Genomic DNA, 144179 nt, shown 5'->3' on the forward strand with positions numbered 1-144179 from the left:
AATTTCTGGGAGCCCCTCCAGCAAACTCTAGCTGAAAATAATTAGGAATTAACACTGCTAACATCTTGGTTTAATATGCTATACTACATGAAGACTCTAGTCCTGTGGGTAATAACCACACTCTACTTGCTATACTTTAAAGGAAACATGCAGGAGTGATACTTTTACCCCACATACTACTTGACCTCATACTACAAGGCTTTAGAGAAACATGTACTTAATAATAAATGGGATATAGTGTAAATTTGTCATTCCAGGATTAGAGTTTTTAAATAAAGTTTGGAAAACTATCCATAACAGATGGATTCCATGCTGCATTAACCTACTGTACAAAGCTATCGTTGCTGCTTCCAAAGAAGTAGTAGTGAAAGCAACTCTATCCACATGACCTAGTTTCCAAGTTACCAAGCCTGAAGCGAATTTAGACCATTTTCTTTTAACTGAAAAGTAAATGAAGTTAAAATAAACACAACAAAATACTGAAAGTAGCAATTTTTATTGGAGTTAAAATTATTTACAAATAACTCAAAAGACATACTTCATGAAACTGGTACAAACTTGATTTAAATTTTTCCTGCCGTTAGCTTTTGCTCCAAAGATCACAGCTGAGAAAGACTGTATAAAATAAAAATAGGATTGGAGTCAGAAAGGTATGCTACCATTCTAGTTTCCAATGGCTTGTATTTACATCAATATATACAGTGGAAAACATTACTTTAAAACTTTAGTTAACTTGCAAGTAGGTTTCAAGTACCCTTAAAGCAAAATCTTTGATGGGAATCTTCAGCCTATTATAATTAACAAAATGGCTCCCTCCCAAGATCTACTTTCAAAAGCTGCAAAATCATTTCATAACCATGCCAGAGCGCATTCTAAGTGTTTAAGTGAGAGATTGTATAAAATGAAGTGGCATAGAAAGCCGAAAGTATTGATATACGGCTGGCTTCTTTAAAATCCACGCTCAACTTTGTTATTCACATTGAATACAGGGGGCACTCTCCCTGTAGTCACTTAAGTTGGGTCTGCATATAGGAGAGAAAGCATAAGTAATTCTTCTACAATAATAATAAAACCCCAAAGAAATCTGTTTGGTCTGAAATATCCACAATGCACCTTTTCAAAAGAGGAAAAAACCCTACATAACGAAAACCTTACAACAACTATGGCCAGTGTTAAGACATTGCACTTCAGATGAGATCGAGGGAATAGAAGAATAAAAATTAGATTTTTTTTTTACATTTATATATGAGTTGTTAAATTTGCCACACAAAGAATATAGGAATATAGAAATATTTTAAATTAAGACAAACGAATATGTTAGAATAAAGAATATTGAAAAATGTAATGGAAATCAAATAATAATGTACACTGGAGCTCTTCAAACCGTAGCATTTCATTTACTAAAAATTCTTAACATGTATCCACCCCACAAGAGTGCTTTAATTAAGAGATTTGATAATATATGGAAGATTAGACTGGAGTTTAATATTTTTAAAAGCATGAAAATAATGAAAAAGTATGAACTCATCAGAAGCCAAAAAAAAGGAGTAAAGTGGCTTAGTGCCACCTAAGATTGAATAAGAAAACTTTATAAGTAAAAATGTTTTTGTGCAACAGTGAGACTACGATTAATGTTTAAAATGTCCATGTTCAAACTGCCATGCATTTTTTTATTTTATTTCAAAGGATCAGGGTCCTAAACACACACAAGATATAAAACTATAAAAACTAGTGTAATGTTAAATATTTAGTTAAATTTCCCTCTTCATATGGCAAATCAGATAAAAAGTATAAATGTAATAGGTACGGGTCATGAGAACACCAAAATTCCATTCAAGTACAGTATGGCCATATTTTTAAAGAGGCAACCCTACTTGGTTTTGCCTTGTAGAGGTTTGCGCACCATTCTCGGATTAAATAAAGGACCTCTGGCAACTTGAACTACATACAGTATATGTACTCAGAATAGTGTGAATGTTGGAGAATAGGTTAACTGTAAATATGCTGGAACAAAAACAGCTGAAATCTAGTTGAACAATGGTACATAGGTGAGAAGGTTTGGTAGTGAGAAAGTGGGGAAAAAATGAAAAAATTTAAAAAGCTTTCCATTTTAATAACTATTGCTATTACATTATTTAACATCTAATACACTGGCAGTGCATAAACCATATTGTCTGTTTACTTTTGCTCAGTTGCTCGTACAAACACTTAAAATGTAATGTTCTCTTTTAGGGAAATAAAAAAAATTAAATTGATAATATATACCTATACCTACAGAAATTCTGTTTCTGGGTGATTTTGTTTGTAGACATCTTTAAGGTTTATGAACCTTTCATGTTTATGTTGCTGTGGTCAAGCCCTAAAGGTGCCCATACACGGTGCGATGATCGCACCAGTTATGGGCTGAATCGCATTGCAATGCATTCGTTTGCATGCGATTTGCATGAGATGCGATCGGAGGGCAGTACAAAAAGTATGTACAGTACTTTTTGTACTGTGCGATGACGCACGCAGGAGCATGCATCGCATGGTGCAAACGCACCTTGTATGGGCACCTTTAATTATAGAACATACAAAACAAAAATAATGTGATTAACAAAAAAAATAGCTTTTTTGTAATTTTGGCATGTTCTCTAAAGTATATAAAACAGATCAGTAGATTGGACATTTCCACCACTCTTGGGTCTGTAAGATACTTTTTAAGCATCACCTTATTTCTCCTTTCTAAAATGATCATTGGAAATATCTTTGCAGACAAAAACAGATTATCCAAAAAGTGCAAAGAAAAGAAAGGAAATGGTTAATGTTGCTGCTAATTTACGTGAGAGGATCATTAATGTTATGTTTAACATTGATCCACTACTAGATTTGCCATCGATTGGCAATAACAGATGGACCTCCATATATTAATAGCTCTGTGGAAAGTTTAGACAATGTAACATCCATCAGATAAAATTACCCCAAAATAAAGAAAAAAAGAACTTCTATTCAGTGTTTTGCATATATGACAGAGGGGGTTTTCTTGTGCACAAACCTTGGTTAGTATACACAGTATAATCAAAGGTGCTGTCCCGGCCAAATGCAGTACATGAAGACAAATGTAACCCATCCAAAAAAATAAAAAAATGTGTTATTTATGCCCAATCCAAATAAGTAATTATACACATACACAGCCTTGCTACCAACACAAACATATCACGAGTAAACAACAGATTCCCGTGTACCCGTGACTTTAGTCTCATGTTTAGTAATAAAGCCTACAAATAACTGCTATCAAAATAATTTATAGTAAAATTCCCACATCGATAACATGGTCATTAAATTAAAACAGTATATAATTCTGGTCCAAATTCCAATAAACATATCAATTAAGGAGAGCCATTACTGCTGAAATACAACTTAAACATCCAGATCAATTTTGCAGTGATTGATCTTTGTTCAAATAGTGTTTCAGAAGTCTAATCTTAACGATTACCAAAACAGAAATGCAGTGTTTGATTGTGTTTCAGAAGTCTAACCTTAATGATTACCAAAACAGAAATGCAGTGTTTGATTGCTGCAAAGGGAGTAGAACTTGTGAATAAAACCGCTAATTGCTGTATCATTTTATGGATTGTGCATCTCTATTGTGTTCAGAACACTGTAAGGACAAGTTATTACTCTGATGCAAAAATATTTAACTTAATAACTTTGTGTACCTTGAGGAAAATCTTACATGAGAACATACTGGGGTATGAGTTATCTAATTTATTGACAAGAGAAAACAAAATAAAAATTTACAATAGTACAAAAGAAATAGTTGCTCATAAAACATATACTTTATTTTAATATTTTGCCCTAAGGAGGAGCATTTATGGATAGTCCACAAGCCTAGTGTCACCGAATACAGACCATATGCAAAGGAAATATAACTGCATATTACACCTTTTGGGATTCGTGCTGAATACGGCTTGCTCTGATGTTAATCAGTAAAGCATTTCAGCCCTGCTTTCAATTAGGGTTCTCGTGTAATTAATTAATTTTTTTTTTTTTTTTTTATCAGCCTTGACAAAAAAGTAATAGTGTATAGATTGCTCAACAAACGTTTAAATCGTGCAAGTCAATCTTTTAATTCTTTAGCGGAGTCAAAATACTATTACTTCTAGCAGAGCTATTACCTAGAACAAGAAATCTTTGCTTAACCAATGTAGATACATCAAAAGGTCCAACTTGCAAATTAAAATGTAATTTATCAATAAGTAAACCAAGCAATGATCTGTGTAAAAATTAAAAATAATGTCATGACGTATAGCTAAAGCCACTCTTTGGAAAGTTAGCTTTGTCTCCTCGTGTTGCACGAGGCCATGAGCAAATACACAACCTTCATATACCCCCGTTCTTCTGCTAACAACCAAGATTATAAAAGTCACAATCCTGGGTGAGAGTACAAGATTAGTTGCTCTAGAAAGAATCCTTAAAAATGAATATATCTTTATTAACATTTTCACATAAATATTGCTAAGAACCTCAACTATTTTAGGTTTTCCAGAAAATCAAAACTACCTACAGCGTTTCTTTCTTAAAGTTTTTAGATATAGGCAGAGATGCAGTTGGCTGTACAACTATACGATATGGCTTAGATAACTGTTCTTCGTTCTAAGACAGTCACATTCTGTTATGGTGTGCATCGGATACAGCCTAGTGGAGAAAGTAGTCTGTCTGATGCAATGAAATATAAACTCGTATGTAGGTCTAGGTTGTCACAACATTTCTCCAAGACAGAAGTTAATCTCTAAATGTTCAAATGCTTTTTTTTTAATCTTTAAATGAATAAAGTAGCTTAACACAGAGATCATTTGCCCCGTTGGAGGGACCTATTTGATTGGTGGCATAAATGTATCCAAGACCCTTTCATTAATCAACATTCTGGTGAAGAGTGCCCGCTGTTTTCTTAGGTTGACAAAAAGGCTTAAAACATGTCATTGCAAGGTTCTGCAAACCTGCGCAGATCAGCAAAGGTTTCATGAAACTAAAAATAACACAAACCCTTGCATTGCACTTAAGAAAGGCATGTCCCCTGCCACACAAGGCCTTGCAAATTACTGTGGCAGAAGGGTGGTCAAGGAAAAAAAACTCCCTGAAATTCAAATAAGGGCACATGCCTCCTCATATATATTAGTCCAAGATGACACCTGAGATGGACCACCTGAAATATAAAAATAGATCCCTATTTACTAATTGAGTACATAATGTACAAGTGAGCTATCGACAGAAGCGTTTCCAAACTTGCTGCGCTCTGGCACTCTCAAAAGCCAGGGTTTACCGGCCTTACCCACTGTAATTCAGTGCTGCAAAGCTTTACAAATATCACAACATAATTGAGTCAACAATATCCACAAGTCTTAAATTAAGAAAAATTAAGAAAAAAAAAAAAAGGTGGGGACTGGGGTAGGGGAGTACACAACGACGACATATATAGAAAATACTTTTCTAGAACAACGTGTTATGAGGAGTGGAAGCATCTAGTATAAAAAGTAAGCAAAATAGCCAGGGGACAAAAAATCTATGAACAATATTCTAAAAAGTTTTATATATGTCCTAAAGTTCTGGAAGCATTGGAAAGCCTATAACAAAGCAACAAAAAAAAAAAAGGAAAAAAAAACCCACACACAAAAGTAACCTCTTGTCCAGAAATAAACAGATTGAGCTTCATTTCATTTTCACACCAGTTGCGCTGTCTTTGTACCTGGCTGGCAGAGAACACAGTACTTCAAAAGTAAAACAGCAGTTGCACGATCAGCAGCAATTTCTTTGCGATTTTACGTTTCTTTCCTTGACTGGCCATGAAAAAAAAAAAAAAAAATTATCCAGAGGGGGAAAAAAATAGAAGACATTTAAGCCCCCAACGAATTCTATTTTAACACAAAAGAACTCAAATACTGCAAAAGTTTAAAACAGTCGGGCATCTTAGCCCTCTGGATCTTAAGTTTAAAAGCCGCCATTATGTTTGGCTGTAACCTGGTTGGTGTGGCAAACTCATGCTCAACGAAAACTGCAGAACGGGAGTCCTGTTTGCCTTTTTAAAATAAGTAGCACAGACAAGTGTAATCAGTGCATCCTCTGGGACTCTATAAACATGACTTGTTCCTTTTGCAGATGGAGAATATCCAGCATTAATGAGGGTCTGTTGACAATAGAAACCTAGCAGTGTTCCAAATACTCAATGACTCTGGAGATTGACTTCTGTCCTGTTGTTCCTACTGCACACTATAAGAAAGAAAAAAAAAATACAAATATGCATGTTACAAAGACTCAAAAATCTTGCTTCTATTACATTAGTACACAATACAGTTTGCGGATATTGATATGCCAAAAATAACACTTGCAGATTTTGTAATGCAAACCGTTAAAGGGCCAAGGACTAGGACTAACATTTTCAGATGCCATCATAAGTTGCTATTCAATATACAGCTTCTGGCAGATAGGTCACCATTGGTGTCCGTTTCTAAGAATAAAATACTTGCCACTAGGGAGAATTATAGGTTTTATTTTTAAGGCCACTTCAGTTTTAGAAGGAATGATCAGTTATCCCCTCGCCGGCCGCATTAAATACCCCTCATTGAACATGCATTGTAAAGTCAAATAGTTCATTGCATTGGTGTGTGTTGCTACAATACCCATAAAATCTCAGGTTCTAGTTTCCAGTCTTTGTGCCTTCTACCCAAACAAAAACACATAAGCATGTGGCAAGGGAAGCCAATCCCAGGGCATTTTATTCAATCCCAGTATTCAAGATTTACAAATGCTCAATCCCTGGATTGGCTCCCTATTAAAGAAATAAAAAAAAATAATGTGCCTGCCCCCCTAACACCGGCCACCCCACACAGCTACTTACATGGTGATGCAGCCGGAAGCAAGGCAATAACATCTAATGATTTATTGTAATCAGCAACTAAAAGGCTGGTGAAAATGGGGACTAAAGTAAAGCTGTTATGTCCCAAATGAAAATGTGAATCCGGGTCCTTCTGACACTTAGGCCCTTATTCTGGTTGGTGCGGCCGGAGCCGCATATGCGGCTCCGACCGTGCAGGCGAATCCCCGCCTTCCATACGGATCGCCACGGCCGTCCGTACGCGGATATGTGGCGATCCGCATGAAATTGGACGGGGATACGCCTCCTCCATGGTGGGAGCAGCCCCTGCATTCGATGGTCGCCGAACATCGAATGCAGGGCCGCACGCTCCACCAGGTCCCGCAACACAAGACCACACGGACACTTGTCCGTGTGAAATCTTGTATGGGGGCGGGCAGCTGACATCCGGCGATGTCAGATGCCCGCCCCGTACCCACGCGTCACGGCCTCATTACCATGCATACGCCCCGCGTTTGCATGGGAACGCCCATGAAACGCGGGGCGTATGCATAGGGTAATGAGGCTAAGTAGCCCCTCACGCCCCTCTACGCCCCCTGTGCGGCGTATAGAGAATCCTTGCGGCGAAATCGCCTGCACATGCGCAGAGTGACCTCTGCACATGCGCAGAAAATAAACATCGGCGGCCCGTACGCAAGCGGGAATATCCGCACCAACCAGAATAAGGGCCTTAGTGTGGGAATGTGTAGTTATCAAGGCATTTTGGGACAAAGTGCTACAAACACTTGTTAACACAGGTATGCCAGGTGCAGCGCTGAACGCTAAAAGCTGTGTTCTAAACACATGTGTGGGTAGCACAAATAATGTACACGATAAAACATTTATATTTAACTTATGTGCACTGGCAAAAGTGCTGATCGCAAGATCGTGGCTTTCCAAGGACGGCCCCGACTTTGGGACTTGGATATCACTGATTAATCACACGGCAACGCACAAGAGACACATATAGGAGTAGAAATAAGATAAGCAGTCATACTAAGACATGGCATAGATTATACGCTTTAGGTAATTCACAGCATGGGATTGAATTAATAAATAGTTTTACAATAAATATAATTATAATTGTACATGGTATTAGCTCACATTGCACGAGAATGTAAAAATGTAGCTCAGGTAAATTTCCGAAGATCGTATAAGTGAAAAGCACAGGTTTAAAGCACGATAAGAATAGCCGATTTTGCACAAGTTATTAGCTCATAAGGCACAGAAAGGTAATAACGTAGCATATGTAAATAAATGTAAACAACAATAGCTGGATAGCAAAGGTATAGGGTTTGGTATACACAGTTATCGCGCATAAGCGGTGTTAAATCGACATATTTAAAAATGTACAGAAGTAGCCCTCATGTTGTTAGCAACCCTACGATGATAGCTCATTAAAAGCCATGCTTTATATGAAGGTCCGATGCAATAACCTAATTTCTAAGATTAATGAGAAATGCACTATGACGACACGGTGTTGCATATTTAGACACAGGAGCCCCAAAATTGATGTAAAACCCGTATAGCAAAGACAATGAAGCTAAGGTAGTGATAACTGCAACCCATTGATGGGTCCTCCCTCTCTCTTTTTGTTTTTCGATACATGATTTTCTGTCTGTTTTTTGTTTAGCTGTATCATTGGTTTGTTGATATGTTGTAAATGCACAAGCAGACACTGCAGATCTCACTGGTTGTGCAGCATATTTGCTGATGCCATATTTCTGGATATATCTGCATATGCAGGTCTGCAAAGTAATGCGGTTTTTAATGTTTGTGTACAATGCAATAAAAAATAATGTATAAAAAAAACAACTTTTTTTATAAACAGAATACGTCTTTGGCAAGTGTGTGAATCAACATTTTAACATGTTACTCCCTTGCGTCTCCAGATTAAAAAGATAATTATCATGCTGCTACCAGTCAGGACAAGAACAGCCAGCTATAAACATAATATTGCTGTAGCAGAGTCGGAACTTATAATTAGTTCTTGGAAACGAGCTACAGTTCTTGTATCACTGGGTCAACTATATTTTAAGAATTTTTATGTTTTCATTTGTTTATCATAATTCCATTTTTTTTTTTGCTTTAGTGTATAACCAATACTGTTTATGATAAATAATTTAACACTTCCAATAAAAAAAATAAAAAAAAAAACTTACAAAAATAAGGCACAACTAAAGTACTTCTGATACAGGCTGTGTGTGCGCAAATATATCAGCATGCACCCTGCTTTTTATATGTACAAAACTTCACATCTGAAAATATGGCGTGGGAACGTCTGGTCACTTACTGTAAGATTCATGAAACCTAGAAACTTTTTCAGCATTTCAGTCATTATTGAAAAGTCGCCATCAGGTAAATAGCTCCGTACAGTAGTCACGTTCATCTAAAATAGTTAAAAATAGAAGCAATGTATATAGGTTCTGCACATAGGATTGTCTAGATACATGTGAGATCTACAAATATTAAAAACAAAGACTAAACAATGATAACACCAAATCCACCCAGTGAGTGACTATAATTTAGGTTTAGTGTGTCAAAATAGAGATCTGAAGAGCAAACGGGTCTTTATCTAGAACATACGAAAATGTATTTAAAAAACAGCACTGACCGGACTCTCCTGGCAGAGACAACCCAAAAGCAAAGCCGTGTAGGAGGCCACAATGCAGTCTTCCATGTGTTTGCCTGCATGCTGGAGGGCTGTAAAGAAGGATGAATAAAATAACAAATTCAGTACTAGCTCTAGTAGGAAGCTACATAAAATATACCAGTTGTAGAAAATAAATCACAACATTTTCATAGATGTAAGTATAACCGATCGACCTTGAATGCTGTTCTGCAAAGGGAAAACTTTATAACTAAACTGTTACAAGGTATGATAATGGGACATGGCAACAATGCGCACAGATACAGAAATGAAATAGCGGTGTACCAACTGAATAATAATTTCAGATATCCCCAACTTGCTGGAAGTTTTAGAGGAAATGAATGCTATCCCGTGTCTGTTTTCTTACTTGCCTTTTGGAGAACCAAATGGTGAAAGCAATGCCATATAGTCCATTTAGGTTTACCATGTTATGGATTGAGGAATATCCCAATTTAGAGATCACGTTGTCTAAATAACGTGTCTTTGACCAGTGAAACCAATGTCAAGTTCCTTCCTGCTCTTTATCAACTGTAGGAATATTCATTAGTTTACCTTCTGAAAAAGGTATTTCTCGTAGGAAGTTCTTCCCTAATACAATCTGAATCTCTTAGTTTTGAGCTCTTTCAGTATTAGATTGTTAAATAGATTTGATCACACATTGATTCACAATGTTCTGATTCTTGTTATATTTAGAGATACTGGATAATATTGAAGAGTATGAAAGGACCAGATTACTATTCTAAGTTGCAGTTAGGGTGGCCAATACCGGAGTCTGCAGGATCCCGGGATTTGGCCCCTAAAATGCCGGGATTTAAATCCCAGGATTGGAGTTTACAATCCCGGGAATTCGGGATTAGACTGCGCATGCGCAGTCTAATGCCGGGCAGCATCTGAGCTGGTGCTCAGACGCTGCCCGGCTTCTCCTGTCCCGGGCAGTGTGGCTCTGCACAGAGTGATGACGTCAGGTCTCGCTGCGCAGGTCACACAACATCTGCCTCGTCCTGTGCGCGTTGCGCTGACCTCCCGCCTCCATGAGACCGCCCACCCAGGCTGCCTGCATTCGTCCATTCCCGGACCCCCCTTCCATCGCCCGACGCCCATGCTATATCCGCCCGGCTCCATCGCCCCACCTGCAACACACCTGTAAGTAAATATGGGGGCGGCCGGCGCGGGTTTTTGTATTAGGGAAGCCAATTCCAGGAATCCCGGGATTGGGCATTTTTCAATCCTGAATTCCGGGATTGAAAAAATGCCCCGGGATTGGAATCCCTAGTTGCAGTGCAGGAAGAATCTCAAGAAAACTGTATGAAAAGGTCATAATTCACTTGCAAAAAGGAGTTTTTTTGTTGGTCGCACAAGACCCCGAGTAGATATGGGTGGACCCCCTGATTTACGTGCTTAATTTCTTAATTTCTCAAATAAGAATACTGGGGGTGTGCTACCATCGGACATGAGAGTTTGATAGAAACAGGAGAAAGAAGAAGAATGTCCTATGTCGGTGCACCAAAAACGAATAAAATTTTTCTTTTATTAATTCTATTTAAGAACTGCGAGATAAAAATAAAGACATATAATAACCCTGAGGAAGCTAAAATCTGCAAAGCGCGTGCCGGCTAGCGGTGCGCATGCAGATGCTTGCAACTTTGTTATTTTTCTTACTTATGTATTTTGATTGTGTGTGATAACTAGTGACCCGCTGCGATAACCCCCATACCTATGGTCACTGTCCTAACAGTTGGAGGCGGCTCCACTGGGACCACTGCAGTCAGTTACCCCGGTGTTGTTCTAATATCTGAGTGATCTTAGAGCGTTCTCACGCTAGATCCTGTACACACTGGACAATCGGTACTGATGCACTTCACCCATATAGAGGGGGTTACGATTTCCAGACAACAGTGACGCGCTGAGACGGCTCACACAACGGAGCTTACTGTCCAGCACGCTCAGTCACTTGGAGGTGGCTCCATCTGGATATTCGCAGCCAGATACCCTGTAGGTGCACTGACACCTGTGCGACTTTGGGACATCCCAATATCGCACATACAGGATAATCTGTTTTGGCCTACTGCGTCCATATAAAATAAAGGGGGTGCAACCTCAGAGGGATCCTCCTTAGGAGTTAGAAGTGATTTTCACTCATACACTGAGTGATTATCACAGTGTATGGAGATCCCCCACTGACGTTATGACCTCATAGGCAAAAACCCCCTAGACACGCAGTCAGAACCTGCGTCACTAAAAACTAATACCAAGAGGTTTTTTTCTAAACCCGCTCGTGTATATGCAACCTGGTCTGTCAGATTCTTACCTTTCTCTGACTAGACCAGACACACAAATACAGTATTACACAAACACTTTCCCAAACATCTGCCTGCCACCTTGGTTTTAAAATTGTGTGAACCCCACCCCTGTCTGTTATTATATGTCTTTACTTTTATCTCACAGTTCTTAAATAGAATTAATAAAAGTTAAATTTTATTCGTTTTTGGTGCACCGACATAGGACATTCTTCTTCTTTCTCCTGTTTCTGTCATAATTCACTTGACTTTCAGATAAGCAGCACAAACTAGATGTTGGGGAGGAAATCTTGACACACTAGAGCCTACGCAACATTACAGGTTTTTTTTTTCCTATAGTATCATGCAAAGGTTCTAGGCAGGTGTGGAAAAACTGCCTCAATGTAAGAATGTATTTTAAAAAAAAGAGAAGTGTTAGTTTATTTTCAACAATCCACAAAATGCAAAGTGAAGGAACAGAAATCTAAATCAATTTGATGTGACCACCCTTTGCCTTCAGAAAACTCAGGGATTTTGAAGGATTAGTCAGGTCACACCAAAAAAAGGTGATATCATTTCATGTAGTTTGAAACCAGTCATTAGCTAAAACAAACAGGCTTATAACTGGGTGAGGAACTGCCAGACTGCTACAAAGGAGAGGTTGTTGAAGACCATTCCATGTCACAGGTCATATACCATGGCATGGCTGAGCACAGCAACAATACACGTGGTAGTTATACTGCATCAGCAAGGCCTCCAGGCAGATATATCAAAGCACACTGGGGTTTGAAGTTGTGTTCAAGCGCTTTTGTAGAAGTGCAAATAAATGGGCAGCACTGAGGACAAAATGGTCAGCCAAAAAAAACTTGCACTAGATGAAAAACAAATCATCCTTATGGGGCCTACACATATAGCGAGTGTGCTGAGCGATCTGAGCTATGCTAGATCGCTCAGCACAGTGCTTCTCAGTGCACACACACACTGCAATGTGTAGTGCTGAGCGACCTGTCAACGCCAGTGTTCTACAGTGAGATTCTTTCTGCTATCGGCAATAGTGCTGCTTTCTGCTATCGCTGGCCCCTGAACACACAGCAATGTAGGGTCATTCTCTAAGCGATCTAGTCACATCGCTTAGAAAATGGCTAAAAATTGCTGTGTGTAGGCTCCATTACTTCCCTTCAAAATAGGAAGATGTCCAGCAGTGCCATCACCTTAAAACTGGCGTTAACCAGTGGAACAAGGTACAACCATCTACTCTTCATAGACGTCTGACCAGAAATGGTCTTCATGGAAGAATTGTGGCCAAAAAGCCATACTTTTACAGTGGGAGAAAGGCCAAGCAACACAACTATACACAAAAGCAGAAAAAAGGCAGCAGGAGTCATTATAAGTTTTTGACTAACAGAAGATTGTTGCCTAAGATTGGTACAATAATAATAATAATAATAATAATAATAATAATAATAATGTAAGCAACAGCAATAGGAACATAACTTAACCTATCAATTGCATTTTTGGAAGCCAGAAAGGGTTGTCTGGAAATTAAAGACCTACCAATGTCAAATATACTTCACTATTTACAACTTCTTGCCTCTGTGAACTGCTGATGTGAGGAAGAGGGTTGAATGAACTTATATTTCCATCCTCGAGCCAAACAATGAATCCTTTTATCCAGAATGTTTCTGTATCATAGTGTCTAATTTTGCTCCAAGGAAAAAAAAAATCTGCAGGATTTGCCAAGCTGTATTTACACCGACCATTTACCATCCATAAAGCCAAAGGGATTTTTAAATCAAAGCACAGGATGCTTTAGTTTTAGCAGAAATAGCAATGACATCTAAAAACAAGCTTCAACCAATAATAAATGCTCTTTTGCATAATAATGGTGGATTGAGTTGTGAGGATAACTTCTATGGGATCCGATACGATTTCCCGGCGGTCGGGATCCCGGCGTTCGGAATCCCGACACTGGAATCCCGACCGCCGAAATCCCGACAAGGGGGGGACATGGATCGCCCCCCCTTGCGGGCTCGCTGCGCTCGCCACGCAGCGGGCCCGGTGCCTCGCTACGCTCGGCACGCTATTTTATTCTCCCTCTATGGGTGTCGTGGACACCCACGGAGGGAGAAAGTTTCGGGATTTCGGCAGTCGGGATTCCAGTGTCGGGATTCCGACCGCCGGGATCCCGACCGCCGGCAAATTAACCGCATCCCCTTCTATGGTCTTTGTATTTTACAAACTGCACGAAAAAAACAATCGTCCACCTACTACAATCTGAGGTTAACTACATATGAAAATACTTTCATGCACTCCATATGATTATGTGGACATCTTTAACTACATATGCCCATGTTTAGGAACTGGTGAAACCTGATGATCTAGAATGGTTTAAAACAATCATGAACATTCTATTTCTACACTTGACCTGACCCCTGAAGATGTCTTAAAATGAAATGCATTGGGTATAAAGTCAGTAATCCACATTTGTCCGAAACATGCAGGCGACTCAGATGCCCCCCCCCCACACACACATATACACACACACACACTACAGTGATTTTTTTGGCCGATCTGACAATGTTTACTGCAAATCATACACTAATGATTTGCTCTGCAGTCCCTTGGATCTTAATCTGCATCTTCCATGCTGCAGGGAAGATCAGAAAAAGCAGCTAAAGATCTATGGCACTCTAGTATTCGGGTGCGTTTGCGCGCTCAGGGTTGCGTGCGCATTCATGCACAGGTATTCAGGCGCTCGTCAGGAGCAGCAGTGTGCTGTCGACGGGGTGGGCGGGGAATGAAGCGTGTGGTAGCGATGACTGGCACACACCTACAGGTCCGTGCATGGAAATTTTCCAGGGGTTGCCCGCACCAGCAGAGAAGCCCAGGAAAACTTCCTTTTATAATATACAACGGCGGTTAACATTATTAAATCTAGAGTTAAATATTTGTCAAAATCTACTCTGCACAAAATCTTTTGTCCATTACTGAGGGGGAGTTCAAGGGAAATCTTAAGACAAATCTTATGATCACATATCTTTCTAGTATGTGGGCACCCTAAGTTCTATCTGTGATTGTGAATTTTGCCAAAATGGATGTTTAAGAAGAAATTGAACACAATTGTGGATAATGTCTTTTATCTATGTAAACACGGAGTAAAAACGTATTATTTTAAATTGAATTTTTTACGGTTTATTAACTGTGGCCCATTTTAGAATTGACTATTGGTTTTAGGTGGTAAACAGTACTGTGCCCTCTGACACATGTGTGTGTTTGTATATAAAGAGATCGATAGAGGTTGGCACAGGTTGCACACTGATAATATAATAGGTAGAAGTGACTAACATTTAAAAACTATTAGTCTTCAGTATAAGTCAGCATAATATCACTCCTTAACCCTTTCAATGCCAATGTCTAGTCATGCTCAACAGCCCTAGTGCTAGTAGCAGATCCAATGGTGAGCCACTGTAAAGAACATTACCACTGTACACGCACACACATCCGGGTCAATTTTGTTGGAAGCCAACTAGCCTACCAGTCTACTTTTGGATAGTGGGAAGAAACTGGAGTACCCAGAGAAAACCCACGCATGCACGGAGGGAATCTACAAACTCTGCACGGTTAGTGCCATGGTAGGAACTGAACCCATGATCTCAGTGCTGAGGCAGTGCCGTCCGTGCTGCCCCATCTGTATACATCAAGTCCATTTATACGCACAAAAACATATACTAGGAGTTAGCAGGAGAATAAATATTAATTCTATTTTATAATTCACCGCTCCTTTTTGCAAACAGCAGCAGTGCCTACAGAGGATAGAATGTAAGATACATACAGAAGTGCTATTCACTGCATAAAGTAGAAAAGCTCTTGCATATAAAAAGGTACCTTTGTTAAGATCAAGTTCTTCATCCTCTTCTTCCTTCTTTTCTGGTTCCTTCTCAGGTTCCTCAGAATTTGGGCTCTTTTCAGTTGTGACCCACTGGATCTCTCCTCCCGTCTCCTGCCATTCACCACTCTTGTCTAGCGGTGCTGCAGGAACTTCTTTGATGAGCTCATCTGTCTGACTTTCAGCTAATAAGGCTGCTTGCTCACGCTCCAGAAAAAGCTGAAGAGAATAAGATTTTTGCCTTAGGCTCAGGGGTTGGCTTGTAGATGACAATACAAAGTATTGGTCCACATTATTCTACTTTTTTTCTATTTTCTTCAAAATTACAGAACACATCCAATTAATGGTATAAGTATATAAAACTTAGTAACACCTTCAATTTGCAGTCAAAGTGTAATAAAACTAAACTTACTTTGTAAATTCACCCAGAAACCACTGCCTGCTGGACTACACAAAGACTTGTGTCAAATGTATTTATAAAAAAAAAAAAAAAAATGATATGCACCATATTGCCTTAAAACATGCATTTTCATGGTGTACCTGCAAATATCAGGTATCCCTTAAATCGGATGTGGGGAACCTTTTTTGTGCCAAGGGCCGTTTGTATAGGAAAAAAAAAAAAATCCTTCGGGGGCCTTATGCAAAGATTTCTCTTACAAATTGTCCTGCTGCAGCCGTCCCACGCTCCGGCGGCTGCCGCTGAATAGGACTGACAGTCTCCGGCTGCTGTTGAATAAGATTTTGCGAGAACTACCGACCTCTCGCAAGAATTCCACTGTACTTGACTCCTGGCAAAGCCACCAGGCGGGTGATCGGGCCACTCACACAGGCTAAGGGGGCCGCATACGGCCCCTGGGCCTGAGGTTCCCCACCCCTGCCTTAAATGCACAATAAATACATGGACATGCAGCAGAAATCCCCCATTTTCAGTTGCAAAAACAGCCCCCTTCTATGTTAATGTGGGCTGCTAACTTAGCATATACCAAGCTCTAGGATGTGAGCAAGTGCTGATAATTCATAAATATCCCCCAAATTAATTTAGCCAAGAACTTAAGTCATTATTTGGTGGATTTATATTAACAAAATAATAGAGTGGTTCAATAAGATGGGCAGCATGAGATTAAATCGTTCTACTGCTATCAATGCACCTATCATATCTCCCAATTCAAATTTGTATTCAAAAGGAAGGCATTGGGATGTGTTGATTATATCGATAAGCGAGCAATGCCTTTGTTTGAGCTTAAATTTTGCAGGGAAATGAAATTCTTTAAAAAGAGTGCCAAAAAGATTCTCACATAGGGCCAGATACACTAAGCTTCACAAAGTGATAAAATGGAGAGTCATAAACCAACCAATCAGCTCCTGTCTGACATTTTTCAAACCCAGCATGTGACATGGCAGGTAGGAGCTGGTTATCACTCTCTATATTTATCACTTTGTGAACCTTAGGGCATCTGGCATAGGGCATAATATGTAGAAATCCATTACTCAGAACAAGGTTTTCTTGCCAGAAAGGTCCATCAGCCATCCCCAACTATGTTACGTCATTCGTCTATCGTACTTGACGCAATCTGCGAGCGATATGGGCAGCTCGGGACTTGAAAAGGACTGTTGTAAAGTTTTAAGCTTTAAAAAAGGTGAAGTGTAGCCCATTTCTCTTCCCAAGTCCGTATGTAAAGTATAGCTATAACAATTCCCCACCTGTACTAATGCATGGACAGCATGAAGATGACTGACTTCCCGCGCACACTCTTCTCCTTCCTCGCTAAAGGAATCGTACGATCGTATGGTCTCCATGTTCAAAAGGCAGTGCCGATTTCTAGCACTGTACTCAACCAAATTAATCAGTAGACCCAATCCCTAAAAATGGAGAAAAACACATTTTACATATCAAACCAAAATATAGAAAACTGAAAAAGGTATATTTTAACATGTTCAAGTTAACTCAACACTGCGCTGAAATGGATATTTCCTTGTTAAGTTGCCATTTATTCAGTTACTAGTTTCTTTTCCTTAAACAAAAAGCATAATTCCTATTTATTATACTGAGATGAGTTAAAAAAAAAAAATATAAACCTTAAAATGTTGACCGTTCTTTGAGTACTGGAGTGGATTACTAGCCATGCCCCAATCAGTGAGCTTGTTTCAGCAAAACATTGCTATCAATTGTCAAACTATAATGAGTATATAGGTTAATTGCTTCTGACAAAACAGACCCTAGTGTGTGGTGGAGAGTTCAGACTGTACGCAACAGTGACTAAACTTATGTAAATGTATGATAAATATTACATGGAAAGCTCCGCACAATATGGTGCAGCTAACTAAATAGTACACAGACTTTTCTGTTCGTTACTAAAACATTTTAGACAAAGAAAGTGGTTTCGTGCAGTGCCCCTCAATAGGACTACATGACAATAGGACTACATGACAATAGATCAATTTTAAACAGAAATGATTCAGTAAAAGATTAATGATTTAAAAGGTTAGTACATAAATCTGTTCAATGTAGCGCAATTTCCTAACAGGTTGAATACATGAACTTCATATAAGAAGGAACAGTCAAGCACAATATTTGTCCAAAGCAGTATATCAGAAGCCTGACATGACTTCATGTATTTCCATTTACCCAAGTCCCCAACCTTACAAGTCCAGATCTGCCCCTGTTAAGTGGAACACTGCCCTCAGTTACACAATCCCTTATGGACAGTCACAGTGACTCTTCCCAACTTGGCAATATGGCAAAAGACAGCCAGAGGCACAGAATGACAGGCAAATCGGTCAAAAATTGCACGGCAGCTATGCTTACATACAAGCTACAGGTGCTTCCTCATACATCTAGCCTCAGTAAGCCATGCAACGTGAAATGCCTTGCCTGAGTGAGCCACCATGTCCTGAGCAATGCTAATCTCAGGCGTCTTTTTGTGAAAAAGGCATCCTAGATCACAAAGCAGTGCACCTGGGAGGCATGAGGCCAGGTTGATTAATTTGATACATGACACTTAGTCAGAGACATAGTCAAACACAGATATACAAGTGTCATATCAAAGAAATCCAGTGTCTCCTAATGGCTTTCTGTTGCAACTAACATGCCTTTTTGCGTGACTTACTGCAGCAAAGTTGAATGAGGACACACCTGTATCATTGATTTAAGACTTTCTGAATGTGCAGTATGTTTCATTGCTACACAACGGAGGAGAACAATTTAATTATGACAATACTGTACAGAAAATATATATAATTTTTCTTTTATTCTAAAGGCTAAACATGCAAATACAAACTTACCAAAACTCTAATATCAAATCTCTGTTCTTGAGGTAGGTACTTTGGAACTAGAAGAACACAGTTCAGTGCAGTACTAATCAGATTGTCCTGTTCACCAGTCTTTGTACTGCCCCATTCTGTTTACCAAAATAAAATTACAGTTTATTTCATATATATCAATGACAGGTTATTAAGAGATACAATGTTTTTATGGCCTTAAGATTACTCATTGTGTAAATGTGTGCAGGCATTTTAACTGTCTTTAGAACCCAAATAATTTCTCCTATTAGTAATTTACAATGTCAGTCTTGAGGCTAGAAATAGTAATAAACACAAACATAATGATGTAACACAGCCATGACTAACCTTCCGCCAAACATAAGCTTTCACATTATAATGCAATTCACACACACACACAGGGGTGACTTTAGGATGCGGCTATCCCATATTCAAGTCTCTGTAAATCAGCGTTGCTCTAAGCGAGGACTCCTAGACTGGTGTGTACGTCATAATTTAAAAGACCCTTGCATGGATTACAAGTAAAACCATAACCTGAATGCATACACCACTGTACACAGTACTTAACATGGGGCCTAATCCAAATTTGTACACAAACCCAGTTGTTTACAAGCAAATCTGATAGTGTGTGGGGTAAAGCGCAGGAGCAAGACATGTTCTTGCAATGTCGCTCACAGTCCTGATAATTAGTATAAACAAAAGTACACAATCTGGGTAAAAGGAGCAAAAGACCGGGGCCCGATACAAGTGATCTATGGAATGTCTCACATAATTACGCTTAATCCAAGAAAATATTGATTATTTTGCAATACAAAATAGTGTACAATGTACTTAGGACTACTAAATGCAAATTCTATTTGAGGCAAAAATAAGGAAAAAAAACAAAAGCACAGGAGTGCGACAGGTGTCTTACACCATCTTAAAAGGATACATGCAAAAACTATACCCTCTGTCCTACTATTCTAGAATCTACTGTGCAACAAACAAAATGGGTAGACTGCTTTTTTTGTATAGGGTGTATGCAAACTCAATTAAACTCAATCCTCACCTACTAACCAGTTACAGAATCAGAAAAATGATACATAAATAGAATGTTTAAAAATGCAAAAATAATTGTGTCTACATAGAATTAGATGCTATGGAAACGGTTAATGAAACCCAAATAATATGCTTTGAAACCTTAAAAGGTAATAAATAGGTAATACTACAATTTGTGTACATATACGCTTCAGAAAGCTTCCTAGAGTTGTGTGACTCACCTAAGGCTATGAACACACTGGCATTAAAGCACATCACATCGCATTAGTTTCTAATCCAACTTAAGCTCATGGAGGAGGCTGTGAAAATAAGCTCTTGTACCAAATGACAGGATATACTTTTTGTCTTGAATTAATGTATCCCATTTTAAACACTTCCTGTTCTATGCCAGTGTGCCTGACCCACGGTAACACTTGAAAACGTCATGTATCTCAAAGCAGATAAAAAAACCTTTAAAAATACATTTTGGCTTGCACAAGTTACACAAATATACTTACCGATAATTTCATTTCTTCCTAGAGATCCCATGACAGCCATAATTATGGGATATTTGCCCTTTTCTAGGATTAGATGGGATGATTTTTTCCCTAAGGACCGCCCACCTATGGTAAAGAATCTCACCCCTCCCCTAACCATGTGTCTTTTAAATGTCTCCTTTAGAATATTTAGGGAAAAAAAACACAACATTCCAGGAGGGATGGGAAAGGCATATGGGGGTATTCAATCCCCGCCACTATTTCGAACGGGGGAAACAGCAGCGGGTACCTATTCAAAACGGTCTTGTCTGACAGCATTGAAAATGCAGATTGACTGAACGGGCCCGACTTTGAAAGCTGTTGGGCCCGTTTTGTCGATTACAGCCGTGAATTGTTGCAATCATAGCCGAATCTTGACAATCCACTGCGGTTTACATGGACACGCCCCCATTTCGTCGATCGCAAAGCGGGACATTGAATCCCACCTGGTGATATGCTGTAGAGCAAAACGAAAACAGGCCAGGGTCACAGCTGTCGGTACATATCTACAGTCGTGACCCGGGATTGAATACCCCCCCCATAAGGTCTAGAAAAAGTGTGAGCAGACGACCAGGTGGAAGCTTGACAGATGTCAGATATCGATGCCTTTCTGGTAAGTGAGGTTGCTATTGGCCTTGTCGAGTGTGCCTTGATAACAGTTGGGATGACATGTTCTTCTAGCTTATAACAAAGAGTAATCAGACTTCTGATCAACAATGAACAGATGTCTAGTCTTCCGGATACTCTTCACTCTCTCTAAATAGATAGTAATCCCCCTTACTAGATCCAGGGTGTGCATTTTTTACTCCTCTTCATCAATACGATTGGGATAGAATGAAGGTAAAATAATTTCCGGATTGAGATGGAATTTCAATACTACCTTAGGAATAAAGTCAGGGTGTGTTCTCAGCGAAACCCTATCTGGAAATATAATCATGTATGGCTCTTCCCCCATAGCACCTGTATCTCACTGATCCTCCTGGCCAAGGTGATAGTTACCAAAAAGATAACTTTCCATGTATGTAACTTTGTGTCTGCTTCTATTAGGTGTTCAAAAGGCACCTTCATCAAAGCGGATAGAACCAAATTTAGATCCCATGGTGACAGCATAAATTTTCTATATGGTCGTATTTTCTTAATTGCCCTATAGAATCTAATCTCTTCTGTAGCTAATTTCCAGTTTAATAGCACACCGAGGGCTGCAATCTGGTTCTTAATTATTTCAGCAGTAAATCCTAGCTGAAAGCCTTCATACAGAAATTGTAATACTTGGGCTGTAGAATCCTTTGGATTAACCAAGGAACTACTTCGCCATGTCAGAAATTTTTGTCAGACTCTGCAATAGGGTTGGGATCATTTGGTCTACAGCATGTTGGTCGACATTGGTGAAAAGGTCGACAAGCATTAGGTAGACATCACTAGGTCGACATGGGGAAAGGTCGACAAGCATTAGGTAGACACCACTTGGGAAAGGGCGACATGGGGCTAGGTCGACATCACTAGGTTGACATGGGGAAAGGCCGACAGGTCAACAAAATCATTAGGTCAACAGTGTCTAGGTCGACAGTCAAAAGGTCGACATGGGGTTTTTCACTGTTTTGACCCGAATGTCGACAGTCGACATGGACACAGTTTTAAGTGCACCGCATCGCTCGCCATGCTTCGGGCACGGTGCCTCGCTGCAATTTGCACAATATTTTATTCTCCCACCACGCCCTAGTGGATGGTAGGGCATGAAATGCCGCCTGTCAGCACGTAAGCTCAAAAAACTGTGAAAAACCCCATGTCGACCTTTTGACTGTTGACCTAGACACTGTCTCTGTCATATCTCCTGCATGTGCTGCCGTGTCCTAACCGCTCACTTTCTGAAACTGCTGTAGGAATCCGCAGTATAGGCAGGGTACTGCGTTGACCGACCTCTTGTGTCAAAGCCCATAGGTTATTTTTCCTCCATAAGATATAACTAAAGAGGTAAGCCCAGAAAAAAATAAAAGCTACCCTACTCGGTGTATACTATTAGGTAGGACTTAAAAAAGACGGTACTTGTGTATTTGCAAGGCGCCCAATTTACATACGTACGGCCCGTAGGAAAATCGCATCACATGCAATTTTGCGGTGCTATTCGATTTTCTGCACCACTGCCCGCGTATCGCATCGCATGCCATTTGCGATGCGATTTTTCATTGTATAAGCACCAATGCGATGAGATGTGACGGTACTTAGTTTTAAAAGCACCCATGCACACCCCAACTATCCACGTCACTACAACGCATGGCGAGCACAACGAGCCCCGTGGTTACGCGTCCTCCTGACCCTTTCATACCCCCATTATCCATGTCGGCGTGGAGTTATTCTTAAAAAGTGTGGCGAGCGCAGCGGGCCCGAAGCGCGTTCAGCGCAGCGAGCCCCGCAAGGGGACGCGGAATACATGTAAAAGTAATCCGCGTCCGCTCGCCTCACTTTATAAAATCAACTCCACGTCGACGTGGATAGTGGCGGCATGAAAAGGTCGGGAGGACGCGTAACCGCGTCCGCTCGCCGCGCTTTAGGGTGCGGTGCATCGCACCGCACCAAAAATGGCATGCAATGCGATGCAATTTCACTATGCTGAATAGCCCACTAAGCAAATAGCGTAGTGGGTGCCCTGCAAATACACAAGTACCAAAAAGACACATGGTTATGGGAGGGGTCAAATTACATACCATAGGTGGGCAGTCTTTAGGAAAAAAATTAACCTGTCTTATCCTAGGAAAGGGGAAATATCCCATAGCAATGGCTGCCATGGGAAATGAATGCATCTTTGCAGGTTAAAACACACTGCAAATGGCAAACGCCAAAGTTTCTTTACCAAGAATTTGGTAAAGTATTCTCTATATTTGTTTAAGCATAAATACAAGGAACCATCTCCATAATGCCAACTAGAGGGTTTCTTGCAAATATTTGTTCAGAAGTATCTGTATCTGACAATGTGCTAGGAACCAAAACAAGGCTAATACCATTATCGTGCGTCAGGTTCAGCAGTACACCAATGATTGCCCGCATGCAGTCCTCCACAGCTTTGCCTACATTGCTGCCAGCATTGTGGTATGGGAGTGGTTTGTCGTGAGGAATGCAGATGCTATCTTCAGCGCGGTTAAATTTCTGGATGAACGCCTCACAGTGTCTAAGGGCTCTGTTCAGAAATAAAAGACACAGGAAAGAAAGTCAAAGTAATGATACTGAGCAACGTCCAGAAACACATCCCTCTCTTTCCATACCACTCAAGTTATAACTTTATTTAAAAAACAATTGTGAACATACAGACATTCTTGCCATCATCAAAAGACTGTTGGACTTACTTTGCTGAGGACACTATGAGTTGGGAATCTTTGTATGCAATTAAGTAACTCTGGTTTTCTGGATTGTGCACCGTAACCTGGAAAAACAACATTTACCGTTACATACAATAACTTTTTTTTAATACTATTTTCACTAATGGAAAACCACTTAATCTTACATTAAAAGAGGGAATAAAAAAAAAAAATAGTGAAGATGGCTGTAAAAAGCTGCTGTTCTCCAGCACCTTGAAACAACCATGATCACTGAATGTTTCCCTTTGCATACCATAGATGTGCGCAGGAAGATCTGCAATGTTGAGTGAACATAATTAGCGGTGTTGTGCCGCACACAATAACTTATTACAGCTACTTGAATACAGCTTTTAAATAGATTAAAGGGACCACAAAACTTCTCCCTAGAAAAAATAATTAACTGGTTTGTTGACTTTTGTGCAACCCTGAATATATAAAGGAGAGTTCATCCATTCTTCTAGCAAATGCTGAGCACGATAGAGAGAGAATTCAAAATAATACAATAACTGGCCAACCTAAATACGATAGGTCTGACCCTGTAGTCGGATGCCATTTCCCTCGAACTTCCCGGGACTGATTCCTTACGGTTTTGTACTTTTTGGTGCTATTTTAGCATAAGACATATTGCATTAGTTATATCTAGCCACGATAAGTCGCATGTACCATAAGATAAATCTGATAGGCTGGATTACGAGGCCTAGAAATGCCAATCATACCTCCCTGCAATATATTGCATGCACAAAAAGCACTCCATTTTCCATCAGATTCCAACAAATCAATAGTGCAGCACGAGTGATCTAGGGGTTCTATCCAACACTCATGGGACCGTGCATTGGATGGGATGGAAAACATAAAATTTGGCACTTGATACATCTGCCAGAAATTACGGAATTGCATGAAAGTGTGCAAAATCGTTGTAGTGTATGGGGCCTTAAAGCTGGGTACACATTGTCAGATTTTCATAAACGATATGCACGATAAAGATATGGTTTACAATATCAATGTGTATATCATTCAGTGTACTATATCGCCAACATGGATTGTGAACACGCTGTCCAATCTGACAATATAGTCAGTTGTTACATGTTCGTCAGGTGTCCCCGTGACGTCACTGAACAATATCGTTCAGCGATCATTAGTTTCATGGCCCTTTAGTTTACAAACCTACTATCAAATGACCAACTTACAGGAGCTCGTCTATTTCCATCCTCAACTCGCGGCCACGCCCCCTTCTTGCCGCTCGGGACATTGAATCCCGACCGCCGAGCTCCAGTCGAGCAAAGCGAGAACGGGACAGAGGCACGGCTGTTGAGCTTGCTCGACAGCCGTTCCCCTGACATTGAATACCCCCCTTAGTGTGTAGTGTTCGTACACATTTAAGATTATTTTGTTAATGAAATAAAAACAAACATGCAGGCATTCATGAGGAGCAAAAAAAAAAAAAGAAGACAAAGAAAGGATTTAGCAGTAGCTAAGAATGTCAATACTCTTATTTACAGCAAATACACACACATTTAGCATTATGGTACAGCATACAAATGTAGCTCCCCTAAACAAATTCGTCAGCTACAAAATCAGTAAGAGGGAGGGAGGGGGAAGAGAGAGAGAGAGAGAGAGAGAGAGAGAGAGAGAGAGAGAGAGAGAGAGAGAGAGAGAGAGAGAGAGAGAGAGAGAGAGAGAGAGAGAGAGAGAAAGAATAAATAAATATCAAGGTGTGGTTACTCACACTCTCCAGGACCCTCAAACACCTTTCTGCACCCCACAAATATGCAACTAATTTTTCCTCCGTTTCATTGCTGCCAAGATGATTTGCACATTCTTTAACTAGAGGGGAAAGCAAAAAAAAAAACATATCAGAACATCCTTTAAGGAAGTTTACACAGGCTTAGCGAATGGAGGCCGCTTTGCCACAAACCTTCCATTGCTAAAGACTAGTGTCAAACCTTTCATTCATTATCCGGTACAACCAATTGCATTAGATGAAAACATACCTTTGTCTACAATATGATCGAGTCCACCTAAAAGTCTTAGTTCCTCCTTAAACCAGTCGCCTGCTCGTTTTGATGTGAGGGATAATAATGTCTCCATAGCTAAATGACCAGACTGCGAAGAAAAGGCACAAAAATAATACATCTATGTATGACCACCTTAACATCACACACAAACCATAGAGCATATAAAAAAGGCAATAGCTTCTGAGCTACCATAGGTGTAAGGTGGTAAAGGGAAGTCTGAAGATACCATTGCATCTCACGCATACAATCTACTGTATTTAACGTTTCAAAGCCAGAAAGGTATCTATAGGTTGCCATAATTTTCTTACCTTCATAGGAAAGAAACCCATTGTAAAAATAATGTTCAATTGTTAAAAATAAATTTCCACACCAATATAGGCAGACATTTTCCAGGATATTATTTATAGCTCATGTCCATCCCCATCACTGATCATTGGGTATCCATTACCTATCACACCTACTGGCCGCTTGTACACACAGCCCAACCAGCTCAAGCAATAAAAACAGCTGCTTTGCATGTAGCAGTAAGTTGAAACTACAATCTGGTAAAAAATATATCAAGGAATGAACCACACAATTTTGGATTACAGATGTTATAAATATGGATTTGTGATTAATGGTTTCAATATGCTTTACCAACTGATATAGCGTGTTTAGAGAAATGTTAAACTACATTTGCATAAAGGCCCATAACACTCGGCGACTGAGCTGAAAGCAGCTCCGTTTACTCGTCTGAGCTGCTCTCTGTTCGAAAGTCGCCCAGTGTGTACAGGGCAGTGCTGAGCATGAGCGCTAATGCGCAATCCCGCATCATCGCTGGCCTGGCCGCTCATCTGATGGTATGATCAGCAGATAAGCGGCAGATGGGATGGCTTTCCATAGCGATTATACCCAGGTGTTTATGGACCCGAAGATCTACATTAGAAAAAAACAATGTGTCCTCATACAGTGTGGCTTCAGTTGTGCCAAACCGTTCCTCATTGTGCACCTGGACCCTGAAACCTTGGCGACACATCTTATTTGCGCAAATGAAACAATTGGAATTGGCAACAATATGTTGCTGGATTACAAAGATCAAATTGATGTGCAACATTTATACATCTGTGTGAGAAAATGCCTGAATATGAAGTTGTTCTGTGCAGCCAGATTCCTCCCAGCTCTATTACAGAACCATCAAATCTATTTTATTCATTATTTAAAATGGCAATGGGAAATGTCTGGTGTATAAGGAATGCTAAATTATAACTTTTCTTTAACCCAGGAGTGTGCAAACTATGCTGCTCTGGGACCCTGCCAGACCATAGAAATTACAGGACCCCCACAAGTTACCACAGAATGGACGGCACCTCTGTGGTCAGACCCTCCTTCCCCCGTATGCTCCACAGCTGCTGCTTACCGGAACCACCCCTCCTGGAGCCGCATATGCTTCCATGTGCCTGATGACTTCTCAGATCTCTAATCCAGTGATCCATGCAGTCCAAGTAAGACAATTCAACCGATTTCTCAGACTCCTAGGATCACTGGCTGAGCTCAAAGGAGTCATTAGCCTGATGGTCAGCAACATGGAGTTGTGACCCCATGCCGAGATACTCAGGACCAACTTTTGTGTTGGGTCCCAGATTTTAACCTATGTAAGTGTATACACACATACTGAGCCATTGACCAAGTTGGGTCTGTATTAATTTGTAACACTATCAAACTATTAGGATATTCAACAATTGCTGAGCAATATATCGCCCCCATGTGTACACAGCTTAAATGGTTGTGTTGTCCCATATTAGAAGAGAGGAATCATTTTAGACCAAAAGCATCACCCCTGTATTACACTGCAAGTGAGCTGCTGAAACTATGTAGAGCCTTAACACAACTGTGTGACTCTTTCTAATGTCGTTGCTTTAAAACACTCATTTCCTGTTCACAAGCAAAGATTGCACGGATTGAGGAAATGACTGCAGAATGCACAACACTAGTTATTCTTAGTTTGTATTGGAGGTTGATAATGCTCCTGCTGGACAGATGTCCCATTACAACAGTGGCAATTCTATTTTAACGATCGTATTTATCAAGTGTTAAGAATATAAGCATTTTTGTAGTACCCAGATGTACAACACTAATAAAAAAACTGGATGATATTAGATTATGCAAATGATAGGTGTCATATCAGCCTGCACGCCAAAACTGGCTTTCTTTAAAGTAACACTGTTCACACATACAACCCTACAAATAAAAAAATAACCTAGTATGGTATTGCGCCAAAATCAAACTAAAAGGTGGCCATACACACGCAGATTTATCTTCAGATCTGGCTGGTTGGAACAAAATCCTGGTTATGGATGAGAGCAAATGACAGTTGACCATTTGCTTGGAAATGCTGGAAAACTGCCAAACTGCCATTCACCCATAACCATGTTTTTGTTCCAACCAGCCAGATCTGAAGATAAATCTTAAGGTGCCCACACACGCACCGATCCCGTGCATTGTGGGCTTAACTAGCACACATAGCATCGCATCGTATGCCTTGTGCATACGATGTGCATGCGATGCTATGCTAGAAAAAGCTAGTACAAAAAGTATGTGCAGCACATACTTTTTGTACTGTGCGATGAGGTGCCACGGGAGCGCGCACCCCATCGTACAGCATCGCACCGCCGGGATCGGTGCGTGTGTGGGCACCTTTACTAGTGTATGGGCACCTTAAGATTCAAATCTACCATAAAATTCAGGCTACTTAAACTATTACACCAATTCATGCACATTAAGGTTCTAATTCAACAATAAATCACACAAACACAATGATTTGCATACATCTCAAATGTTTGTAGTGCTGCTCATGTGCAGGACCCATACTGCATCAGGGGACACTCAGTGGCGTAACTATTAATTTTTCTCCCCCCCTGCCAAAAATGTTGGCAGCGCATACCCCGGAGAGCCGGGACGGGACCGCAGACAGATGTGGCAGCGGCAGGCCCTGTCCCGGTGCAGACAGATGCAGCAGGCAACAATAGCCCCGGTGCCCACACTTTCTAAGCGCCTCCCAGCCAGCGTGGGGTCTGCGGGGCTATTGTTACGCCACTGCACAAAATGCCTAATAATTTGCAGCATGACTGACATGGTTTCTTGGGATCAATAATAAACAGACACAGATTTCCTAGACCCATTAGCCTGAATTGCCCCGGTCTTCATAAGAGTAACAAAAGGGATACTTAGATGTCCGATGGTCACTCAATGTGATCTGATGCTGCATCCTTCAGAGTCTGCACCAAATCACAGAAGCCACCAGGAGGCCTCTATTTACACAAGTAGCCTACTGTAGTGCAAAGATGCAGCTACTGTTCTCTGTATTAAGGCACAAATCAATACACACACAAAATCAACCAATCTTTTACATTTTCTTAAATGAACAAGCTGGAACCATCATATTATTCCACCACATTCAAGATAAATGTACACAATCTAAAAAATCCTTTATTTTAATAAGGACAGGTTTCATTACTAGTGACTTGCTGTGTGGTGAAACTCGCCAAGACTAATTTAATGACAAACATCCGCATCGGTCATGGCTGCTTACACGGTTATATAACAATTTAGCATTTTACATTAGGTCAAAACCTTAAAAAAAAAAATAGTACATAAAACTATATACTTGCAAGTAGTATACAGGGAATATCCATTTTTCTACCAATGGAAAGCAGTTGTTCATAAAACCATAAAAGTAGCAACATACACCCATAATACTGAATGTAGAATAGACATGTATCAAGCGACTGGCCAATGAGATTGGAAAAGTAATCCGGAGACTTACCGTGATATTTCCCAAATCTAGATGCTTATTGTGGACCGTTTCACACAGCTTACGAATTTTCTCTTTTATTTTGTTCATATCCTTCTCGTTCATATACCTGGATGTAGTATCTTGTTCCATCTCCAAAAGTCTGATCATAAGGTCCAGGCTAGCACGGTCAAGGTCCATGTTTAAGCGGTCTCTGCTTAGTATGTACATCAGCGCAGCAGTACAAAGAGCTAGATTCTAAAGAGAGAACATAGATTGAGTAAGATTGAATACTAAAATAAGAATTGCAGTCACATTATGGAAAAGTTCCAATATTTTGTTTTAAGTAAATACAGTAAGACATATACAGAAGTAAATATTTGAAAATTAAGTCACTTTCAACTAAACGCAGATCTCCTGTAAAAACAGGCCTCTAGAATGGGGAATATAACTAATACTGTATGACAAGTAGATCATTGCATTAAGTGGCAGTTACGTTTATTTCAACTACTGCAGCAAATGTAACAATTAGAAGACCAACATGTCTTATGATCTATTTTATATCCTATTAAAGGCACATTAAAGAAGCCACCCATTTAAAACTGTATGAAAAGGTCTGAGAAACAATGATATACAAAGTGTACAAATGTGTCATACACCTAGTGACTTTTTTAAACTTTACGATTTACACCGTAGGCAAAGCAAAATGCCACTTAATTGCAAAGAAAGACACAGGGCTATGATTCTAATCACACTGGAATTAGCTTTCAATATGTACAACATTACAGGTAGTACTGTATAGCTTGGAACACTGATCTAGATTAGTAATGAGTGCTAAAAATTATCACGCTTTATTAAATACGCTTCATGGTGTTGAAAAAAACCCACAACCGTTGCATTGTCGAGCTTCGCATACAGATTAATTTGCATGAAAAAGTATTACGAGATCTATAGACGTTGTATAAATATTTTTGAAAAATATAAATGGGTTGAGGTACCGGTTGATGCTGACTATCATCCAGTGTTTTAAAAACCATGGCTACCATTCCATGTGCTCGCAGGTGCATTCGGAAGCTTGGCATCGCACACTTTGTCGCCAAGCTTATTACACTGTAAAAAAAAAAAAAAAGGAATTAAAAAAGTAAAACATGAACACAAAAGCAATTTCCCCACATGAATGATAGGAAAAATATTACCAGGCAGATTCAATTAGCCCACATTTATAGCTCTACCCTGAGCTGACTGGGGAGAGATACACCTGAGCTATTTAATTAATGGCAGTAGCCGATGCAGGTAAGCCCAGGCATTAAACCCAAAGCTACTTGGTATGCCCACATGGTCAACTTTTTTTTTTCTCTAAACAAAAGACACTGGAGACACACTAGTCACGATGGTCACTAGTGGACCCTGTGTGACTTCACAGGAGCATACACACCCATGCGATCCTATGGAAGGCGGGTGCCTGTGCAGTACACCCGCATGAACGTAGGCACATTAGAGCAGCAATTGGCACAATGTGAAAGGGCACATCTGTACGTTCCAGTGAGAAGAGGTACTTTAACAGTTGCAACTGCAAACGTTTGTAAAAATTGTACACAGTTATCGTAATCCCCAATCGCCATCAGCATCTTCAATTGCCTGAATTTATGCAGGGAAATCTCTACACACTTCATTGTTGTGGTTTAAGAAATTTCCACTTCACAGCACAAAACATACACATTCTGCAGAGTTGTCTACAGGGTACATTGTGTACAGTTACAATGGAGTGAATAAAATAAATCTGTTCTAGTCCATACCATGGGCACCTTTACCTGGCCCCTGTACAGAGCCATATACAGCGGTCATTCTTTTGAGCACCTGATATAGATAGCCCTTGTGTACAGATAAAACCTACCCAACATCCCTTTCTGTTTCCAACTAAGCAGTTTACTTTAGAGTAATCCATTCATTAAATACCCAAGGATCCATCTGTATGCTGACCCACCTAAGGCATCGCGTGTTTATGGGCTGGTTACTCTTCAGTCCACTGAGCAAGTACTCAATATCATCTGTGAACTCCTGATTTTCACCAAATTCTACCACATCATTGAAGTGCTTTACATGTTGAACGACGGTGTACAGCTAGGAGACAAAATAAATCATTGAGTCTACTTAAGTGAGTTTACAAAATGATATTCATGGTGGTCCAACCATTGGTAAACTATCAATAAATGCAGTGTTCAGATACAGCAAATGCCTGTCTAACATGCTTTATGCTGGGAACATTACAATTCAGTAGATTTGTCAGTATTACAGAACAATGTATTCAACCTACAATTTATTATGAAAAGAATTCTAGATTATGTTTCATATCATGAACAATATATTTAGGAGGTAATTCAAATACCAGCAGTTATTCACCACAGGCTAATGGTTTTCAAGGGGCTATTCAATAAGCCCAAAAGCAGCCAGAAGGCTGAAGTCAACTATGATTTTTAGGGGGCCTAAAACACTCAGAAAGAGGTCTCTTAAATGGCAGATTTCGGGAGCGCAAATCTGTTAACAAATAGGTCTGGAAAACTTAGAAACACGGGGGGGAGGGTGACACCCGCACCAGTCTTTTGAATAATGGGACTTTCGTATCTCCTCAAATACTGATATTTAATGGGAAAAGTATCCTTATTGTATTTAACAGTCGGAGGTGCTACCTACTACTTGTATATCTATACACAACACACACAGGGAAAGAAAGTATAATGTAGGTGCACCTACATTATACTTTCTTTCCCTGTGTGTGTTAGGTCTGGAAAACTGTAGTAGTAATTTTTTATTTTTTTATTTTAAAGCCCCAAAAACCGTTCATTCATGAGTGAGAAAAAGTGTCTGTAATTGAGACCATCGTACCCCTTTCAGATCGCACCTAGGAGGTTATTCGGATTTGTTCCCTCCCCGCACATTTGCATAATGAAATGCTATTTAGCGCATTCGCGTAAGCATGGCGAAATGCTTATTTGCCATCCTGTTCGCACCTACCACTGCGGGCGGGGGACAGTGGTGACAGGCTGCGACCATGGGAATGAATAGCATTCCATGTTGTTCGCATAGTAATACAGCAATGCCGAATGTCAGCTGCCCACCCTCTTCACATACAAGGTAGCCGCAACTGTAAGACAACATAATGGGTCTTAGATTTGCATACACCTTAGAAATCATTTGATGGTCGGCGAATGGATGTTTATGCAAAACATCCATTCGCAACCATGCGGCGGAACTCAGCATGTGAGGAGGGAGCGGATGTTCATGCAGCTTTGCCTGTGGACCAGAATAAGTACCCTAATTACTGGGATCATGCTGTTTTGGTTGCTGGTTTTACCTGATAAAAGGTGCAATCTGAAAGGGCTTACCGGGTCCAGCAAACTGGCAGCAACCAGGCATTATGAACAGGTAAAAAATCAGGGTTCTTACTGGGTTGCTGTGCAGTGTGAATGGGTTTATCAGGTTGAACTACCCGGTTCCTGTTCACACTGATGGAGGAGGCAGTGCTTAGAGCAGCATCAGCTCCAAGCACTGACTCCGCCCCCCCATGACAACGCCCCGCAACCGCATGAAGTCAGTGAACCGGCAATATTACTGGGTCGCTGAAGGGGCCAGAGAGCAAAATGCAGGGTCACGCAGGGACTGAACAGTTTCCAAGCCTCGGTGCGACCCTGCATTTTGTGATCTGGCCCTTTTCTATTCCGCCTCTATGGGGTAGTGGAACCCCACAAGGGAGAAAAGACCCCATGGGCCATGTTTCAGACATGCAGTAACGTCAGCAGTCCGGATTTTGAGGTCTGAATTGTGACTGCCGGAATACCGGCTGTTGGCATAATAACTACATACCGACTATATAAATCAGAAGCTCACCTCTTTATGCTCCTTCCTGCATTTCAGTGCGGTTACTATGTCTTGATAGGGCTGTGTGGGAATAGTCACAGTTTTAATCACTTTAGGAGGAGGAGCCGGTGCCTTGAACACCCCGTCATCCTTGGGACATGGAGCATCTGATGGTTTTGCCTATAGAGAAAGATCAACAGTAAATACAGGTTGAGTCTCCCTTATCAGTGTATTCCAAAAACCAAAATATTCCAAAAGCCATGGTTTTTCTGAATATTTCAGGGTCCCCCCTCCCCCCCAGCCTCTTTTTCATACTTACCTTGACCCCCGGTATACACGGCAGTCATCGGGATCCTCTTCAGTGGCATCCCCGGTCACAAGGATGCATTGTACTGGTGCGCCGGTTAGGTCACCGGCACACTCGTGCAATCCATCCTTGGGACCGGAAATGCTGCTGAAGAGGATTCCGAAGGCCACTGCGGATACCAGAGGACACCGTGGACGTTGGGGGACCAAGTAAGTATGAATAAAAAATTCCAAAATCTGCAAGCATTTCGGATAAGGGACAGTCAGCCCGTACATAAAAACACACACTGGCTGCGGATACCAATGGAAAAGAATACAGTGATTCCAGTGGAGTAGCATCTTAATTTGGGCAGCATTTACTCAAAACAGCAGCAACTTTTTTAAAACCTAGTTGACCTTTGTTTTGCTACATACATATACACTCAATTTATATTCTTAGAACATGAACACTACTTAAAAAGTATCCTACCACAGACTCACTCTAATTAGTACGAAAACTGGAAGGAAATCCCCATTTTTAGAAAAAAATAAGAAGTTTAGGACCTGGATTTTATTTAGATTAGGGCAAGCAAATAATAAAAATTCAATTGGAATAAGAAGGCGCCATATCTGATTAAGTAATGGCAGGGCACACTGGGTTTAATGTGCACTTACTTGGAAAGTGTGCAAAAAAGTTTTAGATGGGATGCATGTTTTTTTAGAAGGAAAAGCCCTGAAAGGATTCAATTATACTTACGATAATTCCGTTTCTTCTGAGCTTCTCCATGGCAGCCATTACTCTGGGTATTCCCTCTCTATCTCCAGGTTTAGACAGGTATATTAACTCCTCCCACCTTGGGTATATGTCTGCCTCCTCCCCTTCCTCTCCAGTCTTTCGAGTGTCTCTAATACCTATCATAAACAGGGGGGGAAATCTATAGGCTGCCATGGAGAAGCTCAGAAGAAACGGAATTATCGTAAGTATAATTGAATCCTTTCTTCCTCGCTCTCCATGGCAGCCATTACTCTGGGATGTACCAAAGCATAAAAATATGGGGGGGATAGTAATAAACAGACATAACCAAGATGATGCTTAAGTATATATATATTGAATTATTGCATTACAGCATGCTCTAGCACCACCTTCCCAAAATGGGTAGAAGATACGTTAATATTATAATGTTTAACAAAAGTATGTAGAGAATTCCACGTGGCTGCTGCACAGATATCCTTTGCTGAGAGTCTCGCCTTGTTGGCCCAAGATGTAGATATGGCCCTGGTAGAGTGTGCCCTCAGCTCCTTGGGAACCTCCAAACCTCCGTCTTTATAGGTGAACGCTATGGTCTCTGTTATCCAGCGCGCTATAGTCACTCTGGAGGCTGCTCCGCCCTTCCTTGCACCTGAGTGTAGGACGAATAGCTGCTTGGACTTTCTATTTCCTTCTGATCTCTTCAGGTATAGGGTAATAGCTCTAGGCATATCGAGCGTGTGCAGTCTCTTCTCTTCCTCAGTCCTTGGCTCTGGACAAAAGGCTGGTAGAATGATCTCCTGATTAAGAGCAGTGTTGGAAACCACTTTAGGAAGGAATTTAGGGTTCGTTCTGAGCACGACCCTATCGTGCAGGATGTTAAGGTACGGTTGCTCCGCCCAGAGGGCTTGTAGCTCACTCACCCTACGTGCGGACGTGATTGCTGTAAGAAAGACTACCTTCCACGTAACAAACTTCATATGCACTTCTTCCAAAGGTTCGAAGGGGGCCCTCATGAGGGCATTAAGGACCAAATTTAAGTCCCACGGGGCCACTGGTTCTTTAATTCGAGGACGCTCTCTCTTAATTGCTTGATAGAACTTCTTTATGAGCGGGTCATCAGACAATCTGCTGTCCAGCATGACTGACAGGGCTGAGATTTGCACCCTCAGAGTTGACGCCGCCAGGCCCTTGGAGAATCCTTCGTATAGAAACTGAAGTACGCAGGGGATCCCAGTCCTTATACTCTCTGGATATGATTTTGACCACTCCGTGAACTTACTCCATACCCTATAGTAAATTCTGGATGAGACCCTTTTTCTTGCCTTCAGCAGGAATTGCGCCACCTGGTGGGATAATCCCTTTCGCACTAGGATTAACCGTTCAGCATCCATGCCGACAGACTCAGGGTCTTGATGTCTGGGTGTACCACTGGTCCCTGCTGGAGAAGATTCGGTATGAGAGGTAGTCTCCAAGGATGTTTGGCTGCCATCCTCAGCACTGTAGGGAACCAGCTTTTTCTTGGCCAGAATGGGAGTATGATGATAACTGAGGCCTTCTCCTCCCTGATCTTCCTCAGAATTCTTGCAATCATGGGGAAAGGGGGGAACACATACCCGAGATTGAACTTCCATCTTTGTGCAAACACGTCTACTCCTTCTGTCCCTGTCACCTCTTCTCTTGACATGAACCTCTTCACTTTTCTGTTGTGCCTTGCTGCCATGAGGTCGATTTGTGGGTAACCGAACCTCCTTGTGACTTCTAGAAACACTCCCTGGTTTAACTCCCACTCGCCTGGTACCACTTGTCTTCTGCTTAGGAAGTCCGCAAGGCCGTTCTCCTTCCCTGGGACATGAAGCGCGGATATGGAGCATAAGTTTCTTTCTGCCCACGGTATAATGTTGGACACTTCTTCCCAGAGTCTTACACTCCTGGTCCCTCCTTGTCGGTTCACGTATGCTACCACCGTCATGTTGTCTGATCTGATCTTGACATGGGTGTTTCTGATGTGTTCTTGAAAGAATCTTAGCGCCCTCACTACAGCTCTCATCTCCCTCTGATTTGAGGACATTGCTCTCTCCTCTTGGGACCACAGGCCCTGACACCTTGCGTCCTGACAGTGAGCCCCCCATCCTGTCGCACTTGCGTCCGTGGTTATGACCTGGTACAGGGGCTGACTTAACGATGTACTTCTCAGGTTTAGTTGAGGATCCAGCCACCAATCTAGTGACCGTCTGCTTCTCTGACTTAGCTCTACCTCGTACTCCAGATCTACTTCTCTTCTCGTGAGGGGTCTTACTTCTCTCTGCAGAATCCTCATATGCCACCTCGCCCAGGGTATCACCCCTATGGTAGATGACATCATCCCCAGCATCCGGAGGATTTGCCTTAATGCTGTCTTCTTCTGGGACTGTATTTGTAAGGCTAGGTTCAGTATTCTTTCGCATCTTTCTTCTGACAAGTATACCGCGTGCTCTACTGTATCTATAGTAACCCCTAGGAATTGAATTATTTGACGAGGTTCCAGTTGGCTTTTCCCTTCGTTTATCAGCCACCCGTGATTCTGAAGTATAGTAATTGTAGTCTGGGCTGCTTGTCTCACTTCTTCTTCTGTTCTTCCGCAAATGAGTAAATCGTCCAGGTAGGACCATATTGCAACCCCTTGTATTCTTATGAATGCTATTAGACTTGTTAGTATCTTCGTGAACACTCTTGGGGAGGCTGATAACCCGAATGGGAGACACCGGAATTGGAGGTGTTGTTTTAGAACCATCAGTCTGAGGAACTTTCGATCTCTTACAGCTATCGGGACATGGAAGTAAGCATCCTTCAGATCTATCGAACACATGAAGTCCGTGCGGTTTATTCCTAGGAGGATGACCTGTAGGGTATCCATATGGAACTTCTTTGCTTGCATGTTTAGGTTCAGATCCCTTAGATCTAGTATTGCACGGTACTTCCCTGATGATTTCTTTACTAGAAATAGCTTGGAGTAGAAGCCTCTCCCTTTTTCGCCCACTGGAACTCTTTCTATTGCTCTTGATTCCAGCATTTCTTGTATTATAAGCTCTAATGCTTCTATTTCTTCTGTTGTCGTAGGCGTTCTTGATTTTATGAATTTTCTTCCTAACGGAATCTTTAGGAACTCCAGGCTGTAGCCCTGGGTAAGAATTGACAGAACCCATCTGTCCTGAGTTGATAGCTTCCATCTGTCCACGAACTTGGTCAGTCTCCCTCCTACCGCGACAGACTCTTCTAAGCAGTAGTTGTCAGAACCTTCGGTAGCCCCTTCTCGCGGACTGGCGAAAGGACTGTCTTGTACTGCCAGAGTTGAACCTCCCATACTGTCTTCCAGGTCTGTAGCTTTTAGCCTCCCTGAAGTGTTGCTTGGGAGATTGACCTCGAAACTTCTGTCTTCTATCCTGCGGTAGTTTTGCAGACTTTCCCCCTGACATCCTATGAATAATGGAGTCTAACTTACTCCCGAATAATAGGTTACCCTCATAGGGCAGGGCTATAAGCCGGTTTTTCGAATTAGCGTCTGCGGCCCAGCTTCGCAGCCATATGGCCCTTCTGGCTGCTATCCCCGCTGCCATGGACTTGGCTGAGTACTCCACCACATCAAGCGATGCCTCGCAGAGGAAGTTTATAGCCTTCATCATAATATTAAGATTCTTGATCAGATATTGCCGTGATATCTTCTCATCTATATCTGTCGCCATGTTAGTGCCCCAGACTCTAAGCGCTCTTGAGGTTGAGGCCATCGCGACTCCTGCTTTTAGGGAAACCGTAGAAGTATTATGCAACTTCTTTAGGCCCATCTCCACCTTCTTATCCATGCTGTCTCTTAAATTAGCTCCGTCCTCTAACAATATCGTAGTCTTGGAGACCACTTCGGATACTGCTGCATCCACCTTGGGCAACTTGCAGTACTTCTCCAGTAGCTCATCTTTAAAGGGGAACATCTTCTCCACTCTCTTGTAATTACTAAATTTTTTGTCGATATTCTGCCATTGATCCAGCATCAAATCCTTAAGCACCTTGTGCACAGGAAAGCTTCTGCTTTTAGAGGCTCTATCTTCGAATAAGGAATCAGGTGCCTCTTCCTCCTTCTCCTTATAATCCATAGCCTTGTAAATGTATTTTAATAGGCTTTCTACCAGATCTAGATTGAATGACCTCTCCTTTTCAGGTATTTCACCTGACTCTGGTTCCGATGTGTCCGTGTCATCCACGTTTAGTATGGGCTGATCCGAATCCGCATCACCCTCCAGGCTAGCTTGGGCCCTGGACCTCTTAGTTCCCTGAATCTCCTTAAGGTCCTCCTTAGTGACCAGCGAACTCTTCATCCACAGTAATAGCTGGGTTAGATCCACAGCCGGTGGTACTGCAGTTTGTCTGCATTGTTTGCAGAGATTAATGCCTTTCTCTGCGGTGAACTCTGTATCACATGACATGCAGTTACTCATGATATTCTTAGTCTTCGCTTTCTTTTTTGCAGGGGCTTTAGACACACTATGGAATTTAAGTAGAGAGAAACCTATCACTAACTGCTCTAACGACATGCTACTGAATCGCACCTCAGTGAGGTCTTACCTCTCCATGGCAGTTTCAGGTATTAGGGGAGAAGGATCAGCTTCCAGGTCCATGACTGCAGGTATCGCTGCTCTGGTGAGTACAGCGTTCAAGTCTCAGTGGCTTTAAAATCCAGCGCCCGCCGGCTGCAGCTGCGCATTGCGTCCTTCCGGACGCCGTGTGATCACTTCCGCCCTTAGCTGAAGTGGATTCAGCCCGTCTTCCGGCTGCCAGCTACTGCCCTTCGGCGGAGGGACCCTCGCGTCACTTCCGCCTTGTCACCGCGCACGCGTCCCGTCAGCCCTGACCCGATAGCCGGCTTCCGACAGACGCCCGTGTGCCGGACCTCCAGGAGGATGACGGAGTCCACATACTGCTGCCATGTGCCGCCGGCCATCCTGCAGGTAACTCAGAGCAGGACGCTACCTGATGAGCACCCTCTTCTCCCTGGGTAAAACACCCATATCAGCCCGGCCACGCAGGGACGTCTGGCTGTATATACTGAGGTGAGCATGAACACACAAAATAACAAACCTTATCCTGCCTAGTCTAACTAGAGACAGGAGAAAAGACTGGAGAGGAAGGGGAGGAGGCAGACATATACCCAAGGTGGGAGGAGTTTAAAATATACCTGTCTAAACCTGGAGATAGAGAGGGAATACCCAGAGTAATGGCTGCCATGGAGAGCGAGGAAGAAAACAAAGTTTGATAGTAATCCAGCTCTACTTGGCAAGCAATAGCTACCAGCGATTCATATCTTTGCAAGAGCGGAGTACTCAAGATCCAAAACCTGGATTTGTCTTTAGCAACCACACTGTAGTAGTAGAGGCATTCTGATAGCCACTTACTGGTGCAGACTGAGGTTTCGGCGCTGGCAAGGCAGGAAGTTCCTCTGACTCCGGATGGTTCCAGTGCCTTGCATTGTACACCGCTTTCGTTGGAGACTGAAACAAAAAACAATTTTATACATGTAGCTAAATAATCAAGTAAATCAAAGGTCTATAGCTAAATGTACACAGAAGTGCAGGAATAACTTATGTATAGTTTGCATTAAATGTGTAACAAGTCACCTATTCTATTAATCACATGCAACGGAATCCATAATTCTATACTTTGTTACCTTACAGTGTTGAAAACCCATTTCTATTCCAAATAAATAGAAATACAAACTGTATATGACAACATGTGTTTAGATAGTCAGCTTTAACCCCTTGAGTGGTATGCCCGGAAATTTTCCGGGTTCAGCTGCGCTGCTGCAGCGGGCTGTCCCGGAAAATTTCCAGGCATATCACTAATGTAGAATAGGTGTGCGCCAGTGGTGTCCAGGTGTCCACCACTGGCGCAGCACCTCTAGAGCCCTCCCCCACACCCTTCCAGTACCCCTCCCTCCCAGTCACCTTCGTTCCGGCGATCGTCACTCATTTTACAGTGACGTCGGCGGCAGGCTCGGGGGGACTTGGGAGCGCTCAGGCACCAGAGTCCTCCCGAGCCGCAGCGAACATCCCCCAGCCTGCCGCCAACATCACTGCTGAATGTGAGAGGCTGCTTAGGCAGGGGGGACAGTGGCAGCGCTGCAGGGAAGCTCCGGCATACTAACGCCGGAGCGGAAGTGAGGGGGGCTTACAACTTTATGTGGTGGGTTTTGCTGGGGCAGGACAAACCTGCCCTGATAGGTTTGACTTTCCCCAGCAAAACCCACCACTCAAGGGGTTAATGGTCAGACCCACTTCCTTCGTGTGTTTTTCCTTCTCTCTCTTATACCATCATCATAGCCTCCCCATTGCCCAAAACAAACCTTTGTGTTCCACTGCCATGCTGTCTGCATGGGTATTCGAACTACTGATGCGGAAATGTTCACAACCTTGTCAACTTCCTGCATTGAGCAGCAGGGCCAGCGATGATGCGGGAGCACAAATCAGTGCTCACCGTTCATCGCCTGGCTGTACACACTGTCAAACTGAGCGGCTTTCAGCTCAAAGTTGCCCGAGTGCGTATGTGCCTTTAAACCATCTTCGATGGCACCAAATCCTGTGGTTTGGTGCCACTGAGATACTTATTTTAGTGTTGTCTGCTGATACAGCTATGGTACCCTGTACTTGGCCTCTATTGTATTGCAAGTTACAGTTTCCGGTTTTGCTTACACATTTGTGTACTCTGTAAATGGGCACTGCGGATCCCTTGTGGCACCATATAAATAATCAACCTTCCGGTGTCAAACATGTAGATCCGGGTAATTATTGTTAGGTTCACCCAAAAAAGGTAAAGACTTTTTTTCCAGCAAATCCCATGAATGCTCAATCTGACTACAATCTGAGGAGGTTAGAGACCACAAAAAAGGCCACTCATCAGGAACTACTGTTACCGTAAATGAGGTGCACTCAGTCTGCAACAATGTTTTATGTAGATGACACATCAAAACAGCCAGAGATGATCATGATCGAATTTGGGGTCAGGACCCACAGTTTGAGAACCACTGACTTATAAGATCTAGGTATTTGTAACCTGATTTTTTGGTTTAAGATTGCAATCCAACACCCAGTTCCATGCGCACTGAATCGGAGGCTGTTTGCAAGTGCTGCACGACAGGTTTGTCATATCTTGCAGCCATTGCCTACAATACACTGTATGCTAAAAGTACCGCATACTATGTTTCTTATGCGATCGTGTTGCCCGGGAAGCTGCAGGGCAGTTTAAGGGAAATTTTATGCAGTGTCTATAACCGACAAGTTGCTTAAGTGTATAGGGGCCTTAAAAATTCCAAGGTTACTTTTCAGAACGACCGTGAATATGATTTTTAGCATAAGAGCTATGTCTGAGGCTCAAACAGTAGCAGTGTCAGGCCAATACCAAACATAGATAATTACCAGACACATAAGAGGAAGCAGTACACTGGATTTTCTGGCATATAAACACATTCCACAAGTCTTAAGGAGTCGCATTTAAAATTGATTGTTTAAACAAAATAAAAAAGGCATAAAAAGTATACATTTCTTACAGGGAAAAAATATATAATGTAATAAAAACAAAAACCTTAGAAAGCAGAGTGACACTCTGTGGCAAGGTGGACTTGTTGAGCTGCACTGAGCCATGTACATATGAGCATTCAATGCAAGTAAATGTTAAAGGGAAACAACCCCCCCCCCCCCCCCCCCCCCAAAAAAAAAAAAAAAAACAGTAGCTCATAAAATACATATGAATGTCTACATTCAGTGCATACCAAGGGCAGTGTTCAATGACATTTATCGGCTTGTGCAGCGAATTCCGTTTAGGATTCTTATTTTGGTAAATGTTGGTCAACGTTATTTTAATGTATTTACTGACACTACCTCCTCAGGAAGGGAGTTTCCATACTGTTACTGCCCTAACCATTAAGAAACCTTTCCTCCTAATGGTACAGAGTCTATTTTCCTCCGCATGCCCACGTGTCCTAGTCTCTGCCCTCAAAGCAAAGAGGGTACCAGAGAGTTCAATTGCCCCCTGATATACTTGTACATGTTAAGCATGTCTACTCTTAAACGCCTCTTTTCCAGTGTAAACATTCTGATTTTCCCAAAACTATCTAGTTTAGTTTATAATTAACACCCTGGTTAGATCTCCACCCCTCTGGCCACTCATTTATTTTGTTTAACCCTTTCCGGGGCAAAATCTGTGAGAGATGGCAAAATATGAGTGCCAACAGCTCTGAGAGATGGGTAAAATATATGCTAAAATGCCAGCGTTACTCAGATTTTTTATATGAATGCAAATTAAAAAAAAAAAAAAGTGTTAAACGTGTTTCTTATATAAAAAGGTAAACATTACAGGTCATGGTGATTAATAAAAATGTTTGCTTGGCAATTTTCACACCAATTTTGACAAATTCACTGGACACTCAAAGGAATAGATCTCTTTATTGTGGAGACCTCCTCGACCCTTCTAATCACCCTACGGAGTTTTGTCTCATCTGCAAAATGGATACACTGCTAAGTAATGTGTTCTCTATATCATTAATGAATATGTTAAATAGAAGAGGCCTCAGCACCAAACCCTATAGTACCCCACTCAGTACTGGTATCCAGCTTGAAAAAGCGCCGTTTATAACCATCCTCTTCTCTACCCTGCAGCCAGTTCCTTACCAAGCAACAAAATTTTACTAACAAACAAGGTGGTGGATGAGCGATTACCTATGCAGAAATTGCAACAAATGTTACTGTTGGAAGGAAAATGGAAAAGTATACTTAGGGGGACATTCAATCACCGGTGAGCCTCTTACGTCGGAGGAGATGGCCGCCGGGCCCTATTCAATGCTGTCTTACGCGACATAATTGAGCAGGGGATCTCGCAGAACGAGCCCGACTTCACAAGCAGTCGGGCTCGTTCTGCCGAGAACGGCCAGGAATTGCCGAGCTCACGGCCGCAGCTCGACTATTCCCAGCCACTTATCTCGGCCACGCCCCCTTCTTGCCCCATGGCAGATGGGACATTGAATCCCGCCTGCTTGTTCTCGGTCGAGCTGACCGAGAACGGGACTGGGTCACGGCTGTCGGGCCAGCTCGACAGCCGTGACCCTTAGTGTCAGTCCCGCTTGTTCCTATTACTGCTCCACTCCGGTGGTTAAACTTTGTCTCCCATCAACATATGGGTCTTTGAAAAACTCTGTATTGTAAAATGGACAAACCAACGTTTCGGGGCAGCGCCCCTTTGTCACCTACACCTTGACAAAGGGGCGCTGCCCTGAAACGTTGGTTGGTTTGTCCATTTTACAATACAGAGTTTTTCAAAGACCCACGAGTGCTAGTCTTTTTCCGTCTGCTATTACCACAAGACAGGCACCGGGGCGGATTAATGTAACTGTCACAACCAACGGAAAAGGCCATGTGTGTCATTAACGTGATAGGCTCCTTTTATGAGACAGGGCCACAAATAGCATCCTTAGCAACACTAAGAGATGCAATAAAGGCTTCTATAGCTCCGGAGAACAATGGTTTTGTTTCACACTGATAATCCAAATGACCACAAGTTTCATGAGTGCCAGAAGGCATGCATCTTAGTGCTGTGGAAGACAGGAGCAGCTATATCATATGCCACATGTTGAACACCCTTGCAACATGACATTGAATATAACCGCAATGTCTGGCTACGCAAATTACAGTCTACAGTTCCCAGATTACCTCCCTATCTGCAGAAAAATAATTGCAAAGATACTGGACATGAAATGCCTCTACCCCATTGTTCAAGTGGAACTTACATGCTGTAGAATGCAGTAACATGGGGTGACTCAAGCAACAAACAAAATACCCAGCTTTCTGAAGCTCTGAAAGGCAATTAAAATATCATCCATAGAACATCGCTGGAGGTGAGGTACTCATGAGAGAGGTGGGAAAATCCGAGTCTGTCCCTAGAGCACATTCTGCCGATTGCAGGGAACCCTATTCTCCACTGATCTCAGGTGATCTTCAGGCAACATGATTCAAGCTTCATGCATGGGCCACGGTTATTAAATAGCCATCAGATACACGGCCTAAAGTAGGAAGAATCGGGCAGCCGTAGCTGATGTTCACAGGTGGTCTATTGTCCATCAATACTCAGGCATGACATTTACACCTTATTACTGTACTGAGCAGAATGCATCGTGGGTCTTCTCACAAAGTTTCAATACACAAAACCAACTGTAAGTAACTTAGGAATGTAGAATTTACAGAGAGCAAAGAAAAATTAAAATGTATTTTACCCGTTTTGGTCCACTGAATATTTTACGGCCGCCATCTTTGCTTTTATCTCCATGTCTGCTAGCAGGCTTTTTGAAGACTTCAGGTACTGAATATGGATCTTCTAAGGACTCTAAAGTATTTTAAAGTAAAAAACACAAATCATAACATAGCTGCAAACTAATGTATAAAAAGGACAAAAATAAACAAACACTGGGTACATCTGTAACTGGCACTACTTGGGGCCATGATACGTAACCGGCACTGCTGGGTACATGATATCTAACTGGCACTAAATGTGCAAGACAATGATTGCTTGGCACAAACTTGTATAATGTTTTAAAGCCTTGTTTCATGCACAAATAAAATATGTGTGTGTATTTCATGTGTTTGTTGTGCTTCTACAACATAAATGCAAGATACCTCATTGAAATATAAAAATATCCCAAATGCATATTCAAATGGGTGTTAAACAAAACTGGTGGTCCACAGACTGCTACAAGAGCCTGGACCATTACAAGGTGACAGTTAGTCTAAATCAGGCATGGTTGGCCCTCCAGATGTAGTGAAACTACACATCCCAGCATGCTTTGCCACAGTTTTGCTATTAGAGAATGCTAAAACTATTGCAAAGCATGCTGGGGGATATGTAGTTTCACAACATCTGGAGGGCCAACGTTGGACATGCCTGGTCTAAATCTTGATACCAATTTAACCTGACAGTAAATCTTCTGATAACCGGTATTAGGAAAGGACTGGAACTACTGAACTACCCACTGACACTTACAGGGATGTGCTACCAAACACCAATACACTGGCCTACTTGGCAGTATGCACTGTAATATCTAGTTGAACATTCTGCGAATGATTCTGTGGACGTCCACTATGGATAACAAATTTATTAATTTCAGAATACAAAATATCTTTATGGAGTGTTACCTTATGCTAATATACAGAACACAGGAATGTCCAGAAATGTGTGACAAAGTGGACTTTTATCCCAGGCTTTACATTTAAAAAAGGTATGTAAAACCACAATACAAATTATTAGCAGCTCTAAATCCTTGAAATATGGGGATTACATGCCAGAAACTTTAGCAGTACGTGAAGCTGTTGAACTGGACAACAGAATATTAGGTTGGGATTGGGCAAACCGCTCTCTGCAACCCCTGTGCCTTTGTAAAAGATGATCATAATGCCTCATAAGTGGGACCAGGACTGCTCCAACAGTACAGAGAACTTTTTAACTTGCAATTTCGCAGCACCAGGCAGTGTATGCGGCCAACCAACAGTCATATCCTCTTTTCCTACCCAGAGGAGGAATACAGATATTGTGGACTGTACACTCGGATAGGTCTCAAAACTTTTATGGGTGTCAGGCAAAAGGTCTGTCGGTCTCACAAGGGACATTACAGGATTACATATGCCCAGCATAATGCTCAAGGACTCCCCCCAACAGGTCAGGTTTTTAGAATTTGTCTGTTGAAAAAGGTAGAATAATAAGTGAAAATAGATGATCTCACTTGTGCAGAATGAAAGAAATACCCCATAAAATGACCTGTTGGGGGTACTTGTGGACTGGCGTTGGGAATTAGACAAAGTAAGCAAACTCCACGGTACTTGTGTATTATCACGGCGCCCCCGATATGTGATCGTGCGATTTTTGCACTGCGATGCGATTTTAGCCCCCTATGCGATGAAAAATTGTATAAGCACCCTAATGGGTGCTTACAATGTTAAATGCTCCCCCACGGCACCCCCCAGTATAAACGTGAACCCGAAGCGTGGCAAGCGCAGCGAGCCCGCGAGGAGCGGCGGTACGCGTCCTACGACCTTTTCATACCCCCACTATACACGTTGAAATGGAGTTTATTTTATAAAGTGTAGCAATTGCAGCGAGCCACCGAGCCCAAAGCGTGGCGAGAGCAGCGAGCCCCGTGAGGGGACGCGTATACCTGTGAAGTTACGCGCGGGGCTCGCCACACTTTATAAAAAATCTCCACACCGACGTGGATAGTGGGGGTATAAAATGGTCAGAGGACGCATACCGCTGCGCTCGCCACGCTTCGGGTTCACTTTTATACTGGGGGGTGGCGTGGGGGTGCATTTAACATTGTAAGCACCCATTAGGGTGCTTATACAAGTTATAATCGCATCCCATCGCATTGTATGCCATATACAATGCCATACAATTTTAAAATTGTATGACATTGTAGACCATCGCGCGATATTGCATGCCTTATGGTATGCAATGTGAAGGGTGCCGTGATAATACACAAGTACCAACTCCACTTATATGTGGCTGTTGTAACCTATGATGGTTTTACAGTACTGTAACCATTCTAAGCAGCCATGTACAAGAGTACATGAACAATAAGGAGTGTAAGATCTGAAAAAGCATATGGAACTTTTAAACTTACATTAAGGGGATAGGGCAGTAGTGCAAGCGACAAATTATGTCTTTACACTCTATTAAGGGAAATTTCATTAATTACTTTTTACTGCAACATGTCATGTTTATTAACAATTAATTAAGTTATGTTTGCTATACAAGCCTTATTGCCTCTACCCGAGCCTTTGATTCCAACTGGACTAGGCGACCAGTGCTAGGACCAATTGGGAAATGCAATGTAGACTGATGGAAACCATGTTTCATATGAACAAATTGTACCTTTTGCTCAGTTTAATCCCCTGTTACCCGACTCCCACATATTGGGACTGTTATGTATACCCATAAAAACCAAAACATACTTTGAAAAAAAAAAAAAGGGGGAAGGGGCAAATAATTTGGTTACATAAAGTGATAAAAAAAATGATTTCTACTTAAATTGGTGCAAGTCTGCATAATTTTGTGTTTCACTAAAGAAAGATCTAAACCATTGTAAAAAAAAAACAAAAAACACACCTTTTAACCACCATGGCATCACGAGTGCAGTGAGAAAAAAAAAAAAAAAACACAAAAACAAAAAACCCAAAATTGTGAAAAATAACAAATCACTGCAATAATCTACATACTCCAAGTCCTAAACCATACAAAAGATGTGAAAGGGGGTATATTGTGACATGTGATTCACACTGATATAGGAATACCAAAAGTTGGAGCCCGTCACCTAGTTACGTAGCTAATGAGCACTCAACTAACCTTTCTTTTTGCCAGGGAGAGGACTGCTGCAGGTTTGAATGGTGGGAGGTTTCTCTGTAAAATGTGGTGCAAAATTTGCATTTTGATCTTATTAAGTCTAGATAAACCAAGTTATAACACTTTAAATCATACCTCTAATTCCAGTAATCAAAACTCACCTATGTCGTTTGTAGACTGAATATTTTGCACATTTGTACACACTCCCGATCTTTGTGCACTGGACTCTGATGGGTCTATGGAGCCCTTCATTTTCTTCTTTGCTTTTCTCTCCTTTAGAAGCCAGTCATCTTCATCTTCTTCATCACTTTCACTCAAGTCATCAAATCCAAAATATTTAATTCTATAACTGGACTGTCCAAATTGTTTAGAACCTCCATCCCCACCACCTCCTTCTTCGTCATCAAACCCAAAAAACTCCAATTTGGCATCTTTTTTGGATTTAGTATTGCCAGGTCGGAACCTTGTGGTCGTTTTCGCTGTCGCAATATCAGCTTTCTTTCGGAGACGCCCTGCTTCCCCTATATCTGTAGACTGATTTGTAGTAAACTCTTCTACACTCCGATCCATGCTATCCTGAATGGTAACATTACAGACTGATAAACAAGATGGATGAAGAACGGTGTAATCTCTAGTCCGTCCAGTGGTTCTGGTGCCACTGCTTTTATTCATGGTGTTCCCCTTTTCAGATGAACTATTAGACTTGGTTGTTGTATAACTTGAGCCATCTAGAACTTTGTCAAAGTTCAAGGAACCCTGTGAAGATTTCGCTTTATTAGACCTACAGTATGTCCTACAATTACCGAGTTTAACACCACCTTGCAGAACATCCTCACTCATTTGCTCCTCAGGGTTGTCCATTTGCTCCTTAATGAGTACAAAATTGTCATCTTCAATTTTGGATTCGGAAGGACTGCTTCCATCCAGATTGAAGTCCAGGTCAGGAATTTCAGAATCTTCTTGATTCATCTGGTCCCAGTCATAGAGTACCAGTTTTTGCACGCTTCGCGTCTGGTCATCTTGTACTGGAGAATCAAGCCTCTTAACAGGGTCAAACTCCCAGTCATCTGTGTCTGTGGTGAAGTCGGAAATGAATGGTTCCAGATGTTTCTTGCTGCTATTACAAGATTTTGTGGAAAGACCCAAATGTAATATGTCCACAGATTTTTTGCTGTCATTATCGGTCTTCTTTGGAGCAATGAAACAATTTTTTTCCTCCATAAGATTCTGCACATTACCTATCAAAACAAAGTAGGACACAACAATTTATATAAAATAACTATAGAATATATACATACAGATACACACACATATGTAAAAAAAAAAAAAAAAAAAAAAAAAAAAAAAAAACAAACAAACACGATACTTGTGTATTTTCACAGCGCCCGATATATCGGATGCGATCCAAACCGATTTTTGACCTGTTCATAATGATTTTATATAGTGTGGCGAGCGCAGTCATTTGCGTCCGCTCGCCACGCTTCGGGCTCAGTGCGCTCGTCACACTATATAAAATCAACTCCATGCGTAGTGGATAGTGGGGTTATGAACAGGTCAAAAATTGGTTTGGATCGCACCGATATATCGACCCATATCGGTTCTGATATTTCGGCCGATATCGCATCCGATATATCGAGCGCCGTGAAAATACACAAGTACCAAAAAACAAAACAAAAAAAACAAACAACATTTTAGTATATTAGTGCAACTCGCATAGAGTTTGCTAAATTAAAAAAGTTTTCAATAAAACTGTGAAACTGCTCAGTGATCGTGATGCACATCCAGAGACAGCACATTTTCCCCCACCATGGATTTACCTTACCAAAAAAAAAAAAAAAAAAAAAAAAAAAAAAACACACTTTGTATGCCTGCATATTTCCTCAAATATTGTGAGATTTGGAATGGGACATTAGTTCTGAAAATTAATACTAAGGGTTTTAAGGGTATACTTGAGCACGGATGAAAAACTCGATACATCAGCCAAACAAATTTAATCATCTGTGCTCAAAGATGGATATCCTTTATCCTTCGATGTCAGAGCTTGGGAACCACTGTACTATGCATATTTTTATACATGTGGTAATTATAAAGCTTGCTAACCCTTTAAAGATTGATAATCTGGGTCGAATTGTCAGGTTGGCCCAAACAGGGTATTAAGCTTTCACACTGCACCTCAACTCAGGTCGACACTTTACCAACCCAGGTCCAAGTTGCAGTGTGAAAGTGGTATTAGTAATCATCTTTTGTATTATTTTTACTCCAACCTGTATCTTTGTGTACATCTCTCATGCTGCTTTCACACTGCAAAGCCAGCTTAGACCCGGTATTTAAAACTGGTCTTTAAAAATGGTCCAAAAGCCTAATGCCCCTTTCAGAGGCACTTAAACTGGGTCTAAACAGGTTTTCTGGTGTGATAGAGGCATAACAGGTGAAGCTGAAACTGCACAACTACAGAAACCTCCACCCGTGACATAGCTGCCGTATCCTCCAGGCCCACCGCAGGTTTCACGGATGGCTGATACCGATCCCAAGTGGGTGGGGCCTGTGCCGCAAACTACACCTGTGTGTAGAACGTAGACATGGGCATGCACACACTGCATGGGACAAGCCTCCTCCCCCACCCCTACCTGGGCAGCGCAGCACTGGGAAGGGAATGTTCATGCTGGCAGGCAGGGGTCCCTGCAGCGTATGTTAGATCAGTGGCGTGGTCCCTATTGTTCATTCTAGCACCCGCCATACTTGAAAACCCATGCAGTTCCTCTTCCCTCCCTGGGGTGTTGCTGTCTGCTGTAGTGCTCCTAGCACAGTGTGGTCTGTATATCAGCACTGATATGCAAACCAGACCTGTGCTAGAAACATCACAGCAGACAGCGACACCCCAGGCAGTGGAGCAACGTCCATCCTAGCCCAAAGTCGGGCCGACGGCTGGCGCAGCACCCGGAGAAAGGGTTCAGTTAACACCAGGCACTTGGCTCGGTACATCCATCGGGCCAATTCACAGATGCCCTCATGATCGGAGGAGAGCGCACCAATAAGGAGTTTTGCTATATATACACGGTGTGTATCCGTCCTGGAAGCCCTGATCCCACTTGGAAAGACTTATAATATCTTGCCCACAGCAAATTTGTGCGAGACTGAAACATCTGTCCACACCTGGCAATTTATCCATCCAATCAGGAACTGGTAACTATTGGTTACTTCTCATGCAAACGCAGTGAAATGGCTTTTTTATATTCTTTTTATTGAAGTATTGCATGCATGCAAACCATTGTCTTTTAGTATAATTTTGTGTGTATATATTGTGTTTTTGTGTTATTTGTGTAATAAATTGTTTTAGCGTACAGAAGGCACCCACTGGTTCTTTTTTCCTGTTTATCGTCTATTTGCCGCCTCTTAACACTTTTCTTTCCTGCTCTTCTCATCAGCATGAGAAGCACAACCAGTATTACAACATAAAACAACGGATTATGCTTACGATAATTCCTTTTCTTCGGAATACTTCATGGCAGCCTTTACAATGGGTTTAACTACTTCTTCCCCAAGTATAGACAGGTAGATTTTTCCTAGGATCCTCCTCCTCTTCCTCCTTCCTACATAAGCCAGCTCCTCCCTCTCCTCCCTTAGTCTTTGACTGTCTCCGCCATAGATCCTAGGAAAAAACAACACATAAGGGAGGGATAATTATGGGCTGCCATGAAGTATTCCGAAGAAAAGGAATTATCGTAAGCATAATCCGTTGTGGTTTTCTTCTTCCTACTTCATGGCAGCCTTTACAATGGGATGTACCAAAGCATAAATGGGAGGGAATACTATACCTTAGGCCATCGCCTGACTTAGGACCGTTCCATCGAACTGGTCCCTTGCAACGTCCAATGCATAGTGTCTGGAAAACGTGTGAATAGATGACCATGTTGCTGCTTGACATATGTCTCTCACTGACACGTTCGCCTCTCTCGCCCATGATACGGACATTGCTCTCGCCGAGTGTGCCTTAATGATGTTCGGAACTTGAAGACCAATCTTCTTATATGCAAATGTAATTGTTTCCGTCAACCACCTAGAAATGGTTTGCTTCCATGGTGTGAGTCCTTTCCTTGCACCTAACTGGATCACAAATAATGAATCAGTCGACCTGAAACTCTTCGTCCTGTCCAAAAATATTTACATGGATCTGGCGACATCCAACCTATGAAGATTCTTTTGTCTCTCATTTGTTGGGTTTGGAAAAAAACACGGCAGGGTAACCTCCTGATTAAGGTGAAAAAATGATACTATTTTAGGCAAAAAAAGCTGGATTTGTTCTTAGCACCAAACGGTCATGAATTTTTTTTTAAGTAAGGCTCCTTTGCCCACAGAGCCTGAAGTTCTCCTACTCTCCTTGCTGATGTGACAGCCACCAGGAAGACAATTTTCCACGTTAGAAATTTTAACTTGCATCTATCCATAGGCTCGAATGGGGGTAACATCAGAGCATTCAACACCAAATTAAGATCCCATTGGGGAACAATTGATTTGACTCTTGGACGTAGTCTATTTATAGCTTGACAGAACTGTCTTATTAACCCGTGATCTGCAAGTCTCATGTCCAATAGGATGCTCAGCGCAGAGATATGAACCTTTAGTGTAGCCACTGCCAAACCCTTGTGAAAACCATCACAAAGAAATCTCAATACATGAGGGACTCCTGCTTTCATGAAATCACACTTATCCCTTGCCCATTCTGCAAATACTTTCCAAATTTTATAATAATTCTCCCTTGCTTGCAGAAGGATGTTTATTACTGCCGATGACAAATTCTTATTTTTCAGAATCTGCCTTTCAATCTCCAGGCCATTAAATGTAATTCCTCCGGTTCTTGATAACACACTGGTCCCTGCTTCAGGAGATTGGGTATCAGGGGTAACACGAATGGGGGTGTTACCGACATGCTCTCCACTACCGGAAACCAAGCCCGTCTCGGCCAGTACGGAAGGACCATAATGACTTCTGCTTGTTCTTCCCTGACTTTCTTCAATATCCTGTGGATTAATGCAAACGGTGGGAACACGTAACCCAGACTGAACTGCCAACTCTGACAGGGCATCCACTCCTGACGAGCCCCATGTCGGATATCTTGAAAAGAACCTTGGAAGTTTCTTGTTCATGGAAGTTGCCATTAGATCTATTTTGGGTTGTCCGAAATCGATCCACTATGGTCTGAAAAACTGCATCGTCCAATTCCCATTCTCCTGGAATGATACAGTTTCGACTTAGGAAGTCTGCCACCTGATTCTTCTTCCCTGGGACATGCAGAGCTGATATCGAGTGTAAGTTCTCTTCTGCCCAATCCATGATGTTCTTTACTTCTAACATTAGTGACGCATTCTTCGTACCTCCTTGATGGTTGATGTACGTTACCGTGGTAACGTTGTCTGAAAAGATACGAAGATGCGCCCCACTGACTTCTTCCTGAAAACTTTTGATCGCACGGGATACTGCTCTTAAATCTCTTAGATTGGACGAACATTCTGCTTCTTGTGGGGACCACAATCCTTGGCAATTTTTGTTCAAGTAATGCGCTCCCCATCCGCTTGCACTCGCATCCATTGTGATGACCTTGAACTGCAGACTTAACAACGATGAAGTTCTTTGACTAAGGTGACCGCTTTCCCACCATAGAAGCGATTCTTTTACGGAACAAGAAATTTCTATCATCTTGTCCATAGAAAATTGCCCTCTTGAATACTTTAGAAGAGCCCACTGGAACGGTCTCATCTTCCACCTTGCCCATGGTACGATGTCGATGGCCGAAACCATCATCCCTAACAGACTTAGAGCCACTCCTAATGGAACGTATCTTTTTGAATGGACCACCTTAAGCAGTTCCTGGATTTTTTCGCACCTTCTTTCGGACAACGATATCTCAATTCTTACTGTGTCTATTTTTATCCCCAGAAACTGTATAGTTTGTGACGGTGTTAAGTGGCTTTTGTCCCAATTTATAATCCAACCGTGATCCTGCAGAAATTGTATCACTTGTTCTGATGCTTTTACTGCTTCTTCTTCCGATCGACCTGCTATTATCAAGTCATCCAGATAGGCCCAAATCATAATGCCCTTCCTTCTGAGACATGCTATTAAGGTTACCAGAACTTTCGTGAACACTCTTGGTGATGATGTGAGGCCGAATGGCAAACATGTGAACTGGAAGTGCTCTTCTTTGATACAAAATCTCAGGTATTTTCGGTCTGCTCTTCGGATGGGAACATGGAAATAGGCATCCCTTAGATTTATGGATACTAGATAGTCTTTTTGTCTTAAACACATAAGGATTGTTCTCGACGTTTCCATATGGAATTTTTTCTTCCACGTTTTTGTTTAATCTTCTCAAATCTAGAATCGTTCGGAAGCCTCCGGACACCTTCTTTATTACGAACAAAATCGGGAATAAAAACCTGAACCTTCTTCTGACAGAGGGACTTTTTCTACTGCTCTTGAGTCTATTAACCCCCTTAAACTTTCTTTTAGAGCTTCTTTCTCCTCTCTGGATACTGGACACCAAAAATTGATTCATTCTTGGCTTTGTAAGGAATTCTAAACTATATCCTTCTTTTATTATGTTTATGATCCATTTGTCTTGAACCGACTGGATCCACATTTTCACAAAGCCTTGTAATCTCCCCGCTACTGGCAAAGTTTCCACGGGGGCTGGACAGTCATTGTCTCTGAAAACCTCTCCTGGTTGACTGACGAAAAAATGCTCTAGAAGTTGCTGGAGCATATCTGTCCCTATAAGGGCGACCTGGTCTATATGACCTTGCTTGCCTGAAGCTCTGTCTTGGGTACAAACTCCCAAACTTTCCTCTTTTGTCCTGAGGGAGTCTGACTGATTTCCCCCCGGACATTCTCTGTATCATTGCATCCAATTTGGTACCAAATAAAAAAATAAGGAGCCTTCATAGGGTAACATTGCCAACCTATTTTTAGAGTGTGAGTCCGCCACCTAGGCCCTAAGCCACAAGGCTCTCCTAGCCACAACTCCTGATGTAACAGCCTTTGCTGCATAGTCAATCACATCCAATGATGCCTCACACATGTACTCGACCGCCATTTGTATGTGTGTCAATTTCTTACTGATTTGATCCCTAGGGGTTTTTTCCTGAAGATCATCCTGCAATGCTCCACACCACAACCTAAGAGCTCTGGATATGGATGCAACCGCAACCCCAGACTTCATGGAAATGGAGCTTGCTATATGCAACCTTTTGAATGCATTCTCCATTCTTTTATCCATCGGATCTTTCAGCGAAGCTCTATCTTCTAATGGAATAGTTGTTCGGTTAGACAGCTCAGCTACTGCTGCGTCCACCTTTGGGATGGTACACCATTTCAAAAATTCCTCATCTTGCACCGGATACATACGATCTAACCTTTTAAACGTACCCACTCTTTTATCTGTATTGAGCCATTCTTTCATTATAATGTCTTTCACAACCTTGTGCACTGGAAAACATCTCTTTTTTTTTCCTCTATCTTCGAACAACACGTCTCTCTCCGACTTGCTAGGCTCCTTATAATTCAATGCTTTATATAAGTTTTTCAAAACTAACTCCACTACTTCTAAATCAAAGTGACGGTCCTCCTCGACCAATTCTCCAGATTCCACACTTGAAACACACGATCCATTATCATCAGAGAAATTCTGTGCTATATCTTCATCAAAACTAAGGCTAGTCTGAGACCTAGACCTCTTGCTATTAAACTCATCCTTAGACACAAAATTATTTTTCATCCAGTCCATTTAACGGATCCGATACTGATGGTTCTGCATCTCCCTGCTTTGAACACTCCATACATAACGCTTCTTCTGTATTTCCAGATAACACCTTATCACATGCTAAACACGCCTTATTCAAATTCTTCTTCTTGCACACCTTCTTCCTAGGTGCAGGAGGCACACTATAATAAAAACAAACATAGAAACCCTTACTAACTACCATAAAGAAAAAACTATGCTATAAACCAGTCCTCTGTGAGGACCTACCTGGGCAGCAATATATGTGATTTCTGAGAGGCTTCCTCCATAACGTCCATTGCAGCGATTCTTTCCAACCACGCTCCTGTGAGAACCGCCATGCTGCCTTACACACAGCATCTTTTATCCACTGTCAGCGTGCGCGGTACTTATGTAGTATCTGGGCTGCCGATTTTGTGATTGTATGCCTTACCTTAAGGCATACAATCAGATGCGATGCGATTTTGCATAGGATTCAATGTTAAGAAGGTCCTGTTCATTTCCCCACTATCCAAGTGGGCATAGAGTTGATTTTATATAGCGTGGCGAGCGCAGCGAGCCACCGAGCCCGAAGCGTGGCGAGCGAAGCGAGCCCCGCGAGGGGACGCATATTTCTTAAAAACTATTCTGTGGCCCCTCGCGGGGCTCGCTGCGCTCGCCACAGGTTTATATCCAACTCCATGCCCACTTGGATAGTGGGGAAAGGAAAAGGACCCCTTTTTCCCTTTGAATTCTATGTTAAAATGGACTCAGACCATTTTAACATTGAATCCTATGGAAAAATCTTGACCATCGCATCGCATACGATTTGGTCGCATGCGATACGATGCGATGCGATTTCTAAATCGGACGCCCAGATACTACATAAGTACCGCGTGCGCTCTACTTCCGGCTTCCATACAGCCTGCCGGAAGTCGTCAGAGGACACTGACTGGGGTGGAACGCAGCGTCCATCCGACGTGCGCGTCATAGCGCTGCTTAAGGAACGCATAGTGACTCACTGACTGGCGCCGCATGAGCCGATTCGGACGCTGCGTCCCCGTGCTGACATGCGGACGCCAACATGCTTCCAGCTCTCACTGCTGCAAACCATAACTGGCAGCTAGCTCCAGCGTGCCCCTCTATGAGTGTATTAACACTCTCTTCCTTGGTATCGCCGCCGGCCCATACCATATGAAGGGAATACAGGCTCTGCCATTCCCTATGCTGCCCAGGACGACGGCAAAACCAGCCAGCCGTAAGTACAAAAAACAACAAAACCTATGCTCATACTACCTGCCTAGACTGAAGGAGACAGGAAAAAGACTAAGGGAGGAGAGGGAGGAGCTGGCTTATGTAGGAAGGAGGAAGAGGAGGAGGATCCTAGGAAAAAATCTACCTGTCTATACTTGGGGAAGAAGGGGTTAAACCCATTGTAAAGGCTGCCATGAAGTAGGAAGAAGAAACAAAGATTTTTCTTAAGATCCAGTGTGCAATCCTATGGATCTTTTGTTAAATCTTCTGATCTTTCATACAGCATGTAAGATCAGAAGATTTAGCAAAAGATCCACGGGAGCGCGCATAGAACTGAAATCGGAAAATCGGCCAAAAAAATCGTTCTAGTGTGTGGGCACCTTAAGGATGACAGGCAAACACAATGATCTTCATTTTATGATTTGTTTGGATTTACTACATAGAAGAGTTGTGTAGAATATCAGTATAATGGGCGTGACAGACACACTATTATGTACTGGACATAAATAAAACATGGAGAGGATTCAGACCAAAGGAATCTTAATGATCTATACTAAACTGTATATATTAGGTGTTATATGGGTGCTGGAGACTGGATTCCTGAGAACCCATTAAATGAACCTGTGTGACTGCGTGCAAGGCTTTCTCATTATTATAATTGTTCCAAGAATGAGATGTATTTATAACAGACTATGTGAGTGGCTGGACAGATATTGAACGTACTGTGCGACCAAAGATGTGTCCTCATACACCGTGAGCACAGTAATACCAACAAGCCCCTCTTGGTGCACCAGGCAGCATGTGGACTCATCCACACCAAGCATCTAATCTACACTAACTGGAAGCAACAAAACTACTTTGCTAGACTGCACTAATCAATTTGTATGTCTGTTTGTTAAGGCGTCCGATTCTCTATAGGAAATGCGATCATGTAGCTGCCGTGATTTTTCCTCAAACCAAATTCTGTTGTGCTTTATCTGCCACTTTGTAAGTATTTAACACAAATTCCTGTGTGGTTTCAAGTTGCAGCACAGCATCTCCAGTATAAATTGAGTGGTGTTTACCCGTGTCTGCAATGTGAAGATACAAAATGTAATTCGACAATCTGCGCATGCACGGGATCTTTATTGTGCATGTGCAGCAACAACAGTCGCAGTGTCACCGAAGTATGGTGTGGAGAAGGGGCTAGAACAGTGGTATCAAACCTTTTTTGGGACATGAGCTACTCAAGACAAACTAAACTGACTGAAAAGCTACAAAAAAAAATCTGTATAATAATCGAGAAATGCCTTTTGCACATTATGCCACACACTGTAGTGCCTCTGACACATTATGCCACATACCGCAATGCCCAGACACAATATGCCACACACTGCAATGTCCAATATGCCGCATACATACCTCCCAACACTGGAGGCAGAGGAGAAGGGACATCTACGTGTGCCGAAGGCACCCGGCCGAAATTAGGGAGCAGGACCTACTATCGTGGAACTCCTACCAAGGCCACATCCTCCATTTTCTCCGGTATGGGGGCATGGCCAGCGCTCCGAGAGCTGCTGGCCATGCCCCAGCCTCTCTGAATAGACGCTGTGCCATATACACACATGCCTCCAGTTACACAATGTCCGCAGTTATGCCATAAACACAATGCCCCCCCCCCCCCCAGCAGTGCCAGAAACAATGTGGTGCCATGCTAAATAAATACTCCAGAGGTAATGTGTGCGCACGCCACAGGTACGTGCCAAAAATTGGGTGTAGCCACATGGGGTGCACCCAATGAAAATGGTTGTGTGATACACATATGGCCCCTCCCCTCTGTACCAGAGTTATGTCCCCCCACTGAGCCGCCAGCAGCAGCAGAACTCACTGCTGTTGTGTTCATGCTGCTGCCGGGTGTAGGCGAGTCCCTGCTGGCTGGTTTAGGCTGGCTCCTCCATTGCCGCCACTTCCCTTCCCTGTGACTGGGCCGTCAGCTAATCAAAGCTCTTGGGCCGGCTCCTGATTGGCTGACGGCCCGCGAGTTCCGATTGGCTGATGGCCCAGTCAGTAACAGATATACCAACAATGAGGGGGAAGGAGAGGCACTTTGCGCTCTCCCCCCCCCCCTCAGAGAACTGGCGGCGTCGGACGAGGGAGGGAGGCAGGGGTGGGCAGGCGGCTGCTGCAGTGGTCGAGCAACCCCGCTCGCTACCAGTTGCTCGCGAGCGACGGGTTGGCGACCACTGGGCTAGAACGTCCAGTGTTTCAAAAATTTGGGTTGCATTGACCACATTATCTGGGTGAGCTGAGGCCAGTGGTTGTGCCCTTGGACGTAGCTTCATCGACCCTTGTGGCTTGAAAGCACTGGCCATCCTGAGTGACCTGAGGGCATTGCGGATGACCAAAGTTCATGCAGAGGATCTGATGCTGCATCTTCGGATTAAAGGAGCAGATCAGAGAAGTTGGCAGGAGGACCCTATTTACACTCGACAACTCCTGAAGCATATTATGGCACAGCTGCAGATGTGTAAGAACTTCCATCTCTAAATATTCATCATACAATTTAGGTACACAAAGTAGTTCCTCAGAAATCATGGTACTGGGAACATGTTGACATGAACAACCCTACTGCAAATCTCCCAGAACAGCATTTTCAGGAATTAGTCCTGAACACCAAGTCTCCTTACGTACCTTAACTCTCTCCCATAAACCACCCTCCCCTCCTCTGCAGAAGCCCAACTCTAATCCCACCTGACCATAACACTCAAGCTAGTGCCGAACCCTAAATGCCCCCACGAATGCCTAAACCGGACTGGGTACCGTAAGGAGCAACAATGAATCAGCACTACTACAAATATGTTCTAGAAACTTTGCATGAAATAATCAGATTTGTGGGGGGGGGTCAGAGCACTAACCCATATGGCTCTCTCTGTGAAGCCGCTTTTGGCCAAGAAACAGATTGCAGTACTAGCAAATGCTCCATCCATACTCACCAGATCTAGCACCATGTTGCTCCTTTTCATTCCATAAAGTAAAAACATGTACTAAATGAAAGCCAGTTTGTATCAGTTAATGGGGTGATGAAGAAAACAATAAAGCTGTTGAGGTAGCTGAGTGTTAAACAGCTTTGACTAATAGAAAATAAAAATGCAGCAGTGTGTGGAAGCATATTTATTATGTAATAACTAGGGACAGGGAACCTGGGTCATATAATCTGAGATAAGCCATTCCCACCAATACATTACCTAGGTTTTTTCCCAGGCCTGTGTCCCAATGTGTAAGGGATATTGAATAGATGCAACTGTGGAGAACTATGTTAACTGAAAAATCTCTGACCTTCGATGTGTGAAAGTGTGAAAATACTGTACAAAGAATACACCCCAAAAAAGGTATTAAATCCACCCACACTATATTGCACGTTTTTCTCAGTTTTAATGCTGACAGTGTAAGAACGACACATTATGTGCAGTATACAAACTAGGTCTATAAATTAGATATGTATTTTTTGTTCCTAGTCTTAAAATGTGCACACACCCTAACCTAATAAAACTAGGACTCTGCAGATAAAAAACCAATTCACTGGGTCACAAAAACATTGTGGTTGCAGTTTACTCTCAAACAGTATAATTGTGGGAGGTGTAAGTATTGCTGCTTTTAGCTCCTGTAAACCTTGCAGATGTTACAATAAAATGATAAACATTTATATGAGGTTATTCAGCATAAAAACAAAAAACAAACATTGTATGCAATTGTTCTTCACTGCATGATAAATAGAAATCGCTACTAAAAAGTAACTGATTCATGGATATAGTTTCAGCTTTAAGAAATGCGAAATTACCCTTTTGCACCAAAAATCCCAGATCCGACACAGCATTTGGAACACTGCTCCAAGCCAGGTCAGATCAGATCTGGGATTTGCACCGTTTACACTGCGGTGCCTACCCGCAGTGTAGACGGAGGCGGCATTAAGAGATGACATCATCTCCAAGCATCGGGACCATGATCACCCCCCGCCGTGACCTCCGATCGCCGCAATGGTAAGCAGCTGGGCTGCACCCAGCCTCCCCCCCAACCACGAGGTGAACGGATGCCGCACACAGGCATCCATTCACCTACTCCCTGCCGCCGCTGTCTGCAGAGTACAGCAGGCAGCAGTGGAGGCTGTGTGTGTGCCCCCCATCCAACCTGTGGCTTCCCCCATCAATGTAAACGGGAGCCAGGTCAGGCAACCCGGCGTAAGCCGTTTACACTTCCCTCTTCCCAGGTCCTAGCCATGTTCAACCAAGGTCAGCACCTATTTACACCGCTGATGACCCAGGTTTTTGCGGCGGTGTCAAAGGGGTATGAATAACCTGCACTATATTTGCACTGGCACTTCAGCCCACTGAAACAACTGTTATCTAATATGCAACAGTTTGGATACACAGAGGACTTAGAAATTATCTAGAATGGTTTATTCTAGAAACATATCTTTTAACCAACTTGCCATTGCATTAAAAAAGCAGAACACACTTTCATACTGCTTTTGGTCCATGGAGCAGTCAGTTATTAGGGCCCAATAAGAAAGGAGGCAGTAAGGCCCATTATTTGCAGGAAGGAAGCAAAACACTAATACTTCTTTCAGATCGCTTAGTCAGGTCAGACTGAATTTTGCTCCCTGGCCAGACCCAACATCAATCCTGTAAAATTAAATCCAGGTCGACCCAGGTTTAACCCTTCTTATAATTTGGGTTCAAATTGCCAGCTTGGACAACCTGTGTTACTGTTTGCAAACAGATGTCTGGTGGGTATGTTCAATATAACAGCCAGCACAGCGGCAGCCCGGTGCTCAACTCTCCCGGATGCCGCTGCATCAGAGCAGGTCCGCAGCGGGTCTGGACTCTGACAGATTCAGTGAGGGGTTGGACCGGACGGTAACTACCGCGTTCCCCGGCGGCATGTAGCCCGAAAAGTTTGACTCCTCAGCTAAGCTTGACTCGCCAGCTTGACCTAACATCTAACAGAGTGTGGGGTGAATTGGACGCTATCAGCTCCCCATCTGGTATGCTGATAGGAGCACCCTGATGTTATAACCCTTAAAAGGCTACACTATACTGTCTCTCCTAACAGGATCAAAACTAATTTTACTGTTCACAGCACTAAATACTGAGGCTTTTTTCTTTTTAAAGAAAAAAAAAAAATATATATATATATATATATATATATATATATATAGATAGATAGATAGATAGATAGATAGATAGATAGATAGATAGATAGATAGATAGATAGATAGATAGATAGATAGATAGATAGATAGATAGATAGATAGATAGATAGATAGATAGATAGATAGATAGAATTCAGTATAACTTTTTCTGACACAGGAATAAAGTGTGAGACTATTCCCTAACTGATATAAGTTGTATTGGTGGCAGGTGTCTAAAAAAAAACTATAGGGAATAGTGAACACTATAAATCCTGTTACATTAAGACACATACACATAATATAAATACATACACACACACACACACACACACACACATTCTTAACCAACATTAAAAATACATGTTTTGTGTGTTTGTTTTAACAGGGGCACGCAAGGCTGCTGTAAGTGCTGATAGTATAACCAGCCACGGGGACCCGCTGCTTACGCAGAGGCACCAGAGGCTCCCCCCCTCCGTCATTTTTTTCTCAATCTTCCCCTGCCTGGCATCAAGCCAGAAATTAACATAGCAATGAGCATGTAGATAAGCAGCACTGTGGCATTATATACCATGGGCATTACGGCGTGTGGTATTATATGTAATGGGCATTACCGTGTTTGGTTTACCGTGTAATGGGCATTAAGTTGTGTCTGGTATATGTAATGGGCATTATTGTGTGTGTGCAAAAGGTTTTTCGGTGTGTGGCGTAATGTGTAATGGGCATTGTGGCATGTGGGTATGTGTAATGGGTATGTGACATGTGTATGTGACATGTGTAATAGGCATTATGGTGTTACTTTTTGGCGCACACTCATTTTTTTTTCTGGCTCCTACATTTTCATCCTGGCTCCTAGATTTTTTAAAAATTTGTTAAGCCCTGGTCTAAACAAACATATGGAGGATCAGAGAGTGCTATTTAATTAGGCTTCTTTTCATTAAGTTATGGGAAGAATATGAAAAGTACCACTTGGGTGCCTAAATGGGTCACACCTACATTTCTGCTCGCCACCTCAAGCAACTACAAGAAATGCAGATGCTGGCAACTTTTCTCACAAATGGAGCAATAATTAAATGGCTCCATCATTCAACCAGATGTGTAAGCAAAAACAACTGAATTCTCTCTGAAGTCTGTGTTCATGTGATAAAGCTAATTGGTCATAATAATCAGCATGACTTATTGCCCTATGCTCAACCTCAGCACAGTGCCTCAGTCTTTTCCCGGTAACTCTCCTGAAAATCAATTAAGTGGTTTTTCCTTCCCTTTTTTCATTTCAATTTAGCATTTATGATTACATTTACCTTGTTTGTATATAGTGACGCAGCTGTATCAAAACACTGGTATCTGGATTAGCCAACAGACAATGTCTAGATCAGGGCTCGACAAATCAAGGGTGCCAGGTCGCCATGGCGGCAAGATCCTGCTTCCTAGCATCCAGATTTTTTTGCAGGGAGGAAGCAGAATCAGGTTGTGGGCAGAACAGGACCACCTCCTGATGAAGGTCAGCGGCAGCAGCGCCCAAATCCCCCTCTCCCCTCCTGATGTCAGCGGCAGCAGCAGAGCAGGACCACCATCGCCCTCCTGACATCAGCAGCAGAGCACGACCATCCCCCCCCCCTTTGCCCTCCCGCTGGAGGTCAGCGGCAAGCAGTAGAGCCCAACCCCCCGGACGTCAGCTGCAGCATGGGAGGAAGAGCCCGACCCTCCCCACTTCCTCTCCTGCCTGGTGCCAGTAAGGGCTGTAATCCCAACAGGAGGGTTGTGGGAGCCACACTGATCAGATGTTGCCAGATGTAAACATAGAGGGTGCATGCTGTCTACAAATCTGAGGTACAAAAGTAATTTTTGTTTTTACTATTTAGGGGTGCAACAGGCAAACCAGACTAGGTTTAGGACCCTTAAATTAATTTTAAACATTAAGCTTGTTATTTCAATAGTTTGCTAGGATAGGAAATCAAATGGGTTTGTATTTTTATAAGTACACAAAACAATTCCTTCATAGTAAATCTGCAGGTCATGCCACTGGATAAAACATGACCATCTGTAGGACAATACAGGAGTACTTACACAAACCCTGCCACACCTATGACTGGACCTAGTACATATCCTGTCATTCTATGCCAACCTGCTTGCCAACTCTCAGCCAATTAGAGCCGGCATACCTTTTGAAATGTTTTACTTTTCACATTCTGCTGCCACTGGCTGCAGGTCCACTCAGCACTTCCTGGACACTCCACCTGAGCGCTCAGCGCAGCCCGGACCATGCCACTACCCTGTTTTGTTTTCACGATCCTGCCCCCACAGCTCCCAGGGAATTTACATATGATAAATCACATGCGATTTATCCAATGTAAAAAAAAATTGCACATCAAGTGCCTAACCGTTCGTGAGTTCTCCCGGGGGACATTGGGTCCAACTTGTCCTCAGGACGGGTCGGACTACTGTATGGGGGCCTTTAGTTTGTCTGGCTCCTACACTTTCATCCTGGCTCCTAGTTTTTAATAAAATTTGTCAAGCCCTGGTCTAGATCGACAATCAATAGGTTGACACCGTAACCAACATGCACATTGACAAAAGGTCATCACAGCAATAGTCAACATTTTTCCTGCTTTACCATCTACAACTGGGATTGGTAAAGTGTGCAGGGTGCGGAAGTAACAGAGCGAGGCACCTGGCCTGAAGCACCATGATCACAAGTAAAGAAAGACATGGGAGACTACACTAAGTTGGGGTCCAAGTGCTGATGGGTCAACATTGACGTAAAAAAAACCGAAGCTCATGTTGAGCATTTTGTCGGTGTAGCCCAAGTGCATGTTGACCTATTGAGTGTCTGCCTAGACAGAATCTGTGAGCTAATCCACTCCCCAAAATATCACTATCAATAGGGAATTCAGCCATTCTCCTCTGCAGTTTTCTCATTTTCATCCCATTACTCACATAACCTGCATCAGTCAGCCACAGACATAATTTGTTCTGTCTGACATTAGCAAACAGCCTCCGTTTAGTCAAAATACACCTTCCACTACTTCTGTGCCAGTTTATCAATCGCTCTGCTCTCTAAACTTCTCCTGCAGGTTGATAGCTGCAGAATAAGAGGTCAGTATTCTTACTAAGTAAGATAACGAGTCAGGACATTTGAGCAGCATAGAAGGATGATCTGTGTGTCAGTTGTGGGGAACTCCTGAATACATGCTGGGACTAAGATCATTGGGGAGTAAGAGGGCACTCTGAAGCAAGTCGGGGCATTCTGTAATGATTTTTTTTATTTTCCAATGAAAAAGACCCTTTTGAAGTTTTCAAATGAGCCATTGAAGAACATCAGGCTGCTGGGATGACATTTGCAATGCGGGTGAATTTAAGTGCCGGAGGACTGAGCCACAAGTGATGGTCATACAACCGCCTATACTGGGGAGCTGCGCTGCTGGTGCTACAGCTGCTACGAGCGGAGGAAGTCATTTCTAAGCCACCAAGGCCGTTATATTAACATTAAAACCATATCAATATGATGTTGATATATCATACTACAACTTAGTCATTGTGATGTCTGCAGCTAATTGTAACTGTAGGTGTGTTCAGCTAGACAGACAGAATCTAAATATGACAAAGTGAACCTTAAAATAAAAAAACCTGCTTACAAATCTCTGGGCTGAATATCTCACATATTTCATTTGGTCAACAACCGAATAAATAAATAGAAAAAAAAGTGGGCATCATCAGTGGAAAGTAATACTGGTGGACAATTCGTCCAAGACAGTATTACATCCCTCCACATGTCCTCAGGAAAATTTTGTAGACAAGCAACATGGACTTTATATTGATAAACAACATGTAGATAGTCAAAATATTGAAAGGAACATAACAGTCATCAAACGTTTACAGGATGAGATGACGACAAGGTCAAAATTTTGACAAACAATTTAAAAAGTAGGAAGTAGTAGAAGTCATTAAGTCGGCAATCATAGTAAAAGAACACAGATGAAACGGCTGCCTCTCTGGGACGGCTAAATGCTGGCATCTTAGCGTCACCCACCAGTGCCAAAAGATAAAAAGCTGCAGCATAGCAGCTTCAAAATACAGAACTTTCAGCAAGGAAAAGAAATGGGCTATTACTACACACCTGGGAGGTGGCTGCTGTGATAGCGATCATGAAATTGCTAAATTACATTATTCTTTACAGGTGACCTGCAAGTGTCAACCAAGCCTGCTCCTGTACTTACAGAAACACAATGCCTGCATGCTATACATTAAGGGCCTTGTAATCCACCTATTAAATCATTGGATTAGGACCGCTTTAGTAGATGCAGCATCTGCAGCTCTTTGCAAAATAATAAACTGTTTCTATGGAAAGTGGACATTTTCCCTATCTTTCATGTTAATTGGCTGAGAGCATGGCAATCAGTGCTTTTCCCATTCATTTTTATGGTGTGACCCAGTCAGGCACCCTACGAGGGAACAGTTTTTTTTTAGTTTTTTTCTTCTAAAAGTACCCAGCAGATGCTACATGGACCAAAGTGTTCCTGACCCGAGGATATAGCGGTGAACGAGATCGGTGTTGTGAGTATTATAGTTGTGAACGAGAGCTGTGTTTTGTTTGCTTTTTTTTACAGGGGAACTACAAGCAGCAGACCCGTAATGTGGTTATACATCTGCCATCCTGCCAGGGCTGGGACTTGCATGCTGCCTGTAAAGAACAATATTGACTTCTGATACTATTAACCATGCCACAATAGCCATGGGGTACTGGGTCTAGTCCTGGGCTTTCTGCCCAAGGATACTTGTTCCTTGGAAGTGGGTACTGCATTTTTTGGGGTTGATCCCAACTTTCCAAGGGATTCCAAGTTTGGATCTAGTTAACATTATGACAAGGGGAACAACTTTATGAGCCGGTCAACCTCATGCACATATCCACTTTTTGGATGACAAAATTTTGGCCATGTTGACAGTTTGAATGTGAAAGTGCTGACTATCTAATCACTGTAAAGAAAAAACAATGTTACGACTACCACATACCTGTGTTGTTTTTCTTAGGAGAACTGTGATATCTTTTACCATCTTCATTAAGCTTGTTAGAATTTTTTTCCTTCAACCCGTGCACTGTTCCATCCAAAGCAATATGCTTGTATGATATGGTGGTTTCTGCAGAGATGGTATGATCCGTCTTGCTATTTGTTTCCACTACTGGACTGAAGTTCTCAGATCCAGATCCTCCCAGACGCTCTGAAGGGAGCAGAGCTGTACTCTTGGGTTGGCTGACATGTTTTGAAGATATTGGCTTTGACTCCTCATCACTATCGAATCCGAATGGATCCTCGGTGAGGTTATCCTCAGCAACTCTAGCTCTCTTCGGGATATCTGCGACTTCTGGTTTATGATTCGGTCTCTTCTGACTGACTTTGGCCACAAATGTGGTTTCTCCCCATTTCGTACTGAGAGTTGTACGTTTATTGGAAAACACTTCGTCAAATTTGGAATTTCCATTTCCACCTTTGCGGCTATATGTTTTCCCAAATCTGGATGTCATGTTGAAGCTTGTTTCATATTCTCTGTAAGGAAAGGCATATTTATAAGAAATGTTTGAGCAGACAGTGTAATAAGGTTTTTTTATGGCCAATACTTAACCTCATTGTCAGATTTAAAATAACAATCCAATATGAATAATAATTTGAATGTAAAGGCCCATACACACTGGGCGACTTTGAGCTGAAAGTCGCTCAAAACAGCAGGTTTGTGCGGCTTTCAGCTCAAAGCGGTCCAGTGTGTATGGCCTGGCGATGAGCAGTGAGCGCTGCTGTGTGCTTCCGCAACATCGCCGGGAAAGCCATTCATCTGCTGGTTATACCAGCAGATGAGCGGCTTTCAGGACAGCAAGCCGTCCTCCCCCCTCCGTCGGCGCCAGGCAGGGGGAAAGCCACTCAGTGTGTATGCACTGAGCGGCTTTCCCCCCCAGCGATAACAGCTGTCATCGCTGTCCATACACACTAGGCATAGTCGCCCAGTGTATATGGACCTTAAGGCCTCTGTGTGGACATTGGCAAACATAATGGTGAACAATTTCTCACATTAACCAGTTCCACCCAGATAAGTCACCAAATAAATAATTGTTATATTAAAATGCTGGACGTTCCTGGCTAATGATAAATGTGACTAGGCTAGCTTTGCTGAAAAGCGAGACATCTGTAATACCACTTTCAGACTTGCAAAAATATCCTGGGTTTTTGCACATGAACGCGCATCATCCCGGGATTTAGTGCAGTGTGAAAGGGGCTTGGTTGAATATCCTGTGATCTCTACCCAGGTACTGACCTGGGTAGAACCCGGAATCGACAAGGGATGCGGTCAGTGTGAACGGGTATTCCGGGTCAGCGTGACCCAGATCCCTTTCACTGCAGTGAAAATGCGTCGCTGGGAGGTGCTGACACCTCCCAGCGCCGCCTCGGCCAAGTCTCTAGATGACGCCACCCGCCCGACTTCATTACGGGTCGGGTGGTCAGTGTGAATTGGTACATTCCCGGGTAGTGTCTCGGGCTGCACCTGGGAACACAGTCCCGGGTATGACCCGGGACTGCGAATGTGAAAGCGGTATAACTGGAAAGAGGGCTGAATGTTTAGAGTGGACCTGGTGTTCATTCTAGCACCCGCTATCTTTGAAAACCCATGTAGTTCCTCATCCCTGCCTGTTGTGTCGCTGTCTGCTGTAGTGCTTCTAGCACAGTGTGGTCTGTATATCAGCACTAATATGCAAACCAGACCTGTGCTAGAAACACCACAGCAGACAGCGTCAACCCAGGCAGGGAACAGGAACTGCATGGGTTTTCAAAGATAGCGGGTGCTAGAATGAACACTATAGACCTATATACTGAAGGCTTCGGGGACTAAGAAAATCAAATTGCTAATATTTAAGGACCATGGGTGTTGCTTAATTGGAACTCCAAGGGAAGAAAACCATCAGCAGAAAAAGCAACCCTCAGAGAAATCTCTTATCCCCAGGAATGTACTATCTGAGCATTAATTAAAAGCTGGAGACAAAACACATGAGTAACTCTCTGTAAAAGTTTATATCTACACCACAGAGTAGAGTGATAAAATGAACAGAGTACTAAAGAATTATAGGGTCGGAGAAATCAACCTACAGCATTTCTCAATACATGGAAGAGTGTGGAAAATGTAAAAGAACTTTACAGCTTTGAAAAGAGTTAAGCTGGGTACACATATGTACAATTTCATTTTTCTTGCGACCGTTCGATCGACCGAATACACGTTCGACCGTCCAAAACATACGACCGATCTGCGCGTACACATATGTACAATTTTACTTGCGACGTCCGATGTACTCCCGTCCAAACAATCGCAAGAAAAAGATTGTACCACCGTACACACTCTCCCGATCTGGCTATATACTATATAACTATATCTGTCAGGAATGCACACACAATGATTATTTATTTCAAAAGGAATGCACACACAACGAATATTCTTTAACAGCATGGCGCGGAAAGTACGGGGGAGAAGACTTCCTGTTGTTTACATGCTGCGCTGATAGAGGGATGACGCAGCTAGTCAACACCCACATGGGCGTGCTGCTTTTGGGAGGAATGATCGCAGGAACGGGCTGCATATCGATCGAACGTGCGTACACATGTCACTTTTCTTTCGATATGGAGCCGTCCTGTCGGAAGAATATTAAGCAGCAAAGAACCTTTGACCGACCGTGGACGGCCAAGAGCGTTTTTGGCCGTTTATCGATCGCAACGAAGGGATCGGGACTGCGTACATATATATACACAATCGAACGGCCGTTCGTCCGCAGAACGGAAGAACGGCCCGACGATTGTACATATGTGTACCCAGCTTTACTGTAGTTCCATAATATTAAAGGAGCATTTTCCTTAAATGGTTTGGTTGCAATCATTCTATTGAAAACGCAAGGTGAATGCATATACCGTCACTACATAGGCCTGCTCTACATCACTTAGCAAATATCGCTAAGGAGGATCACCCTACTTGTATAAATGCAGCAGGCCTACATTCAGTGTGCGACAGTATCTGCATACAAATGCAACATTACAGTGTTTTCCAGGAGAACACTAATGCAGCATTTTGTATGCAGACACAGCCGCATTCACCCAGACAATAGGCATGAAACTTTATTTTTACTAAACTAACACACAAAATGTTGCAAACATGACACCTAGAGCGACTAGTAAGGATCTTTAAAATGACAGGGGCCTAAACGTATAGGGAAACATCTGTAATTGTACTTTAGCCCTGCTGTAGAACTACACAGATACTGGTAGGATCAATGCAAAGAAACATGTGCACTGCACCATAGTAAGGACCATAATCAATTCAAAGCAATGAAGGCCGGTAAACTTCCGACACATGGTAGCCCAATGTACATCATTTTACTTCACACTCCTGTTGGGGAAAAGGACAAAATGAGATTTGCTGCAGTCATGAAGTTGTACGGTTACTAGCATTACAATGCCATTTTGATAACACATTACTGCCATCACTATGAAGTGAACTTTATGGGAGTAATTTACACAGAAAAATGAGTGATAATGAGCAACCAGAATAAGGGATCATGCAAACCGCTGAACACAGTTCAAAATTGCTGTGCATCTTAGGTGTCATTTTTGTTAACGGACTGAAGTTTTTGCTGACCACAAACATAATTCCTGGAGTAAATTTGAGAGTTATTATGCACAAAAGGTTTCTATACAGGAGCCCCAAGGGATGCTCCATGCAGCTGTTTTTTTTCAAGGGCTTGATCATCACAGCCAAGGGCAAAAGCTTGGGCCATGTTATACATAGATCATCTAAAGTAGAGATACTGTATAAAGTACCAGGAAATCAGCTCCTAACTACCAGGTTATCGGCTAGGTTTGAAAACATGACAGTTGGTCGGCCAATATTCTCCAAGGCTTACTAAATAGATCCCATGGTCACAGTGACTTTAGTAATCCATTGATCCATTCAGCCGCAGCCTTTCATAGGTGCCATTCAAAAATGGCAACCAAGCCACACTCCTACGGAATTCCTATAAGAATGCAAAGCTGACATATCATGAAAAACCATTTATAACAAAGGTAACATTAAAAAAAGATATATCTTTCAGGTGATGCTACCCCTCAACATGTCAAAGTGTAACTCCTTTAGGCCAATACTGACCACAGCACTTTCATGGGCAGTCCTGTGTCTTATTCCTGTAATATAAATAGTGAGATACATTCACACAACTGCCCAAACTAAGAAGGTGTCACAAATGTATTTAAGAGGATTATCCAACCAACAGAAATGCATACCATGGGCAGAACACAGAGAAATAATAAACAGCCAGAACATCACATCCACTTCTCCATATAGTACACACCCAGCACTTCCTGACAGCAGCACTGCCAGGCTTGTGTATACACAGACAGCGGGGCCTAGGCACATATACACACGGCTGGGTGCTGTGGCGTCAGTAGGAGGCCTGTGTCACGGATGAACACAATATATAGGTGACAGTGTATACTATGTGCCTGGCTGTACCACACTGTGAGCACCCTGATGGGGAGGGTATCCTCACAGCTGTGTGCGCCCCCTGTACCCAGCCTGGGGCCGGATGCTGCTTGCTAGGGGGCAGGTGAGGGGGGTGCTGTCACACACGGTATGTACATTGAGAGCACCGGGGCAGGGGCGACTGCCAGGGCCGCTGTAAAGTTTCCTGCTCCCTCCCACAGGCCGGGTGCAGCTAAGGGAAACTTCCCAGAAAGTCGGCCCTGAGAGGCCGGGGGGACGCCAGGCCGCAGCTGCCGGGACGCTGGTGACAGGCCAGGGAGGGGCAGCAGCGGTGCAGCCCGGCATGCGGTCTCTCCCCACCCCCCGAGGGAACAACTCACACGCTTTAATCCCCGGGGCTCCCGGCAGAGCTCGGCCTCCTCCGCTCCGCCGACGGCCGGTGTCACTGCCCGCAGCAGCCGCCCGAGCTCTGCTCTTCCGCTGCGGCCGGGATGGCAGGCCGAGGGTACGGGAGACCGAGAAGAAATCTCCGGCTGTTATTATTTAAACAGGGCCCGGGAACATCCCTCCGCCATTTGCCCCCCTTCCGTCACTACGCTCTGCCAGCGCCCCAACAGCCAATCAGCGGGCGGCTTACTCAGCCATTAGGAAGCAGCGGGGAGTGCGCAGGCGCGGCGGAGGGTGGGGAGGGAGGATGACGCGGTGAGGGGCACAGGCGCGGGGGGATAGGGCGTCGGATCACACACGGAAGTCACGATGCATGTCGGGATACGTAGTCTTGTGTACAGAACTTAGTGCGCCTGTCCCCAGCTGATCACATACATAAATAGATAGGCGTATAATAGAGATGGCCATCGGTGCGGTTGCCATCGATGATTGCACTAGATGCTGATAGCGTGGATGACCATTGATGGCAGTGTAATATTCGATTGATGCAATCGATGGTTTAAACAATCAATGAGCGTCCCCTTTAACTGACTGTCAAGTTGGCCAATCAGAATCTGGGGGCGGGCTTCACATGTGTCAGGGGCGGGCTTATGATCTATGTCTCCACACCTTAACAGTAAAAAAAAAAACTTTTCCGTTAAGCTGTGCCATTGATGTAGGGAATCCATCTGGTTCTCCATCGATGGCAAAAGTCGGTACTTGTTTCCTAGCACGGCGTTTCCATTGTAGTGCATCGCATCGCATGCAATATAGCGGCATGCTATGCAATGCGATTTTTAATTGTACAAGCACCCTGGTGTGTGCTTACAATGTTAAATACACCCCCATTGTCAATGCCACCCCCACTATCAATGCCAACCCGAAGCGTGGCCTCGAGGGGTTGTGGTACGCGTCCTCCGACCTTTTCATACCCCCACTATCCACGTCAGCGTGGAGTTAATTTTAGATAGTGTGCTGAGTGCAGCGAGCCACCGAGCCCGAAGCGTCGCAAGGGGACACGGATTACTTAACATGTATTCCACGTCCCCACGCGGGGCTCGCTGCACTCGCCACGCTTTGGGCTCTGTAGCTCGCAGCGCTTGCCACACTATATAAAATCAACTCCACGCCGATGTGGATAGTGGGGGTATGAAAAGGTCGGAGGACACGTACCGCCGCCCCTCACGGGCTCGCTGCGCTCGCCACGCTTCGAGTTGGAGTTGATAGTGGGGGTGACGTTGACAATGGGGGTGCATTTAACATTGTAAGCACCCATCAGGGTTGTTGTACAATTAAAAATCACATCGCATGCCATTTGCTGGCATGCGATGCTTTGCGATATTTAATTGTACATTCCGGGTCATTTATCCGAATATTGCAACGCATCACATTGCATCGCATATCTTATGGCATGGTATGCGATGGGCGCCGTGCTAGGAAACAAGTACCCAAAAGTCTTCTACATTGGCCATAAACCATCGATATTTATGAATCCTCAGTTAGCACTGGCGTAACTAGATATTCGTAGGCCCCATAGCAAAGGTTTGTAAGGGCCCCTTATTTAGCAACTGATGGTGACAAATGTGTGTAATACATATTACTTAGACAGTAAAGATGGACCCCCTTCAGCTCTGGGCCCCATAGCAGCTGCACCCCTTGCACCTATGATAGTTACACCCTTGCTCTGCTGCAGCTGCTGCTGTCTGTGTGTGGCTAACAACACTCTGCCCTGTGTTTTTTTTTTATTATTATTATTATTATTATTATTAAAGATGAGAAGATTACAAGTATCGAAATTAAATGTGATGGGTGGTTTATAGGGTTACCACCTTCGTATTGAGAGATTCCTAGACAGTGGCCCGCATCTTGACCCACCCACAGCCCATCCATTTACCCGCCTCAAACACCGTCCCTTGACCCTCTTTGTCATGGGTTACCATGCCAATTACACATTATGCAACACACCATGATACCCATTAACATTATGCCACACACTGTGATGCTGATTACACATTATGCCCAACACCGTGATGCCCATTAGACCACACACCCTGATACGCATTACATATTATTTATTTATTAACAGTTTCCTATATAGCGCACACATATTCTGCAGAGCTTTACAGAGAGTATTTGAACATTCACATCAGTCCCTGCCCCAGTGGAGCTTACAATCAATATTCCCTACCACATGTACACACACACAAAGACATTCTAGGGTTCATTTGTTGGGAGCCAATTAGCCTACCAGTATATTTTTGGATTGTGGGAGGAAACCGGAGTACCCGGAGGAAACCTACGCAAGTACGGGGAGAATATACAAACTCTGCACAGTTAGAGCCATGGTGGAATTGAACCCATGACCTCAGTGCCGTGAGGCAGTAATGCTAACCATTACACCATCTGCACTGCCCTATTACGCCACATAAGTGCTGCTTATCTACATAATTTCTACATTAATTGCTAGGGGTTTCTTGATCAATGCCAGGGCCTTCATGCTCAGATACAGCCACACAGCGGCGGCCACAGAATGGGGCAGCACATACACAGGGCCGGAGCCTGGTCAGGCACTGCTATCACACTGCAGCCTTAGCCCTGGGCAGCAGCATGGGGGCAAGGGCTCCACAGACAGCTTGCCACAGTGCAGTGGCAGCCGGGGGGGGGGGGGGGTGTTTGAGCACTGCACTATCTGTCTTCTTGCCACAGACACAACCAGTACATGCCACCTACATGAACATTGCTATACTTTTATAGGCTATGGGGGGCAGCGGAGGCACTTTGGGCCAGATGTACTAAGCTTGAGAAGTGATCAAATGCAGAATGATAAACAGCCAACCAATCAATCAGCTCGTAACTGGCATGTCACAGGCTGTCAGGGATGGATTTATGGGTGAGGGCGCCCCTAGGCACAACAATAATGCTGCCCCCCCCCCCCCCCCACCTAATTGTATTACTGCAACATTTTTTATTTGTTATTCTGTATGTATATTTACTAAGTAGGACAGTTTATCCATTTATACTCTATTCAAAATGGAATATGGTACAGTGCAGTAGATAATTTGCAGTTACTGGTACATTTCAGGCTGACAGTACTATCACAAGCATCGGAGTGCCGCCCCCAAACATGTGCCGCCCCTAGGCATGTGCCTCACGTGCCTAATGGGAAATTCGGCTCTGCAGGCTGTGTTTGAAAGATGACAGGTAGGAGCTGATTGGTTGCTTGTTTATCGGTCTCCAATTTATCCCTTTTCAAGGCTTAGTACATCTCAACCACTAGGACTGGCTGGCTGGAGAGAGGCAGGGCAGCAGCAAACCAGATGATGAGTTGACTGTCAGCAGGCTCTGTGCTTGCTAAATACAGGGTGAGAGGGGGCTGGAGGGACACAGGGCATGGAGCTTTTGAGGGACATGGGGGGAGATTCTCTAAAAATATCTGCCCCCCTTCGCCGCCCATCGCAATTATAATTATTGCATATGTTCTAACATATGCGATAATTATAGCAAAGGACAGCTCTTGCGTTAAGAGCTGTCCTTTGCGGTGAGAGTCGCCGGGTCCCAGCAAGTCCCAGCGGCTCTCCCCTCCCTCCCACACCCGGCTGCTGCTGCTGCTATGCCGGGCTCTCCTCCTCCCTGCACCCGGAAGAGGATCAGTGCAGGGAGGAGGTCACAGGTCCGGACAGCACAGCTCTGTGCTGCCCGGACACAGGTGAGGGAGGAGGGGGCGATGTGGGGCGGCGGGGGTCCATGCGGGGCGGCGGGGGGTAGTTGCGAGGTGGCGGTGGGATGCGGTAGAAGCCCATTGGCTTCTATGGGGCATCGCCAGATTTTTCTGGCGGTGCAGATCCCCCCACCCCCCCCCCCCCCCCCGCCGGGGTAACTCGGCGGTGGATGCTTACAGCATCCCAAAATGTGGTAAAAACCCTGATAATGGGGTTTTTACTGCATTTTTAGCTTAGAGAATCTCCCCCATGGACTGTGAGCTGCTGGAGTGACAGAGACAGATGTGTATATGTAGCACAATTGTGGATATTATGTGTATAAGGGGCAATACTGTGTGATGTAATATGAATCAAGGGCACTACATGTGTTGTAATGTGTATATGTTTATGCCACCATGGGCCAGATGTATCAAGCTTCAAAAAGTGATAGAATGGCGAGTGATAAACAACCAACCAATCAGCTCTTAGCTGTCATTTTTCAAACCCAGCCTGTAGCATGACAGTAAGTAGCTGATTGGCTGGCTGTTTATCACTCTCCACTTTATCACGTTTTGAAGCTTGATACTAAGTGTTATCATTTTTATTGGAGTTATTATTGTGTGACCACACTCCTTCCTGGAGGGACTGTTATCTATATGGGAGGTAGGGCACAAATTCCCTGGCACTGATCTACGCTCTGCCTAATGAGAGGGGGTGGGGGGAGGGGGGAGGTGATAGGGGAAAGGAGTTCCAGGACCACTTTAAGCCCTGAAACTAGGTAATATATTTGCAATACCTTTAGTGTAAAGGTGTTGCAAATGCATACCTCCCAACAGTCCTGATTACAGCGGGACAGTCCCGATTATCAGGGCCTGTCCCGCTGTCCCTCCCGCGGCCGGCAGTGTCCCGCGGTGAGGGGGGGCTGTTGGAAGTCCCCCCTGTAGGCTGCTAAGCAGCGGGGAATAAACGCTGTGCGCATGCGCACAGCGTCTATTCCCGTAGCCAGGGGGCTGGGGGCATGGCTAGAGGCTCACAGAGCCTCTGGGTCATGCCCCCATAGCGGCAAAATGGGGGCGTGGCCTTGCGGGAGAGCCGCGAGTATAGGCCATGCCCCCCCGAATTAGGTCACGCCCCCGAAATTTTCGGCGCGCAGGAGCTGCGTCCCGCTTCCGACTGGTCCAAAGTTGGGAGGTATGCAAATGGAGCAACAGAAACTATTTTTTTTTTCAAAAAAGTTTTTTGAATAATGATTTCCAAATCCTAAAAAGCTAAATACAACAAAAGAAAGAAAAATGAAATACCAATAACAGAAATTATTTTATTTTACAGGATTTCTGCAACTAGAAGTTGTATTCACATGAAATCATGAACCATTCACTGGTTTCGCAAAGTCAGAACAACTTTACATGCATGCCTATATATTTACATACATACATTTCAAAGTCTCAATTCAATTTATTTATTGTCAGTGGAATAGTCCAACTAGTGCTGGCTGCTCCAATCACAAAATATGTGGGCAGACAGAAGCAAATCCTGAACCCTCATAACATAATTGAACCTAAAGATCACATGTTAACACAATTTCTCAAGAAACTTGTGGCTTAGGGGTGACGTGAAACAGGTTCCTATACTCTAGGGCGACATGATTCGGAACTAGAGCTGGCCCTAGTCAATTTTATGCCCTAGGCAAAATTTTGGCTGGTGCCCCCTAGCACAGTTGCTGCAGATGTAGCCAGCCCTATCCAGCTATACCCCTATTTATACTGTATTTTTCAACACACCCTGTACTTTACCTTGTAATTTGTTTTTTGTGTGCTATGTACAGCGCTGCGGACACTTTGCGGCACCTTATAAATAAACGTACTACTACTACTATCACTGACGCAATGCACACACACATGCCCCTGTTATATTTTTATTTGATGTTTGTGGTCCTCTCATATTTTTATTTGATGTTTGTGCCCCTCTCATATTGTAATTTGATGTTTATGCCTCCTCATATTTTTATTTTAGTGCTTATCTTATATTATTTTTTTGCTCACTCAGCCTCGGAGCAGACATCAATTCCTTCCTGTCTGACTCTGAGTCTCAGGGTAGTATTGAATGAGGCCAATTTGCCATGTTTTATGGCGAATTTGTGCTATTTTCGCGTTGGAAGGTGATTTTTTGTGTCAGAAAGTGAATCACCCTATTCAACGTGCACTTTTCGCCCTCTTTCTAAGTGATTTTCGCCGTGTGTCGCCGTGTAGCAAATCGCCATTTTTCATGGTGAAGTGGAATGTGAACTTTTAAAATAAAGTTTTTTGTTTTTTTTTACATTTGGTGTCAAAAAATCAGGAATTTTATTCTGTGAATGGGCATGTTATTTTTATTCATGTGCTTATAGCACATGAATATATATTTAATTAAAAAAATTATACATTTTTTTACACATAACAGCCAGCAGGGGGCCGGGAGCAGAGAGCCGCTCATTAGATATTCATATATTCACTGCTCCCGATCATTACATATGCACGATCAGGAGCAGTGATTACCCGGTCCCCTGCTGGCTCTCCCGGGGGGCAGCTTGTGCTGCCTGGGTCCCGGGGAGCCCTCCTCCCCTCCTCATATGTTCTGGGGCAGGCAGGGAGACTTCCATATCCCTGCCTGCCACCACCCCCCGGCTCCCTGCGGGACGCTGCAGGGGTTAAGATTTGCCGTCAGGGGCAGCGAGCCCCTCCGACGTTGAATACAGGGATAGCAGGGGGACAGTGAGGCTCCGGAACACGGCGACAGTGCAGCGAATCCTAAACAGGATTCACTGCACGCCGCAATTATCTTCATTGAATACTGCCCTCAGAGTAGCAACAGGCAGCCTTGTGATTGGCTGCCTGTTGCTATGGCTATTGGAGAATACCAGACATGCAGGGCGGTGCTGCGGCTGCATCCATCCATTCCATCCATTCCATGTACGACATACACTGCCCGGCTGCCCACGTAACCCCCCTCCCCCCCCCCCGCCGTGCACATGTAACAAAAAAAAATGGAATCTGACATGCCAGGCAACGGTTCCCTGTAACCTCTTGACCACTGGACTGTCTGCACTGATGGCAATTATGCCTCTGCATGGGGGGCAGTGGCAGATGAGTCCCTGCAGAACTGCCTTTTGGGTTCTTACCGGTTTGTTGCCGTGTTGTTTTGCTGTGTGAACAGGTTAATCGGGTCGAGTGACCCTTTTCCTGTTCACATCAATGGAGGAGGCAGTGCTTGGAGCAGCGCCAGCTCTAGGCGCTGCCTTCTCCCCATCCCCTGATGACGCTCCACAGCTCTGCCACGCCCCCGGATGATGTCAGCGAACCAGCAATGTTGCTCCCGCAAGGGGCAGCGGAAAGATTTCATACCCCCACTATCCACCTCGGCGTGCAGTTGATTTTATATAGTGTGGCGAGCGCAGTGAACCACCGAGCCCGGAGCGTGGTGAGCGCAGCGAGCCCCGAGGGGATGCAGAATACATGTAACGTAATCCGCGTCCCCTCGCTATGCTCGCAACGCTTTTATGTGCGGTGCAATCGTATGCGGTGCAATCTCATCACACCGCCCAAACCCAGAGAGCAGTGAATAAATTACATAGGAAAATCGCATCGCATCATCGCAAAAATCGCATGCCATTTGATTTTCTTATGCAGAATCGCCCACTAAGCTATTTGCTTAGTGGGCGCCCTGCAAATACATAAGTACCTAAAGCACAGAAATAAATATTACTTTTAGCATTTTCCTGACCACATTGCACCCTAGCACATAGCAGCATGGGCTGGGTTCGGAAGAGCTGCTGCCAAGAAACAGGGGCCCCAGTGGGCCCCTCCATCAGACCTGGGCCTGGGGTAATTAGCACCCCTCCTCCCTAGACACCACTGCCTGCAGTTGATGTGGCCTCTACTTGTATATAAACGGTCTGAACCTTTCTCCTGTCCAATACCTCTTTTCAAACTCCTGTGCCTGACCTGGGATTTTTTTACCCAGGATTTTGCCAGGTCATACCTCGGTTTCCACCATAGCATAGTCCTTCATTTTTCTCAGGTTGCCTCTGTTTCCACTGAACCAGGTACGTTGCCTGTATTTTTATTTTATTTTTACAGTGAAAAAAAGGGTATAATGTGGCGCAGATAGTTTCGGCAATACAAAGGCTAGGCTTGATGGGATGTGAACTCATGTATTCTGTAGGTGCTTTCCGCTCTATCTGCACTCCAGAGCGGGTCCCAAGGAAAGAGTGGTTACTACAATAAAAACTAACATATCTTATAGATACATTAAGTTTGGACATAAATAATAACACCATAATAGTCTAAAGGGGGACAGTGGGGAGCAGCGGTGACGGCAGAAGTGTTTAATTCTGCCGCCACAGTAGCACTAGCGGGCAGTGGAGGTCAGTGATGGCGGCATAGCATTTAAACACCAGGCAGCCCTCTGATGGGCTGCCCAGTGTTTAAACACTTCTGCCACCACAGTAGCGATAGCGGGCGGCAGAGGTCAGCAGTGTCGGCAGAAGTGTTTAAACACTGGGCATCCCTCTGATTGGCTGACCTATCCCAGTGTTTTAAACACTTCTGCCACCACCCGCTAGCACTACAGCTATAATGCCACCCTCTGCCCACCATCTTTCACGCCGCAAGCGGTCCCTCCTGCCCCTCTCCCCATCCCTACACCCCTGAAAAAGTGTTCCCTCATCCAGGGCCGTCTTAACAGCAGTGTGGGCCCTGGGCAAAGCAATGCACTGGGGCCCTTACCCATTCTCCCCTCCTAGGGGTAGGGGGTGCTATCAGCAGCAGCTTTGATGTCCCACGGGTGGCAGGGGGTGCTTTATCTTCCATTCAACATGTAGGACCTGGAGCAGTAACTTCTGCTAATTACTCCTTTACTGCACAGGTGGTGGGAGGGTGAACACTAACTGGTGGAAGGGGGCACTGAGCTGAATGAAGGGTCCCTTGTAAATGTCTTCCAGGGAGGTAGGGGGTGTTTTATACGCAGGGTAGGGTTGGATAATGGAGTGGGCTTAATATTCGTCATTTTCTGGTGGAAGTGCAGCTTGTTTGACTGCAGATATCGCCATTATCTGGAAATAGATTTCTTAGCCTTCAATAGTATAAAAACCTAGAGTCCCACCTTTCAGGAGGTGCTGGGGACTTGGGGATTCAGGACTGAGCCAGAGCAATCCATTGACAAAAATATAAAACTGTACACCAGACGTTTGGAGCTGGAGCAGGGACTGGCTGCTGGAAGGCTGATATCTCTGGTTCTGGGCATGATAGAGACAAGCCGCTAGTATTGACAGAAAGGGAAGAGTCCCAGTTTTTGGAAAATACTCTCAGAAAAACTCTAAGTCAGAGAGAACCTGAGAAATATGACTGAGAATTGCAATTAACAGGTCGGATGTGGACTGCTGGTTTGAAGATGGACATCTCCAGTTCTCCAGGGCCGATTTTCAAACTTTTGGTATCCCTGAAAAAAGGGGATCCTCAGCTATCAGCATAGGGCCCTTATACACCTGAGGCCCCTGGGCAAGTGCCCATTAAGCCCATACAAATAGACGGCCCTGCCCTCATCCCCCCACCAGCGGATTGCATTCAAGCATCGCATGTTAAAAACCAAATGCGATTGCTCCTGCAATTCAATAAATATTATGTGCAGCACATAAGACCGTGAGACCCGACATTTGACTGGCGTGCCCGCACATCAATTCGAATGGTGCACATTTTGTGCCTTTGATTTAATGTCCAGATGTGGTCGAAATCGAATGATTGCATGCAATATTTCACAAGTGTATGGGCAGCATTACACTACAACGATATATCTGATGCTGAAATTGGATGCAATTTCTCTTGAACTCCCCCTGGACCTTCCCGGGAGTGATTCCAGCCAATTTGGTACTTTGGTGTAATTTTTTGCATAAGATATATCTCAAGCCTACATATATCGCATGAGATATTTCTTATGGTATACAATTGTACCAGTGGGTCCACGCTGTGCGGCTGCAGCCTTGACAACATTACTGCCCCCCCCCCACAGTACACCAGGACAGGTTATAGCTAGCAAGCATTTAGTAAATTAGGCCTTAATTTTATTCCTCGGCTGTCATCTGCCAAGCACCCATGCAGTCCTGGCATCCTAGACTGCAGCCTAATCACTGGCTTCCAGTCTATATACTGAGCTCTGGTCCTGTAAGCAGGGCCGGCGCTACCCACTCAGCAGCTCCTGCAAAGCAGGGAGGCGCCATGCTGAAAAGGCGATGTCTCCCTCCCTGCTCCGCTAAAGCTGCCTCAGCCCTCACTGTCATGGCCTCCTGCATGGGCCGCAGTATAAAGATTTGCTCCCTGCACCACGAGTGCACATAGCCTGCATGCCACCCACAGTGCCTGTCTGACAGCGGGCGATAGTATGGAGAAGCTGAGCAGCTCCCTGCACCGCGCACACACTATCCTCCTCCTGCGACCTGCCCCCTCTTCCTCACGGACACTTGCGCAGAGGCATGTAGTGCTGTCTGTGAATGCCTGGATGACATGTCATGTCCGGATCCGCCCCCTACCCATTTCTCCCTGCGCCCGTCAGCAGTCAATCAAATGATGAACAGACAGCAGTGCCGCCTCCCCTTCCTTCTCTCTTCTCAGTGTGCTGTGCCAGTGCCACTGCCAGTCCTCAACACTCCGGCCCCTCTATCTCCTACCCTCTTCTTCCATCTGCTCCTTCTCTCCCCTCCTTTCCCCCTCAGTCACGAGAGGGGTGTAATGGCGTCCTCAGCATCCTGCCTACGCAGATAGAAGAGGAGGGACTGCACAAGAGTTAAACAGCAAAAGAACAGTGAGTATTTTATTATACATGTTTATAACAAATTTTTTAATAATTGTAGATTTTTTAATATTAATTTAGACACTTTTTAAATAATGGGCTGAGTTATGTGCCTAAAAGTGGTCATACACGCTGCGATAGCAGCGTGCAATGCGATGTGCACTCGCGCGGGCATCGCATCGCATAGTACACAAAGTATGTGCTGCACATACTTTTTGTACTGCTTTCGGATTGCATCGCACACACATTGCATGCATGCCATGCGATGCGATCTAGCCCATAACGTTTGTGATTCTCGCAGCGTGTATGGGCACCTTTAGTGCCTGAGACACAACACTGAGATGGTGTATGCCTACATGTACATGCACCCGAGATCCTTCATAGGATCGCATGTTGCATACGCTCCCACAATCAGGCTGCAGCTTGTTGCAATGGCAATGTAAAGGGCACAACATTTATAGTTTGCAGGAGGGCGCCGGACACCCTAGCACCGGCCCTGCCTGTAAGTATTTAACTGCACTGCATTAGTTTATTTACTGTGTGTGAAGACGGGCGGATTGCCCGAAACGGCAAAGATCACCTATAACGTTTTGATTCATTCATCGAGTCCTGGAATGACGTTCTTTCTTCATCCATATGTATTTGGAGACCGTCTGCAAACAGTCCACAAGGAGCGGGCACCCGGGCAAGTTAACATCACCCTGTATTTCGTTAGGAGTGCTGGGCTTATCGCACACACACATACACACACACATACATTAAAAAATATACAATAAACATTTTATTACCTTTGGTATTTGAGTTTATTCAGGATTTATTGCTAATACTCTAAATCTGTTGCAAATAGGAGACCCGCCAGTATTTTTTATTCCTTGAATCATTTCCGTTTGCTAGAGTAAATATTCGGTTTATGAATCACAGCTGAGTACCTAATTTCAGTTGAAACAATTTGGCTATGATTATGCAGTTTGTCTCCTGGTGTCTGTGTCTTTATAAGCAAATACAAATATTAAATTCAAGCAACTGGTGACAGGAGGTACTCTGCAGTAAGTGGTCTACAGTGACATCTTGTGGACGAAATTCTTTTTAGAAAAAATGCTATTGCAAAATTAAAATACAGATATTTATTTTTCATAGCAAGATTATGGGGGAAATTTGCTAAGATGTGTATTCTACTTCACATGTGATATTGCTATGGGCAACCAATCAGATCCTGTCTACTATCTTCTAGAGGGTGCTAAATAAATAAGAAGTAGATTCTGATTGGTTGCCCATAGCAACATCACATGTGGGGGGGTATTCTGATTCACTTGGAAAGGCCCAATCACTCTCTAATGGACAAAACCATCTGCACTGCAGGTGGGGCTGATGTAACATGTGCAGAGAGAGTTAGATTTGGGTGGGGGGAGTGTACTTCACACTGATATCTATATTGCAGTGTAAGAATAAAGCAGCCAGAATTTACCCTGCACAGAAACAATAAAACACCCAAATCTAACTTTCTCTGCACATGTTACATCAGCCCCACCTGCAGTGCACATGGTTTTGTCCATTAGAGAGTGATTGTGCCTTTCCGAGTGAATCAGAATAACCCCCGTGAAGTAGAATACACATCTTAGTAAATTTCCCCCTATAGCTAGTATAACCTTCTTACCTGTAAACCCATACACAGAACATTGGTCAGCATGTATACATGCCCAAACACATTTACACAACACCTAATTCCAGACATGGATAAACTAAAGCTATTAAAAACCTAATAGACAGGCAGAGAGAGATTGTGGTTCCAATCCAGATTTTGTGTAGGTGCCACTGGTCACATGGCAGTCCTGGTGCGATAATAGCGGATCCCGGAAGCGGAAGTGACATTTGCGTTCCACTGTACTTCCACTTCCGGTATCAGCGGAAACGCTCAGTTCACACGAGTCTGTCATTCTCCGCAACTTTGCAGACATCGCAAGTACTCAAATGTGCATATGATTATAGGTTCTGGCAGCCATGTTTCTAATGTCTCTTTGTTAAAGGAATACATTTTTAACAAGTCCATGTTATAAATGATCCTCAAAGATAAAACCAAATTTTAATGAATAAAAGCCAAAAATAGAATTAAAACCTTATAAAAAAAAACATTTTAATTAAAAATCTTTGTTGAGGAACATTTATAAGATGGACATGTAAAGAATGGATTCCTTTTATGTCACTTATTATCATATGCGCATTTGAGTACTTGGCGGGGAATGACAGACTTGTGTGAACTGAGCCGCTGCCGATACCGAAAGTGGATGGTCGGTGGAATGCAAGTGTCACTTCCTCTTCCGGAACCAGAAGTAGGCATAGCAGGACCCACAATTATTGCACCAGGACAACCATGTGGCCAGCGGCATTTACAGTACACAAAGGACCTTATTCAGGTCCGTACGCTTGCATGCAAGCTCAATGTTTTGCACATACGCAGCCGTATTTCTGCGCATGTGCATACGTCATGTGCATGCGGCCACAACAAACAAACTGTTCGCTGTGTGCACGCACCCAACATTGCGGGTGGTGGGTGGGGGCGGCGGGCCTGGGGTATCTGCCCATGGGAACACCCAGCATTTCATGGGCATTCCCATTCCCATGAAAACTCTGCGCATTCCCACAGTAATTTTCGGGTGATGTGAGCACGGGGGGCAGGCAGCCGACATCACCGGATGTCAGCTGCCTGCCCATTTCAGTCCAAAAGTGTACGCATATATAAGTGACCTGAGAGTTAGTTTATATATGCGTGCACACATCACATCTTTTGATGGTCGGCGACCATGGAAAGATTTGGGTGTTTCCCCGCATCCTGCGAATGGATGTTTATGTTAAACATCTATTCGCAGCCAGTGCGTGCGAACACACACTGCGAATGGGTGGCGGCCAGCCCAACGTTCTCAATGCGGAGTTTGTTGGACTAGCAACCAAACCCCAAAATCTGGATTGAAAGCAGAATCTCTTTCTGCCTGTGGAATAGGTTTTCATAGCTTTGGTTGACCCATGACTGGAATTATATGTTTTTTATAAGTTTTACTTTCTATTTTTATGTTTTATTCATTAAAATGTATTTTTATCTTTGAGGATCATTTATAAGGTGGACTTGTTAAAAATTGATTCCTTTAACAAAGAGACATTATAAACATGGCTGCCAGAACCTATAATCATATGCGCATTTGAGTACTTGCAATGTCTGCAAAGTTGCGGAGAATGACAGAATCGATTGAACTGAGCGTTTCCGCTGATACCGGAAGTGGATGTACAGTGGAACGCAAATGTCACTTCCGCTTTTGGGATCCGCGATTATCGCACCAGGACTGCCATGTGACTAGCGGCACCTACACAAAATCTGGATTGGAATCACAATCTCCCTCTGCCTGTCTAATAGGTTTCCATAGCTTTAGTTGATCCATGTCTGGAATTAGGTGTTGCGTAAATGTGTTTGGGGGATGTATAAATACTGACCACTGGCTCTTTCTCAAAACAAGCCTTGAAAAAGATAGTTTATCTATCAAAACCGGTCGGCAAGTGAGGATATCAGCGTGGAAAGATGGACTCAAAGAAACATACAGGGATGTCTGTGGTTTTACACCTTATGCTTTTATTGACTACTTTTTATGTGGACCACCCTGCTCGGTGAGAGTTCATCTGCATTGAGATACCTTCAAATTTATTCTATGTGTGTGTTTTTATGGATTAAAACAGTGCTACACTATTTTATGATCTGTTCTATTGCATATTACCATCATCACTGGGAACATGTGAGCTGTATACCTTTGGTGACATCATTGTCTCTCCTTTTGCAACAGTAGTCTACTATTCAGTAGACCCTCCTAAACAATATGGGGGAAATATACTAAGAATACAAATACGATTTTTCAGAATACAGTTTCAGCCATATTCAAATTCGTATTCTGGAGGGGAATTTACAAAGCAGTTGTAATAAACTGGAATTTTATTCTAATGTTTCTCTACCTTTCTATTTTGCAGGATACTTCTTCTTTCCTCTTCCACTTCCAGGATTATTCCATTGTCGGTAAGTATAAACAGGTTTTTAGTTTATAATGAAGTATTTATTTATGAATAAATTTATATATTTGTGAAGTATATAATAATTCCACTTCAACAGGTTATGCAACAAAAAATTGCAACATGAAACAAATTAAATTAAATTTACCATTTTCTAGCAATACATTAGAATTTTTATAGATCAAATAGCTAATAACAATAGTTAACCCACAGTGAATATGACAAAAATTCACTTGCATACATCTAACGTCTCAATTACAATACACATTTACAACTAATATACTGTAGTCGGCATTGCCATTTTAAAATGCATATTTCACTCTTCTGCTAACAGCATAAATTGAGTCCCAAAAGATTTTGTAACAGTCTATCCTATTAACTCGCAAAGTTCTGAGTATACACTGTGCACTGCTCCTCACAACGATTCTCTCCTTAAGGTAGAACTACTCTTGCAACAATGGATTATTTTATCCTATAATATGTCTAGTTCCTAGTCTTTGTTGGTTACAACAGAAGGAATATTAACCTATTGTTTCCAGCTTGTAATCCCACACTTTGAACAAGACTTTGCTTTACTTTGTCTGACTTTTATTTGCAGAAGCTGAGAAGACCCTGAAGTATAAAACCCTTTTCCTTGCAGGCAAGTGTTTTGTCAATCATCACTAAATGCTTTCCTTTATAGGTAGAATAAATATCTAACTGTATAACATCCTTAGCAAAGTTCTTCTTTCTTTATTCCACTGCTTCATTACTTTATCTCTATCTATTTCGCCTCTTTGCAATATTTATGGAACTGTGAACTGTATAAAGGTGCTCCTCTCTAGGACTCCAGCCTCTCAACTGTTTAGTGTGACACTTGTAGTTCTGCGACTGGCAATTTATACTTTGCTATCTCCTTATGCAGGGTCTCAAGACTATACGTTTTGCACTATAAATCTTTGGCTATTTTATTTGGAATAGTACTTATACTCCGGCTCTTCTTATGCTGGGCAAATCTCACCAACACCTCACTGTATTGCAATTGCTAACTTCTATAGACAGCTCACTAGCCAGGGGGATGGAGGCAGGGGTAGGGTACAACTGCTCACCGCTGGGTTAACTGATGCTGCTATTTGTCAGCACACCTGAGGCCTCGCCTCAGTTACCACCCACCTCTAGGGCAATTGGTCTCAGCTACTTGCCGGGATTTCAGCCACATTCCTCCACCGTCTACAGCCCGCCTCCTGCTGTAATGTTTACTCTTGCGCCCCTCAGTGTCACTCCTTACTTTAATGATTCTGGCCGCGATTCCTGGTCCGCCCAGCGAGCGGTGTCACGCCTCCTGGCGGACCAGAGTGCGATAGGCTCCGGCACCCGGTCACCGGATTTCGGGCAGATAAGTATCACCTCTCCAAGTTCTCACCGGCCTTCCTGTCCCAGCAGCCACTCTCCGCTTCCTCTATACTGCGTTACTCTGCTTTACACAGCAGCTCTCCATTTCAGCTATATTGTGCCGCTCTGCAGTCTCTCTCCTCTCTAACTGGACAACTGTCACCTCCAAACGGCCCCCTGCCTTTTTTTTATGCCTCTGCATGCGGATTTGTGGCATGAGCTCCCCAACTTTATTAGTACTTCACAGTGGCTGTTCTCAGAGATTTTCTCCCCTATGTGGCAGGAGAAATAGTTCAGTCCGTGATTCCTTCGCATGGACTAAGCAAACAGACTAGTCCAAGATGCCTAAAGTGAGGGGCATTTCAGTTCACCTAACAGTCTCTGATGATACTCACATACTTTTCTGTAAAAAGGTCTCTGGTTTCTAATATTTTATTCCCTCTATGAGGGACCATAGTTTATTAACTTACGGTATTTACTATATATACATGTATAACATTACCACATGTGCTGGTTATTACACAGTCAAATACGACTGCTTTGTATTTTCAGATGGCGTATTAATTCGTATTAGTGGCCGTATATATTATATATATATATATATATATATATATATATATATATATATATACGGCAGATAATACGAATTTGTATGGGCAGCCTGCACCTATTAGCGGCCATATATACACCCGCTAATACAAATTCTTATGGACAGCCTGCACGGATCAGTCAGATCCATGCAGGCTGCAGTGTGTAAAAAAAAGTAAAATAAATACATTAAAAAAAAAAACGGCGTGGGGTCCCCCCCATGGCCGTAACCAGCCCCAGGCTCACAGAGCCGGTCCTGGTTGTAAAAAATCAGGGAAACATTTGCGTGGGGTTACCCTTATTTTTTACAACCAGCACCAGGCCCAAGGGCAAAATAACAATGGGTCCCCCGTATTTTAAGAACCAGCACCAGGCCCACCCAGCCACCAGGGTAATGCCACAGCTGGGGGGAGACTTTTTATGCAAGTCCCATGGACCAAAGCATTAACCCCCTGACCGGTCATGGGCAGGGGTTCTGGGGAAGTGCGGACCCCCCAAAGAAGGGATCCCCCCCTCCAGAGCTTACCTGTCCATGCTGAAGCATGTGGCTGTCCTCGATGCCCCTGGGCTGTGGGCATCGATCTGATTACTTGTGTAAAAATAGATTAAAACCATTGCATATTGCTAGTGAACTATGAGTCCTAGCAAGCCTCACCCACATGCAGGGACTTGGAGAACTACAAGTACCAGCATGTAGGGCATTAAAGGGCCCACTGGAACTTGTAGTTCCACAGCAAGACAAATAGTTAAATAAACACACACACTAGAAAAATAAAACTTTATTTCACACGCAGACCTTTTATACTGATAGTTACCTATGTTTATCCCGTAGGTAAATCGCCCTTCGTCCATGGGTCCGGTGGTCCGGCCCTGAAGAAATCCATAGGGGTACCTGTGGAAGCAACCCATACTTACCAGGGTCCTCCGGCATAGATCATGTCCTCTTTGGTCCAGTAGCAACTCCTGGGAGAACTAAAATAACAAACCGATTAAACCCGAACCAAACAGGACTACCGAGGAGAAACCAGAGGAGTTTGTTTACCCCCGCTGGCTCCTCCTCCCGAATGATGCTGTTGGCCGGCTTTTGGCCTAGCGGCTCCTGATTGGCCGCTAGGCATCGCTAGCCGCCAAATAGCGGCATTCGGGAGGAGGAGCCGCGGGAGGTAAACAAACATCCTCCGGCTGCTCCCCCATAGTTCGGCATTGTCCGGGTTTAATCGGTTTGTTATTTTTGTTCTCCCCAGGATGCTACTGGACCGATGAGGACGTGATCTACACCAGAGGAAGTAGTTTTCCTTCCACAAGTACCCCTATGGATTTCTTATATTGAGGTGTGAATGTACTTCATGCACAGGAGAGTATTTATACCCCTAAGAAGTTGTCGATAACAATTTGATATCAAAGGCCGCCGGGACCCGGCAGGTGCAGGCATTGGCTAGGAGGGAGGGACAGCAGGAGCATGGCGTGTGGGGAGAGGGAGGAGGATGCTACATTGAACAGCATGGAACTGCTTTGATCTGGCAGATGAAAGCATAAATAGACTTGCCTGCCAAATCTATTTCTGCTTTCAATCCCTATGCCACGGGGCCATGTATCGGGATTGCATCTGCATCGAATGCGGCTAACACTGCTCACATAGTCCAAACTGAATCGAAAATGACACTGAATGGATCCTTGTGTACACAGCATAAGAATGGCAGTTCAGTGGCTATCCCCTACAATCTATCCTTGCCCTCCATTAATTAGGCAGGTTCCAGTTACTGAGGTCAGCAGCAATGACTTCCTGGCCATGTCATTTTACTATGGTGTTAGAGAAGGGATTTGGAAGATAGCTCGTTGTAGTCACCTTGTTGGCATACGATTAGCTGCAAGATCTTTATTTGCCACTTTGGAATTTTTTGTATAAAAGATTGGCCAATTTTTAATGCCATCTGGCTGTCATTATTATTATTTTATTATTATTTTAAGGCGATGTTGATATCTCTTATATGCCGATGTTTTAGACATCAGAATTTATGTACGGTTTGGCCTTTAGTAAATCTAACCTTTTACAAACCACACATAAAAGTTAAACCACCAATAAACATTTAGATTTGCAACCAGTGATTAATAAATCTCCTTAGTCTTTGAGTGATGGTTGCTCACATTGAATTCCTTTATAACTGAATACTTGACTGAAAGCTAAATGAGAGGTTAATATAACCTGACACAGACAGCTGACATACTTTGTGTGCTTTGCAAACTCCTTTCTAAGAAGCTGGCCTTCATGATTGGTAATGACCAGTTGTTGAATTTTATTGGATGATAAAAAGATTACTGAAACAATATCTGACCAGACAAGTGAACATTCATCGCTCAGGAATCTCAGGCAAGAGTCAGGTGTGAGTTACAGGCAAAATAAACTCCACTAAACCAAAACGACATTAAAGCTATTTTGATCAAAAATGTTAAGTATAAATGAAGCGGCGTAAAAAAAATCTTTGACATTTATTTTATTAGAATATATATATATATATATAGATATTTAAAACATACCTCTGTCTTCACACTAATACAGGTAGACTATGCTTGCCAGATTATGAGAACCATACTGTAATTGTTGACCAACAATTTTCAACCGTATCTAATGAAAAGTAAATACAGGCGGGTAAATTTACTAAGATTAGAGTTCTATTTAAGATGGGATGTTGCCCATAACAACCAATTAGATTACACTTCTTATTTATTTAGCGCAATGTAGAAGAATAAATAGAATCTGATTGGTTGCTATGGGCAACATCTCATCTTCCATAGAACTCTCACCTTAGTTAATTTACCCCAGTGTATTTTGCTACAAAAAGTGTGCACAGAAAAACAAGTATAACCCCTTCCTGACGCAGCCAGTTTTTGCCTTCCTGACAGAGCCCTTTTTTTCAAATCTGACATGTATCACTTAAGTGGGGATAACTTTTTTTTGCTTTTACTTATCCCAGTGATTTTGAGATTGTTTTCTCGTGACACATTGTACTTCAAATTAGTGGTAAATTTGGGTCGATACAGTCTGTGTTTTTTTGTGAAAAATACCAAAATGTCATAAAAAAATGGAAAAATTAGCAATTTTCAAAATGTTAAATTTTCTGCTTGTGAGACAAATAATCATACCACTCAAAATAGTTAATAACTAACATAGACCATATGTCTACTTTATGTTTCCATCATTATTTCAACTTCCATTTAAATTTTTTGGACACTAGGAGGCTTAAAATATCAATAGCAAATTCTCAAATTTTCAAGAAAATTTCAAACACTGATTTTTTTAGGGACCAGTTCAGTTCTGATGTGACTTTGAGGGACTTGTATGTGAGACACCCCCATAAATGATGCCATTTCAAAAACTGCACCCCTCACAGTATTCAAAACAGCATTTTGGAAGTTTGTTAACCCTTTAGGTGTTTCACAGGAATTAAAACAAAGTGTAGGTGAAATTTCAAAATTTAATTTTTTTTGCAGATTTTCAATTTTAATACATTTTTCTAAGGAACACAGTAGATTTTACTAGAGAAATGTGACTAAAAATTGATTCCCCCAATTCTTTTGTTTTCATAAATATCCTATATGTGGCCCTAGTGTGCACGTTGACCAAACCACAGGCTTCATAATAGAAGGAGCACCTACTTGATTTTGGAGCCTCCTTTTTATGAGATTATTTTTTAGGCACCATGTAGGTTTCTAGGCACCATAAGATGCTAAAAGTTAGGAACCCCCCCACAAGTGACCCCATTTTGCAAACTACACCCCTCAGGGAATTCATCTAGGGGTATAGTGTACATTTCAAACCCCCAGGGGTTTCACCAATTGTGGTACAACTGGGCAGTGAAAATGAAAAATACATTTTTTTACACAAAAATGCAGTTCTGGCTCAAAATTTTTCATTTTCCCAAGGAATGAAGGAGACAAAGCACCCCAAAATCTGTGCCCCAATTTCTCCCGAGTACGGCAATGCCTCACATGTGACCAAAAAATACCATTTGGGTGCATGGCAGGACTCAGAAGGGAAGGAGTGATATTTGGATTTTGCAGCTCAGATTCTGGTGGAATGTTGGTGGGTGCTATGTCGCATTAGCAAGACCCCCGAAGCACCAATACAGTGGAACCCCCCCCACAAGTGATCCCATTTTGCAAACTACACCCCTCAGGGAATTCATCTAGGGGTATAGTGTACATTTCAAACCCCCAGGGGTTTCACCAATTGTGGTACAACTGGGCAGTGAAAATGAAAAATTAAATTTTTTACACAAAAATGCAGTTCTGGCTCAAAATTTTTCATTTTCCCAAGGAATGAAGGAGACAAAGCACCCCAAAATCTGTGCCCCAATTTCTCCCGAGTACGTCAATGCCTCACATGTGACCAAAAAATACCATTTGGGTGCATGGCAGGACTCAGAAGGGAAGGAGTGATATTTGGATTATGCAGCTCAGATTCTGGTGGAATGTTGGTGGGTGCTATGTCGCATTAGCAAGACCCCCGAAGCACCAATACAGTGGAACCCCCCCACAAGTGATCCCATTTTGCAAACTACACCCCTCAGGGAATTCATCTAGGGGTATAGTGTACATTTCAAACCCCCAGGGGTTTCACCAATTTTGATACAACTGGGCTGTGCAAATGAAAAATTACATTTTTTACACAAAAATGCAGTTCTGGCTCAAAATTTTTCATTTTCACAAGGAATGAAGGAGACAAAGCACCCCAAAATCTGTGCCCCAATTTCTCCAGAGTACGGCAATGCCTCACATGTGACCAAAAAAGACCATTTGGGTGCATGGCAGGACTCAGAAGGGAAGGAGTGATTTTTGGATTTTGCAGCTCAGATTCTGGTGGAATGTTGGTGGGTGCTATGTCGCATTAGCAAGACCCCCGAAGCACCAATACAGTGGAACCCCCCACAAGTGATCCCATTTTGCAAACTACACCCCTCAGGGAATTCATCTAGGGGTATAGTGTACATTTCAAACCCCCAGGGGTTTCACCAATTGTGGTACAACTGGGCAGTGAAAATGAAAAATTAAATTTTTTACACAAAAATGCAGTTCTGGCTCAAAATTTTTCATTTTCCCAAGGAATGAAGGAGACAAAGCACCCCAAAATCTGTGCCCCAATTTCTCCCGAGTACGGCAATGCCTCACATGTGACCAAAAAATACCATTTGGGTGCATGGCAGGACTCAGAAGGGAAGGAGTGATTTTTGGATTTTGCAGCTCAGATTCTGGTGGAATGTTGGTGGGTGCTATGTCGCATTAGCAAGACCCCCGAAGCACCAATACAGTGGAACCCCCCCACAAGTGACCCCATTTTGCAAACTACACCCCTCAGGGAATTCATCTAGGGGTATAGTGTACATTTCAAACCCCCAGGGGTTTCACCAATTGTGGTACAACTGGGCAGTGAAAATGAAAAATTACATTTTTTACACAAAAATGCAGTTCTGGCTCAAAATTTTTCATTTTTACAAGGAATGAAGGAGACAAAGCACCCCAAAATCTGTGCCCAAATTTCTCCCGAGTACGGCAATGCCTACGTGTGACCAAAAAATGGCAGGACTCAGAAGGGAAGGAGTGATATTTGGATTTTGCAGCACAGATTCTGGTGGAATGTTGGTGGGTGCTATGTCGCATTAGCAAGACCCCCAAAGCACCAATACAGTGGAACCCCCCCACAAGTGACCCCATTTTGCAAACTACACCCCTCAGGGAATTCATCTAGGGGTATAGTGTACATTTCAAACCCCCAGGGGTTTCACCAATTTTGATACAACTGGGCAGTGAAAATGAAAAATTACATTTTTTTACACAAAAATGCAGTTCTGGCTCAAAATTTTTCATTTTCATAAGGTATGAAGGAGACAAAGCACCCGAAAATCTGTGCCCCAATTTCTCCCGAGTATGGCAATGCCTCACATGTGACCAAAAAATACCAGTTGGGTGCATGGCAGGACTCAGAAGGGAAGGAGTGATTTTTGGATTTTGCAGCTCAGATTCTGGTGGAATGAATGGTGGGTGCTATGTGGCATTAGCAAGACCCCCGAAGCACGGTGAAATGATGAACCTAATAATCCATAGATGTGTGGTATATTTTAAAACACTCCTTTATACATAGGCCGGGTTTGTCGGGGCAAGTTTCACAGTGGAAAATAGTATCCTTTCTTATTCCCTTTTTATAGCAAACTTTGCACCTTTTTTGTGTCCTGCCCTTTCTTGCAGTGGAGGGGATTTCGTTAGGAAAATGCTGCCCTGGTACAATACGGGGGCCAGTACTAGAAGTACTGGGGCCCTCTGCCTGCTGGTTCCCAAATATTAGGCCCTTTATGACTTCCTCTTGAAAGTGCATAAATGTCCCCCTCTGGTCGGTAGAACGGAATAGCACGTAAGCGTTATACAGTGCCATCTGGATGATATACACGGCCAGCTTCTTGTACCAGATTTTTGTTTTCCGCAGGGGACTGTACGGCTTCAGTACCTGATCTGAAAGATCCACTCCGCCCATGTACCTATTGTAATCTAGGATACAATTAGGTTTTGAGGTGTGGGTACTGGTACCTCGTACAGGGACGGAGGTGGTACTGTCTCCATGAATTGTTGTCAGTATAAGGACATCCCTCTTGTCCTTATATTTGACCTTCTCAGTACTTGGGCAATGTGCGTTTTTGGGAGGCCTCTTTGGTTCTTGCGCACAGTACCGCAAGCTGCTGTACCTCTTGAACCAAGGGCCTTAAACAGGGGGATGCTGGTGTAAAAGTTATCCACATAGAGGTGATAACCTTTATCCAGGAAGGGGTGCACTAAATCCCAGACAATTTTTCCACTAACACCTACGAGGGAGGGGGGGCATTCTGCCGGTTCAATTGTTGAATCCTTCCCTTCATATACCCTAAACCTGTGGGTGTACCCTGAGGTGCTTTCACACAGCTTATACATTTTTATACCATACCTTGCCCTCTTATTGGGAAGGTACTGGCGGAATTTAACCCTTCCTTTAAAATGTATAAGGGACTCGTCGATACAAATAAATTTTTCAGGGATGTACATCTCTGCAAATTTGGCACTGAAATGATCAATGACCGGCCTGACTTTGAATAGCCGGTCAAAGGTGGGATCATCTCTGGGTGGGCACTGTGCATTATCGGTGTAATGTAAAAATTTAAGGATTGTCTCAAAACGAGTCCGAGTCATGGCCATACGGTAAAATGGGGTGCTGTACAGAACATCTGTACTCCAATATTGCCTAATTTATGGCTTTTTTACTATGCCCATATGTAACACCAGACCCCAAAACGTCATCATCTCTACTGCATCTACAGGGGTCCACCTAGCAAATGATGACGTGGGGTTTTGAGCAATAAACTGCTGGGCATATAAATTACTTTGGTCCACCATTAAATTTATAAAATCATCAGAGAAAAATAATTTGAAAAAGTCAATTTCTCTGAGACCTGTTGAATCAAATTGGATTCCTGGGATGGCCAAAAACTCAGGAACCTGGGGCTCAAAATTGTCTGGTGGTGGGGTCCATACGGGATCAATCATTTGGGGGGGGTCTCAGCTGCTCTACGGGGGCGTCTTTGAGGGGGTCCCTCATCACCAGAGGAGGAAGAGGAGCTTAAGACGAATCCTTCAAATTCCCCGCTTGCATCACTGGCTGTGTCAGAGTCAGAGGCAAGCATGGCATATGCCTCCTCCGCTGAATACATTCTTCTGGATGACTGGGATGACATTTGGGATGACATTTGGGCTGACATTTGGGATGCCATTTTTATTTTTGTGTTTCTGTAAGTGTAATGTTTCAACACGTGTATAGTGTAGGGGGGGTACAAACTTTATTTCAACACGGGGGGTATGTAGTGTGTAGTTTGTATGTAGTGCAGAAAAAAAAAATACTTTATACAGGAATTTGATCCCAATAAAAAAAAAAAAATTGAAGGGGTTAAAAAAAAAGGTCCTGCGCCAAAAATTGAGCACAGATGTTGGTCAGTAACGTCCGTCACTGAACAGCGCTCAAAGGCAACAGGACACCCACAAAAGCAACGTGGGTGTAAAAACAAAAAAAAAAACAATTTAAAAAAACTGCAGAAAAAAAATTATATCAACCCTGTGCCAAAAATGCTGTTCAGTGATTGTACGTCACTGATCAGCGGCCACAGGACACCCACAAAAGCAACGTGGGTGTAAAAACAATTTAAAAAAATATACCACAGCACTCTCCAAAAAAAAAAACTATTTAAAAAAACTGCAGAAAAAAAATTATATCAACCCTGTGCCAAAAATGCTGTTCAGTGATTGTACGTCACTGATCAGCGCTCAGCGGCCACAGGACACCCACAAAAGCAACGTGGGTGTAAAAACAAAACCCCACTGCACTCTCCAAAAAAAAAAAAACTGCAGATCTGTGATGCAGTGATGCAACACTGCAGATCTGTGATGCAGTGATGCAGTGAGGGGCAGCAGGCACACAACTGTGGGTGCAACCTGACAGGGTATATATAAAAAAAAAACCCTGGACCCCCAAAAAGTTGCTGATTAATTAATTTAAACTGATCAGCACAAAAGGGGGGGCAGCAGGGGGGGCAGCAGTCAGTTGCACACTCAGCACAACCTTTGGTGCAACTGACAGGTATATATATATATAAAAAAAAAACCTGGACCCCCAAAAAGTTGCTGATCTTAATTAATTTAAACTGATCAGCACAAAAGGGGGGGCAGCAGGGGGGGCAGCAGTCAGTTGCACAGACAGCACAACCTTTTGTGCAACTGACAGGTATATATATATAAAAAAAAAAACTCTGCACCCCCAAAAAGTTGCTGATCAGCTCAGATATAGTGATCAGCACAAAAGGGGGTGCAGCAGACACAAAATATAGCACTCTCTATCACTCTCTATCACTATCTCTGACTATCTCTGACTATCTATCACTATCTGTGACTCTATGACACTGCAGCAGCAGCACACAGGAAGTCACAAGATCCAGGAAGCATCCAGCTGCTGGCAGCACGCTACCAGCGGTGATCAGCGGTGATCAGGTAAGTATCAGGCAAGGTTCAGGTATGTATAGCAGGACAGAGTGGCCGGTGACCGCTCTGCACGCAATTCCAGACCGGAATGGCGTCTGCAGCGCAGTCACCGTTAGTTTAAATGGCGCGCCATGGCTGTGATTGGTCCGTCGGTCCGACGGACCAATCACAGCCTTGGGGGCAGGTGGGGTGAGGTGTCGTCGTCACCGATGACCCCCTCATGCCCCCTCACACCCGGCGGTGATTGACACCTGTGTTACCGAGCGTCTGATTCGCCGGTAACACAGGAAAACGCTGCGAATGGCTGTTCACATTGAACAGCCAATCACAGCGATCGCCGACGGGGGGGCGGCATCGCCGCCCCCCCCTGGGCATGCAGGGGCATGTCTGCTGTCAGGGACAGCAGACATCGTCCCTCTGTCACTGCGTCTCTAGACGCAGTGGCACTTTGAAGTCATGAAGTATATATACGTCATGTGTCGGGAAGTACATCCCGGCCATGACGTATATATATACGTCAAATGTCGGGAAGGGGTTAATTGCCATACTATACACAGAGTATGCGACTGACTCAATTGGCTAGATGTAATAGCACCCGAGACTGGTGGTCATACGGGATGCCGGATGTCAAATCCATGCCTTGAAAATTGTTGGCCCTATAAAAAAAAATCTGTGTTTGGCCGGCATCCTGCACGGCTGCTGCACTCGGACGCTATTATATCTGGTCCAGGGTGTGCATCTGGTTTGCTAATAGTCATCATCATCATCATCATCATCATCTGTATATATATATATATATATATATATATATATATATATATATATATATATATATATATATATATATAGACATTGTAGGGGCTCTGCACACACTAAATTAATTAATAATAAATAGTGGAGATTTGGTTCATGAATTGATCAATGCATTTAAGCCTGCAGCCCCCTTCACGGGACCCCACCTTTCTGCAGGTCCTAACACTATCGCTGAAAATGGCAGTAGTGTTAGGACCTGCAGAAAGGTGGGGTCCCGTGAAGGGGGCTGCAGGCTTAAATGCATTGATCAATTCATGAACCAAATCTCCACTATTTATTATCAGTTAATTTAGTGTGTGCCGAGCCCCTACAATGTCTGTTTAAACAATGTGGTCACAAGCCATAGGGCACCCCAAAACTAGGAAAGGTGAGTGCCGATGTTAAGTGTATATATATATATATATATATATATATATATATATATATATATATATATATATATATATATATATATAAATAATATATAATATATAACCTACTTTCTGCAAAAGTTATGCTTCAGATGGGAGTATTTTTGCTTATTTCCAATTCTAAATGGCCTACAGTTGTTCCGAATTATCCGCACTGAACTGTTCCTTCTTAGGACCCAATGATGTCTCTTCAATGATTAGTGTAGATGCTATTGAAACATTTCTGAGTTTGCACCAACTGTACATTCCAGGAACAAGTGCAATGCAAATTAATATTAAAGGGCTCTTTGTAATTGGGCTCATGCTCAACACCCCATACATTTCTTCAACCTTGTGATCACATCTGCACTGCGGTTCAGTATGTACAAAATTATGACAAATGCAAGGTTTGCTCCACTCCAGCTATGTGCCTCCAGTGGCCAGCCAAACCTCTGGCCCACACTGCACTGGGCTTTTCTTCCAGCTCAGATGTGGCGAGTGATTTTGGCTATGGCAGAAATGTGTTCAACTGAGAATGAGTACATGAGGGGCAAGGGCAGTGGTGATAACATGTGCCAGTCCAGGAAATGGCTGACAAACCTGCAAGTGGTGTATATATGTGAGCGCAGTGTGATAGTGGCAGGCAAGTGCTTGCAAACAGTGAGCAGTCACATCGCCTGACTCCAATGAGTCAGTGATGGATTGGTGGTGATAGATATCTATGCCCAGCATTGTGTCCTCATGCTATCTGACTGCCTAGGCGTCCCTGCATCATGCCAGCCACTTTCTTGAAAAATCTATCCAACAATAGTCAGTATTAGTCACTATTATGTGTTGTATATACAGTGTGCAGTATTAGCTATTGCTTATTGCAGGGGTTCCCAATCTTTTTTTAATCAAGGCACCCCTAGAGTATCAGAATTTGTTCACGGCACCCCTAGGCCAATTTTTTTATTTTTATTAAATTGTGTTTATTTGCGATTCTTCGTGTCAGTTATGTGGTAAATGGCAGGGTTTGCTTCTGTTTGTACACATGTTATGACTGGCAGCCACCAGCACTGTTTTTTCTCATAAATAATTAACCATTAATAATTTTAGTAGGTCCTGGACCACCAACCCAGGGCACCCCTGCAAGTGTCCTGAGGCACCCCAGGGAGCCACGGCACACAGTTTGGGAACCACTGGCTTATTGTGTGTAAATTGTGATTCAGGACCGTCAAGGTCAGCATATTGCAGAGCCACACCCCTCCCCAAATGACATGCCCCTTTTCATGAGACCACACCTCCTTGAGCATCCTCCAGCAAAAACATAATTTGGCACCCCTGTGCTGATGTAACATGTGCAGAGAGAGTTACATTTGGGTGGGGTGTGTTCCAATTGAAATCTAAATAGCAGTGTAAGAATAAAGCATCCAGTAATCTAACTCTCTCTGCACATGTTACATCTGCCCCACCTGCAGTGCACATGGTTTTGTTCCGTTAAAGAAGGAGTTTGCTTTTGCATGTGAACCAGAATCACCCCAGAGTATGTTTAAGGCTATGCTGCAGAGATTGCTCGAAGGCAATGGGGCAGTAAGTGTTTTATATATTATTACTTTAAACTAAGCTGTTCTGTAGATGACAAAACAAAGCTGTTTTGTAAATGGCAACATTTAGATACTGTATATGATCTAAACTTTTATACATATGGGGCCAGATGCACTAAGCTTCAAAAGTGATAACATGGAGAGTGATAAACAACCAGCCAATCAGCTCCTTCCTGACATTTTTTAAACACAGGATGTGACATGGCAGGTAGGAGGTGATTGGCTGGTTGTTTATCACTCTCCATTTTATCACTTTTGAAGCTTAGAGAATATGGCCCAAAGTGCTTTGGATTTGGAATGAGACGTTTCGTGGGCCTAATCTAAGGCCATAGGAGACCAACATTATTATTTTCAATACTCGAAAGGCTGTATTTGGAAACTGAATACACAGACCATCTTCACTGGCTGTTTCTCAATGCTGGTACAAACCAACAGCAATGTGCAGAAATATTTAATAACTCAGATCTCAGAAATAGAACAGATATAACAAGGGTTAACCAAGATAAATTAATGCCAGTTCACAGCTTTCACAGTCTTTAACCTGTTGAGGTAAATGTGCAAAGTGGAACCTGATCTGCATACCAAATAAAGCGTAAAATTCAAATTGCTCTCAGTTAAACATACCAGCATGACAAATCCCACAGAACGTGGAGTGACTAATTAGCAGAACTGGACATGGTCCAGATTTACGTGTGTCTGTTAAGAATAACAATTCTTGAACAGAAGGAGGAATCGCAGGAGGAATTTTTTGGGTGAATTTACGCCATCTGGAAAATTAAGAATACAATATAAATGCTGGTAGTAAACATTTCTTCTTTTTCCATCCTTTTTAATTCAGTTCAGTAATGAGTGTATGAGAAAAAAATGGAGTCAATTGTAAGTAAAATAGAATGGCCAACATACAATATATATTATATGTATATACAATATATACTGTATTACAAAATAAGCCCCCTTGTTGCACTTTGTATACTTTGTCTACTGTGAAAAACAATAGTGTTATTCTTATTTTTGGCAACTGTGGGTATTGGTTTTAAGGGGGATTCCCTTTTCATACTGGGCCCTAACACCCAGGAGACACTCAGGGATCCATAAGGAAAGTTCAAGTACTGCAGTGAGCACTATGTTGCTCATGCTCAAATCTTTTCAGTGTGGCCACGCATGTGTAGAAGTACTACACCATGGCTGGCTGGGGATCAGGACCATCAAAACACCATGGAATGTTTTCTATTCAATGGCAGCAATCATCAGAATGCCGCAATCCAATGGTCAAACTACTACTATCGGAACAAAAACATTGATGTAGTAAAACATACTGATGTGATGTCCATCCTGTCATGGTCAGTCATGGCCACTGCTGGTGAGTGCGCTACTCACCCACTCGACGGTGGCTCTCTTTGCACTGGATGGGCATCTAGCATCATGCTGGAGGTTGGTGGTCTCATTCGATGTCCAGTTGCAACAGTCTGTGGGAGTTGTGTGGTTTGGTTTCTGGTCAGCGCAGAAAGGTCGGTGCTGCCATATTGAATATGGGCAAAAGTGGCATTGGCCAGTCTGTGTTCCTTCCTGTGCTTCCTGACTCTCAGCCTATGGGAGGATAGTGCTGGGTATATAGCCTGGCCTCTCTGACCAGAGAGCTGTCAGTCCAAAGTGTCTCTTCATCTGTGCACTACCTGTAGCTTGCAGATTTCCAGGGCCTATGCTGGTCACTCTGCTCAGCCTGCCACAGTTTATTTCCTGACGTCCAATCCTGGCAAACCTGCTGATGACATTTTTACTCCTGTCAGTGTTAGTACCATCTGCACAAGTGGACAACAAAGTACTACCTCTGTCCTTTTTTAGCTCCTCCCCTCCGTCAATTCTCAGCCATCAGGATTTAGCTAACTCCAATTTATCATAGTTCTTTCAAAGTCAAAGTATTTCAAAGACTGTCAAATTATTCTAAATCTAATACGGCCTACACACATGCCGATATTAAGGCATTTTTTAAGCGATTTTGCTTAGTTTGGCAAAGTCGCTTAGAAAATGCCCTCACATCGGTGTGTGTGTGGGGGCTATATCGACAGCAATGCGCGTCCCCGCGCGTCTTTGCCGCTGGCCGAGATTGATGAACAGTGTCCATCAATATCGGCATTGGCAGGGTTCTCCCACCGGAGAACACTGGAGCTGTCTGCTCGCTTAGCACACAGAGCTGATAGCTCGCTCTGTGTGTGGGCTGTCAGCTCTGTGTGCTGAGCAGAACAGCCCGACATAGCACAGCTAGGTCACCCTACACACATCGGCATGTGTGTAGGGCCCATAAGGAATCGTTTCTCTTGTATTATCAAAGTCTAAAAATGTATTATTGTTAATATTATTCTTCAAATAAGTCTTAAGTTCACATACTGTACTGTATTTGAAGTCTAAGAAGTTATTTGTTTATCCTTCAATCCCAAAGATATAGAGACTGTTATTATTTTCTAAGTGGTCTTGTCTTGTATTCACATTGGCTTGTAATCTTTATGAGCAATAATTATATAGAAACTGCAAGCTTTAACCCTAAATTGTCTGTCTCCTTTACTCCTCCTACACCACCGATTTCATCAAACACCACAGTTGTGATACATCCCTAGTGAGTACCATACTTCAGCAGCATTCCATCATGCACCAGCTGCTGCTAGTTCTTCCTCTCCAAGCCTCTCACAATAACAGTTGGATCCCAACGCCAGGCTTCTCTTGGAGAGATGTTTTAAAATGAAGCCGACGAGCAGTGCACTGAACCAGCAACTAATTAACAGGTCTGTGACTATCACAGTGCATCTTGGAAAACAGAGGACTCATAGCTTAGTTGAAACTACGAGATAGCTGATTAGCCTACAGCTAGCAGGACAAAAGCTTATATTCACTGAGTTCTGAAATCATTGAGGAGCTGTAGCGGAGATCTTTACAAGCTATGACACTAGAGACAGATACGCCGTAACTTGGAAACTGATGCAAGGTGAATGAACTCTGGAATCTGTGGAGGAAAGATTTCAAAGCAGGGAACCCAGCAATGCAGGAACAGAGAACAACTAATATCTATAGTCTATAATACTCTGGAGTCAGCATAAGCAGTGAGTCTTACTACACATGCAAAGGAGTTGCAGGTTTCTGAAGCAACATGGTATCAAAATCGAATTGAAATCGAACAGACTGTGCAGGAGAGACTATACAGTACAGATCTGTACTCTATAGTCTAAATGGAATGTTTACTCGGCGCCATGCCCTTCAATCCCGATTCAATACCATTTGGATTTCACCGTGTGCATACCTCCCAACTTTTTGAAGGTGGGGATTGGGATTCACGTGCCGGTTTGCCATGCGCGCTCCCGAAAAGGGGTGTGGCCTTCTAAAAGGGGGCGTGGCCTCACGGAATGACGCGTCATTTTTATTTTTATTAATACAGTCACATCATTCTGTGATTCACAGGATAGTACCCAAACCAACCAATTGTAATCACCAATTAAATTGACAGTTATATACAGTATAGATACATCTGTTTTTTGGGGGGTTTTCTGGATGTTTGACACTGTATATTAAGACATATCTATAAAAGTAATATTTGAAATGTGTACATTCAAATACGTAGTGCCTCTCCTTGTATGTTCATTATACCTCTTTCACAATCGCACAAATAACCCAGGTCCGACCTGGGTTAAAGAAGGGTTCACCTGGATTGCTGTGCAGTGTGAATGGGTAACCCAGGTCGAGCGACTTGAGGTTTGCGGCTAACCCTGGGAACAGTGGCGTAACTATAAATTTTGCTCCCCCCTGCCAAAAAAGTTTGTGGCGCCCCCCTCCCGTGTGTGCGTGTATATATGTCTGACAGCATATCGCTGTCAGACTATTACAGAGATAAGAAGATCCCTAGGGGGTTTCGTATTAGGAACATCCCGACGATTGGGAAACATAATATTGAATTTTGCCACAATTGGGCAGCTATCTTAAATAAAGCCTCTTTCGATCTCATGCTTCTGGTGATCCAGGAAGCGACAAGAGAACAGAATGTGACACAAGAAAAAATTAAATGCTTTGAAGCCGCACACATGCAAACAATTGTGGATGACAAATCCAACAACTGGCTGGACCAAATGCGTACTCAATTGGACAAATACAGCAGGGATTTGGTTCAATTCAAAAGGGATAAGGTGGTTATGGTGAATAAAGACTATCAGGAGAACCGAGTCTACGAATGGGCCAACCAACCATCCGTGAGACCGCAAGGTCAAAGGAGTCACAAGCGATACCAGCGCAAGGGTGGATGGAAGAAAACACAGGATAACTCCAGCACTGCTAATTCATCCCAAAGTGACTCTGATAGACCAAGCACCTCAAGATCAGTTTCCCAGAGGCCCCCTTTAGGGGTACACACCAGGGCGAAACTAGGGGCCCTAGGTCTAACACCAGAAGAGGTCACCAGTGGGTTAGAAGCAGAAAAAGCTGCCAGAAAAGGGAAGAAGTAGTGTTCAACCTCTCATCCAGAGCACTAACTTTCCGTACTCAACCACGGCCTCTCTTACGTACCCACCAATCCCCATGACAGTTTTGGCAACAAAGTGGACAATTACAAATTCAGTCGCAATCTCAGGCTCAAGGAATTCTTTGGCTCTAAAGCAGCCGAACCACCAGGTGAGATGTTACCTATACGAGCATCTTCCAGCTTCGATCCTCATTCAGTTAATCTGAGTATCAAAAGTTTATCAAGGATTCTGGATCAAAGTAACATTGAATCGGCTGCAGCGCACAAAATCACGCATAATAACTTGAGCATGAAGGAACGCAAAGCGCTGAAGGACCTGAGTACCTACACTGATGTAGTAATTTGAGCTGCCGACAAAGGCGGGGCAGTTGTGGTCATGGATGTAGGTATGTACAAAAAAGACATCTACAACCAACTTGGGCCCTTATTCTGATCGGTGCGGATATTCCCGCATTCTTACGGTGCGGTCCGCACGCCACGGTGTTTTGCCGCGTGCGGCCATCGTCCCTAGAAACGCCCACGTGTCCTCCGCATTCGGACGGACTCACTCTTTAAGAACAGGGCGTGTTTACGGACGACATACAAACCATGCGTGTGCGGGAGAAACACTCCGATTCGGCACGGTATTACAGAGTATTACAGAGTATGCTCGGGAATACCGCATCCGAACGGGAGCCAAGCGGTGCTACCGCACGTAAGCGGAGTATTTACGCCAAACAACCCACTATGAAGTATCTTCTGCTATACATCACATGACCCACTTATTCAATTACCTATCCTCATAAAAAACTGCTTATTTGGAATTGGAATCAATTAGATTCCAATATATCCTTACAAGCATGCCTAACACATGCATTGCACACATTAACCCTTACAGCAATTGAAGTGCAATGGTTTCAATTAAAGCACTGACAAGCATCCTATTAGTGAGTAATGAGTAAAGGAGTAGATTCTATTGGGTTCAGGTGTTAATGGTTGTAGTCATTAGGCGTACGTTCGCCTACCGCATGAACGAGTGGTGTACGCAAAGCAATAGTACACTTGTGGACACCGCACATTTCTGCCCTTTTTGATCGCGTGCATTCGGAGTGGTTTCCGAATGTACGCCCCCCAACATAAGTGTACTCCCCCGTGTCCGCCCATGTTTCCGCCCCGTTTTGCCCACTTTGAAACTACGCCCATGTGCCATTCCGCATGACGCCCATAATACGCCCATATTTCCCGACTGATTGCGGCCAACAGTTTTGGACGGGATTTTGCCGAACTGGTACGGAGTCTAGGCGTGGCACATGCGCGTTGCGTTCTCCACGCATGCGCAGACGGCGAAAAGACGCGATCCGTAAGAATGCGGGAATATCCGCACCGATCAGAATAAGGGCCTTGGAGATTTGGACACTTACCAGAAGCTCCCAAATGACCCGACTAAACAGTACAAAGTGGAGTTGGATGGCATCATAAGTACTGCAGTGCATGACAAAATCATCACGAAAAAATGCGCTGAGGCATTGACAACCAATTTCCCACTGACCCCGCTTTTGTACACGTTGCCCAAGCTTCATAAAAATTCCACAAATCCCCCCGGCCGCCCGATAATTTTGGCGCGTGGTTCACTCTACTACAATACATCACAATACCTAGATGCTTTTATTCAGCCTGTAGTACAGGCACAGGACACATTACTTGAAAGATACCACAGATCTAATTTTGAAACTACAAGCCCTGACCAACCTGCCTGACAATTTTCTGTTCTGTACACTTGACATTGTCAGTTTGTATACCAACATACAACATGAAGGTGGACTTGCTGCAACTAAACAACTCATAACCAATAACCCTCTTTATGCCGGCCCTGCTGTTGATTTCTATGTACACTTGCTTCTACTTCGACAGGGCTTATTATCTGCAGTGTCGGGGCTGCACGATGGGCAGTTGCGTAGCCCCGACGTATGCAAATGCATTTATGTTTCAAATGGAGGAGAAACTCATTCTGTCACAACCAGGAGCAAGAAGACAGATTGCTTTCTATGTTCGTTATATCGACAATATCTTGTTGATCCGGACTGGTACTCGTGAAGAATTGGATGCAACCCTGCTACATGCCAACGCAGGTGATGCTCACATTAAATTCACATCCACGATTGATGCATACAGCATAAATTACCTGGACGTCCTTATCAAACGTGAAAATAAGATAATCACCATGTCGGTTTATCACAAAACAACTGACAGAAACACCCTCCTGGATGCAAGAAGCCATCACCCCAGTGCAGCCAAACGAGGACTGCCATTCTCAGAAATGCTAAGGGTGAGGCGCATTTGCAGTGATGAAGCAACGACTGTACAGCAAATGGATGAGATGGTGGGAAGATTCGAACAGAGGGGATATGACCCTGAATCTCTAAGATCAGCAAAAGACAGGGCATTAGCTATCCCAAGAGAAGACACTCTGGGTAGCTCAAGCTGGAAGAAACGTCCCTCCAACTCAATCCCATTTATCAGCACTTTCTCAACCTCCAGCACAACAACAGTAGGCACTTTGAAAAAGTTCTGGCCGATAGTCAAGAATGACCCAGAGTTACCATCACTCTCGGGCAAAAACATCATGCCCTGCTACAGGAGGGGTGTCAACATTCGTGATAAAGTGGTGAAGACAGATGTCACCAACCTTGGAAAGGACTCCAAGCACCATTTTTTGACCAGAAAACCTGGAAACTACAGGTGCACGGGGTGCGTGACCTGTGGGTACCTCGAACCCGGCGACTCATTCGCACATCCGCATACAGGGCAGCGTATCAAAATTAAGCAGGTGCTAACCTGCTCTAGTCGTCATATTGTCTATACTATCAGATGTCCCTGCGGATTGCTATACGTGAGGAAGACCACCAGAACGTTCAAAGAGCGTATGGCAGCCCATCGCTCAGCAATAAAATCAGCATTGGAGGGAGCGCCATCCGACCAGCCGGTGGCACGTCACTTTAGAGACTTCAAACATCCACTTCCCACACTCAAATACAAAATGATAGACCAAATTGCATCCAACATCCGAGGCGGGGACAGAGATAAAAAATTACTCCAATTAGAGGCAAAATGGATATTCAGACTGAACACCATCCATCCGGCAGGACTTAATGAATATCTGTCACTTGGCTGCTTTTTGTGATCATAGATTATTATTTTCCTATATTCCCCTTTTTTCTATATTCCCCCTGCAGTTAACAGTAACCTTCTTAACCATATCTATACATTATGCATCCATGCCTTTTGTGTTTTTTGCTACTCCTGTGCTTGCGTGCAAATCTTGTGCATTATTTTGCATTTTTGTATATTTCCTATACATCTTCATGCATTTATCTCTCTTGACTCTATCTCTGTCTCCTTCTGGTCTATTTTCTTACTTTATTTTTCTCCACTGCATTACCTCTCTCTTTAGAAGCCTATGTAACTTACAGCGGAGTACACGGCCGTTTGATCTCATTCTTTCTTGTATCTTTCTTTACTCAGCGTCCTTGTGTTACTATGGCAGCGGTCCCGTCGGACGGAACGGGCAGCCAGAGATGACGTCATGTGTCCAGCGCCACGGGCCGCGCTGTGCAGCACGGAGATGCACACTCGGGTGATTCCTCTCTTCTATATAGGTAAGTGTGGTTACCACTGTCTTTGTCTTTGAAAACGATATTAAATTATCGAAACGTTAGAACTTACTGCAGTGTGGTGTGCAGTTTTTTTCGTTCTGAGTGAAGTCCGACGAGTGCCGCCCCAGTACCTTGGTACATACACTTCCTATATATATATATATATATATATATATATATATATATATATATATATATATATATATATATATATATATATATATATACAGTGCTATTTTTCAGCAGGAACCAGCAGGAACTCAGTTCCTGAACATCATCAAGAACTGAAAATGTACTTTTTATAAGATAAGTTTTATTTTAAAGTCACCTGTGAGTCCCTTTGTTTCTAAATACAATATACGGTAAACATCTATCGCTCCCTCCCTCTCTCTATTATATATGGTTTTTTTTTTATTTAATTGATCCAACCCCAGACCTGGAGTTCCTGAACCTATTTTTACAGAAAAATAGTACTGTATCTATATATATATAGAAGTCCAGCAGAAGGAGGCACACGGACACAAAGGGTTAAATGTTGCAAAAAGAAGCTGTATTAGCGCCGAGCGCTTTCGAGGCAATGGCCTCTTCCTCAGGGCACAGCAAAGTTCTTTGCTGTGCCCTGAGGAAGAGGCCATTGCCTCGAAAGCGCTCGGAGCTAATACAGCTTCTTTTTGCAACATTTAACCCTTTGTGTCCGTGTGCCTCTTTCTGCTGGACTTCTACAATTATTACTTGGAGTGCACGGAATTATAGATGATTGTGGAGTGACGATATATTGGATTAAATATATATGCTATATATATATGAGTGTGTATGTTTAGTGTTATAGGCTGCAGGGTGTGTGTGTGTATTGTTAGGGTTATAGGCTGCTGGGTTTGTGTGTATGGTTAGTGTTATAGGCTGCAGGAGGGGGGTGGGTTATTGTTGTAGGCTGCAGGGGGTGTATGTTAGGTTTAGGCTGTGGTGAGGGAGATGCAGTTTGGTCGATGAATGGTTGGGCAGTGGGGGGGGGGGGTGTAGATAAGGATAGTCTATGGGGGGATGTATAGTTAGGGTTAGTCTACAGGGGGTGTATTAATAAGGTTAGGCTGGGAGGAAATGTATAAGTAGAGTTAAGCTGAAGGGGATGGGGGTGTATGACTAGAGTAAGGGGGGGATATTGTCAGGTTTCAGGGTGTGTGTAGTACCTACTAACCTTGCCACATTTGATTGAAAGGAGGCTGCTTCTGTAGGACACTCCGGACCAAGTGTCTTCAGGGGGGTAGAGAGAGCCGCATCCGGGTCCTGCTGGAGAGGCCGCCATTGGCACTGATGGATCTAGCAGTAGGGGTGGCAGGGAGACAGCCAGGAGCCGTGTACTTCATCTATTCGGGCCTCCTCCGCACCTGGGCGCTGCCCGGCTGCAGGTTCCTCAAGAGTATATACACATACCAGGAAACAAGTTAAAGAGCCGTCCAGCCTGGAGCTCTGGAGACGCACAATCAGCCACTAAGCCACGCCCCGTCCCTAGTGTGCGGACCCGCCGAGGGGAGGTATGCCTGGGCTGACAGGATGTCCCAGAGACTCAAAACCACTGAAAGATTTTAAGAAACCGGCAATGGCTGTGGGCCCCATGATTCCCTTAGGCCCCGGACCCAGTGCACTGCACTGGCAATAGCTCCCCCCTGCTTTAGATACCTGCCTCAGCTCAATATCTATATTTGCAGTGCGCCCACCCCAGACCTTAGCACAAGGACCCAGGACCATCCAACTGAAGGATTGACAATGGTAGCTCTGCATAAGTGCAGGAGTCCTCCCGAGACTTTTATTCCTGCAGGTAGGAGGAGGATTGGCCAGCCAATAACCAGGAGGGAAGCTGCAGCGGATTGGCTGGGAAAGTCTGTTTGCTTGCTGCACAGCTGAGACCTATAACAAAAGTAGTAACGAGTTCAGATGTAGTGTGCTGAGTCCAGTGGTGTAGCTAGGTGCCACGGTGCCCGGAGCAAGGGCATGTTTCGCGAACCCCCCCCCCCCCGATTTGTAGTAGGCGGGGCTCTTGTACAGCGAAACGGAGGCACTGCCTAACATTGTACCACACACCATAATGCCCATTGCACATTGTATTATGATACCCTATACACATAAAGCCACATGCCGTAATGCCAATAAAACATAAGACCACACACGATGCCCATTACATACTATATAACAAACCGTAATGCCCATTACACATTGCTAGGAACTTCATGCTTGAAGCCAGGGGCTTCGTGCTTGTTGCCAAGGGGGACTGAAATAGCTCATTACCAAGGGGTACTGAAATAGCATGTTGCCATAGAAATCACCACATACTGTAGTTGCCCTCCACCCCCCCACCCCCCCACACACACACTTTCACACTTCCCCATGCACATTGGCTGAAGCATTGCTAACTGACAAATAGTGGTACGATGCAGTGTAGGATGAGAAGCACAGCATGACAGGGAGAGGAATTGGGAGAGGAAAGAAGAGGATTCTGGGCTGGTGGAGTCGGTGAGATGGTGGGGAACACTAGGCTGGACTGGAGGTCACTGAGTGAATAGGGGCCTCTAGGCAGGATGGGAGGTATTACTGTGACAGGCAAGTTGGTGGTTTCTAGGTGCAGGGACAGTGAAATGGGTTTAGTGGGCTGGTTGGTTAGGGAAGACAGGGAGACACTGGGACACTGTGAATGGGGTTGGGGCCAGTAATAGTAGAGACTATAATCTGTCAGTGCTGTGTCAGGCTTTCTCACAGGCCTCTCATTGTTCAGGTCCTGGGCTCCCAGCATGTGCAAGGCATCTATGTACCCATCTCTCCCCACATACCTGCACACAGCAGCAGCTCTGTCCTCCTCTACTCGGCTCCCTATGGTCTTCACCTGGCTCAGAGAAGCAGCTGAGGGTTCGGCTCTGCTCCACTTGGCACCTGGCGGCGGCTCCATCCCCCTCCACCTGATGACTTCTTCCTTGCTCCATAGTTACTCCACAGCTCAGGGCAGAGAGGCACATGTCTTGGTGCCCCCCCTATATCTGTCATGCCTCTCCCTGCCTCCTGTGATGGGAGAAGGCAGAAGCTCACTCCTGCTCTCAGCTCCACCCCTGGGAAGGGATGTTGGTTGTGGCTGGTAGACACCGAGTCAGGGCACAGCATGGAGTGTGCTTGCTGAACACCCCGCTGCTGCTGCCGGCGGTCCGGGATGGCACCTCCCATGTAAAACAGTCACCGGCAGCGTGTAGTGCCAATCCGCCAGCGGGAGACTTTAATTAAAAATTTAAGCGGACCCCAGCCGGCAGCCAGGCACGGCGGGGAACATGGAGCGGGCAAGCTGGGGGAGCCAGCAGCAGAGTGCACGGCTCGGGCGCCATGTGATATTTCTGCGCCTAGAGCTCGTGCTCCGCCGGCTCCACCCTCTGGCTGAGGCATTAGGCAAGATTGCAGGTTTTGCTGCACAGCTGCAGCATCAGGTAATCACCGGAGAGACTGTGGGGATATCCAGACCTGGAGCGCAGTAACAGTCTGAAGTGACACTTTAAAGGTAAAAATAGTGTTTGTTTTACCTGAATCGTGACACCCCGTCCCCTTTCTGGGAGCAGTTACCAAGCTTATTTCTAGATGTGACTCAGCTTTTGCTATGTAAAATGGCTATTACTGTATACTGTTTCCTTGATTCTTGAGCACCACCAATGAATATGATCACCCTATAAAAAATTACCTATAATTATCTATGTTTGTCACTGTAACCATATAATCATGCTCTGCCTGAGTGATATTTACTCTCTAGATCAGGGGTCCTCAAACTACGGCCCACGGGCCAGATGCGGCCCGCTGAGGACGTTTATGCGGAACGCCGGGTTATGGCAAAATCAGACCGGAAGCAGCTCTAAAAGGAGTGCTGCGGGCCGCGGTCCCTCACCTTCTCCTCCACTGTCGGCGGCCATGTTCCTGTAGGCTTTTAAAACATGACCGCGGCTACAGGAACATAGCCGCCGGTGTCCAGGTCTATGTGGAGGAGGTTCCCTCTGATGCCTCAGACGTCATGTGGACGTCATGACGATGACGCCGCCCGCCCATGTGTCTGTGAAGCAAGTAGGAGCAGCAGGCTGTTGGAGGGGTGGATGGGGAATCGGGGACCGCTGCCGCATGAAGCATCACGCAAGCTGGGAGCCGCAGCAGCAGGTGAGGATCAAACTCACAAAAAAATAAAGAATTCTGCTGTTTCCTGAGGTGTCCTTCTTTGAATGTGTTAAGGGGGAGCAGTTTGTTGTGTCCTCCTGTTATTATGCATGGGAAGCAGCCTGTGATGTCATGGCATTATTAATAATAATGCCATATAATAATTCTATGACACCACAGGCCGCTCTCCCTGTATAATATAAGTAATGCCATGACACCACAGGCTGCTCCCCCTGTATAATAATAATGCCATGACACCACAGGTGCTCCCCCTGTATAATTATTATACAGGGGGAGCAGCCTGTGGTGTCATGGCATTATTATTATACAGAGGGAGCAGCCTGTGGTGTCCTGTTATACAGTGAGAGCAGCCTGTGGGGGTCCTGTTATTTAACATATTATTATATTACTTATGTGGGAATTCAGTTGGGAGTGAGGTTTTCAAAAAAGACGTGTGCCTATTTTTGGTTTGCTGTGTGTCTGTGTGCTCCTGGTGCCTACAGAATCCAATTTTAAAAATGGGTATGGGTTTTCAACTCTGAACACCCAGCGGTGTGTGAAAATAAATGACACTTACTGCTCCAGTTCAGGAGCCTGCACCCCAACACTGGAGAAGATAATGCTTCAGAAGGTGAGTAATTACAAACGAATGAAGCTACAGATGTTTCCCTCTACACATCATTGGTGCATAAGCAGCGCATCATGCCCTGCTTGTTCGCAATGCTGCTGGGTCCCATTAAAGTAAATGAGAGGTGGGCACATGCACACGACACAGCTATTTAAGTCAATTGCATAGCGGTGAAGTGAAAAGGAGGCGGGGACATGCAAATGCCTGCTCCTGGCTATGCTCTTACATTCTTCTCACAAAAAGCATATATCACAATAGAGATGTAAAAGCACATACAGGGTGAAATGCAATAGGGTGAGAGAATCAGAAAGTGAGAGATTTGGTAAAAAAATCTCCAGTTTTTTAAAGCGACAATCATTTACACTGCAAACCAGTTTGGTTTTGCAGTGTGAATGATTGCCGCTTTAAAAAAGACTGGAGATTTCTTACCAAATCTCTCACTTTCTGATTCTCACGCCCTATTACATTTCACCCATAGTATCTGTAATTGGAAACTCCTAATTGATTAATTACTTCTGGGGGGGTTTCGCAAAGGTTAAAGGTTAAAGATTTTAGGAAAAATCCAACATGCTCTAGGGGTGCGAGAAAAAAGATGTGGTGATCTCTATAGTAACCGACGCATCATTTCACTCAGCCTGTCTATCTTTTATAAGCCTGTCCCCAGATTCATGTGAAACTAGCCAATGGGAACCCGGGGGTGGGCTTATTAAAGATAGACCGGCTAAGCACTGTGAGCCTGTGTCCTGTGCTACTCATCCTCGAGTAAGGCAGACAGCACATATACAACTTTGTATGTATATGTACATGCACGAACCGGCTCTCCCCTGCAATCCGTGGTTGGCGCTGGTACCCACTGATATTTCCTATGTTCAAATCCATAGCTAACACTGCAAAACAATCGCTACATATTTTTCTGTCACAGTTGTCTGAATTATATATATATACGTTAGATTTCTCCTGTAAACAACATTATTACATTCGGCTGAGGGGGAGGCATATGTTTCCCTCTGGGTCATGGCCACCCCTGTGTGTGCAATTTAGCTTTAGATTCTCTCTCAGGGATTTCATGCTATTAGTTGGATTTGTATTGAGAAGGATAAAGAATGACATACAGCTGTAAGATGCTGTAAGAATTGCTTCCTTTAAGACAAACAAGCAAATAGACACTTATTAATATTTATTATTCTGAATAAAAAATCCTATATATAGATATCTTTTTAGTTATGTTTTAGTTAAATTTGTAATTTCCAATTGCTTTATTTTTGAGCCAACTACTCGGCATATGATATACTGGGGGAAATGTACTAAGCCAAATGCAGCTAAAATATTCGTATTAGTATATATAAATATTTAAGGCGAATTCGTATTCGTATTCATGGCACATTCGTATTTACGAATATATAAGCCATCGATAGAATTCGAATAGTTCCTAATTTAGTAAGCAGAAAATGCGTCCGTCAATTAACGGGATAGGGCCGCTAATTGCCGGCCAAATATGCCTGAAAAATACAGCTAATTTTCCAGGCGTATTTGGCTTTAGCCTGCACGGATCTGACTGATCTGTGCACGGATCTGACTGATCCGTCCAATATGAATTCGTATTTTGTGGCCGTATAAACGGCATCGACATTGGAAAATACGAATCAGTCAAATACCACTGCTTTGTAAATTTCCCTCCAAAATACAAATTTGTAAATGTAATACAACACTGATAACAGTCGTTTGCATTCATATTCAGAATACGAATACGAATTTTCGTATTCGTATTCTTAGTAAATTTTGCCCACTGAATCATATACATTTGTAATACATATGAGTTTAGCTTAATGGGTTGTGTAGATTTACTTATGTAGGACTTGAGTGCTTCCACAGACTATTGAGTATCGGGTGTGTTATCTTACCTCCTTTTTACAGCAGGCCCCTCCAACCTGTTGCTGCTGGTGCAAGCACAAAACATAGAAAACTGTTTGTACCAATACCTGTGCCAACTTTTGAAACTGGGGCGTAAATTAATCTAGTTGCCCGGAGGCAAATTGTACATTGGTGCCCCCCACCCCAAATTTGGTGTGTGTCTACATTCACCTGTGCATATTATCTCAGAGTCCAGTATCATTACTTGCAGGCTGAGTAGTTCCAGACAGGCTAGATAGATAGATAGATAGATAGATAGATAGATAGATAGATAGATAGATAGATAGATAGAATTCCTTTATTCGTCTCACAATGGAGAAATTTACAATTGTTACAGCAAGGTTCAAGTACAGATAAGGGTGAAAATAGCAAATAAGATAAGAAGTCCAAACAATATAAATCTAGAATCTAAGAACATGTAGGTCTCTACAGACCATGACAGTTGTACATTCTGATTGCAGCAGGTAGAAAAGACCTGCGGTACCTCTTCGTTGAGCATCGAGGGTGAAGCAACCTATCACTGAAAGTGCTACACAGATCCGTCAAAATATTTTTGAGAGGGTGTGAAGCATTATCCAATAATGATGTTATCTTGCTGATCATTCTCCTCTCACCCACAATCTCTACAGAATCCAAAGGCATTCCTAGGACAGAACTGGCCTTCCTTACCAGCCTGTTAAGTCTCTTATTGTCGGCTGTCATCCTGTCCCCTATTGCAGATGTTAGCAGAGCTCCTTGTTTAGAGCCAATTAACTACAGGTGTGCCACAGAGCTCCATTGCAAGAGCAGTGGTCACACTTAGATCCCGCTATAAACAACACAGGTGCTGTTGTACATGCAGGTGCCCCTTCAGGGCTTGGAGCCCAGAGGCTGGAGCCTCCATTGCCTTTGGGAGTTGTGCCCCTGTTTTCAAATAAATCAAATGATAGATGATACCACCATCACAAGAAGTGTGTGGATGGGATTCTTTGCAGGAACACCATGGGGCGATGTGTATCACACAACTTGAACCTAAAATAAATAGTTTTGTGCCAGCGCCTGCTGTTTTAATAATTCGTTACACGGTTCTCTAAAATAATTTTTTAATTATAAAATAAATATAAAATACATACAATTACACATATATGAAAAATAAAATAACAATATAAAATTTATCTCGTGTTTTTGTGAATCATTGGGCTATATTGTATCTCTTGTTTTAGAGGTATAAGTAGCAACAGTCCCATATGGGGGTATATTTAAAGCTGACGAATATATTACCATCCCATGGCTCAGGTAGTTTGATTGCCAGAAAAGTGCTGTGACGATTTAAGGTTCTGTTTGCCTTATAATTTCAAAGGCTCAAGGGTCCCGAATCGACAGTCCTCCTTTCTTTCTCCTTGGATAATTAGGGATAATCTTTGAAACCCATATGATGAAATGTCCAAGATGTACTGGAGGGGACGTCTCGGGATATAGATGAACCAGGTCACTTGTTTAAATGGTGGATGAAGTCAGCATTTGGTGGATAGCTCAACGCGTTTCCCCGGAACCTCCGGCTTCCTCAGGAGTAAGTATGATTGTGTGACAGTTTGTCCTGGGTTTATATACCTGCATAGCTAATTGATTCACTGATTCACATGTGTGCTAATTAAAATCAATAAACAAATATACTAAGAGAACCGTGTATATTTTCACTATTAGACATACTTAATATTGACAGGAGGCAGACTCTACCCTTAAACATTTATTATTTATAAAAGCCTTGATTTTATAACCTTGTTTTTGTGTCACCTGACGCAAGCAGGGCCGGCGCCACCACTAGGCAAATCTAGGCATTTGCCTAGGGCGCCGGTCACTGGAGGGCGGCATTTCGCCCCCCCCCCACCCCCCCCCGTGTTAGTCTTATTATAATTAAATAATGGCAGAAAATGTATGTGACCACTGCTATTCCTAATAATACTAAGCTATGTTCTTCCAATCGTTTTTACTGTATGTCTCATATAGCTACTGATGCATAGATCTGGGTTCTCTAATGAATACTAATAGTTAAATTGAGATCCTTTATATTATTATATTTTTTTATTATGTATTTCTATCTTAAACCATAATAATCAATCAGCCCTTATCCTAACATCAGGCCAGTGAACGGATCAATTAGGGATGCCACTATGGCAACCAGTCTCTAGTGCGTCGTCATGACGACGCAGAAAACATCCAGATAGACCCTCACGTCGAGCCCGATGACGTCAGGTACAGGCCGCGTCGCACGGGCGTGCGGCGCCTGACGCGCATCCGAGTAAGACGGGGGTGTTCTAGGATGCAATCTGAAATGCACGGCATGTCCGTGTCACGTGACATCACGTGACCGGATGTTGCCTAGCAACACTAGAGACGCAGGAGGGAGAGGATGGACACGTCTCTTGCCAATGTCGCTGACACCGGCAATCGGCGATAGGCAGAGACGCTGGACCTCCTCACCCTGCCAGCTTGGTCCCCCCACTCTGGTCCTATGTGAGGTATGGTTTATTCATAAGTATATATTGGTGCCGTTTATAACGATAACATGTTAACGATTCCATTTCCGGGTCACATGATCGGAATGCCGTCAGGTGACACAAAAACAAGGTTATAAAATCAAGGCTTTTATAAATAATAAATGTTTAAGGGTAGAGTCTGCCTCCTGTCAATATTAAGTATGTCTAATAGTGAAAATATACAGGGTTCTCTTAGTATATTTGTTTATTGATTTTAATTAGCACACATGTGAATCAGTGAATCAATTAGCTATGCAGGTATATAAACCCAGGACAAACTGTCCCACAATCATACTTGCTCCTGAGGAAGCCGGAGGTTCTGGGGAAACGCGTTGAGCTATCCACCAAATGCTGACTTCATCCACCATTTAAACAAGTGACCTGGTTCATCTATATCCCGAGACGTCTCCTCCAGTACATCTTGGACATTTCATCATATGGGTTTCAAAGATTATCCCTAATTATCCAAGGAGAAAGAAAGGAGGACTGTCGATTCGGGACCCTTGAGCCTTTGAAATTATAAGGCAAACAGAACCTTAAATCGTCACAGCACTTTTCTGGTCATCAAACTACCTGAGCCATGGGATGGTAATATATTCGTCAGCTTTAAATATACCCCCATATGGGACTGTTGCTACTTATACCTCTAAAACAAGAGTTACAATATAGCCCAATGATTCACAAAAACACGAGATACATTTTATATTGTTATTTTATTTTTCATATATGTGTAATTGTATGTATTTTATATTTATTTTATAATTAAAAAATTATTTTAGAGAACCGTGTAACGAATTATTAAAACAGCAGGCGCTGGCACAAACCTATTTCTTTTGTACCTAATCTTTTTTTGGGTTTGTGACAAAACCCTGTTGCTATGATGCCTACTATGGCACAAGGAACTACGGCTGGTAGAGGAATGCAGGTGGTCAGGCGTGAGCCCGTAGCCGGGACCGCCGGTTAGGACGGCCACAGCGGAAGCTACTCTAACTCTATTGAGTCCCTGAGGCAGATGGTAAACCCCTGCAAGGCTAGGCTTTACCTGTGGCCGCCGGGTCCGAAGGAACGAGTTAGGCCCGCTCCGACCCCGATGCAGCCAGGTCTTATGTATGGACAAGGGGTAAACGATCGCCACAGGGTACCCAAGAGGACTGCTAACTACAGGGCCTAGCTGAGAGTGGACCCCTGACTGCCGGCACCAGGCCAAACCGGGATGCGACCAAGTCGCAGACACAATACAATGGGGAGAGGAGTCCCCAGCAGGCTACGACCAGGAACGGCGACTCCTCAAAACCAGGATGGCCAATAGAGGATACCTCCTACCTGAAAAGATGCTAAGAAAGACAAGAAGGGTGGCGTGCAACAGTACCCCCCCCCCCCCCTTGAGGAAGGGTTAACAACCCTTTACCACCGGGTTTATTGGGAAATTGACTGAAAAAAACCCTTTTCAGGTTGGGAGAATGCAAGTCCCTATCGGAAACCCAAGACCTTTCCTCGGGACCAAACCCCCTCCAGTGTACAAGAAACTGCAGAGAACCTCTTATGAGTCTGGAATCGAGGATTTTTTCCACACAGAACTCCTGCTGCCCCTGCACCATCACCGGAGCGGAGCCATTCCTCAGTCTGCGAGGAAATTTTTGAGAAAAGACCACTGGCTTGAGAAGCGAAGCATGGAAGGTACTTGCAATTTTGAGGGACTTAGGTAGGGAAAGACGGAACGCTACCGGATTAACCCTCCTGACAATCTGGAAAGGACCAATGAACCGAGGCCCTAATCTTGCTGATGGTTGGTGAAGCTTTATATTACGGGTGGATAGCCACACCCAGTCACCAACCTTAAAACGGCAAGGACGTCTAGATTTGTCAGCAAATACCTTCTCTCTGAAAGAGGCTTCCTTAAGAGCCAAATGGACCTTTTTCCATATGACTCTGAGTCGAGAGGCAGCTGATGAAGAAGAACCGGGGGTTTTAGGTCCCAAGGAATTGGCTCGTGGATGGAATCCATAGACCGTAAAGAAGGGTGAATTTTTCGAGGCTGAATGATATGCGTTATTATACGCGAATTCAGCTAATGGCAGGAAACTGACCCAATCATTCTGTAACTTGGAAACAAAGACCCTTAAGTACTGTTTAAGAGACTGATTGAGGCGTTCCGTTTGCCCATTGGCTTGTGGATGAAACGCAGAAGTGAGACTGGTTTTAACTTTTAAGGCTGCACAGAACAGCCTCCAGAACTGTGCCACAAACTGTGGACCACGGTCGGAAACTATATCACTGGGAAGTCCATGTAACCGAAAAATGTGTTGGAGAAACAAAGTGGCCAATTCCCTAGCTGAAGGTAATTGTCTCAAGGCCACAAAGTGTGCCATCTTGAAAAACCTATCGATGACTACCCAGATGACCTGACACTGGGAAGAGATCGGAAGACCAACAATAAAATCCATGGCCAGGTGAGACCAAGGCCTGCAGGGAACGGACAAAGGCAACAATTCTCCTAAGGGTCGCGAACGCGGAACCTTATGTCGGGCACAATCCGGACAAGACCGTACAAACTCCTTTCTGTCCCTGGCCACCAGACCACACGAGACAGAAGAGCAAGAGTTTTATAAATTCCTGGATGACCCGCAATTTTGGAGTCATGGCATTCTGCCAAGACTCTGCGTCTTAGAGATGGAGGAACGAACAACTTGTTCTCTGGAGTTTGGGCTGGAGCTTGTCCTTGAGCTTGACGGAGAAGACCCTCCAAGGTTTGACTCACTCCAGCATGAATACAGGATGTGGGAATGATGGGCCCCGACTTAATTCTACTCTCCTGTTGAGGGAGGAAACATCTAGAAAGAGCGTCTGCTCTGATGTTTTTAGATTTTGGCTGACTCAATGTATTGCAAGTTCTTATGGTCAGTCAAGACAAGAATCTGATGGGCCGCTCCTTCCAGCCACTGTCGCCACTCGTCAAATGCCCACTTAATGGCAAGAAATTCTCTGTTACCAACGTCATAATTGGACTCAGCTTGGGAAAATTTCCAGGACATATAGGCACAAGGGTGGAACTGTAGTGTTTCAGGATCTCTCTGCGAGAGAACCGCCCCAGCCCCTACTTCAGAGGCGTCAACTTCTACCACAAATGGTAGATCGGGATTGGGGTGCTTAAGAACTGGAGCAGAAACGAAGGCCTGCTTCAACGTCTCAAAGGCCTGTTCTACTTGAGGACTCCATAATGATGGATCCGCCCCTTTTTTGGTCAGAGCCACCAAGGGTGCCACAATGGATGAAAAGGCATGAATAAAACGCCTATAATAATTTGCGAACCCAAGGAACCGCTGGATCGAACCCAATCCATAATGGCTTGTAATTTCTTGGGGTCCATTTGGAACCCTCGGGAAGAAATAATATACCCCAAAAAGGAAACCTGGGTCACCTCAAATTCGCATTTTTCTAGCTTTGCGAATAACTGATTTTCCCGTAACTTCTGCAAAACCTGGCGCACTTGTGCCCTATGTGAGTCCAAGTCTCGGGAAAAAAATTAAAATATCGTCCAAATAAACCACTACGAATTTACCCAAGAATTCCCGAAGGACGTCATTGATAAAATCCTGAAAAACGGCTGGGGCATTGGAGAGGCCGAACGGCATTACCAGGTACTCGTAGTGCCCCGTCTGAGTACTGAATGCGGTTTTCCACTCGTCCCCTTCCTTGATTCTAATGAGGTTATAAGCTCCCCTAAGGTCGATTTTGGAAAAAATGGTAGCAGATCGAAGTTGGTCAAATAGAACTGTAATCAAGGGAAAGGGATAGGTGTTTTTCACCGAAATCTTGTTGAGAGCACGGAAATCAATGCATGGCCTCAGGGAACCGTCTTTTTTTGCCACAAAAAAGAAACCGGCACTGAGAGGTGATTTAGAGGGCTGAATAAACCCCTTTGAAAGACTCTCTCGGATGTACTCATCCATAGCCTTAGTCACCGGGACCGATAAGGCATAAAGCCTGCACTTGGGTAGTGGAGCGTTGGGAACCAACTGGATTGCACAATCGTATGGACGGTGTGGCGGCAAACTGTCGGCCTTTCCCTTTGAGAAAACATCTAAAAAATCTTGGTAGGGGACGGGGACCCCTGCTAAAGAAGTGGATCTTACGGGGAGTGAAATCTGAAGGCACTGTTGCTGACAGGTGGGACTCCAATGGGTCATTTCTCCCAGATGCCAATCAATGATGGGATTGTGTTTTCTCAACCAGGGGAAACCCAACACAATGGGCACAGAAGGACAGGAAGTTATCAGGAAAGAAATCTCCTCCTGGTGAAAAATACCAATGGTCAACTGCAGAGGAGGAGTCTGAAATAAGATGGCCCCATTGGAGAGCACCCCCCATCTAAACCCCATAGGGTAATGGGAACAGGAAGCCGAAGTTGGGGAATCTCCAAACTCTGGGCGGTGGCAGCATCTAGGAAGTTACCAGCCGCACCACTATCAATGAAAACAGACCCAGAAAAATTGCATCCTTGAAAGGATATGTATCCAGGAACTAACAATGAATCGAGAGAGGAAAATAGCTGAAGGCCGAAGTGAACCCTCTCTTCGTTCACTTGGCCCGGCCTTTTACTGGCCTATTGGGACAATTTCTCAGAATGTGACCCTTGCACCCACAGTATAGGCAAAGTCCTGAACTCAGCTGGCGAGCTCTTTCCTCCGGGGAAATGCGAGCTGCCCTGAGTTGCATTGGCTCTTCACTTTCCTCAGGGGTCACCGAGACATAGGGAACCACCCAGGTGAGAGAGCCCCGTTCAGACCTCCGCTCACGGAGGCGACGGTCGATTTTAATGGCTAATTCCATTAATTTGTCCAGAGTTTTAGGCGCTGGGTATTGAAAGAGGCAATCCTTAATTTCGTCGGCCAGACCACAACGAAATTGGCTGCGTAATGCTGGATCATTCCATCCGCAGTCATTTGCCCATCGGCGGAACTCTGTACAATAAGCCTCAGCTGGGTCTTTCCCTTGTTTAAGGACCCTGAGATGAGTCTCTGCTGAGGCTTCACGATCGGGGTCATCATATAACAACCCAAGGGAACTAAAGATACTGTCTAGCGAAGACAAAGCTGGGCTGTCAGAAGGCAGTCCAAAGGCCCAGGTCTGGGGGTCACCACCCTGCAGTAAAGATATTACTAAACCAATACGCTGGGCCTCGGACGTGAAAGAGCGCGGTTTGAGCTTAAAATACAGTTTGCAGCTCTCCCTGAAATTAAAGAAAGCTTTGCGATCCCCAGAGAACCGATCTGGTAGGTTCATTTTGGGGTCTGAACCTCCTGACTCTGGGGGCCTCATCCTTTGCTCTTGCGAAGCTACCTTTAAAGACAACTCCCGCACCATCTGAGTAAGCCCCTGGAGCTGATCAGAGAAAGTCTGGGGAGTGGTACTCATAATACAAAATCACCCAAATAACACAAGGACATATAAGACCAAATATAGCCTGTCTTTTATTTTTATGGCCGGTTATAATGTTATGATGCCTACTATGGCACAAGGAACTACGGCTGGTAGAGGAATGCAGGTGGTCAGGCGTGAGCCCGTAGCCAGGACCGCCGGTTAGGACGGCCACAGCGGAAGCTACTCTAACTCTATTGAGTCCCTGAGGCAGATGGTAAACCCCTGCAGAGCTAGGCTTCACCTGTGGCCACCGCGTCCGAAGGAGCGAGTTAGGCCCGCTCCGACCCCGATGCAGCCAGGTCTTATGTATGGACAAGGGGTAAACGATCGCCACAGGGTACCCAAGAGGACTGCTAACTACAGGGCCTAGCTGAGAGTGGACCCCTGACTGCCGGCACCAGGCCAAACCGGGATGCGACCAAGTCGCAGACACAATACAATGGGGAGAGGAGTTCCCAGCAGGCGACGACCAGGAACGGCGACTCCTCAAAACCAGGATGGCCAATAGAGGATACCTCCTACCTGAAAAGATGCTAAGAAAGACAAGAAGGGTACAAGAAAGAGGGTAAAGAATAAACCCTACAGAAGGACTCGGCCACGGCGGGCTACAGAAAGTAAAAGGAAGGAGAATACTGAACCCACGGAGGGGTACGGCCACGACGGCCACGGGAGGTGTATGAAAGAGACAAGAAAGAACCCACGGAGGGGCACGGCCACGGTGGGCCACTGGAGAAAGATAGATAGACCGAGGCTCCACTGGAGCACTTACGTGACCCACGAGAAGATGGAGACAGTGGGCCAGACGCAAGCTCAGGCTGAAGCAGGTCTTCAGGGAAAAGCAGGTAGCTGACAGGACACTCCAGGGAAGGCTGGAAAAAGCTGACACTGAAGACTCCAGGAGCAGGACACAGGACTAGTGGGCTGGAAGCCACGGGGACCGGAAAGCAAGGGCTCAAGAAAGCATAAGCTATAACCGGCGTCTGTGCCCAGCAGACGCCAGCTATTTATTTAGAATTTCGCGCCGCCTGACTGACGTCAGGCGCGCGCGTCATCTGCCGCCGGGCGGAAGCTCGAGGACGTTGCCTAGCAACGTCCCAACGCTCCGCTTCAAAGGGAGGCTTGAGACGCTGCCGGGCAACGTCCCCGGCCGCGTCTCTAGGAACAACATCCACCGTCCGTCCGGGTGCATCGCAGCCTGGACGGCGGCGTGCAACACCTGTGCCACCTGCCCTTAACTGCGCAACACACACCAGTTGAAAAACTTTTTTCCCTTGAACCTAAAATAGATAAATCACTGAATATCAGAACACACAAACCAACAAAAAATGTGAGTTATTTATGCATCTGCAAAAATACATATATAATGTTATCTTGTGATGTCATGCTCATTTACTAAAAGCGAGGGACGCGGGAATGTCCCAAAATATCGGTACGTTCCCGCAATAAGCGGGACAGTTGGGAGGTATGCTATAGGAGTAATGGTTACTTTGGAATTTCTATATAGATATATAGATTTCTATATATGTTTTTCTTCTACAGTATGTCCAATGTGATATAGAAGAGAGTTTGCGCACATTATGAATCATTTGAACGATTATATACCTGGACATGATCAGAAGAAGCCCACGTTCTATTTTTCAGAGAGCTGAGCAGAAGGCCATAAACTGGTGACCTGACATTGCTGAGCCTCCCACACACGCACACAAATAGATGATTTTGTTATGCAGACATGACTCATAAGGATATTAGTATTTTTTTTTTTTGCACCTTAACTTATGATTTTCTATGTGGCTGTTTTATGATATAATAAAATAATTTATATTTTTTGCATTTATGAATGAGCTGGTTACTTACTAACTAACTAGATGGATGGATTGAAAAGTGTGCACTCCAAAGGGAAAGTTTTCCAAAAAAAAGAAAAGTAGCACAGAAAAACCAATGTGAATGTCACTTCAAGCAACAAAAATTACTATTATTATTAATATTATTATTATTGACACTATGGGTTACCACTAACCTTCTTCAAGCAATATATAATACAGGTTGAGTATCTCTTATCCAAATATTCATTATCCAGATTATTAAGAAAACCATAGTTTCCAGAATGTACAGTACCTTTATTTTATTTTTTTGATCATATCACTACTGGGGACATCTGTAACTGTCACTACTGGAGAAATTATATGACACTGACACTTTGAATTATATGTAACTGACACTACTGGAGACATGATATGTAACTGACACTGACACTATGAATTATATGTAACTGGCACTACTGGAGACATGATATGTAACTGACACTACTGGGGACATGATATGTAACTGGCACTACTGGGGACATGATCTGTAACTGGCACTACTGGGGACATAATATGTAACTGGCACTACTGGGGACATGATCTGTAACTGGCACTGCTGGGGACATGATATGTAGCTGGCACTACTGGGGATATGATATGTAACTGGCACTAATGGAGACATTTGTAACTGGTACTAATGGGGATATGATATGTAACTGGCACTAATGGGGACATCTGCAACTGGTACTACTGAGGACATGATATGTAACTGGAATTAAATATGTGCAAGAAAAGTATTGCAGAGAGGCAGAGAGAGAAGGTAGATGCTAGGCACCACTTTAGAAGTGTCGTTATGACCATTCATATTAAATTTGTGATGTAGCTATGGTACAGGAGCAACAGACTTTTAATGTCACATTAGTCTAATGCTGCCCATACACTTGTAGGCTGTGCAGACAAGGTATACGTTCCGCAGCTGTGGTACTTTAAGGAGCTCAACTTCCTTTTGGAGAAGTGGTCACCAAGGAAGTAGTGATGACAGAGTCCAAGGAGGGAAGTCAGGATGCCGAGGAGGAGAGTGGGGTAAGTTGATAAAGTTTTTTTTTAACATATAATAGATTACTCCTGCCATGCCACAGCATTGAAATAAGCATTGTAGCTTTCCCGGACCTGTTTGGCCCTAGCAGAGCCGCGTAAGGAAACTGCAGGAAATCTGTGCTAGCTCCGCTGGCTGGTTCGAGTCTTCGGGTCCTGCTGGGAGCAATGGCATTCTGTTGATGGCCTTGCGTCGGAGTATGTTGTGTAGTAGACAACATGCTGTTACTGCATAGTTGATTTTTTTCCAGCCGCATGTTGATGTGTTGGTGGAAGATCCTGAACTGGTTGCTGAGAATGCCAAATGCATTCTCTACAACCCTGCGGGCCCTAGAAAGGTGGTAATTGAATATGCGCCTCTTTTAGTTCAGGACTCTTTGTGGGTAGGGCTTCATTATGTGTTTGTGCAGTGCGAAGGCCTCATCTGCCACGAACACAAATCCCAGGCCATTCTTTGTTTGCTCAGGAGGCGGCAGGTGAATAGAGTTGGTGGTCAGCCAATTGTAGAAGCGGGTATTCCTTAGGGACCCGCCATCTGAGTATTGGCCATTTTTCCCCACATCCAGGAAAATAAATTCATAGTTGGCGTTGACCACCGCCATGAGAACAACGCCGAAGTAGCCCTTATAATTAAAGTAGTCAGAGCTGCTGTTGGTGGGTTTGGTGATGCGCACATGTTTCCCATCTATGGTCCCGCCGCAGTTTGGGAAATTCCAGCACCTGTCAAATTCCTTTGTGATGGCTTGTCATTCTTCAGCGGTTGTAGAGAACTGTAAAACAAAGAAAAATATAAAATTACATTTTTGTGTTTTCCACTATTCACAAGATCTATTTCAATCACCTGAAGACCTTGGCCGTACCCCTGACCTTAACGAACATCTGTTGATAGATGTGGTGACAACGTCACCACCGCAACAGGCTACCAAGAGGAAGCCGTGCAGAAGCAAATTTGGCAAAGACCCACTACTATAGTGACTTTGCATCATACGTAGTGAAAACCATGTGCAAACTCACACCGCAGCAGCAAGTAGAGTACCAGGGCTGTACGAACAAGGTTTTGTACAAGACACTCACAGGCCAAGTGACACCAGAATGGAACCTCAATGGCCCACCACCCCAAGCACCTGCTCCGCATGTCCCTTTAATTTACAACACGCCACCCACAACCTACCCTTCCTCCAGTACCCATCCTCATCAACAGCCCATGTACCATTTGGGTTATGCCCAATCAATGGCCTATACTTACCAACCGCCTCCTCACACCCCTCCTCAAATCAACCACCCTACCTGTTTCCGCCATCACCCACCCCCATCCAACCAACCTTCAACCACTCTGCAGTCTTCTCCTCAAATCCAATCTCCCCCCCCCAAACCAGCTACCCACCCCGAACCAGCCACACATCCACTGTCACCTTAGCAATATACACATCTATGTTGGCAGATGAGGATGAGGTGGAGGAGCCAAAGTCTATTTAACCCCTTCCTGACAGAGCCAGTTTTTGCGTTCCTGACAGAGCCCTTTTTTTCAAATCTGACATGTCTCACTTAAGTGGGGATAACTTTTTTTTGCTTTTACTTATCCCAGTGATTTTGAGATTGTTTTTTCGTGACACATTGTACTTCAAATTAGTGGTAAATTTGGGTCGATACAGTCTGTGTTTTTTTGTGAAAAATACCAAAATATCGTGAAAAAATGGAAAATTTAGCGATTTGCAAAATGTTAAATTTTCTGCTTGTGAGACAAATAATCTTACCACTCAAAATAGTGAATAACTAACATAGACCATATGTCTACTTTATGTTGACATCATTATTTCAACTTCCTTTTAATTTTTTGGGACACTAGGAGGCTTACAATATGAATAGCAAATTCTCAAATTTTCAAGAAAATTTCAAACACTGATTTTTTTAGGGACCAGTTCAGTTCTGATGTGACTTTGAGGGACTTGTATGTGAGACACCCCCATAAATGATGCCATTTCAAAAACTGCACCCCTCACAGTATTCAAAACAGCATTTTGGAAGTTTGTTAACCCTTTAGGTGTTTCACAGGAATTAAAACAAAGTGTAGGTGAAATTTCAAAATTTCTTTTTTTTTTGCAGATTTGCAATTTTAATACATTTTTCTAAGGAACACAGTACATTTTACTAGAGAAATGTGACTGAAAATTGATTCCCCCAATTCTTTTGTTTTCATAAATATCCTATATGTGGCCCTAGTGTGCACGGTGACCAAACCACAGGCTTCATAATAGAAGGAGCACCTACTTGATTTTGGAGCCTCCTTTTTATGAGATTATTTTTTAGGCACCATGTAGGTTTCTAGGCACCATAAGATGCTAAAAGTTAGGAACCCCCCCACAAGTGACCCCATTTTGCAAACTACACCCCTCAGGGAATTCATCTAGGGGTATAGTGTACATTTCAAACCCCCAGGGGTTTCACCAATTGTGGTACAACTGGGCAGTGAAAATGAAAAATTATTTTTTTTACACAAAAATACAGTTCTGGCTCCAAATTTGTCATTTTTAGAAGGTATGAAGGAGACAAAGCACCCCAAAATCTGTGCCCCAATTTCTCCCGAGTACGGCAATGCCTCACATGTGACCAAAAAATACCAGTTGGGTGCATGGCAGGACTCAGAAGGGAAGGAGTGATTTTTGGATTTTGCAGCTCAGATTCTGGTGGAATTTTGGTGGGTGCTATGTCGCATTAGCAAGACCCCCAAAGCACCAATACAGTGGAACCCCCCCACAAGTCACCCCATTTTGAAAACTACACCCCTCAGGGAATTCATCTAGGGGTATAGTGTACATTTCAAACCCCCAGGGGTTTCACCAATTTTGATACAAGTGGGCAGTGAAAATGAAAAATTACATTTTTTTACACAAAAATGCAGTTCTGGCTCAAAATTTTTCATTTTCAGAAGGTATGAAGGAGAAAAAGCACCCCAAAATCTGTGCCCCAATTTCTCCCGAGTACGGCAATGCCTCACATGTGACCAAAAAATACCATTTGGGTGCATGGCAGGACTCAGAACGGAAGGAGTGATTTTTGGATTTTGCGGCTCAGATTCTGGTGGAATTTTGGTGGGTGCTATGTCGCATTAGCAAGACCCCCCAAGCACCAATACAGTGGAACCCCCCCACAAGTCACCCCATTTTGAAAACTACACCCCTCAGGGAATTCATCTAGGGGTATAGTGTACATTTCAAACCCCCAGGGGTTTCACCAATTTTGATACAAGTGGGCAGTGAAAATGAAAAATTACATTTTTTACACAAAAATGCAGTTCTGGCTCGAAATTTTTCATTTTCAGAAGGTATGAAGGAGAAAAAGCACCCCAAAATCTGTGCCCCAATTTCTCCCGAGTACGGCAATGCCTCACATGTGACCAAAAAATACCAGTTGGGTGCATGGCAGGACTCAGAACGGAAGGAGTGATTTTTGGATTTTGCAGCTCAGATTCTGGTGGAATTTTGGTGGATGCTATGTCGCATTAGCAAGACCCCCCAAGCACCAATACAGTGGAACCCCCCCCACAAGTCACCCCATTTTGAAAACTACACCCCTCAGGGAATTCATCTAGGGGTATAGTGTACATTTCAAACCCCCAGGGGTTTCACCAATTTTGATACAAGTGGGCAGTGAAAATGAAAAATTACATTTTTTTACACAAAAATGCAGTTCTGGCTCAAAATTTTTCATTTTCAGAAGGTATGAAGGAGAAAAAGCACCCCAAAATCTGTGCCCCAATTTCTCCCGAGTACGGAAATGCCTCACATGTGACCAAAAAATACCAGTTGGGTGCATGGCAGGACTCAGAACGGAAGGAGTGATTTTTGGATTTTGCAGCACAGATTTTGGTGGAATGAATGGTGGGTGCTATGTTGCACCAATACAGTGGAACCCCCCCACAAGTCACCCCATTTTGCAAAGTACACCCCTCAGGGAATTCATCTAGGGGTATAGTGTACATTTCAAACCCCCAGGGGTTTCACCAATTTTGATACAAGTGGGCAGTGAAAATGAAAAATTACATTTTTTTACACAAAAATGCAGTTCTGGCTCAAAATTTTTCATTTTCAGAAGGTATGAAGGAGACAAAGCACCCCAAAATCTGTGCCCCAATTTCTCCCGAGTACGGCAATGCCTCACATGTGACCAAAAAATACCATTTGGGTGCATGGCAGGACTCAGAAGGGAAGGAGTGATTTTTGGATTTTGCAGCTCAGATTCTGGTGGAATTTTGGTGGGTGCTATGTCGCATTAGCAAGACCCCCCAAGCACCAATACAGTGGAACCCCCCCACAAGTCACCCCATTTTGCAAACTACACCCCTCATGGAATTCATCTAGGGGTATAGTGTACATTTCAAACCCCCAGGGGTTTCACCAATTTTGATACAAGTGGGCAGTGAACATGAAAAATTACATTTTTTACACAAAAATGCAGTTCTGGCTCAAAATTTTTCATTTTCAGAAGGTATGAAGGAGAAAAAGCACCCCAAAATCTGTGCCCCAATTTCTCCCGAGTACGGCAATGCCTCACATGTGACCAAAAAATACCAGTTGGGTGCATGGCAGGACTCAAAAGGGAAGGAGTGATTTTTGGATTTTGCAGCTCAGATTCTGGTGGAATTTTGGTGGGTGCTATGTCGCATTAGCAAGACCCCCCAAGCACCAATACAGTGGAACCCCCCCACAAGTGACCCCATTTTGCAAACTACACCCCTCAGGGAATTCATCTAGGGGTATAGTGTACATTTCAAACCCCCAGGGGTTTCACCAATTTTGATACAAGTGGGCAGTGAACATGAAAAATTACATTTTTGACACAAAAATGCAGTTCTGGCTCAAAATTTTTCATTTTCAGAAGGTATGAAGGAGAAAAGGCACCCCAAAATCTGTGCCCCAATTTCTCCCGAGTACGGCAATGCCTCACATGTGACCAAAAAATACCAGTTGGGTGCATGGCAGGACTCAGAAGGGAAGGAGTGATTTTTGGATTTTGCAGCACAGATTCTGGTGGAATGAATGGTGGGTGCTATGTTGCACCAATACAGTGGAACCCCCCCACAAGTCACCCCATTTTGCAAACTACACCCCTCAGGGAATTCATCTAGGGGTATAGTGTACATTTCAAACCCCCAGGGGTTTCACCAATTTTGATACAAGTGGGCAGTGAAAATGAAAAATTACATTTTTTTACACAAAAATGCAGTTCTGGCTCAAAATTTTTCATTTTCAGAAGGAATGAAGGAGACAAAGCACCCCAAAATCTGTGCCCCAATTTCTCCCGAGTACGGCAATGCCTCATGTGTGACCAAAAAGTGGCAGGACTCAGAAGGGAAGGAGTGATATTTGGATTTTGCAGCACAAATTCTGGTGGAATGATGGTGGGTGCTATGTCGCATTAGCAAGACCCCCAAAGCACCAATACAGTGGAACCCCCCCACAAGTGACCCCATTTTGCAAACTACACCCCTCAGGGAATTCATCTAGGGGTATAGTGTACATTTCAAACCCCCAGGGGTTTCACCAATTGTGGTACAACTGGGCAGTGAAAATGAAAAATTACATTTTTTACACAAAAATGCAGTTCTGGCTCAAAATTTTTCATTTTTACAAGGAATGAAGGAGACAAAGCACCCCAAAATCTGTGCCCCAATTTCTCCCGAGTACGGCAATGCCTCACATGTGACCAAAAAATACCAGTTGGGTGCATGGCAGGACTCAGAAGGGAAGGAGTGATTTTTGGATTTTGCGGCTCAGATTCTGGTGGAATGAATGGTGGGTGCTATGTGGCATTAGCAAGACCCCCGAAGCACGGTGAAATTATGAACCTAATATTCCATAGATGTGTGGTATATTTTAAAACACTCCTTTATACATAGGCCGGGTTTGTCGGGGCAAGTGTCACACTGGAAAATAGTTTGCTTTCTTATTCCCTTTTTATAGCAAACTTTGCACCTTTTTTGTGTCCTGCCCTTTTTTCCAGTGGAGGGGATTTCATCAGGAAAATGCTGCCCTGGTACAATACGGGGGCCAGTACTAGAAGTACTGGGGCCCTCTGCCTGCTGGTTCCCAAATATTAGGCCCTTTATGACTTCCTCTTGAAAGTGCATAAATGTCCCCCTCTGGCCGGTAGAACGGAATAGCACGTAAGCGTTATACAGTGCCATCTGGATGATATACACGGCCACCTTCTTGTACCAGATTTTTGTTTTCCGCAGGGCACTGTACGGCTTCAGTACCTGATCTGAAAGATCCACTCCGCCCATGTACCTATTGTAATCCAGGATACAATTAGGTTTGGAGGTGTGGGTACTGGTACCTCGTACAGGGACGGAGGTGGTACTGTCTCCGTGAATTGTTGTCAGTATAAGGACATCCCTCTTGTCCTTATATTTGACCAACAACATATTTTCGTTGCATATTCCCCTGCTTTCACCCCTTCTCATTACTTGGGCAATGTGCGTTTTTGGGAGGCCTCTTTGGTTCTTGCGCACAGTACCGCAAGCTGCTGTACCTCTTGAACCAAGGGCCTTAAACAGGGGGATGCTAGTGTAAAAGTTATCCACATAGAGGTGATAACCTTTATCCAGGAAGGGGTGCACTAAATCCCAGACAATTTTCCCACTAACACCTACGAGGGAGGGGGGGCATTCTGGCGGTTGAATTCTTGAATCCTTCCCTTCATAAACCCTAAACCTGTGGGTGTACCCTGAGGTGCTTTCACACAGTTTATACATTTTTATGCCATACCTTGCCCTCTTACTGGGAAGGTACTGGCGGAATTTAACCCTTCCTTTAAAATGTATAAGGGACTCGTCGATACAAATAAATTTTTCAGGGATGTACACCTCTTCAAATTTGGCACTGAAATGATCAATGACCGGCCTGACTTTGAATAGCCGGTCAAAGGTGGGATCATCTCTGGGTGGGCACTGTGCATTATCGGTGTAATGTATAAATTTAAGAATTGTCTCAAATCGAGTCCGGGGCATGGCCATACGGTAAAATGGAGTACTGTACAGAACATCTGTACTCCAATATTGCCTAATTTCTGGCTTTTTTACTATGCCCATATGAAACACCAGACCCCAAAACGTCATCATCTCTACTGCATCTACAGGGGTCCACCTAGCAAATGATGACGTGGGGTTTTGAGCAATAAACTGCTGGGCATATAAATTAGTTTGGTCCACCATTAAATTTATAAAATCATCAGAGAAAAATAATTTGAAAAAGTCAATTTCTCTGAGACCTGTGGAATCAAATTGGATTCCTGGCATGGCCAAAAACTCAGGAACCTGGGGCTCAAAATTGTCTGGTGGTGGGGTCCATACTAGATCAATTATTGGGGGGGGGAATCTCAGCTGATCTACGGGGGCGTCTTTGAGGGGGTCCCTCATCACCAGAGGAGGAAGAGGAGCTTAAGACAAATCCTTCAAATTCCCCGCTTGCATCACTGCCTGTGTCAGAGTCAGAGGCAAGCATGGCATATGCCTCCTCCACTGAATACATTCTCCTGGATGACTGGGAGGACATTTGGGAGGACATTTGGGAGGACATTTGGGATGCCATTTTTATTTTTGTGTTACTGGTAGTGAAATGTTTCAACACGTGTATAGTGTAGGGGGGGGTACAAACTTTATTTCAATCCGGGGGGTATGTAGTGTGTATGTGGTGCAGAAAAAAAAAAATACTTTATACCAATAAAAAAAAAAAAATGAAGGGGTTAAAAATAAAAAATTGAAGGGGTTAAAAAAAAAAAAAAAAAAGGTCCTGCGCCAAAAATTGAGCACAGATGTTGGTCAGTAACGTCTGTCACTGAACAGCGCTCAAAGGCAACAGGAATCTGATCAAAAAAAAAAAAAAAATTGATCAACCCTGTGCAGAAAAAGCTGATCAGTGATGTACGTCACTGATCGGCGCACAGTGGCCACAGGACACCCACAAAATCAGTGTGTGTAAAAAAAAAATTAAAAAAAGACCCCACAGCACTCACAAAAAAAAAAAAAGGTGATCAGTGATGCGACACTGATTACCAGTGAGGGACAGCAGGTGCACAACCTTTGGTGCAACTGACAGTGCAACTGGCAGCAACTGACAGGTATATATATAAAAAAAAAACCTCTGCGCCCCCAAAAAGTTGCTGATCAGCACAGATATACTGATCAGCACAAAAGGGGGGGTAGCAGACACAAAATATACACTCTCTATCACTCTCTGTCACTATCTCTCTCTATCTCTCTATCTCTCACTATCTCTCACTATCTATCACTCTAGGACACTGCAGCAGCAGCACTGACAGTTATATGTATAAAAAAAAAACTGCACCCCCAAAAAGGGGGGGTAGCAGACACAAAATATACACTCTCTATCACTCTCTGTCACTATCTCTCTCTATCACTATCTATCACTCTATGACACTGCAGCAGCAGCACTGACAGTTATATATATAAAATAAAACCCCTGCACCCCCAAAAAGGGGGGGTAGCAGACACAAATCTCTCTATCTCTCTACCTCTCACTATCTATCACTATCTATCACTATCTATCACTGTATGACACTGCAGCAGCAGCACTGACAGTTATATATATATAGAAAACCCCTGCACCCCCAAAAAGGGGGGGTAGCAGACACAAAATATAGCTCTCTCTGTCACTATCTCTCTATCTCTCTCTATCTCTCTCTATCTCTCTCTCTATCTCTCTATCTCTCTATCACACTGCAGCAGCAGCAGGAAGTCTCAGGAAGTCAGATCCAGGAAGCGTCCAGCACGCTACAAGCAGTGATAAGGTGATCAGGTAAGGTATTTGCAAGGATCAGGTAAGTATTAGCAAGGATCAGGTCGGTATTCACGGCAGGCAGGCACGGTGACCGTTCTGCACGCTATTCCAGACCGGAATGGCGTCTGCAGCGCAGTCACCGTCAGTTTAAATGTCGCGCCTTGGCTGTGATTGGTCCGTGGGTCCCACGGACCAATCACAGCCTTGGGGGCAGGTGGGGTGAGGGTGGGGTGAGGTGTCATCGTCACCGATGACCCCCTCATGCCCCCTGACGCCCGGCGGTGATTGACACCTGTGTTACCGAGCGTCCGATTCGCTGGTAACACAGGAAAACGCTGTGAATGGCTGTTCACACTGAACAGCCAATCACAGCGATCGCCGACGGGGGGGCGACATCGCAGCCCCCCCTGGGCATGCAGGGACATGTCTGCTGTCAGGGACAGCAGACATCGTCCCTCTGTCACTGCGTCTCGAGACGCAGTGACAGTTTAAACTCATGACGTACATTTATGCCATGTGTCGGGAAGTACCTCCCGGCCATGACGTAAATGTACGTCAAATGTCGGGAAGGGGTTAATGTTGGTTGATTAATTATATTACACAGCAACATAATGTGCACATTATCTTTTAGTGAAGTTTTAAAAAATTGGTCCACTTTGGCCGTATATTTAACATGTGTTTTTAGGACCCAGTACAAGGCATGTAGCAGATATTTTCCAGCAGATGTGGTGCATTCTGCAGCTCAGACATTTGAGTGACATTGCTTTCAGGCGGACAATGCACACATGCAGCTTGGGGAAGGTAGATGGTAGTGGGGAACCATCTTCCTGCCCCAAGCTGCATATGTGCAATGCACCCCTGAAAGCGAAATCACTCAACGCCACTGCCGCAGGCTGCACCACATCTGTTGGTATTTATATTTGATGTTGCACTTTAAGTAGATTGCAATAGATCTGCTGGACTGTGATATGGCATTTGAGTGACATCGCTTTCAGGCGGACAATGCACACATGCAGCTTGGGGAAGGTAGATGGTAGCAGGGAACCATCTTCCTGACCCAAGCTGCATGTGTACAATGCACCCCTGAAAGCAAAAGCACTCAACGCCAGTGACGCAGGCTGCACCACATCTAGTATTTATAATTGATGTTGCACTTTCTGTAGATTGTGATAGTTTTATGCTACTAAATGACATATAACATATTAATGATATAAAGTGCTGTCGTGTTGTCACATGTTTGGGCTTCTCAGCCATGTTAAACTCATTTTTTTAAAAGTGTTGTTTTAAAGCTAAAAAAAAAAACTTTCACATTCAGTTTTTCAATAAAACGTTTTGCTAAAATGGCAAGCAATGTGTGGTGTGATTTTCTTACATTACAATACTTGTACTGTAAAACCTTGATTATGGCCTTGCAGGTTTCAGGGATGATGTGTCCCAAAGCCTGCGCAGAGGTGTGTGTCCCATACTTCAGGTTCTCAAAGGACTGCCCAGTCGACAGGAACCACCGGGTAGCCACGAGCCTCTCCTGAGACGAGATTGTAACCCTCCATCTGGTCTCCTGCTTCTCAATATAGGGCGTCACCAGACCCAGCAATTCCTGGAAGGTGTCGTCATCCATCCGCAGAAAGTTTCTGAAGTCCTCAGGATTACTTTCATGGATATGAGCCAGGAGGGGTATGTAGGAGCGATCAGGCCTTTGCAGTAACCAGGCCCTCGTCCAGCATGATCTCTGTCTTCTCCTTTGCTGGACCCCCTCCCTGTCTCCTCTCATCTTCAGCACAGGGTAGCTCATCAGAGCTTGAAATCTCGCAGAATCCATCTCAAGACAGAGCAGGATAGAAGCAAAGCAGTGCACGGTAGTTAGCAATGTGGAACGAGCAGCAGGTATAAACCAAACCTCTCTAGTCACAAAGCAAACAGGAGTGCAGGGAGTTAAAATAGCTGCCTGTTTATATATCCCCCCAGATAGGCCAGCCCTCTATTTACATTTTTCAAGATCTGTTCGATAATCTGGTGTGTATTTTAACACATTCGACGCGACCGCATTCGATCATGCGAACCCGACAAATTTTTTTATCGAACGGTGCATTCGATAAATCGCATGATCAAATGCAAAACCGAATGCACTAAAATTTTTCTATATGCGATTTATCGAATGGTGAGCTTCAAGGGAAATCGAACCCGAGATAGCATCGAATGCAATCGCACATGTGTATGGGCAGCATAAGTAGGTAGTAGGTACCTGATCTGCAGTGAGATCCTGAAGTTAGATATTTATATAACCACAGTTTGGTCTCCGTTTGTTCTAAAGCTGTGTACTCATGGGGGCGATATAATTGCCCCGGCAGAGGTTCCCTTTCATCAGCGACCAGACCAGGGGTTAAAGTGAGGGGAGGTTCCACCACCTGTAATGGTAGGGGGAACTCAGTTCCACCTCCACCACAGCCCAGGTCAGTAATTCCAACATAAAAGCCGGTCCCAATGACTTCCTTTTCTGGCATGGCATATGTGATATCATGCTGTCACCACTGCTGAGGTGAAGATGAGAGGAGAAGTAGCTGCTGGATGGAAAGTGACAGATATGTGTCATATGTCATATATATATATATATATATGACACTTTCTGTGTACATTTTTTGCTTGGGGGTACTACTGCTGTGAGCATTATGTGTATAAGCAATACTACTGTAGACATTATGTGCAAGGGATACTACTGTGTGCATACATGTAAAAGAGACATGTATGTGTCATAACGTGAATAAGGGGCACTACTTTGTGCTGTAACATGAATCAGGGTCACTACATGTGGTGTAATGTGAATATGATTGTGCTACTGGGTTGAATAATTTGAATTGGGAGTACTATTTTGAGATCACTGTCCCTTTATAAAGTATCAGAGGTATGGCACAAATTTAGTAGTTTGCATTGAGTGCCAAAAACCCTGGCAGTACCCGGGGCTCCACCTAATTGGGGGGAGGGGGGGTCCGTGGCAGGGGAAAGGAGTTCCACCACCTCTTTGGGACCACTTTAAGCCCTGGACCAGAGATGGTCGCTGATAAAAGGGAACCTCTGCCGGGGGATCTGCAGAGGGAATCAGCAATCATAAGGGGGCTAAAAACGGGAGCGCGCACCCGGCAATTTATCGCCGGTGCACACTCCAATCACTGGCAATATGGTCGCTCATTTGCAAACGATAAATGCCCGTGTGTACGCACCTTAAGTGCCACCTTCCCCCAGTACACATATATATGAATGAGGGGCGGACTGGCACTCTTTCCCAGCTGTGCTGCTCGCTCCAGTGCCTCCCAATACAATGGTAGAGGCTGAAGAACAACGGTGGCACTCGGAGACTTGTGAAAAAGTTATTTTATGTAGTCATAAAAACATGCAAATAACAGACCGACGTTTCGGGGATGAAACCCCGTTTTCAAGGTGTAGAGTGCAGAGTGTTCATCCCCGAAACGTCGGTCTGTTATTTGCACGTTTTTATGACTACATAAAATAACTTTTTCACAAGTCTCCGAGTGCCACCGTTTTTCTTCAGCCTATATATATATTATTCTAGTTCACTCTTTCTGACAAAATATTTCTTAGATGTACAAAACCATGTGCACTGCAGGTGAGGCAGGTGTAAAACCCCACCTAAATCTAATTCTCTCTGCACAAGTAACACTTGCCTCACCTGCAGTGCACATGGTTTTGTCCATCTGAGAAATATTTTGTCAGAATGAGTGAACTAGAATAAGGGCCTCAGTTCCTGCTGGAGCCTGCTGAAAAATAGCCCTGTATACACATATATACACACACACACTAAATTGAGATGATTTCATTGTGTAAATATATACTTTCCACACCTCATAATGCTGTATATCTCCTACTATGTTTAATTAAAGCAAGTACAACTCGGAAACTATTGCTAACATGTTAAACATAGGCAGTTCCACTCAATTAATATGCTAATTAAAGTTTAATGCTGTTGTTCACTGTAACATCATATCCTTTTAACAATTGTTTGAGGGTGTTTACTGCCAAAAGAATATATAATTATCTTAATCCAGTCTATTTTCTACTGAACCTTGTATTCGCTGTGGAATGTGTGCCGGTGTAATTGACATCTAGTGGCTACATAGACACACTACAAAGTAATATCAAAATAAAAAAGAAATGCAATCATATTCCATCTCCTGTGGGCTGTGAGAACAACAAGCTGTGCACTATCCGCATTTACATTATGGACTAAAAATAAATATTAAGCAAATGTCATTTAATTGCAACTCTTTGAATAGTTTGTTATAGTGTAAAAACCATGAGATGTTTGAACATCTAAACACCCTTTCTGTCAGATTACCATTTCAATTAAATGATTTAACCCCTTCAGTGGTGGGCTCTTTTTTAGGTAGCGCTCCCCACTGGGCGATATTTTATGGGGGATCGCTCCCTAAAAAAAAACCACTACTCTGTGTCCCAGGGCAGCACTATGTCAACCTGGCCTCCCCCCCCCCCCCCCCCCCCGGCAACCTGGCGTGACGTTGCTGCACACCCGCAGATTGTCACACAGCTGGGGGGGGATGGGACAGGTGGGGAAGGGGACGCGCAGCATCAATTTCAAGAATTTTTTGGAGCTTGCCACTCTTGGCACTGAAGCATAGCCCAGAAAATTCTCGGGATTACCACTGAAGGGGTTAATACACTTGTAGGGGGCACGGCGGCTACTTGCTTGCAAAAATGGCTTGAGTGGGAGGACTGATAAGAATCTACAATGTTCAAGTTTATTGCTTCTTAAGGCCCCCATACATTAGGCCGACTTGTCCTAGGGACAAGTCGGACCCAATTTACCTGCGAGCCGCCCGGCAGCTCCCCGGGAGGCTCACATACAATTTGGCACTTGATGTGCCATTTTTTACATGGGATAAATCGCATGCGATTTATCCCATGTAAAAAAAAACCCCGGGGAGCTGCAGGGCGGTGAGGAGTAGTGGGGGCGGGCAGCGGCGGCGGTGGTGGGGGCAGGCAGCGGCGGCCAGCGGTGGTGGGGGCGGGCGGCGGGTGCGGTGAGCGCTGCTGACCTGGCCGGGCAGTGTACTTACACATAGCAGCAGCGGGGACGGGACGCGTAGTGGCGGCTATTAGATTTTTAAAATATTTGTCAAATGACCGGCCGCTCTCTGATTGGCCGGAGAGCTCTCAGCCAATCAGAGAGCGGCCGGTCATTTGACAAGTATTTTAAAAATATAATAGCCGCCACTGCGCTGCCCGTCCCCGCTGCTGCTATGTATGAATGGGCAGCCTGTGATTGGCTGAGCGCTCTCTCAGCCAATTGCTGACTGGCTGAGAGAGCGCTCAGCCAATCACAGGCCGCCCATTCATTGTATGGGCTTTTTTTTTTTATTCCGTACTGACAGCTCCCGCCGGCTCCCTCTGCCCGGCTCTATGTCGCCTGTGTCCCCCGCAGCGTCCCCAGCCCCCCCTGCTCCCTCTACCGCCGCGCCGCCCCACTAGGTCCCAAGTGGGGTGGTCGGACGTGCAGCAGGTCCGACCACCCGACGCAGATCCGATGCGCACGGGACCGCGCATCGGATCTGAGGGGACATCAAAACTAGCCGATTTTGGTCCGATTTCGGCCAGATCCGACTGATCTGGCTGAAATCTGACCAAAATCGGCTAGTGTATGGGGGCCTTTAGGGCCAGATGTATCAAGCTTCAAAAAGTGATAAAATGGAGAGTGATAAATAAACAGCCAATCAGCTCATACTTGTCATGTAACAAGCTGAGTTTGAAAAATGACAGGTAGGAGCTGATTGGCTGGTTGTTTATTACTCTCCATTTTATCACGTTTTTGAAGCTTGATACATCTACTGTAGCCCTTAATAGTCTCTCAAATCTATTACAAAACAGTATGGGGTTTATTAACTAATACCCCTTTCCCACTGCAGCTCTTAAATGGTAAATTGCCTTTTTTTTTAGCCTTTTTAAACGTGTAGAGCTGTAGTGGGAAAGCTCCAGGGTGCTTTACCCATTTAAAAAATACCTGTATTTGTTAAATGGGTAAAAAGCAGTGTCCTACCGGTTTAAGACCCGTTTTTTTTGGCAGTGGGAAAGGGTCTTAAACGGTATCCCACACTGGTCTCCCCCCTCCCCTGGTACCTGTCCTGCCCCCCTCCACTGGTACCTTGCAGCTGGTACCCCCCTCCCCTGGTACCTTGCAGCTGGTACCCCCCCCCCCCCCTGGTACCCCCACTCCCCCCTCCCCTGGTACCTGGCAGCAATCCTGGGGATCCGGGCAGCACGGTCTGTGCTCAGGCGGAGGACGCAGGTCCATTAGGAGAGTGTGATTTCATCTGCGAGGTCCCTGCTGCAAATGGGAACTAGAGGGCCCACTCATTACATATGCACATATGTAAAGAACGGCTCATTCATATGTGCATATGTAATGATCAGCTCATTCATATTCGCATATGTAATGAGCGGGATCCACTGCCTCCTAGTGACCCGTGCATGCCCGCTGCCTACTTCGCTGCCAGGTACCAGGGGAGGGAGGGAGTCTTACTAAGTGCTGCCTACTGCATGGTATATTACTGCTTAATTACCGTGTACCTTTCACAACGGGTGCAATGTGAAAGGTACAAAAACAGTAATTAACTAGTAATATACCGTTTACAACATGCAGTGTGAATGGGGTTAAACTTGCTCTGATCCGGTTAAAGAAACGTTTAAAAAAACAGGGTCAGAGCAGGTTTGGCAGTGGGAAAGCAGCATTAGATGGGAGTTTTATTGCAGATGGAATGTTTCCCAATAAGAATATACTTCTTATTTATTTAGCACATTCTAGTAGATATTAGATAGAATCTGATTGGTTGCCCAAAGCAACATTTCCTTTCTTCATTAGAACTCCCATATTAGTGTATAAACCCCTATGAAACTACCCACAGAGCTTAGAGGAAAACACACATTGATGAAGTAGCCCACAAGGGGCTCAAAGGGGGGGGGGGGGGGGGGTTTCTGTGTACATTGTTTTTTTTCTTTTATTCCTCACCTAGTAATTGTATTGGGATGTGATCAATATGCCGGCAGTCGGAATCCCGACGTGCGAAATACCAACGTCGGAATCCCGACTGCCGCAATGCCAGCACTTTGTCCCTCGATGGGTGTCCACGACACCCATAGAGGGAGAATAAAATAGTGTGCCAAGCGTAGCTATGCACCGGGCCCGCTGCGTGTCGAGCACAGTGAGCCTGCAAGGGGGGACGATCCATGGCCCCTCCTTGTCGGCATTTCGGCAGTCAGGATTCCGCCAGCATTTCATACCGAATCCATTGTATTAACTATTACAAACATCATAGTTGCCTAACCTCCTGCATTCTGCAGGAGACTCCCTGAAATAACAGCAATCTCCTTCTCTCCCTCATTAGTATAGCAAAATCCCTCATTTCCCCTAGCCCACATTACACTGTTACATTTTGGGGGGAAAAAGGAATGAAAGACAGATACATTTACATTGAATCATCTGCACCATTTCCCAGCACTTTACCAAGTATAGTATCTCTTACTGACTGCTTTAGGGCTCATCTACATTTGGATATAAGTCATTCCTCTCAGATGTAGCAGTACAACCCCGCGCTTCTAGGTGCCATGTTCACAATCTCTTTTCACAATCTCTCCATATATGGAACTAGACATGCCCTTTTGGTGGAACATGACATGCCCCCACAATGCGGCCCTGTGCAAAATTCTTTTACCAACTATAATCTCCCTGAAACTAGTTTTCAAAAGTAGGCAAGTATGACAAATAATAATAAACATGCCTTCTCCCTTCCCAACACACATAAGTCCCAGTATAAGGATAAAGAATGGAGCAATAAAACAATATACATTTTTCAATATACAATATAACTATTCAACATACATTTTTTAGTGACCATCGAGGAAATGTAATAAAGTCAGAAAGTTATCAAGTATATTGATGGGCAGTTCTACTCTAACATTAAAGAGAAAATAATCTTTATGGTTAATAGCACATCTTCTAGTGGATTTATAATGCTGGAAACCAAGCCTGGACTGGCCATCTAGCACTTCTGACAAAGAGAGGCCGATGATCAGGTGGGCCGGTATGGGCACAGAGGGAGCATGCATGGCCTGGATGACCATGTGGTGCCACTAGATAAGTCACAAACTTCTCTACAAAAAAAAAAAAAACACTTTGTAGCTGGCACTTACTAGAGAAAAATCCCTGGTTCCTGCAAAATAGGGCTTTTCTCTGCTCTTTGAATAGACCTACAGGCATGGGTTAAAGTGAGGGGGAACGGGGTGGAACTGAGTTCAACCACCTCTAATGGTGAGGTGGAACATTTTAACCTCCACATTGGCCCTGCACAGTAATTCTCACAGAATATCATTCTAGTTTGCAGGGGGATGCCATAAACACTACCACTGGTACTGTCTCTGCCTAATGGGGGAGGAGAGGGGGGTAATTAGGTGGCATAGAGAATTCCCCCACCTCTTGCCTTCTCAGGAAACCTGCCTACAGGTCACATGTAGCCACATGTTCCAACCCTATAACCCTGCAGATAATCTTGTGCCTGCCACATGTGTCCCTGTTTGACTGACCTGGGCTATTAATGGACCCCAATGTTGTCCAAAGGCCTTGATGCCTCCCTGCTTACCTCCAGTGACACTACATCCTTTTGTGGGTTGTGCTTCCTTCCTGCAATGCATGTGAACAGGCTGGTCTGGGTGTCTCCTCTGGCAGTACTGGTAATAGGGCAATAATAGCTGTTCTCTCTTCCCCCTGTTTGTCTTTGGGGGACCTGTGTGGGCTGGTTGAGATTACTGGGTTTGGGACTATTGGCTGTGGGACACGGAGCGCAACTGATCATCCGCCATCTTGCTGATCTGACTCCTCTAGCAATCATGCTAAAGCTGGGTACACACTGAGACGCTGTGTCCCCAAACAACTGACATATTAGATCATGGGAACACATTGAGGTATCTTGCTTCAAAAAGTGATAAAATGGAGAGTGATAAATAACCAGAAAATCAGCTCCTACCTGCCATGTTATAGGCTGTGTTTGAAAAATGACAGTTATGAGCTGATTGGCTGGTTGTTTATCACTCTCCACTTTTTTTTCAAACTTAGTACATCTGGCCCTCATTGATGTAATAAATATCAGAGCGACATATATCTCTTTCCATCATTACACATGCCGCTGTCGCTATCATTATCGCCCGGTTGGCCCAATGACCATGGGCAGACACATATTGTGCAGATACATCCAGTTGCCCCTTTATTTAACCTGCCCTT

At 43.8% G+C, this 144179-nt stretch overlaps 1 protein-coding gene across 3 annotated transcripts; it reads right to left on the reverse strand.

Annotated features, from left to right (window-relative positions):
- Window positions 1-477: 477 nt before the first annotated feature.
- WAPL (WAPL cohesin release factor) lies at window positions 478-72350 on the reverse strand. Of its 3 annotated transcripts, XR_014444399.1 has the most exons (21): window positions 72014-72349; window positions 67138-67670; window positions 48118-49194; window positions 47960-48013; window positions 44841-44950; window positions 39979-40074; window positions 33553-33702; window positions 31652-31788; window positions 30666-30777; window positions 29701-29925; window positions 25875-25986; window positions 25610-25707; window positions 23872-23948; window positions 23530-23705; window positions 18984-19099; window positions 17403-17561; window positions 15701-15920; window positions 9504-9592; window positions 9183-9278; window positions 3519-6246; window positions 478-3463 (listed from the first exon to the last, which is right to left on the reverse strand). XR_014444399.1 is itself a non-coding variant. In XM_083146342.1 (20 exons), exons 2-20 carry the CDS (start codon window positions 67646-67648, stop codon window positions 6181-6183), a joined length of 3681 nt encoding a protein of 1226 aa, XP_083002468.1. In that variant the 5' UTR covers window positions 67649-67670; window positions 72012-72350; the 3' UTR covers window positions 478-6180. The 3 variants fall into 3 exon arrangements, 2 of the variants coding, with proteins under 2 accessions (XP_083002468.1, XP_083002470.1); XM_083146342.1 differs by having other exon boundaries at window positions 478-6246; window positions 72012-72350; XM_083146344.1 differs by lacking the exon at window positions 47960-48013 and having other exon boundaries at window positions 478-6246; window positions 72014-72346.
- Window positions 72351-144179: the final 71829 nt, after the last annotated feature.

The sequence above is a fragment of the Crinia signifera genome, chromosome 6, assembly GCF_055691185.1.
Source record: "Crinia signifera chromosome 6, ASM5569118v1, whole genome shotgun sequence".
NCBI lineage: Eukaryota > Metazoa > Chordata > Amphibia > Anura > Myobatrachidae > Crinia > Crinia signifera.

What these genes read in the sequence shown, in the direction of transcription:
- WAPL (XM_083146342.1), bottom strand. Translation starts at nt 67,648, where the DNA reads ATGACATCCAGATTTGGGAAAACATATAGCCGCAAAGGTGGAAATGGA. An exon ending in TCTCCCTGGCAAAAAGAAAG is followed by an intron (nt 44,951 to 47,959) that starts GTTAGTTGAGTG and finishes AAAATACTTTAG; the next exon opens with AGTCCTTAGAAGATCCATAT. An exon ending in CTCATAGTGTCCTCAGCAAA is followed by an intron (nt 23,706 to 23,871) that starts GTAAGTCCAACA and finishes ATTTCTGAACAG; the next exon opens with AGCCCTTAGACACTGTGAGG.